The following is a 144,179-nucleotide window of genomic DNA, read 5'->3' on the forward strand; positions in this document are numbered from 1 at the left end:
TATAAATAGGAACCTAGGATTTCATTTTTCATTGCTCATTTCTTTTCTTCTTCTCTCTATACGTTGGTGTTCTAACTAATAATCACCTATGCGATATTCTGTCCGATCGATTCAGGAACCAACTAACGAATACCAAAGTGCTATACTTTGTGAGTTTATTAAACGGATGCCAGAGTGTTGTACTTTGTGAATTTCGGTAAACGGAATCCAAAGTGTTATACTTTGTGAGTTCATTAAATGGATACCAAAGTACTGTCTGAATAAGACTATACTTTGTGAAATTCGTTAAGGTTCGAATCTCGTGATCATCGTTAGGTTTGATATGGTTTTACACAAATACGTATTCCATTCTGTTAAACTATATGTTTAACCATCAGAATACTCCCAACTATATGCTTACAATCAAAATAGATGCTTAATCATCAGAAGATCCAAAATAATAAAGTATATGCTTAATTATCAGAAGGAGTAGAATCAAGAAGTTTGTTAGATCAATACTGCATGCTTATACAGTGAGTCATTCTCTTTTTATCAAACTGTTTTACAATACTCCAAATTATTTTCAGAGTTATAATTACAGTGATTAAGTTTATGTAATCACCAAATTACAGCCGGTATGTGGGGTATTGTGCACAGTACTATAGTTTTTATCACTTTAGGTGGGCGAACCTAATTAGTGATACCCGTCACCATTGGGGCAGCCAATGGGGGATATGACCACAGTCACCGAAGCGAGTCGAGTGACAAATACTGTGGGTAGTTGGTTTGATATCAGAAACATTGTAATCTCTCTTAATACTGTAAATTATAACAAATGCGTCGTTTTAAGTAAAATGAATGATTCACTCAGTATTTCCCGCTGACAAAACCTTTTTAAAACGCGTTTCAGGTAATTACAGTAGAATGGAGTAAGGATTGGATCCGGCACTGAAGGACTTCAAGAAGTGGCTTATTTTACTATTAAATCAAATTAAGAAATATTGTTTTTATTAAAAGCTACCTTTGTAAAATATGAAATTATTCCATCTATTTAATAAATAAAAAAAAATCCGGTGTTTTCTAAACTCTGATATTTTTCCTAACTCACGATCCTGATGAAATTTCCGCTGCAATGTTTTTCAAAATAATCACCGGTACCACGTGGCTGTTCGCGGCTTCCGATTCCGGCCAGGATGGGGTCGGGGGTCGTGACAATTGATTATCGCATAACCAAGCTCAGATTGTGTGCGACAAGAAACAAGTGGTAATCAAGACTCCGTCTGGAGAACCACTTACCATCCAGGGAGATACTCGGCATGGATTGCCTGCGCAAGTGTCTATGCAAAAGGCATCCAAATGTTTAAAGAAGGGATGTGTCATTTATATGGCACAGGTGACCATTGGTGAGGAAAGACCCAAGATTGAGGACATCCCAGTCATCTCTGAATTCCCTGAAGTTTTCCTGGTAGAACTGCCTGGTTTGCCACCAGATAGGCAAGTGGAATTCAGTATCGACATCATTCCAGGAGCAGCGCCTATTGCAAGAGCACCGTATAGATTGGCGCCGACAGAAATGAAAGAATTGAGGACGCAGCTAGATGATCTGCTAGCCAAAGGTTTTGTTAGACCTAGTTCGTCTCCATGGGGAGCACCAATCTTGTTCGTCAAAAAGAAAGATGGTTCGATGCGTCTATGCATCGATTACCGTGAGCTTAATAAGGTTACCATCAAGAATAGGTATCCCTTGCCCAGGATCGACGATCTGTTCGATCAGTTGCAAGGAGCAAGCTACTTTTCCAAGATTGATCTAAGGTCTGGCTACCATCAATTGAAGGTCAAAGACGAAGATGTGCACAAGACTGCATTTAGGACTCGTTATGGTCATTTCGAGTTCCTAGTGATGCCTTTTGGGCTCACAAATGCACCTGCCGCATTCATGGATCTCATGAATCGCGTCTACAAGTCGTATTTGGATAAATTTGTCATTGTCTTCATCGATGACATCCACATATACTCAAAAAGTCAAGCTGACCACGAGAGGCATCTTCAATGTATTCTTAAATTGCTTCATCAAGAAAAGCTTTATGCCAAATTCTCTAAATGTGAATTTTGGCTACGAGAAGTCCAATTCCTTGGACATGTAGTAAGTGAGAGTGGTATCCAAGTGGATCCCGCCAAGGTTGAAGCCGTCGTGAATTGGCAGGAGCCGAAGACGCCTACGGAGATTCGCAGTTTCTTAGGGCTAGCGGGATACTACAGGCGCTTCATCGAAAATTTCTCAAGGATTGCTGCACCCCTAACTTCTTTGACTAGAAAGAATATAAAGTTTAATTGGGGCCCTAAACAGCAAGAAGCTTTTGATATCCTTAAGCAGAAATTAAGCAATGCTCCTGTGTTGACATTGCCGGACAGAATGGAAGAATTTGTAGTGTACTGTGATGCATCACACACCGGGATGGGTTGTGTGCTTATGCAGAAAGGCAAGGTCATTGCCTATGCATCGCATCAATTAAAAGTGCATGAAAAGAATTACACCACCCATGACTTGGAGTTGGGTGCCGTTGTATTTGCACTTAAGCTATGGAGGCACTATTTGTATGGCATTAAATTTGTGATCTATTCTGATCACAAGAGCCTCCAGCACCTGTTCAATCAGAAAGATTTAAATATGAGGCAGCGACGTTGGATGGAAACTCTGAACGATTATGACTGTGAAATAAGATACCATCCATGCAAGGCCAACGTAGTCGCAGATGCCTTGAGCAGAAAAGAAAGAGTGAAACCAATAAGGATCAATGCCAAGAGCATTGAAATCAAGAACAGTCTGAATGAACGATTGTTAGCTGCACAGAAGGAAGCTGTGTCAGAAGCTAACTATCCTAACGAAAAGCTAGGAGTAACTGAAGAACATTTATCCTATGGCAAAGACGGAATTCTGAGATTAAATGGAAGGATATGGATTCCTGTTTATGGAGGTCTTCGGGACGTTATCCTTCAGGAAGCCCACAGTTCCTGATATTCCGTTCATCCTGGAGCGGACAAGATGTACCAGGATTTAAAGGCAAACTTCTGGTGGATAGGCTTGAAGAAGTCTATAGCCACCTATGTGGCAAAGTGTTTGACTTGTGCGCAAGTAAAAGCCGAACATCAAAAGCCATCAGGCCTACTGCAACAGCCTGAACTTCCCGAGTGGAAGTGGGAAATGGTGACGATGGACTTCATCACCAAGTTGCCAAAGACAAGTAAGGGAAACGATACGATATGGGTAATAGTTGATAGACTGACTAAGTCAGCACATTTCCTACCCATTAAGGAGACTCATAGCTCCGATGTGTTAGCCCAGTTGTTCGTAGATAAGATTGTATCCCTTCATGGCGTGCCTGTGTCTATTATCTCTGACAGAGATACCAGATACACGTCACACTTTTGGAAAAGTTTCCAACAATCTTTGGGCACGCGCTTAAACTTCAGTACGGCTTACCACCCTCAGACCGACGGACAGAGTGAACGTACAATCCAAACGTTGGAAGACATGTTTCGTGCATGCGTGATCGATTTAGGTGGTAGTTGGGATAACCACCTACCATTAGTCGAGTTCTCTTACAAAAATAGCTACCATACGAGCATTAAGGCTGCTCCTTTCGAAGCCTTATATCGTAGAAAATGTAGGACGCCCGTTTGTTGGGCAGAAGTTGGAGATGTCCAGATGACAGGACCTGATATAATATTTGAAACAACGGACAAGATTGTCCAGATTCGTGATCGATTGAAAGCTGCCCGAGATAGGCAGAAAAGCTACGCAGAGTTGAAGCGTAAGCCTTTCAATTTCGAAGTAGGCGACAAAGTATTGCTTAAGGTATCGCCCTGGAAGGGGGTGATGCGATTCGGTAAGAAAGGCAAGTTAAGCCCGAGATATATTGGACCCTTCGAGGTAATCGAACGAGTCGGATCGGTTGCCTACAAATTAAACTTACCGGAAGAGCTCAGTGGTATCCACAATGTGTTCCACATCTGTAATCTGAAGAAGTGTTTCGCTGATGAATCACTTGTTATACCGCATACAGATGTACACATCGATGAGAGCTTAAAGTTCGTTGAAAAACCTGTGTCTATCGAGGATCGACAGGTTAAGAAACTTCGCAGGAAGTATATACCGATTGTGAAGGTAAAATGGGATGCCCGTAGAGGTCCCGAGTACACGTGGGAAGTAGAATCCACGATGCAAGAAAAGTACCCTCATTTATTTCAATAAATCTCAAGGTCGAGATTTCTTTTAAGGGGGTGAGGATGTAACACCTCGAAAATTTGTGTCCTATAATGTATTGACACGTGTCATAAGTTTACACGTGATAATAAATGCTAAATGAGGACTAAAGTTGACAAACATAGAAAGTATGTGAATCCGAGGGTTTAAAATGTCAACAAGGGATAAATATACTGTACAGTAACCCTAAATGATGCTCGTACCTTCAAACGAATAAATCATGGATCGTACGGAACGAAATGTGGAAGAAAGTGAGAGATTACAAACTACAGGGGTTAAATGTATCAACATGTTTAAGTTATACCCCTGAGTGACCCTTTAACAAACCCGAGGCTTTGTAATGGTAAATTATGCTCACTAGAATGTACGATATAGATTTTGCAAGGTTCCGTTTTAAAACGAGAAAGTTATGATCAAATTCGTATGCGAGGGGTTAAAAGCGTCAACATTGAAAGTTAGGACTTTTCGGGTAGTAATAAACTAACCAAGGACTTAACGGCGCGGGTAAAAGTCACGAGGCCCTTATACGTAAATAAAAGAGGCCCAAAGTGCAAAGTTACCCCTTTGAAACGCCAAAGGCCAACTGCAATAATGAAAAAGATTTGAAAATCTTGCAAACAGGTCTCAGGCGGGCCGCGTAAAAGTAGCAAGGGGCTTTACGCGGGCCGTGCTGATAGTAAAGATATGGGCTCTGACATTAGGATTCAAGCGGGTCGCGTAAAAGTTGCATGACCATGGACGCGGGCCGTGTCAGCCTCCCAGATGCAGAAAAGTCGGACAGAAGCACTGTTTGCTGTTTTAACCGACTTAGGAGCAATTATGAGCAGCATGGGCGCCCCCTAAACATCCCCTAGCACTCAGGGACACTTGGTGATCATCTAGAAACACTTGTAGGCAATGTTGTAATGATCTTATGCTTCCAAATTGGCTATAAAAGGCCATTGCGTTGAAACATTGTTCTTCACACCTCAAACTGCTTTCTTGATCACTTCTGGAGCTCAAGAATACTCTCTTAGCATCTCTGGTCGTGTACTTAACTTCTGTAAGTGTGCTTAACCTTTTATGGTTTAGTTTTTGCTTAGATATAGCTTAAAAGTCAATCCATCGTAATTAACGATTGACTTAACGGTTAATCACAAATGGTCCAGTGATTAATCGAAACAAAGGTAGTTATATGTTGGTAATCATGTGGGCATTAAACCCTTAAAAGGGCACCCTCTGATTCCCACTCTAACTAGTCCAAATGTCGGGTCAAAGTTGCTTAGAAAAAGTCAACAAAATGCTAACTTGCAATTTTATGCATAATCAGTAATGTAGACGGCGTGTAACCTGTTTTGACACTCATATAACATGATAATAAGTATTATAACTGGTCTAAGCTTGTTTGATCCGACCATTTACTGTTTTGACCCGGTTCGGAACCGAAAGTCCCAAAACTTTGACTTTTGCTTTGACTTCAGTTCTGACCCGATTTGGTATGTTTTAGATATGCCTTAGGACTCTCTTAGGACCAGGTTACATGGTGGTATAACCCTCTGTGGCTGGTTCGTTGTTTGTCCGAGTCATTTACACATTTCCGTTATATGCTTAAAGTTGACCATAACGCCCTTTTGACCTTAAAACGAGAATTTTGGATATGTGAAAGAACAATAACCTTAGTTACTGATTTCTAAACATGTCCCTAAAATTTCATGACAATCCGAGGTCTAGAATAGGAGTTATGCTAAATAGCGCAATTAAGAAAACTATAATGATTAAACGGCGCATTTAGCATAAAGCCTATCTAAACCCCAAATTTTGACACCAAACCTTTTACACCCTGATGTAAAATAATATTTTGGGATTTTTTGTCACACCCCAACCGATGGCGGAAACATCGGGATGAGACGAAGTGTGTATAGATTGCTAGAGACTTCATAACACTATGTGACATTATTTAATTAAATTCAAATTTCATTGCAAGTGCTAAATTGTCATACAATATTCAAAACAAAATACAACATTGTTTCAACAATTACATAACAAACAATAGATAGATAAATCTAGGTGTGTATCTAGTCCACCCTAAACTTGTTTCATCAATCATCCATACTTCAATAATCAACCTGCAACATGTATTAAAATAGAGTTCAATGCAAAAGCAAAGAGCGAGTATACAAGTTTGTTTACATAGCATAATAGAATAAAAGGCTCAAATCCAACATGAACATAATAAAATAGTTTCAGCCATGCTAGTTCACGCAGTCCAAGTGATAGCCCAAGTTTCCAATGCGTTAAAGTGCCTATCCCAAAGTTTCACGGGAGGTTAACATGTCTCATCCTAACAATACCCCTCGACTACAAATGGGGGAGGTGCATTACCCCTATAGCGCTACTATTGTTAAGGCGGAACTATACACAAGGATTAAACGTTCACATAGCACAAAATAGTCTCAAGTATCACATGTTTCATGTTTCATGTTTAAATGGATAGAGCATGTTTCAAATAAGTTTCAAGTGTCACGTGTTTGAATATAGAATACATGTTGCATCCCAAAAGTGTTTAAAACAAAAAGGGATCGAGTATACTCACGGTGGTTGCAAGCTTTCCCACTTGAAATCCCGCGAGCGAGTTTGGTGGACGGATTAAGTTGGAGCACCTAGTCCTTCTACACAAGGAAACGTAGGTGTGTGAGTTTGGCGTACAACGGAAGATTATAAATTTGGAGTTTAACATAACATAAAGTATGATATCAAAATAATCATCTTTAACTTACACTCTTATATGACACTACGTAACCACTAGGGTTATATTGTATTTCATGGGTAGTAAGCCCATTAGAATCATACTTGGAGTGTTAAGTCTTAGATGTCATTCTACTACCTTAACATATAAACACAAGTTTAATATTAAAGGTTCGAATGTGTGTATATATATATTTAAGTTAAGTATTACATATTATTAAGTTCAATAATTCAAGTAAGAGGTAGAAGATTAAGATCTTCATTTAGGCACCTCGAGTTATTCATGAATGTCATGTATGGGGTAGGAAGAACATGCTTCCATTTAGGGACCCCTTGAATGTTCACCACTTCACTTGATGTAAAGACAACCAAGGAGGGTCACGAACTAGGGTTAATACAAGTATGTAAATAATAACTAAAAGAAATCATCAAATTATGTGAGGATTTTATGTTGGAACAACCCAAGTTGTTCCACAATTACTCATTCATCAAAGTCTAAGCTTGACATGACTTGTGGGTTAAATAGCCTAACAAATCAGAAAGTTTGTGAGGTTTAATCCTCTGATTTAAGTGTCTCAACCATGTTTTTAAGCTTAACCAACCATAAAAGGGGTTGTAAGCATTAGGACATTGGTGTGCGATGTGTTAGACACAAGTTGGATGAAGTTTAAACAAGTATGTAACAAAACAGAAAGTTTTTGGTCAATTTCAGAGCAATTCCAGGTCTGATTTCTCCAAGGAGAAGTCAAGGAATCAAACTCCATGATTAACCAAGCAAGTAGGAAGAAGAATCAAGTAATTTCTTTAAGAAATGAGCAAGTTATACCAAGTTTAGTGCAAGAGTGTGAATCTGTCCGAAAATGCATATTCTTGCTGGAACTTGAGAGTGTTTTTGAGAGATTTGAGTGTGTTGAAAGTGTCCAAGTGCTTGGAGGACCTTGGGTACTTATAGGAGAGTGATTAGGGTTGATTTGAGGGGTTAACTAGTGCTAAAACTCGGTTTAAACCAAAGAATCCCGCCCAAAAACGAAGCTGGTCGCGACTGTCCAACTTTCTGCAGACCTGGGGGTCCAGGCGGCCCGCCCGAGGTATCAGGCTAAGTCTACGCGGGCCGCGAGCCCTTTGTGGTTCCGGATAAGTTTCATTTTTTACAATTTGGCCCCTGAAGTTGTGTGTTTGATGCGTTTAAGGTATTTTAAGGGCCATCTTTGCCATAAAGGCATAGTTTAAGATGTGATTAAGTATGAGGAGTATAACCAAGTATAATCAAGTGTATAAGTATCAATTCAAGTGTCGTTCTCGTTCAAAATACGTTCAATTACAAGTTTCGCACATAGTTTCCAAGAATAACGATTAACATCGATTGATTCACGAAGTCGAACATACGAGCATACATAGAATGTGTATAACATAAATGTGACAAAATACAAGCTTCATTAATGATCCAAGTCTCGGTTTGATAATGATTACAAGGAAAGGAACGATTACGAGAATACAAAGTTTCCAAAAATAGAAATACGAACCAAACTTTCTATAAATGGAAATTACAAAAGAGCCGGGCGTTACAGTCTCCCCTCCTTTAGGAAATTTCGTCACGAAATTTAGGAAGACGTAGGCTTGAAAAAGTTTTGGCAATAAGGTGATTATTAAGAAATGAGACTTTGAGAATTTGAAACGTTTTGGAAAGTATGAAGTTTTGGGGAACGACAAGGCCTAGTACTTTGAAAAAAAAATAATGGTCTACTAAGTACGTCTATATAAGAATTAAGGATAGGAAGACGGTTTAACAGACTTGATTGTCAACAAGGTTCGTATAAAAGACAAAAATAATGGAGAATACTAGAAGTATAGAAGCGGACGACTGATTCTTAATAAACGAATGCATGTATATGAATGTTATAAGTAGTAGATAGACGAAAGTAGCGTGTTAAAGATGAAGTCTCGTCATGGGTAATCGGATATAATGCGTTTGTGAGTTGCTTAAAGTTTGTATAAGGTCCAAAAGGTCTTCAAAACACTGAATTTCTCATGGCACGTTTTACGAGAGTTTGGTAACATGGTGAAAACACTTATATATAGGAAGTACCAGCGGCGTCTCCACCATGTTTTGACCATGTGACGTCCGTTTCGTATTCGGTGTCATGTTACGTTCCGTGTCTTACCATACACAATAGTACACTCTATGGTTCTCATACGACTATCACTATAATCTCGTGTGCACCCGCGATTACATTGATCGTCACATGATCTGCATAACTTGTACTAGTTGCGTATGAATTAAGGTATAAATAAATTCTAAAAAATAAGATTGCGTGTTTATAGATATAGCATATAAGCACGCTTGTGTTCCAAATAGTATAACAACGTAAGCGAATCCCTCGGGTTTCGCCCGCGTATAGGTGCGAAAGTATAAATTTTGTGTGAAAAGCATGAGTATAGTATAAGTTTAAATACGAACACGCACGAGAGCATAAACACAAAACGCATGCCAGGAGTATGAGTAAAAGTATAAGCATAGCGTGTATGAAAAATGAGTATATATGTGAGTACAAATTTGAGCATAAACGAATGAGCGTCAGCATAAACGTAAATCGTATAAATGAGAGTATATATATAAGTACGAGTCTAACATAAATTGTATAAATGCGAGTATAACTATGAATTTAAGTATAAACATAATTGTATTGGTATGAGGAAAATATATGGATGTGAATATAAGTTTAAGCATAGTTGTATAGGTACAGGTACAGGTAGAATATATGAGTATAAACACGAATATGAATATTAGCGCAAACGTAATTGTGAGTGTAAGTATAATTGTATTATTATAAATTTGGACATAAGTATGGCGTAAATGTATAATTTGTGAACATGAGTATAATATAAAGTGTATGAATATGTATATGATTATGAAAATAAACATAAATGTGTAAGCGTAAGATGCATAAATGCGAATATGGATATGAGTGTAATAAGTAATAATTTTGTATGTGGTATTAATCGTAATATACGAATTTAGGCATGTAAAAGGCCGAGAAGTTTTGAGTACGAAAACAAAATGAGGGGTATATGCGAATTTGTCGTGAGATATAAGCTAAAACACGTAAGATATTATGCATGTATAGTTGTTTGAGCAAAGCGTGAAGTTTAATTAAAATCAAAATAGATTGAGTTGACATGAAATATAGAATCTAGTTCATAAATGTAAAGAGAGTATAAAATATCTATTGGTTATGTGTGTTATACTTTGTGAAAGAAAGGAAATGCTACTCTTGCTTTAAGAAGGATTTACATTCGTTGAAGATGGTTGGTTCTTATGAAGTTTCCTTGCCCACACATTTTAAATTAAAGTGACGTATTGAATAATGGTTGAAAAGGTTCTAGAAGTAAATAAGTTTGCATCGTTTTAAATGATCTTGCATTAAAGAAGAAATTCGAATTTTAGAGATTTTTGTGATAACGTTGATTCGTAAGAAAAAGGATTTTGGTATACGATCTTAGTGATTGTTGAAAAAGCGTCTTTAATAAAACATTTTACTGATTTTGAAAGAAATTTTAGTAAATGATTGAATAACATTGATAGTATTTTATAGGTGTGCGTGAAAAAGTTGGTTTGATTCCTAATTGAAAATAGAAAATCTCTAGTTTAAGGATATTAGATGAGCCTTTTTTTTCAATAGTTACGTTGAATACAAAATTTCGTGGGCAATGGATTTATTAAACCAACTAGGTTGATAAGTAGCATTTCGTAAATTTTGAAAATCGAGAATAAGCGTTTATGGTAAAGGTTAAGAATTTCGTGTGTGTGAGCTATATAAAAAAATATATATTGTAGGATAAGGAATTCGTTCATATAAACAATGCATGTTGAAATAAATAGAGATTTGGCTAATGATAAACGATTTAGATATAAACGTGATCATGTTTACGTAATATAGTCTATTAAGGAAAATATTGGTAACGATCACCTAAGTAAGGGAATCACCCCTAATTCGTTGGCGAGGTCGTTGTAAGATGGGATAAGAAACGGAGTTAGTCGTCAAGGTAAGGAAATCACTCCCACCTTGATGATATGTCTCCATTTATTGTTACAAGGGGTATAAATAAAATTATGTGAAATCATGTATGTGAATAATGTATAAATGTATGATAAAGTATTTGTACGATATATGTGTAAAAGTGAAATTTCAAAAATAATTCGAATTCAAAAAGAGGGAATAGATGAGACTTGGTCATAATGTTTGTTTAAGAAAAATGAAATTGATCATATAGCATAAAGGGTCACATAGCATAAAGGTTCAATTTGATTCACATAGCATGAAAGGTTAATACGTCTCATATAGCATAATCATGAGTTTCACATAGCATATCATGAATAAATGAAAGTATCGTAAATTTAGTTTGTTCACGAGGGATTATTATTGTTTGTGATTGCGATAACGTGCGAAATGATTAAAACGACATTTGGAAATGAATGAACGTTCAAGTATAAAAATCACATATAAATTTGAGATACATAAAAGAGAGGCTCAGTAAAACATTGGATTGTTTCGGGTAGAGAAACGTCGACTATTCCAAAGTGGGTTGAAAGTTCTTTCGAATTAGAGATATTGTGCTTTGGCCTATAAGTAAGATACTCTCGTCGAGAAGCGATTAACGGTATCTTACCCTTCCGGTTACTACACATCTCTAAATGATTGAAACATTCGGGACTTTGGCGAGAATAAAAATCGAGGAATGGGACTTAGTCGACGAGATGCGGGTTTCACCCCTAACTTGACGATTTCGTACCCTAAATGTGGTTGGTACTCGTCGATCAAAATAAAATCTTGACACTTTAACGAGGGTCCACTAGAGTTGAAATGGAAATTTCCATTAAGTTGTGGATGTCACTCCTAGCTTAATGGTGAAATTTCGTGCAAAAATAGATTAATGGTAGAATGAAAGTCGTTTACCAAATTATGGGTTTCACGCCTATTTTGGTAAATTCTCCTCGTTGGTGTTACAAGAGCATAAAAAAAATAGCATAAGTGTATTCGTGTTAGCCTTAGGAAAGGCACATAAATTTAATCAACAAGAAGTATAGCTAGGAAGCATGCATGGTAGAGTACAAAAGTTTTAAACAACAAATAAGAGGCAAAATTCCTAGAACTATAGATTAGGGCAAAAGCATGGCAATTTTTCCTAATTCCCTATAGTTATGGCTCTGATACCAATCTGTCACACCCCAACCGATGGCGGAAACATCGGGATGAGACGAAGTGTGTATAGATTGCTAGAGACTTCATAACACTATGTGACAATATTTAATTAAATTCAAATTTCATTGCAAGTGCTAAATTGTCATACAATATTCAAAACAAAATACAACATTGTTTCAACAATTACATAACAAACAATAGATAGATAAATCTAGGTGTGTATCTAGTCCACCCTAAACTTGTTTCATCAATCATCCATACTTCAATAATCAACCTGCAACATGTATTAAAATAGAGTTCAATGCAAAAGCAAAGAGCGAGTATACAAGTTTGTTTACATAGCATAATAGAATAAAAGGCTCAAATCCCACATGAACATAATAAAATAGTTTCAGCCATGCTAGTTCACGCAGTCCAAGTGATAGCCCAAGTTTCCAATGCGTTAAAGTGCCTATCCCAAAGTTTCACGGGAGGTTAACATGTCTCATCCTAACAATACCCCTCGACTACAAATGGGGGAGGTGCATTACCCCTATAGTGCTACTATTGTTAAGGCGGAACTATACACAAGGATTAAACGTTCACATAGCACAAAATAGTCTCAAGTATCACAAGTTTCATGTTTCATGTTTAAATGGATAGAGCATGTTTCAAATAAGTTTCAAGTGTCACGTGTTTGAATATAGAATACATGTTGCATCCCAAAAGTGTTTAAAACAAAACGGGATCGAGTATACTCACGGTGGTTGCAAGCTTTCCCACTTGAAATCCCGCGAGCGAGTTTGGTGGATGGATTAAGTTGGAGCACCTAGTCCTTCTACACAAGGAAACGTAGGTGTGTGAGTTTGGCGTACAACGGAAGATTATAAATTTGGAGTTTAACATAACATAAAGTATGATATCAAAATAATCATCTTTAACTTACACTCTTATATGACACTACGTAACCACTAGGGTTATATTGTATTTCATGGGTAGTAAGCCCATTAGAATCATACTTGGAGTGTTAAGTCTTAGATGTCATTCTACTACCTTAACATATAAACACAAGTTTAATATTAAAGGTTCGAATGTGTGTATATATATATTTAAGTTAAGTATTACATATTATTAAGTTCAATAATTCAAGTAAGAGGTAGAAGATTAAGATCTTCGTTTAGGCACCTCGAGTTATTCATGATTGTCATGTATGGGGTAGGAAGAACATGCTTCCATTTAGGGACCCCTTGAATGTTCACCACTTCACTTGATGTAAAGACAACCAAGGAGGGTCACGAACTAGGGTTAATACAAGTATGTAAATAATCTAAACTAAAAGAAATCATCAAATCATGTGAGGATTTTATGTTGGAATAACCCAAGTTGTTCCACAATCACTCATTCATCAAAGTCTAAGCTTGACATGACTTGTGGGTTAAATACCCTAACAAAACAGAAAGTTTTTGAGGTTTAATCCTCTGATTTAAGTGTCTCAGCCATGTTTTTAAGCTTAACCAACCATAAAAGGGGTTGTAAGCATTAGGACATTGGTGTGAGATGTGTTAGACACAAGTTGGATGAAGTTTAAACAAGTATGTAACAAAACAGAAAGTTTTTGGTCAATTTCAGAGCAATTCCAGGTCTGATTTCTCCAAGGAGAAGTCAAGGAATCAAACTCCATGATTAACCAAGCAAGTAGGAAGAAGAATCAAGTAATTTCGTTAAGAAATGAGCAAGTTATACCAAGTTTAGTGCAAGAGTGTGAATCTGTCCGAAAATGCATATTCTTGCTGGAACTTGAGAGTGTTTTTGAGAGATTTGAGTGTGTTGAAAGTGTCCAAGTGCTTGGAGGACCTTGGGTACTTATAGGAGAGTGATTAGGGTTGATTTGAGGGGTTAACTAGTGCTAAAACTCGGTTTAAACCAAAGAATCCCGCCCAAAAACGAAGCTGGTCGCGACTGTCCAACTTTCTGCAGACCTGGGGGTCCAGGCGGCCCGCCTGAGGTATCAGGCTAAGTCTACGCGGGCCGCGAGCCCTTTGTGGTTCCGGATAAGTTTCATTTTTTACAATTTGGCCCCTGAAGTTGTGTGTTTGATGCGTTTAAGGTATTTTAAGGGCCATATTTGCCATAAAGCATAGTTTAAGATGTGATTAAGTATGAGGAGTATAACCAAGTATAATCAAGCGTATAAGTATCAATTCAAGTGTCGTTCTCGTTCAAAATACGTTCAATTACAAGTTTCGCACATAGTTTCCAAGAATAGCGATTAACATCGATTGATTCACGAAGTCGAACATACGAGCATACATAGAATGTGTATAACATAAATGTAACAAAATACAAGCTTCATTAATGATCCAAGTCTCAGTTTGATAATGATTACAAGGAAAGGAACGATTACGAGAATACAAAGTTTCCAAAAATAGAAATACGAACCAAACTTTCTATAAATGGAAATTACAAAAGAGCCGGGCGTTACATTTTTAAAGATTTTTAACCTACGCATAACCTGCGGTTATGGCATTGATTCGGTAAATACCGAATATACCCTTTTCGAACATAAAAAGAGTTCTACATGGTATTTTGACACGAATCCAGTTGCTACTGATTTTAAATAATAAATAAAGTATTTTGAACTTTATAACCTATTCAGAAAACTCAGATTTCCTGTAGAACCCGGAAATCTCTTTTATAATCTTTAAAATGACCAAAATACCCCTACAGGGCGTATATTGGGATTAAACTCGTTATGGGCATAATGGAAGGTATCCTACTGATATCACAACCTCTTTAAAGCATATTAACTTAGGAAACCTGTGTAGGACTCTTACGGTTACCCGTTACGCCATTTACGCGTTCGGTCCGGTTTATGTAACTAGTTTGCATAAATTAGCCGAGACGGGTCCAACCTTGGCGTTTTCACCCCAAAATCCAGAATGTGTTTGGTTTACCCATAATATACAAGTCTCCGAACTTGTTGGGTCCAAACCACATTCCATTCCCGGTTTTCGCCTTTCATGCGATTAAACCGTAATTATCCTTTTGAAACTAACCGGTCTAAGCTTAGGCTAAATTAAAGACCCGTTATGATTCTAATAGGTTATTATAAACCTTCGTTCCAGAATAGGAGACCAGTAAAAGAAACTTGCATTTGCTTATTGTGGTTATTACTTGCTCAGGTAAATACTTTTAACTTATTTCCCCTTATACGGGCTTGGGATATGGTATATAAAATACCACTTGGTCGGGAAATTGACCCTAACTCATTAGTAGTTGGGTATTATCAATGTGACCCGTTTAAAAAATTGGTTTTGTTGGCTTTACGCCTTTGGGAGTTTAATGACCATGTCCCGGATATCCTTGGCAGCATTTTACGAAATGGACACGACCTTGACACGCGGGTGTAGGCGTACACCCGACAATGTGTCTATATTTATAAAGGTATAACCGTTGGTTTTCCCGCCACGGCTTTATGCTATGTGGTGTGTCTATTAACCTTAAACCTGGCACGACCCGGGCGACTAAACGCATAGTGAACATGTAATTCTTTTACAAGATTTAATCGATTAATTATCCCAAGTTATAAAGAGTTTGTGCCTTGTGCATTCAACTAAATTTTATTAAACCTTTTACAAAAGTGTCGGTTGAATGTATTTACCAGTGTAAACTGACGTATTTTCCCCAAAAAGATTAAATGCAGGTTCTACACGAAATAGGCTGGCCACTCCTTAGCATCGTTAGAATCTCGCAAGCTTGGGATGCCACTATCTGTTGAACAATATTTCTGTTTTATTTTGATCCCCTGTGGATTTATTTCGACTACTTGTGGTACTTGGATATTACATTCGATGGTTGAAATATATCTATCTTTATGCTTCCGCTGTGCATTTAAATATTGTGTGGTTTGACTATATTGTTGCCAACTACGTCACGGTAATCCCCCACCGGTGAAACGTGTGGAAATCGGGGTGTGACAAGTTTGCACAGTGGGAGAAAAGACCAGCACCCCTGTCAGTATTGTCCTTTAAATTTGCATAAACATATATTCGTTTCATAACCTCCTATAAATCAACCACAACTCACCCGAGACCGACCTCTGGATAACACATGATAAAAGCACTTCTCTAGATAATCTGGGATTAAGTTCCGTTTTATGACACATGACACATGATACGGCACGCTTACCTTAATCACATCTTCCATGGAGTCACATATTCTTCTCCTTTTTCTAATTCTCGAAGAATCTAATAACGTACTCTCTGTTTCTCTAAATCGTCTGTAAAATTATAAAAAAAACTAGTGGTTTATCACCCTGTGTGAGCATTGGAAGCCTGACAAACAGTCTTGCAATTACATCTTCAATCGAGACCGCATTATTAATTATAATGAAGCAATGAAGATTGAATGTGCAAACCGCAACCATTTTTTACTACGAAAACTGTGGCTATTCGAAATACAAACCAGACACGTCTTCTATGATGATTCGAAACATTCCCGAACCACAATGGACTCAGACTCATACTACTCTAATATGGCACATGATAAAAGCGCTTCTTTAGACAATCTGGGATTATATTCCGTTTTATGACACATGATACGACACACTTACCTTAATCACATCTTCCATGGAGTCACAGATCCGACAATAGGGCCCACGGATCTTATGCCCACCCGAGACCGACCTCTGGATCACACGTGGGAGAAAAGACCAGCACCCTTGACGTTTCGTATTTTCTCCTTTTCTAATTCTCGAAGAATCTCGTAACAATCTCCGTTTCTCTAAAGCGTCTGTAAAATTATAAGAAAAACAAACAAGACATTGTTAAAAGGGAGAATCTATTCGAGGTGGTCAAACCTTTCTAAAAGTAGAAAAAAAATAAAACAGAAGAAAGTGTTCCTCTTTGTTACCAAGCATATCATCTAACAGGACATTGTTAAAAGGGATAATCTATTCGAACACCTAACATTAACAGTTTGTCTTTGTTACCAAGCATGTCATCTAAAACAATTAACAGGACATTGTTAAAGGGGGAATCTATTGGAACACCTGATCAAGAGAAACTTCTTCGAGCTAACTGCCGATATCTCATCCTTCTTATCTTGCTATTAGACGAGGCATAATAGCTAATAAAATATGTCTAACTTTTGAAGGTTCTTTATATGCTTCTTTCCCGATGCATGTCTGTGTCGAACAGTTTCTTAATAGATTCCGTCCGGTTTCAAAGCCGGTTGAGGATTACAAGTGTTCTATACTCGTTCAAGGCATGCTTGTTTGTGTGATTTATAAAAATAAGGATGCATTCCACGTTAAACGATGCAGCTGATGAAACCAAAGCTGTTATTTCTGTTGTTCAGTACTTCCGAGATGATTCAAGTGAGTCCTATGAAGCAAGTGTCTGTCTATTCAATTGAGAGGAATCATTATATGCTTCTTTCCTAATGCATGTCTGTGTCGAAAGTTCCTAATAGATTTCGTCCGGCTTCAAAGCCGGTTGAGGATTACGAGAGTTCTAGAATCGTTCAAGGCATGCTTGTTTGTTCAGTACTTCCGAGACGATTCAAGTGAGTCCTATGAAGCAAGTGTCTGTCTATTCAATTGAGAGGAATCATTGCATTACATCCCCGTTGAAAACAAGTGGTTGTAATGATGGAACCCTTGATTTGAAAAACATTTTTGAGAAATTAATAGTTCAATACGCATCGTATAGGCCTATACGATGCCTATTAATCGATGAATTTACTGAAATACCCCTGTTTTTCTGATAAATTTAGGAGTACTTTTGAGAAAATTGAAAGTTTGATACGCATCGTATAGGCCTATACGATTCGTATTAAGCCGATATACGATACGACATAGGCCTATACGATCGTATATGGCATTATTTCAATTTTAGTTTTATCGTGTTTCCCTCGGTTTGACGCGTATACGTGTCGTTTTTCACCGAACTTTCGCATATTTTGTCGTTTTATGACGTATACCTTTAACATAAGTCGTTTCGGTGTCGTTCGGTTGGTGCGAATATTGTATTCTATGATTACGTACAGTTTTGTTTGAAATCCAATTGTACTCCATAGTGCCGTGTTATATGTATACGTGTGTGGAAATATCGTTAGTCGCGTATTTTGATGTATTTTTGCGTATTTTAACGTATTCTAACATACTGTTGTGTATTTAATAGTATTTTTGACGTATTTGAGCGTACTCTAACATATTTTAGCTTATTTTAACCTATTTTAGGGTATTTTTACGTATTTCGGCGTATTTTAACGTATTTTCATGTATTTTTCGTAATATGACGTATATTAACATATTGTAGCGTATTTTAGCGTGTTTTAGCGTATTTTTGCGTATTTTAGAGTATTTTAGAGTATTTTAGCTTATGTTGAAGGATAACGCAAACAAGTTCTCCACAGTTTGTTATTCAGATCTCTATTCGGTCATCTTTCCAAACTACAACACACGATAAGTTTAAACTTTATTGTGTGTGATTTGACCAGGAAAAGATTGGAGGTGATTTATACTTTTAATAAGTTGTCACAGTTGTCAAATTCGTTGCGTGCATTCATATTGTTTAGACAACAACAGATAATGAACGGATTGTTGGACTTCTTGTTCCAAATGCATGCCTTAATTCATCTTTGTTACTCTTTTCTTCGATTTCAACAAATCTTTTCAATAATCAGTACGCAACAAAGAGACCGCCTTGTTAATTTTAATGAAGCAATGAAGATTGAATCTGCAAACTGAAACATCTTGAACCGATATAATTGCAAGACTATTTGTCGGGCTTCCAACGCTCACACAGGGTGATAAACAACGCTGATACGAACACATACCAACTGATTCAGATTTAAAAAATGCACGCCTAAATTCATCTTTTTTACTCTTTTCTTCGATTTCAACAAATCTTTTCCTTTTCCTTCAATTTCGAGAACATTCTCCGTAACATGAAGACGTGTCGGGTTCTTCTGCTAGTGGTTTCTATAACCAACTGAGAACCTCATATTTGCTTCAAGATTTATGTATTTGAGTCAGGTTCTCAAACAAACACTACTAAAGATGAGTTGGTATTTTAATGAAGTATTGAATATTGAATCTGCAAACCGCAACCGTTTTTTACTACGAAAACGGTGGCTATGCGAAATACAAACCGCAATCGTTTGTGACTATGGGAAACACAAGTTTTCTTTTTGAGCTTGATGGATGTCCGTTATCTCAACGCATCTCCTTACATTACTGATCTAGAATTGGAGAACCGTTGTTAATTTAGTGCTTCTCAATCATATATTATTTAATGAAACATAACTGAAACAGTCGGAAAAAACTGAAACAATCATATATTATCTATCTGTGTGTGTCACATCCATCCTGTTATAGCAATCGATATTGTTTAATTTTACAGATTTGTTTCTTATTGGCCATTATTCGACCAAATTTTTGAAAATCTGATTTAAGAAACCCAGAGGAATCAGTTGTATAGCTGACCAAAGAGAGAGAGAGAGAGAGAGAGAGAGAGAATGTTTGGGTACTGTTGATGCAGATTTTGTGTCCGATGCTTGTCGAATAGATTAGTTATTATTTTACGCTGAATTTGTAATAGTTAGTGAAACGGTCTATCGAACGTGTATAGACCCGCTCGTTTGAAGTGGTCAAACGAGAGGGTTATTCGTTTGACCGTGTGTGTTTGCTAGACAAATTATGGTTGTATAATGTTTGGTGTCGAAGGATAAGGCATCGAAGGATTGTGTATATCCTTCGATGAGCTCGAAAGATATCCATCGAAGGATGAAGATGGACCTCGAAGGATATGTCATCCTTCGAGGTATATGTGTATCTTTCGAAAGCTGAATGATGATCTATCGATCGGTCAGTTTGATCCTTCGACCATACAACCTGTGTTGGGTATAAATACCAACACTTTGTCATTTGCAACACAAGAGAGTTAGAGGAGGTTTGAGACCTCACCGGGAGAAATCACCACTTGATTTCTCCCTGGATGTATACTTCTTTGGTATTAGTTTGGTTATCATGTAATCGGGCCGACTTGTAATGTTTTACTACCGGATTAATACAAAGTTTGTTTGTTTATCATCTCTATCTTCTTCCATCTATGAACATAATCATGAAAATCACGGATTGGATCCCGAAACCCGGACCTACAATTGGTATCAGAGCCATGGTGCCAGATTTAGTAAAACTAACCGTTTACTAAGTCACATGTGCTCTAGATCTGTGATTTTTGTGCGTTTTTGTTCAAGATGCAAAAATGGTGAAAATGAGAAAAATTCAGATCTGGACCCGAATATTCAGATCTGTGCGAAAACGAGTGTTGGGTTTTATGTTTTTCTCCTAAATAATCAAGTAATCATCATCAAATATTCAGATCTGTGTGAACCTAGAATGTCAATACCGGTCCTAACGAGTTCACAAAGTCTTTGGAGGGAATTGGTGAACATTTGAAGATAAATTCTACTCAGTGGAGAGAATTTGTTATGTGAAATTGACGACAGTTTCTTTGAAGTGGAAAGAATCTGTTAAGGTTTAGAGATTTTACCAAAGAAATGGGGGGATAAAAATTTTCATATGTTGAATTTCTTCGGTAAATTTCTAAACGCAATCATAGGTGGTAGAGTTTGTGATTTTCTGGTGATACAAACGGTTCTGCGTGGAATGTTTTGCACAGACACATATTTGAGGATTTTAATTAATTCTCCAGCCAGCGTGAAGGGTTTTGCACGGAAACATACAGGTATCTAAAGTCGACAGTTGTTTCAAAGCGTTGTTTACTGAAGACCTGGGGGAATCTTTATGGAAGTTGATAATTCAAGGCTGAAGACCTGCAGGATTCGGTTTTGGGTTTGATGTTTTCTTGGGATTTTACAGGGATCTGGGGGTAACTCAATTCGTTGAGTTTGCAAACGATGTACTTGGTCAAGCTGACTTCCTGAGTACTGATGCTGAAGATTCGTAGTGCATTACGTGGTCAACTTCACAAAGGCGAGACAATGAGATCTGGATGTAGTGAAACTAAGCGTGCCGTTTGGTTGAACTTGCAAGGGATACACTTGGTCTAGCTGACTTTCCTGAGTGTTGATGCTGAAGATTAAAGTGCATTACTTGGTCGATTCCACAAAGACGGTTTACAGAAGACAGTTCACCAGAAATCTCTATCAATGTAGTATGCTTGAAGATCAAGACTTGATGCAGTTTTTAAAGAATGGAACCCTTATCAAATGCCGGTTGGCGTATTGGAAGATCAGCGGAAGATCGGTCAATTGAGCCTTTTGAGGAAATTGCACAACACCCAACACGGATATGCGTACTTTGAGGGGGAAATATTATACAAGGAGCATCAAGATACTACTTACCTGGATCATCGGTCAAGGGGGAATTTGTTAACACAGAGAAGATGAATACTTGACTGAAGATCGATTGCAGTTGCATCTTCAGCATTCGACAGCAACGGACAAGGGGGAATTTGTTGATCCAGATTTTGTGTCCGATGCTTGTCGAATAGATTAGTTATTATTTTACGCTGAATTTGTAATAGTTAGTGAAACGGTCTATCGAACGTGTATAGACCCGCTCGTTTGAAGTGGTCAAACGAGAGGGTTATTCGTTTGACCGTGTGTGTTTGCTAGACAAATTATGGTTGTATAATGTTTGGTGTCGAAGGATAAGGCATCGAAGGATTGTGTATATCCTTCGATGAGCTCGAAAGATATCCATCGAAGGATGAAGATGGACCTCAAAGGATATGTCATCCTTCGAGGTATATGTGTATCTTTCGAAAGCTGAATGATGATCTATCGATCGGTCAGTTTGATCCTTCGACCATACAACCTGTGTTGGGTATAAATACCAACACTTTGTCATTTGCAACACAAGAGAGTTAGAGGAGGTTTGAGACCTCACCGGGAGAAATCACCACTTGATTTCTCCCTGGATGTATACTTCTTTGGTATTAGTTCGGTTATCATGTAATCGGGCCGACTTGTAATGTTTTACTACCGGATTAATACAAAGTTTGTTTGTTTATAATCTCTATCTTCTTCCATCTATGAACATAATCATGAAAATCACGGATTGGATCCCGAAACCCGGACCTACAGGTACTTCTTCTAATGGTGCCTCATTAGCGCTTTAACTACCAAAAGAATGCATACACAAATAGTTCTAGTGGACGAAGCAAAGAGACCGCCTTGTTAATTTTAATGAAGCAATGAAGATTGAATGTGAAAACCGCAACAGTTTTTGACTATGGGAACGGTGGCTATGGGAAATACAAACCGCAATCGTTTGTGACTATGGGAAACACAAGTTTTCTTTTTGAGCTTGATGGATGTCCTTTATCTCAATGCTTCTCCTTACATTACTGATCTTGAATAGGAGAACCGTTGTGTATTTGCTTGCTGATCTGGAATTGGAGAACCGTTGTGTATCTAAATCAGGTTCTCAAACAAACACTACTAAAGGTGAGTTGGTATTGAACCAAGAATATGAAGATCACAGTGCAGACACGGGGGAAGAAAGTCAGTGGACTGTCGCAGATGAAGTCAAATGTGATCAAACATGGACATCAGACGTAAATCTTGAAGCAAATATGTGGTTCCCAATTTGCGGAACATAATCCCAGATTGTCTAGAGAAGCGCTTTTATCATGTGTCATATGGTAACAAGAATAAGCTGTTCCAAGATCAATTCCAATTGCAGTTTTTTCAACTCTCCTGTTCCAAATGCAGCTGATGAAATCGGAGCTGTTATCTCGGTTGTTCAGTACTTTCGTGATAAATACAATGTTCATCTTCGTTATCCTTTGTTTTCTGCAATTCAAGCAGGAACGGATGCTAAACGTACTGTTATTACATCCGAGACGATTCAAGTGAGTCCTATGAAGCAAGTGTCGGTCTATTTAATTGAGAGGAATCATTGCATTGCATTACATCCCTGTTGAAAAACAGAATCGATAAATTTAGGGAAAATGGGATTGAAAGATGATAACCCAACAGTGGAGGATCTCATTCTACAGCTTTGATAAATTCAGGGGTATTCTCAAATAATGTTTTCTAGATGTTTGAAGACCGACAAATGTCCAAAGTGCTGCTTCTTCGTTCGCGTGACGGAAAGCTACCGCGTGACAGGAAGCTACCTTGCAAAAATTTAAAAATTAAATCGACACCTTCAATACGCATCGTATAGGCCTGTACGATGTGTATTACTTTTTGGTAAGGGGACATTGGTAGCCTTTGGCAGACATAGAAGTTTGAACCCACCTCAATACGCATCGTATAGGCCTATATGATGCGTATTGAGGGTGTCAATTTAATCCCCCAAGGTGTGCCAATAATACGACTAGGGGTGCAAACGAGCCGAGCCGAGCCCGAGCTCGACCAGACTCGAGCTCGAGCTCGTTTAACATATGAAAGCTCGGCTAGAGCTCGGCTCGATTCGAGCTTTATTTCTGAAGCTCGAGCTCGGCTCGAAGGTAATTTTCAAGCTCGAGCTCGGCTCGGGCTCGACTCGTTTAGTATTTTTTTAATTAATTTATATTAATTATAATTATTATTATACATATAATTTAGTTATTTTTTATATTTATATAAATGGTAATTATTATTATATAAATATATGTTTAATATATTAATAAAAATATATAAATAGAAAGCTCGATTAGGCTCGCGAGCCGACTCGAGCTCGATAGCGAAGCTCGGGCTCGGGCTTGTTTACTAAACGAGCTTGTTTTTAGGCTCGGGCTCGAGCTCGAGCTCGTTTAAGCTCGGTTCGTTCGAGCTCTTTTTCGAGCCGAGTTCGAGTAGCTCGGCTCGTTTGCAGCCCTATATACGACCCTTGTATATATGTATTAATTCATAAATGTCGGCACAATAGTTATGTTTCTGTCTTTTCAATTATGCGCCAGTCATCTAAGTTTTGGATTTCACCACTACAGTTTGTTTTCTTTTATTTCCCCTCAACACATGTTTGTTAGAAATATGCTTTCTGATATTATATAATTTACTTAATTTTTGTTGTTTTTTGTTCTTATATTATTTACTTATTTTTTAACTGTCATAATAAACTTTATGATAGAAAAGCAAATATTTTTTAGTTATATGATGTGCTTTAATTTTTCTATATTAACGTATATTAACTTTTAAAAAAAGATGAATACGCAATTGTGGTATCATAATCTATACGAGTGCTGGTATCATACCGATAGCGTAACGAACCGTACTAATTACAACCTAACAACATTGGTACCGATATTAGTATTATGAAGAGGTATCACTATTCATTTTTATAGTTTAAGATTGATGTAAATGACATATTCATATCCTTTTGGGCATATCAACTTTATTTTTTTGGGGTATTCTCTTCCCGTTGCTATAACGAGTGCCGATAACGTAACAATACCGACCAAATTCCCGCACGTAGCGCGGGGTGTTACACTAGTTATCATTATTTGATATATAAACACTTATAAAATCTAAGTCATATTCGGTTTATAAAATATTGACTCAAATTCCTGAAAATAATTAAATAATTATTTGATTAGACTTAATAGTAAAAACAAATAATTCAATTAATTATTTATATTTCAGGAATTTATTCAAAATAAGTAACTAAAATAAATCGAATACGACTTAGTTTTTATAAGTGTTTATATAACACACACACACATATATATATATATAGGAAAGCTTAAATGAGAACGCTAAATATTGTGAGAACCGTGAGAACAAATGAAAAAACCACGAGAACTTGGTCAAAAACAATTCAAATTCAAAAAAAATTTCTACAGTTATCATTATTATTCGAATAAAATGTTAGAAATTTCATTTACACGTTTAAATTTACGTGAATTCATAAATAAAGAAAATTTACACATGTATAAAAATCTAAAAAGAGTGATTTTGAAAGGAGAAATGAATTATTTGATGTTGTAATTTTTTTTTTTTGATGTTGTATCTTAATTACAATGAGGTCTTATTAAAAAATTGGTTTTGATTGGTTTTTTCATTCGTTCTCATGGTTCTCGCAATATTTAGCATTCTCAAGATAACCTTCCCATATATACATATATATATATGGAGAGGATCATGAGAAAACTATATATAAATGAGAAAACTAAAAAACTAACTAAAAAGGCCTAAAAAACATACAAATTTTTTTAACAATTTTTTTTATAAAAAATCGCTATTTTTTATATATAAAACAATTTCAAAAAAAAAAAAAAAAACTTGTACTACACATGTGCATTGTATGTGTACTACACATGTACATTAATGCTTAAAATTAGCTTTTGAGTTTAGTTTAGCTCTTAGGGTTAGGTTTTTTGGAGGTTTAGGATTAAGATTAGGTTTTTGGGTGGGGGGTTTAGGTTTTTTTCAGGTTTATGTTTAGGGTTTAGTTTTAGGTTTTCGAGAAGGAGGTGGGGGGTTTAGGTTTTTAGGGGGTGGGGGTGGGGGGTTTAGGCTTTTGGTGGGAGGGTGAATTTAGATTTTTGGGGGGTGGGGGTGAGGGGGTTTAGGTTTTCGGGGTTGTCGGCGGGGGGTGCGGTAAGTGGTTTAGGCTTTCCGAATTATTGCACAAGTGCAGTACAATTTTTTTTTTGAAATTTTTTTATATAAAAACATGCGAAAATAAATAATAAAATTGTAAAAAAAAAATTGGTATGTTTTTTAAGCTTTTTTAGTTAGTTTTTTGATTTTCTCATTTAAACTAGTTTTCTGATGATCCATCCCCTATATATATATATATATATATATATATATATGGGACCGCTAGAATGAGAACCACCTCGAGTTGTAAGAACCGCGAGAACTACTTGATCCGGGGCGAGGTGGACCAATTTTTTTTAGGGGACCGCTAGAATGAGAACCACCTCGAGTTGTAAGAACCGCGAGAACTACCTGATCCGGGGCGAGGGGGACCAATTTTTTTTCAAAAACGTAGATGCATGTATTATAAACACATTAGTAAAAAAAATTTTAAAAAAATGTCGTGCGTGTAGTTTTTTACACCACAAGTTTGTAAAAAAAAATTTGGTCCACCTCGCCCCGTACGGTGTGGTTCTCGCGGTTCTTACAACTCGAGGTGGTTCTCATTCTAACGGTCCCCTATATATATATATATATATATAGGATCCGGTTCAAGAGAGAACTAAGCCGAGTTGCTAGAACCGTAGAAACCACTCTCCACTTTCTCCGGTGTCCCTATAGCGACGCAGATGGAGGTGGTTGTGGTGTCCGGGTGATGGCTTCAACTCGACGAAAAACGTGACACGGTAGTGAACGTCGATTGTGGGTTTGTGGAAGAAAGTGTGGCGGGAGTTACCAGAGGGGTGGCGGCATATAGTGGTGGCAGGGGCGGACCCAAGCCCACTTCAAGGTGGGCGGGCGCACCCACGGGGAAAAAAAAATTAGTGTTAAATTCCGTCGAAAATCCCGTCCGCACCCCTTGGAATTTTTCGTCCGCACCCCTTGGATTTTTCGACCGCACCCTTGAACGCCACCCTTAGGTAAAAAGTGTTATCTATTTATATTTTAATTTTTTTTGTAAACTCTTATTTAAAAAAAATATACTACCTAAATTATATAACTTTTAATACCTAACTAACTAAACCCAAATACCCATACATTTATCCACTTATAATTCCTAACTAGCTAGCCCACTAAGTCTTAGCCCATTAACCAAACCCAACAATATTTCAAACTATAATAAAATAATTAAAGCCCAAAACCTTTAGAAATTCTCTCCCGCTCTCTCCCTCTCTTGCGTCCCTGCACTGCCAACGAACAATATCACCCAGCGACAACAGTCCAGCAGCCGGCGACCACCGTAATCAGCCACCATACCACCGTCGTTTGACACCAAATCTAACTGGAATCCGAACACGGGCAAGTTTCTTTGTTATTTTGATGATTTTGGTTGATATTATAGGAGAAAAAAAAAAGGTAATAAAGTTGTTAAATAGGTTTGAAATTTTGTGTGTTTTGACGTTGTTTATGGTTTTTTAGATGATTTTTAGGGTGATTATGTTGTTTATATATTTTTAGGGTGATTACAACTAACGTTATGATTTTCTAGGCTTGAATAGTTGAAAATTAAAATTGAAACATTATGTTATGGAGCGATGAACTTATGTTATATAGAGAAAGAATTGTTTAAAAATTTAGTTTTAAATGATGTTTTGGATAGATTTCAAAAAATGAAAACCCGTAGGGCGTCGACGTTTTAATTATGTTTGTAACAAAGTTTACATGTTTTTGATTATTATATAAATTTAGTTTGATGTTCGTTTGTTTTACATGACCCGACCCGACCCGACCCGATACGAACCGATTTTTTTACTCATATACCTAGGGACCTAAAATTTTTAAAAATGTTACGCACCCCCATGAAAAAATTCCTAGATCCGCCACTGAGTGGTGGAGTGGTTCACGGCGGCGACGGTGGCCGCGTTCTGCAGTGGCGGCAGCCGCGCCTTCAATGGTGGCGGGGTGTTAGGGGTCCAATGAGAGCTGGCAATCCACGAAACCTACCTAATCTAGTCCGGTATGTTTTGATATTTCCTTGTTTATCTTCAGATCCAAAGTTTTGACGGGTTCTCTTTTTCAATTGGAGGTGTTTGCGGTTGTGTTAGGCTGGTTATGGTGGCTAGGAGAGTGGCTACCGGAGGTGGGTTTGGGTTTTTTAGCTTGAAGATTTTTTTTGGTGGAATTTGATGAAAGTCTTGTAAACTGAGCTATTTTGGCCTTCTTGTGATGGTAGCAAGTTTCGTGAAGGGTTATTTCCTAAGGACATCGGGAGGCCATTAGTGGGGGTTAAGCTTCTTGGGGGGGCTGTTAGTAGAGACGCAAGCTTTATTAGTGGGTTGGCAAAGAAAAGAGCTGCTAAGGCAGTAGATTTGATGCGTCTTCTACCGAAATTAGGTGACCCGCAGAGTGAACTACTCTTGCTTCGATCCTGTATGGGTATTGCCAAACTTTTCTTTGGCTTGAGGACATGCCAACCTGTACACATGGAAGATGCAGCGTTGTTCTTTGACAAAGGTTTGCGTGAGGCGATTGAGGAATTGGTGGTTTGTGGAGGTCCTTTCTTTGGAGACCTCCAGTGGCGACTTGCTTCTTTACCTATTAGGTTTGGAGGTTTGGGGTTGTATTCGGCTGTAGAGGCTTCATCCTATGCTTTTGTGGCCTCGAGGGCCCAATCGTGGGTGCTACAGGACCACATCTTAAGAGACAGTGGTATATGCGGTATGGATTCTGATTATGTTTGTGCTTTGGCTTGTCTTCGTGATACGATTCCAAGCTTTGACTTCAGCGGTTTCACTAATAAGGACACCGCCCCCCCCTAAAGCCCAACATGCATTGGCGAGTGCTCTTTTTAGTAAAATTGTCCACGAAATCGAAGTGCAGTTTGACTTGACCGTTAGACAAAAAGCCGTTTTTGAGTGTCTCCGAGCACCACATGCACAAGATTTTCTTCTTGCTATACCTATAGATGGGTTAGGCCAGCATATGTCGTCGGTGGAGTACCGTACTATCCTTAAGTATCGCCTCATGATTCCTTTATTCCCAGTTGACGAGGTATGCCCAGTTTGTCATAAGGCGTGTTTGGATTCTTTTGGTGAGCATGCAATTCATTGTAGAGAGCTCCCGGGGTTCAAATACCGACATGATTTGGTTAGGGATGTCCTTTTGACATATTCAGGTGCGCTGGTATTTCTGCTAAGAAAGAGGCACCCGTTAATTTCTTAACAGACCCGTTGGAAGGGAGATCTACCCTTCGACCAGCCGACATTCTTGTCTTTGGATGGGTAGGAGGAAAACACGCCTGTGTGGATCTAACAGGGGTTTCCCCGCTAGTGGGCTTAGGGAGTAGTGCTTTCACAGTGGGTCAGGCTGCTTTAAAAGCTGCTTCGGGTAAAGTGATCAAGCATGAGAAAGCGTGCCTTGACAACCAGCACGTGTTTATCCCATTTGCTTTTGATACTTTTGGTTTTCTGGCACCAGAGGCTGTGGACCTACTTAGTCGAGTTCAAAGGGTCATGCATAGTAATGTTATGACCCCGAGATCTATGGACGTAGTTTTTAAAAGGCTTAGTTTTGCTATTCAAAAAGGGGTAGCGGCGCAGCTTGTTGCCCGTTTACCAACTATCTCGATGTAAATTACCTGTTTATTGAATTTGCATGTGTCGATTTCAATCCGTTAATATTGAAACAGGTAATTGATATGAGTTTATAAAGATACTGGTGAAATTTTTTGAAAATTGACATTTGGGGTCCTGTATTTTTTTTGAAAATTTTTGTGGGTTTGGGTTTTTTAGCTTTAAGATTTGATTTTTAGGGGGGAAATTTGATGAAAAGCTTGTTAATTTAGCTTTCGGAGGTCTGTTTATAGAAAAGTAAAATCTTGAAATTTCCCTGGATTCATGTGGAATCCGTTCTCATGAGTGATGGAAGCAGCTGCTATCATGCCAATTGCACTTGCACGTGGAGGGGTAAATTCTCATTTTACTATCATGTCATTGTTGGTTCCAGGTGATATTATTAGTATCAAGTTAGGATACATTGTTCCTACTGATGCTCGTGTATTAGAAGGCGATCCGTTAAAGATTGATCAGGTATTGTTCTGTTATACAACGGGTCAAAACAGGCCAGTTTGGGTTGACAAACGAATAGTTGATTGTGTTTGTTGAATGTTTATAGTCTGTACTCACTGGAGAATCGCTGCCCATGACGAAGAATCCGGGAGATGGTGTTTACTCGGGTTCGACATGTAAGCAAGGAGAGATCGAGGTCGTTTTGATCGCGACTGGCGTTCATACATTTTTTTGGGAAAGCGGCTCATCTTGTCGAGAACACGACTCATGTTGGGCATTTTCAGAGGGTATGTTTGTCGAACATTGTTTGATTGTTAGGTTTGTGGTTACGATCAGGGGTGTTCATGGTCTGGCTTTGACAGTTTTTAAGGTAAACAGTGAGTCAAACCGTCAGTAACGGAATTTGACTTTAAGTAAATTAAAACCAAATTGTTGAAAATTTAAAAAGAAGTAAACCATTTCGGTTTGGTTTCACGGTTTGGGCTTTATTAACCTCTATAATTAAAAAAAGGTCTACAATACCATAAAAATGAAAAAATTAACGATATTGTTTCAACGGTTAAAACTTAAAAGATGAATGTCATGCATTCTATCTTTTTAGGCAAAACGCAATCATGTGTATAGTCCAACTAAAAATAGTTTAAAAACTCGCGTAAAATATAAAAAGTTACATAGCCCAAAAAGTTCGGGTTTTCCGTTCCATTTTGAGTATAAAGCTTAAAAAAATTTGTTCTTCACGGTTTAAAAAAATTCTAATTCGACTGACAAAAGATTTAAAAACAGATCGCGAAAACAAACCAACAAACCAATAACCGGTTTGGGTGGTTTTATGTCTTAGACCGAACCATGAACAACTAGTAACAACATAGGACATCTTATGATTGTTAAAAAGATTTTACGGTCGGTTTCAAATGTTTTAAATCATAAAAGTCGACGTAAGAGTATTTTACATTCGATATAAAAGATATCTTTTTACATTCGATGTAATTTTTTTTTTTGCAGAAGTCGATGTAAAAAATATTTTATGTTCGATGTAAAAAATATTTTTTACATCGAATGTAAAAAATATTTTGTAAAAATGTTATATTAGAAATACGATGTAAAAACAATATAAAAATACTTTTACACTAGAAAGATGATGTAAAAACGATTGTGTTTTTGTGTTCATGCGGGAAACAACGACATAAATTTTTGTGTAAAGACGGAGGTAAAATACATTTAAATCGTTGCCCTATCTAAGGAATTCTTTTTTATACTTGTGTTTGTAGGTGTTGCAGTGTCTTTGGCGAACGAGGACGATGAAGATCAAGATTAGCTTTGGCTTTATTTTTATTTTTTTTTTTGAAATTCGGGAAGCAATGCAAAAAGGTAAAACATTGACGAGTTATATTTGTGTAAATAAAAGTTTACATCCGAGGTGTAAAAAAAGTTTACAACCGCGGCTTAAAAAAAGTTTACAACCGTGGTGTAAAAAGGTTTAAAATTTTCTAACAAGGGCATAAAATTTTTTTCCAACCGGGGCGTAAAAATAGTTTACAACCGGCGGCGTGAAAAAAGTTTTCAACCGCCGCTAAAAAAAGTTTACAACCACTAGTGTAAAAAAAGTTAAACTTTTTTTAACAGGGGCGTAAAAAAAGTTTTCAACCGCGGCTCAAAAAAAGGTTACAACCGTGGTGTAAAAAAAGTTAAATTTTTTTAACAGGGGCGTAAAAAAAGTTCACAACCGGGGGCGTAAAAAAGTTTTCAACCGCAGCTTAAAAATGTTACAACCGTGGTGTAAAAAAAGTTTTCAACTGTGGCTTAAAACAAGTTCACAACCGGGGGAGTAAAAAAAGTTTTCAATCACAGCTTAAAAAAAGTTTACAACCGTTGTGTAAAAAAAGTTTAAATTTTTTTAACAGGGACGTAAAAAATATTTTGCAACCGGGGCGTAAAAAAAGTTTACAACCGGGGGCGTAAATAAAGTTTTTAACCACCGCTAAAAAAAGTTTACAATCGTGATGTAAAAAAGGTATAAATTTTTTTGACAGGGGCGTAAAAAAGTTTACAACCGGGGCATAAAAAATTTGCAATCGGGGCGTAAAAAAAGTTTACAACCGGGGGCGTAAAAAAAGTTTACAACTGAGGCGTAAAAAAGTTTAAATCATTTTAATAGGGGCGTAAAAAAATTACAACCGAGACGGAAATAAAAATTTACAACCGGGGCGTAAAAATTAATTTACAGCCAGGGCCGGGGTAAAAATAAAAAATTCATGTGTCGGCGGCATAAAAAAACAATTATATAAAATGTTTTATAAATTCACGTTTGTAAATTTGTAGTTTTTACATACATTTGAAAAAATGTTTTTACTTCTTTGCCGAATGTAAAAAAATTTGCGCACGGTGTCGAAAGTAAAAAATGTTTTTGAGTAAACTGCCATTTTGGTCCCTGTGGTTTGGACACTTTTGCCATTTTAGTCCAAATCTCAAACTTTTTACATCTGGGTCCCCGTGGTTTGCATTTTGTTGCCATTTTAGTCCAAAATCCAAAAACCCTATTTTTTGACTGTTGAAAACTGATTATTTTGTCCTTTAGTACAAGGGCATTTTGGTCATTTTTTAAATTTCATTTGTTGTAAATTCATTTAAATGTTTAGTTTTTTTTAGCTCTCTCTCTCTCTCTCTTATTAAAACCCAGATCAAATAATCAGCTCTCTCTCTTTTATTAAAAACCAGATCAAATAATCAGCTCTCTCTCTCTCTTCTCTCTCTCTCTATAGCACCACCACCACCACCACCGCCACCTCCTCCCTCTCTCTCTTCTCTCTCTCTATAGCACCACCACCACCACCACCACCGCCACCTCCTCCCCCTTCTCACCACCGCCACTCCAGCGTCGTCCCATCCAACAGTCACACCCACATGAGGAATCGCTGTTTTCCGGCGACCAACGCCGTTTTCCGGTGACAGCCGTTTTCCGGTGACAACCGACACCCCGATGATGAATCGCTGAAGTTGTCTGTTAGTTCTGATATGTTTATATCAAATCTGAGTTTGAGTTGTATTTGTTGAGACTTGGAAGTTTTAGAGAAGAGGGAGAGAGCTGAAGTCGTCGATGATGAAGATGAACTGCAGACTGTATATGTATGTGTGTATATTAATATATTTATATATATTAATTTTTGAATTAAGAAAATGTTAAATGAAAAGCAAAATGACCAAAATGCCCCTGAACTAAAAAACAAAATAGGAGGTTGCAACAGTCAAAAAAATAGGGTTTTTGGATTTTGGATTAAAATGGCAACAAAATGCAAACCACAGGGACCTAGATGTAAAAAGTTTGAGATTTAGACTAAAATGGCAAAAGTGCCCAAACCACAGGGACCAAAATGGCAGTTTACTCAATGTTTTTTTTACATGCGGTAGAAAAATGTTTTTTTCGCCTCAGAATGCCCGCTCAAGCTCCTCTAAACGTCACTTTTGTTTTGTGGAATGTAAATGCTATATTTTGGAGTAAATGATATTTAATTTGTTGTTGAATGATAATTTGTGATTTTTACAAGTTTTGTGTTGTGTCCGTGCAGAACTTAGACGATGTAGGTGCAAACTATCATTTACAAGAAACGAAAAACGACGACTTCACTTTATTTATTTTAATTTATTTTACATTTTCTGGTGATTTATTGCAATGTAAATATTTACCTCATATTTTTAAATTTTTTTATTAAAGAACAATCTCATTAATTAAAGCACAATCATTAATGAGACCAATCATTAATGGCCATAGTAAAAGACTAAGGGTGTAAGGGGTGCTCACCTCTTAGGTGAGTCCCCCCTCTTACACATAACCAACCATAAAATGCCACGTCAACTCCCCTCTAACACTCCCCTAATACCCCTTTTTGATGGCGGCACTCCCCTCTTAGGTGAATTGGTTTTTTTTTTTTTAAAAAAAAAAAAAGAAGAAAAGCATTGATTGGTCAAGATCTCCCTCTCTCCTCCCTCTCTCCTCCCCTCTCTCGGCAACTCCCCACCTATTTCACCCTCTCTCTCTACTCTCTCTCTAACTCACCTAAGTGTTGGCAATGCTCACCTAATAGGTGAATGGAGTCACCTAAAGGGGTCACCTAAGGTGCCCCGGACACCCTAATTAGTTCTTATCTCACTAAAAACAAAAATCTTATTAATTAAAGCACAATCATTACACCGCTTTATTGTTTTTTAATCTCATCCATCAAAACACATTTGATCAGTGGTTAATATTGATTCCTACAGTTCTCACAACTCAATGTGGTTCTCGTTTACCCAATCCCTATATATATAGTGGGAATGCCTACGCGTTGCAGCGGGTGTCCCGAATGATTTCATATTCAATTTGCTTTTTCAATTACGCTAGTGGGAAACCCGCGCGTTACAGTGGAGTCGGCCATTTACATTGTTGTACTTGTTTTCCGTGATTTTATCAACGTTTCATTTTATGTTATGTTGCATTACATGTTCAAACTATTCATCTACGACACAAGTAATACCCGTATAAAAAATATAGTTTTTGACCCATTATGCAACTAAGTCGTGTCTCATGTCATCACCATGGCTAAGAATCAACAAAATAATACAATACCTTATACCACAAATTTATAACAAATTATACACTACCAATGTAGAACATGATTCCGGGAAAGGGATTACCACTAAGGCAATCCGTGATGAAACTATACAAATGACTACGGATAGTCCTCCACCAAGTTCTTTATCAAGCAAATTCTTATAAAACCATGAATCAAAACAAAAAGAGGGTTAACCTCTTTAAGAACACTGTGGAATGCTTCAATTCTCCATATGGCTTCTGTCTCTCTTTGTTTTTTGCAAACACCTACAACAAATAGCCTATTTTTAATTTGACAGAAATACATATATCTAGTTTTATCTTAATTAGAAACATCATACAGTGACCATATTTAAACATCCATATTTATGCATGTCCAGTCCTAGCCTCTTAAACATAGTAATTAGGTCTACATTTATCATTTTTAAATACTAAAATACAATTTGACCCTTAAGAAACAAAAGATAATCCAAATGACCAATTCACCAGTAAACGGTGGAAACTGCCCCCTCTAATTAGATAGGAAGGGAAAAAAACGAACCTTCGGAAGCAACGTTGGCCTTCATAAGATCTGCTGCTGCAGCTTGTATTCCAGTATGCTTATTGATGTAAACATCTCCTTCAAATTTGCTCTTTGGCAGAACCCTTTCCTGCGAAACCACAAACTCAAATATATCTTTGGAATGATCCTAAAAAATATAGATACATATATATGAAGTACTGAATTATGTCTGAAGAGGTATGGTCCCAATTCCCTGCCTACATGGCAGGGACCACACCACTTTTGTGCACACAAGGCATCCATGTCACCAAGATACTCTAGAAGCTTCCAGAAGACTTCTGGGCGATTCACAGCTGGCATCAAAGATGCTCTATCCGACATAAAGGACAACACGTGTCACCATTAACAGAAGGCCACATAGGCCTGCGACAATCCAGGGAGCAAGGCTGACTTGACCAGTACGAGGTACCCAGCACAGGCGAATGCAAGAAGGCCACGTGTACCACTACACCCGCCGTGACAGAACAGACCAAGAGGATATTCCCCTTGGTCGGACAGCTGGCGCGCACCCACAGCTGGCACAGCTGCTTCCTCCTTCTTCATCCTCCGGCTATAAATAGGACCCTTCATCATTCAGGTTCAGGATCTTTTACTCTCCTTACTCACTCTATACACACACTGTTTATTTCCTCCCAGAACAGTACTTATTCTCACGCCGGAGCCTGGTTAAGAGGGAAAACCCCCTTCCCCCCTCTTAACGAGACTAACGGTGTTTACTGTTTTGCAGATTTCGAGCCATCAATACGAGTAGAAGAAGAGGTTGAACCCATTAGACGAAACAACCCCACTGATTATCCTTGTGATAATCACTGTTTCAACATTGGCGCCATCCGCTTTTTTGCAAAACCACTCTCACCTCTTTTCTTTCCCAAAAAACACTCGTAAAAATGGCAGAACAAAATCACTCACACCCAGTCGACGGAGAAGTTTCTTCCTTTGAACTCGTTTCGGACACGGCACACGTCCAAAGGGGTCAAAGGAACGAGACCATCCAAGAGGGTCAGCTGAACAACGAGTTTCCATCCATCTTTGGAAGTGCATCCAGGGCTGTTAGCCAAACCACAACTGGACCCACTTTCCAAACACCAGCAAGAGTCATCACGCAAACTACTAACGGAGCTGCTTTCCAAACTCCAACGGGGATATTACACCAAACGCCTCCGCCGATGCAGACTCTAAGCCATGGAGCAGGCCCTTCTGCTCCATCGGAACAAGCACAACTCAACTACTCTGCACTTTTAGGGCTACCCGAGGGAAAACTCTGGCTTCCTGGTATGCCGAACAAATGGCGTCCATAAACCTCGTTTATACGCAGCTCAGCGCACAACAAGCCTTGCTCCAAGCACAGGCTAACCAATCAGCATTCGTAACTCCACAACCAAGGTCTCTGAGTACACACACGGCTCAGCAGACAAATGCGTGGAACTTACGTCCAGAAAGAGGACCAGTGCAAAATGTAAGAAGACCTAGCGTACACGACACGCGCGATACTTATGCTGAAACAGAGAGCAACTTCGTACAAAACTCCAATCTACAACGAAGGCCGATCCAAACCCGTTTGGGCGCGCGCAATATGAATACGGAATGGGAAGAGGAGGAAGACGACCCAACTTACAAGGAGGAATCCACAGTGTTTAGAAGACTTCCTCCGGAGCACGAAGCATACAAACCAACCAAGCGCGCGGGGTATAACCCCAAAGCAGAGCACGACTACACTTTGAGCTATCGTCCTGAGGACATGGCAGAAAATTCAAAATTCATCCGAGAAATCGCATGCGCGGCCATCGACAAAACAAAATTACCACACAACGTGGGTAAATACAACGGGTTGACGGACCCAGATGATCACCTCCAGGTGTTTAAAGGCGCAGGGGCAACAGGCGGATGGAACTTACCAACATGGTGCCATCTGTTTGCTCAGACTTTCGTCGGCGCGGCGCGCATTTGGTTCGACAACCTACCGGCAGGCAAAATCAAATCATGGGTCGATTTCAGAGAGAAGTTCCTAGCACACTTCTCTCAGCAGAAAAGACAAGCCAGAGACCCTGGTGACTGTTTAAACATATGGAGAAGAGACTACGAGAGCGTAGAGGATTTCATCACAAGATACAACAAAGAATGCTTAGAGATCGGTGACATACCAGAAAAGATGATGCGCGCACACGTCATGAGAGTGGTCAAGTGCGATGACTTGGTTAAAAGAATCAAAGGGCGAGACGGAGGACCCAAAGACTGGGAAACCTTCGTAGAAGCAGCCAAAACAATTGCGCAGACAGACAGGCAGTTGACTGGTGACGATCACCGACAGCGCGCGCACAACCATAACGATCGACACAACAGAAGGGGCAGAAATCAACCCTGGAAGGCTTCTGGGCACAGAGAAAGAAGCCCCCCACGGGACGATGCACGCCATACGATCAACCAGATAGCCTATCGAAAGGAAGTGAAGCGAGAAAACAGAGAAAAGCAGTGGACTCCATTGACCAAAACACCTTCTGAAGTCCTAGCTACAGAAAATCATCAGTTCAAACCACCCCTACAGATGCGCAACAAGAGGGGTCAGGATCCAAATCTCTTCTGCGAATTCCACAAAGATACGGGCCACTTAACCGACGATTGCTTTAGCTTAAAGCAGGAAATTGAAAGAGCCCTGCGAGATAGAAAGCTCACTCATTTGGTCAAAGGCGGAAAGCGCGACTACCGCCAAATACAAAGAAGAGATGAAGGACCAGATAACAAAAAGCTCAGAAAGCTAGAAACCCACATGGTGCAGGGAGGTCCACGAAGACCAAGGAAAAACTACAACAAGCGCGCGCAAGATGATTCATGGCGCGAAAGGCAAGTTATTTTTCCAGTTGTTAGAGGGGGTCCAAGAGAAAAGCGATCAATAATCATTCCGGGTGTGGTTGGCCACTACCAGACAGATTACATCTTCATTGATCCCGGGAGCACCGCGGATATTATATATGAATAGTGCTTCAATCAATTTGATCAAGAGGACAAGGCGCGCCTAGAGCCAGTCGATTATCCACTAACTGGTTTCTGCAACGAAGCCGTCTTTCCCCTAGGACAAATATCATTCCCGGTGTTGCTTTCAGACGGGAGAAATTCAAGAACTGAAGAAGTTATATTCATGGTATTGCCGGCACACTCAAGACATGACATCCTCCTGGGAAGAGAATCCCAAGGAGATTTCAGTATGATCTGCTCCGCACCACATTCCGCTGTTGGTTTCCCCACCGAAACAGGCATTGCGCTGATATATGCCAGTAAGGAAGTTTTAGCAACAGACGAAATCAGACCAGCCAAAGCAAGCAAGCCAGCACCGCGCATAGAGGCAGAAAAATGGGTATTGAACAGCACGTACCCAGAACAGACAGTCACCCTGGGACCCGCCATGTCTGACTTAACGCGCGCAACGCTTAAGAAATTATTGCATGAAAACATGGACGTGTTCGCCTGGACACCGGCTGATATGGTGGGTGTTCCACGACATATAGCAGAACACCGTCTAAACGTCTCCGAAGATGCAAAACCAGTGGTACATGCCAAACGACACCTTGGCGACATCAAACACGATGCCATGAAAGAACAAGTGTTGGAGTTGCTAAACGCAGGGATCATCAGGGAAGTCCGGTACCAAACATGGGTAGCAAGCCCAGTAATGGTAAAGAAACCGAATGGTAGTTGGAGAATGTGTGTTGACTACAAGGATCTGAACAAAGCATGTCCCCGTGACTGCTACGCTTTACCAGACATAGACGAGAAAATAGATTCTTTGGCAACATTTCAGTGGAAATGTTTTCTGGATTGCTACAAGGGGTACCACCAGGTTCAAATGGTCGTTCAAGACGAGGATAAAACCGCATTCCGCACACCAACGGGGCTGTATTGTTACACCAAAATGTCGTTCGGCTTAAAGAATGCAGGCGCAACATACCAAAGACTGATGAACGAAACATTTAGTGACGCCATTGGTAAGTACATAGAAGTGTACATGGATGATCTGGTAATCATGAGCAAGGAAGAGAGCGCGACGCTGGCAAATATCCAAAAGACCTTCAACACACTGCGCAGCGTAAGTATCAAACTGAACCCAGCAAAGTGCTCGTTCGGAATGGAAGAAGGGAAGTTCTTGGGCTTTATAGTCACAAAAGACGGCTTCAAGGTAAATCCAGAGAAGGTCCAAGCCATAGAAAGAATGCCTTCACCGTCAAACATCAAAGACATGCAGAAGCTAGCAGGACGATTAGCAGCACTCAATCGTTTTCTAGCTAACCATGCTGCAAAATCCTTCCCATTCATCAAGACCTTGCGCAACTGCATGAAGAAAAGCCAGTTCCAATGGACTCCGGAAGCAGAAAGCGCATTCCGCGAGATGAAAGACTGTCTCATCAAGCTACCAACTCTAACCGCACCAAACAAAGGAGAGCCTTTGGTACTTTACCTCTCAGCTTCCGATAGGGCAGTCGGGGCCGTACTGCTCGTTGATCGTCAAGGTGTCCAAACGCCTGTATATTACGTGTCTCGAACCTTGACCGACCCTGAAACCAGATACGCAATCATGGAGAAGCTTGTCCTTGCACTGATCCACGCGTCAAGAAGGCTGCGCAGATATTTCGCTAATCACGTCATCCACGTGCTAACAAACTACAATATCGGAAATATCCTAGCAAGGCCAGAAATATCGGGAAGGTTGGCCAAATGGGCAATAGAGCTAGGGGACACAATGTGGTTTTCAGACCACGTCCATTGATCAAGGGCCAAGTCTTGGCAGATTTTATGACAGAAGTCCCAGACGACAAAGACAGAGAATGTAAGGCGATGGAGAAAGCTGAGAAAAAACAAACAGAAGAGCCATGGCTACTGTACACAGATGGTGCATCTAACGAAGATGGGGCAGGCGCAGGGCTAAGGCTAGTAAGCCCTGACAAACACGAGTTCACATACGCCATACGCCTAGACTTCAAAAGCACAAACAATGAAGCGGAGTACGAAGCCTTTCTGGCCGGCTTGCGTTTGGCAATCAAAATGGGGGTCCGACAAATCGAAGCACATGTGGACTCCATGTTAGTAGCAGGCCAAATCAACGGCCAGTATGAAGCCAAGGGTGACATAATGGCACTCTATCTCAACCAAGCGAAGACCTTGCTACAAACCTTCTATTCCTACAAGGTGCATCACATAAACCGCAGCGAAAACAAGCCGGCAGATGCTTTAAGCAAGCTTGCGTTGACAAGTTTCCAGCACCTAGCAAAGGATGTGCGCATAGAAGTTTTGAGCAACCCATCTGTTCCACTCAGAGAAGTAAGCGTCATCCAAACAGCAACCACGTCCTGGATGACACCCATAATCATGTACTTACAGTCCGGGATACTTCCAGAAAACAAAGCTGAGGCGCGAAAGATCCAATACAAATCAGAACATTATCAGATGGCAGACGGGATACTGTATCGGAAGTCATATCTCGGCCCGCTGCTAAGATGTGTTGACGCCGACGACGCGAATTATCTGATCCGGGAAGTACATCAAGGCATTTGTGGTATCCATGCCGGGCCGCGAATGGTAGTGGCAAAAGTAATGAATGCCGGATACTACTGGCCCGGGATGCATCTTGATGCCGTGAAAGAATTGAGAAAATGCAGTGGCTGCCAGAGGCACGCGCCAAAGACCATGCGCCCCAAGAACGAACTGGTGCCAGTAACGAACGCATGGCCTTTTCAACAATGGGGCATAGACATGGTAGGCCCTTTTCCAGAAGCTCCGGGGGCAGTTAAGTTCATAATAGTCGCGGTCGACTACTTCACCAAGTGGGTAGAAGCAAAGGCACTCGCATCAACCACATCGGCAGTCGTTAAACGATTCATATGGGAACAAATCATATGCCGGTTCGGCCTACCACTCAGAATCATCACCGACAATGGAACAAACTTTGCAGCAGATGATCTCGAACGATGGTTCAAAGAACTAAACATCGAACATACCTTCTCTTCGGTTGCACATCCGCAAGGGAACGGTCAAGTCGAAGCGGTCAACAAGAGCATCGTCGATGGCATAAAGGCAAGGCTCGGTGAAAAACGACGAGGGTGGGTCGATGAACTACCCAGCATACTATGGGCCCATAGAACAATGCCAAAAACAAGCAACGGTGAAACACCCTTCAGCTTGGTCTATAGGTCCGAAGTTGTGATCCCAGCAGAAATCGGGCTACCGTCTCCGAGAATGCTCTCCATGAACTTAATCAACAACGAAGAAGAAAGGAGGATCGACCTGGATCTCTTAGAAGAATGGAGAGAGATGGCAGCAATCAATGAAGCCAAATACAAATCAAAGCTCGAGAAGTATTACAATTCCAGAGTCCGAATCTGCACTTTCAATCCAGGAGATTATGTTCTAAGAGACAACGAAGCATCCAACGCAGAAAAACCAGGGAAACTGGCTCCCAAGTGGGAAGGCCCATACATCGTTGACGAAGTACTCGGCAATAGAGCATACAAACTACGTACCATGAACGACAAAGAGGTTCCACGAACCTGGAACGCCCAACAGTTGCGGATGTGCTACATATAATACAACCATGTAACCGTAAAAGGCTTGTCGCCAACACATTTACTTAATACAAGAAGTGTTTGGCTACCTTTATTTCATGCAAATTTCTTGTCACAACTGCATTTATTACTTTGGGCGTACACGAAAACATCAATGGCTCGACCATAGGAAACGTTGTAGACCTCCAAGGCTCGTCACAACCAAGTGAACAGCCGGGTCAGAAACACAACCAAAGCCTACAAAACGCCAAAACTTAACTTCGTGCCCACAATAAACACGAAAAAATCGATAGAAAGGTGATCAAACATTGTAACGCTCCCAAGGCTGATCACAGCTGAGCTCACACAATAACCTGCAACTCGATCACTTCGTATGTCACACCCAAGCGCACATACTTAAACGACAGAATAAAAACGTTGTACTAACACAACATCACCTGTCAGCGCCATCATTCATTCGTGACACCTGATCAAAGTAATTAAACATGCACATATTGTGACGACAACAAAATCTGCATAACCAGAGAAATAAGCAATAAAATGTTTACAAAAATCCAAAGTACACACACCCACAGGTAAACAAAGTTTAAATTGTCTTAAGGCAACCGTCATTACAAGCCTATTCAAGGCTATACACGGCACACAGGCCGGAATCCGCACAACAGGTCTAACTAGGGCCAGCACCTCCTGATGCATCTCCATCTTCTCCCAAAGCTTTCTTCAATAAGGCTACTCCATCCACTTTGTGAGCCAACTTCCCAGCGGCCCGAACAACAGCAAAATCAAGCATCGAAAATTCTTGGCGCTTAGCAGCATAAGCACCGTCACAATCCTCTTTATATAACTCAAAGTGGTAATCCTTCTCATTGTTGACAGCTGCAAACCTGCCTTCAGCATACCCAAACTTGCGCCCACTATTATACCCTGCCCTACCCAACTCAAACATATAGCGGGCAAGCTCAGAAGAATGCAAGATACGATCAGCAAGCTGCATGAAAAACAAGATCGAATAAGATAGCAGAAACGAATATACAAAGGCAAAAGCAAAAAGAAATAAGATTACAAGGCAAACAAAGACCATTACCAAAGGAACGCCACGGGAAAGCAACCACCTACTATCAGCTGAGGCCTCCTCGGAAAGAAGCTCAGAAGCTTGACATTCAGCCGCCTTCTCAGCAAGTAGGCGCTGAGCAGTCTCACACTCAGCAGCTTTCTCCTGAGCAAGAAGTTCCAGTTTGTCAACTCGAGCAACATACTCCTTCTCCTTTTTCTCAGCAGCAACACGCGCCTGCTGCGCCTCTTCAGCAAGGGCCGTCTTATCACCAGATAACCGCACGATGGCATCACGCTGCGATTGCATCTCCAAATTCGTACGCGCACACGCAGACTCCCAATCTTTCTGTTTTTGCTCATTTAACTGTTTCTGCTCTTCAAGCTTCCGCTCGGCTTCAGCAACCCTCCACTGCAAACCCTTCTTCTTAGCGTTAAACTTTTCCCTCTCTTCAGCAAACGACTTCTTCGCCTCCTCAAACGCAAGAGTCTCTTCCCCCATCGACCGCCACTCGCGAAGAATTTCTTGCGAGGTGGCAAAGAAATGAACCCCAGCACTAACATGATCGTCCATAAGGGCAAAGCGGTTACGATTCTTCTGAAACATCCTCTCCGCAGGCGGAAGCAACAAAGAAAAAAAACTCGTGACAATTCTTAACGTCACCCATCCGGGAGCCCTGAGTAAGGCTCCAGCGGGGGACGTGGGGCAAATCGTCACAAGCGGGGTTACCCCAAGAATCATCAGGATTATGCTCAAAGTGCGGGCTTCGCACGATGCCGGAAGTGGCTCCACCCCCACCAGGAGGACGCTTAGTGTAGATGGTTTGTTGTGGGGTAGTCTCACTAGACTCCACCTGCACTTCAATACCTTTACCCTTATCACCTCCACCATCACCTCCAGCAATATCACCTCCACCGTCACCTCCAGCAGCATCACCTCCTTCAAACATACCTTCAACAAACCCCTCGCCGCCCCCCACGTTCACCTCAACACCATCACGAGGAGGGGTCAGACCAACAGTCCTCGATGGAGGAGAAGTAGATGGAGTAATCCGAGAAATATCCACCGCCCGGGGTTTCTTGCTAGTCTTGAGCACTGCCACAAGACCACAATTATAGAACAATCTAAGGAAAGATACGAAAAACGCACAATGAAAGTAAAATTACCAGGGAGAGGGGCAGACGCAGCAAAAATCTCCTCCAAAAGGTTCCCACGACCCCCACTAAACACACCCAAGTCAATTTCAGATTCCGAAGGTGCTGGGGAGGCCTCCTTTCGAAGTTTAGCCTTCTTGGCCGCAAGGAGAGCAGCAGCTTGCTCATCAAGTTGACGCTTGTGATCATCAAGAGCTTTTTTCTTCATATGCTCAGTCAGAGTGGCCTTATCGTCAGGATCCGACCCTTGACGCACCTCACCAAGCCCTAGGTCAGACAACGTATCAGACACTACCACATAATCTAGATAAGGAAGAGTAGAGGGTCGCTTACGAGAAGAACCAGCAGCTTCGCCCTCAGGTTTCTCCTCTCTCCTTCCAGATCTATCAGTTCGCGCCTTCTTCCTCGTCTCCAACTGGGCAGAGGGGTCAACAGATGCCTCTGCATCATCCTCATCACCAACAACCTCATGCACGGGCTCAGCAACACCACCATGCGCGGTACCTGCACGCGCGCAATGAGAGGTTAGACCTTCAACGTTCTGGTCAAAACTCCCACTAGAAAGCACAATGACTCCCTCTCGACCCGAGTCGACAGAGTCATCCCAAACATCTTCACCTAGGACTTCATTCGCATATCTGCTCAAACTATCATCGGTGGGATGCAAAAAACGACCCCGTATCTGGTCTAACCATGTCGGGTTCCCATCAGCCTGGATAGCTTCAACCATGGCACCCGCTGATTTAGGGTCCAAGACATTCAGCAAACTATAACCAACTGCAAATCGGCAACAAAAATAAGGAAACATAATAAACAATAAAGGAAAATAACCAAGTGGTAAGCTATGAAAGAACCATACATTTGCCCCTATGGCTGTACACAGGTTGACCCAGCGGATGTTTGGGCACCCACAACAAACTCATCCCTGCACCAACTAAGGCCATCTCATCCAGTTGAGAAATAGCAGTCGCCTTCGCGGTTATCTTCCTATACCAGTCTTGAGCAGCAAAGTTTTGAAGAACATCCACCTTAGGAATCCCTTGACTCACATGCCTATATAACATATCTGTTGGAATCACACCACGGCGGATGTAAAAGAACTTCTGTTTCCAATCATGAATGCCCTTTAACAACACAGAGCACACCGGAGCAACTCCCGTCCTCGCTTGAAAAGAGTAAAAACCACCGGTGTATGAAACGCTGTAGAAAACGTTAAACATCTCGAAAGTAGGCTCAACACGGTAAGACCTACAGACGAATTCCAAATGGGTAACACGAGGAAGCCCAATCGCATTCACTTGGGAAATATGGAGCCCGTAACCCCTCAACACGGCGGCAGTAAACTTCGTAATAGGCAACCTAAAACTACCTTCCCGAAAATAAGCAGCATATAACGTGATATAGCCCGGAGGAGCATCCAAAGCAGTAGACCCAGGAGGAGGATACTGAGCCCTCCATTCAGGACGGAAGTTCATCCCCCTCACAAGATTCTGAAATTCCTCCTCCTTCCAGTTAATAACAGCCTGGTCTGGACCAGGAGGAGCTTTACCTCTATGCTTCCTTTTCTTCTGGGTAGGATTCTTCTCAGACATGATAAATATTAAGAAGTAGATGATTCGAACTATGAAGGATGGGAGAATAAGAGAAGATGACAGAGAAAAATCACACTTAGAATTCGAGAATGAAGGAAGGAAGGGATAACCGTCCCCTATTTATACCCATCGCATTTAATGCGATGGGCAGTGGAACGGCAGGCAACAGAAAAAGCACCCGTTAGATGACCGACACGTCAGAAGAGAGAGAAGACGTCGGCTCGTTTTTCGGGAAGCATGGGCGACAAGGCCGGCTGACGTGACAGAAAGTCACTGAAAAAGCAACTGCTCACCTCCGATAAGACAGGGATGTCAGACGGTCACACCAAACACTTCCCCATAACCACCAAACTTCCATCAGAAGGAAACATCAAAGGGCCAAAACCCATGCGGCATGCGTCCATTTGGCTCACTTTTTCAAAGGGCCAAAACCCATGCGGCATGCGTCCATTTGGCTCACCTTTTTCAAAGGGCCAAAACCCATGCAGCATGCGTCCATTTGGCTCACTTTTTTCAAAGGGCCAAAACCCATGCGGCATGCGTCCATTTGGCTCCCTTTTTCAAAGGACCAAAACCCATGCGGCATGCATCCATTTGGCTCACCTTATATGCACCAAATTCTACGCGATACATAGAAATCACAACTCTCATAAGTCCAGAATCCCTCCTAGACGATCAACTCAACTAGAAGGCACACTGGACTAGGGGGACTTGAAGAGGTATGGTCCCAATTCCCTGCCTACATGGCAGGGACCACACCACTTTTGTGCACACAAGGCATCCATGTCACCAAGATACTCTAGAAGCTTCCAGAAGACTTCTGGGCGATTCACAGCTGGCATCAAAGATGCTCTATCCGACATAAAGGACAACACGTGTCACCATTAACAGAAGGCCACATAGGCCTGCGACAATCCAGGGAGCAGGGCTGACGTAACCAGTACGAGGTACCCAGCACAGGCGAATGCAAGAAGGCCACGTGTACCACTACACCCGCCGTGACAGAACAGACCAAGAGGATATTCCCCTTGGTCGGACAGCTGGCGCGCACCCACAGCTGGCACAGCTGCTTCCTCCTTCTTCATCCTCCGGCTATAAATAGGACCCATCATCATTCAGGTTCAGGATCTTTTACTCTCCTTACTCACTCTATACACACACTGTTTATTTCCTCCCAGAACAGTACTTATTCTCACGCCGGAGCCTGGTTAAGAGGGAAAACCCCCTTCCCCCCTCTTAACGAGACTAACGGTGTTTACTGTTTTGCAGATTTCGAGCCATCAATACGAGTAGAAGAAGAGGTTGAACCCATTAGACGAAACAACCCCACTGATTATCCTTGTGATAATCACTGTTTCAACAATGTCGCAGTAAAAGTTGTCTTGCCTTCATTCTGGACTTGAGTTTTTCGTGCATCATTTTACGCAATGTGGGCATTAATTCAGCTTCAGATGGAAGTGGTCGGAGGTGAAAATATTTCGCTATCCGTGCATGTCGATCCCACAGGCTCGACCCCAAAGATTGACCACTTACTCTGTTCCGCTACAATAATATATAATTGATACAATTAGTATATAATTGTTTTGGATTAATACAAACAAATCCAGCAAGTATGGATTAGGCAGCTCACATGAACACGATTGAGCTTAGGTCCCAAAACTGGAACTTTAGGATGATAGAGAGCTTCTATGGTCCTATAGATAGAAAAAAAATGATCATGACTAAATAAATATTAAGTTTTGGAGATGAGCATAAACAAACAAACAAGCAAGAATAAAGACCTGTGGCTCAACTTTTCATCGGTTATCATCAATTATTTTTTCAGTTTTCTACTAACATTAAAATTCATTTAATTCAATTAAAATTCATTTAATTCAATTGAAATTCGCTTATATTCCCTACTAACTTTAATTGAATTAATAATAATTATAGGTTATAAATGTGTCAAAATTACTAGAATACCCCTAAAGTGTCTTAAAACTTTAGAAAATGTGCAACTTTACCCCCTCTAAAATAGCTTGACTCTCTTGTACATGTTGTTTCAAAATGTGTACACAATGTAAAATTACATAAGGGTAGAAAACCCACTTCTCTTAATATAGTATTATAGATGTGTGTGTCCTTAATGTTAACAATTGACTATTACACTTTGTATCCTTATGGTATGTGAAAGGACAATATTGTCCTTGTCTTGATTAAGCTAACTAAGATAATTAACTCAGTTAGGTTAAAAGTACATATAATGTTACATAACATGGTGTTTTTGGACATAATCCGTAATTGTTTTTTTAAAGGTCATATTTCAGAATTTGTGTGATACATAAAAGACACAAATTGTAATTTACTCTAATATAACATGATGAAATATCATATTGCATCTTTCTCATCGGAATACTACTGTAAATATGGGGGCCTTTATGAAATACTATTACATTATAGGGTGCATAAAAAAATTACTCAATAGTTTAGGGAGAGTAAAGCAAACATCATCCATCATTAAATATCATTTTTCCTCTCCTCAATTGTTATCACAAGGTTCCCTCAGTTATCCCCTAAGATGGAAGTCAGTACAGTATGGTGCGGTCTGGGACTACTAGTGATGACACTGGTGTGGTGTGCATTGAGATTTTTGGATTGGGTGTGGTTCAAACCAAAGAGGACGGAGAAGTTCTTAAGAAAGCAAGGCCTCAAGGGAAGCTCATATAAGTTCTTGTTTGGAGACATGAAAGAGCTGGTGAAGATGGTAAAAGAGGCCAAATCGAAACCGATAAGCCTAAACCACGATATAGTTTCCCGAGTCACTCCCTTAGAATACAAATCGGTCACGGCTTATGGTACACGTTCTGGCTCCTTTTTCACTTAGGGGGTGTTTGTCCTAGTTTTTATTTTTTGGCTTATGCTTATATTCTAAAGTAGCTTATAGCTTATTTTCTATCATTTGATAAGCTCTTTTTAATGTGTTTGGATTAGCTTATAGCTTATTTATATCATTTGCCCTTACACAAAGAAGGATTCTTCAAATAAGCTAAAAAACCATCATCAAATAAGCTTATTCAAATTAGCTTATATAAACTAATAAGCATAAGCTTAAAAAGCTAAACCAAACATCAAATTAAGTTTATTTTGTAAAAAAAGCTAAAAAAAGCTATAAGCTTTGTTAAAAAAGCTAGGCCAAACACCCCCTTAATGTTTCCCATTAGTCTTTAGTCCTCACATATATACGTATACTTTTTAATATACGTATAGTCTTATTTAGCTCCTTTATTTTCAGTTTTCTGATGAGGAAAGAAAATCAATAATTGTGTGTGTCTTAGTTTGCACCTCAACAGGGTCGTTGGCCTATTGATAAAGACAAATTTATTAAGAACATCTAGGTTAGGTTCAACTCATATAGACGATAGGATTAAAGGAATTCTCCATTTTAAAAAATTAACACTTAAAGAATATAGAAGAAAATTTAACATATCCTACTGTAAATACATGGAATAAAATCATGACTTAGAAAAATATCACTCCCCATCATAACGAGGCTGACAATGGCTGCAAATAATTGTATCTAGGGCTGTAAACGAACCGAACGTTCAGCGAACAGTTCGTGAACCGTTCGGCGGGAAGTTCGTTTATGTTCGTTCGATAAACTTAACGAACGAACATGAACAAAAAATTCCGTTCGATAAGCTTAACGAACGAACACGGACAAAGGTCTCGTTCGTTCGACTGCGTTTGTGAACGTTCGGTAATATGTTCGTTTATGTTCTGCGTTCGTGAACGTTCGGTAATATGTTCGTTTATGTTCGTTCGTTTATGTCCGTTCGTGTTCGGTTTTTTATGTTTATTTTTCTAAAAGTTTTTAATGTTTTATTAATTTTTTACTTTCCCCCATATGTATTTCCCTCTCTCTGGCCCTCTCCCTCTTTGATATCACGCTCCTTCATTCAGCCTATCTCCAATCGATTGAACCCAATATCATCCATCCCTTTAATCTTTAAATGGTTATATTTAACTACTTTCTTTGTGTACAATGTTTAAGACTAAAGGTGCCTTTTAAATTTTCAAAATTAAAGTTCATTTGTGTTCGTTTGCGTTCATGGTTAGTGTTCACGAACTGTTCGCGAACAACCAAATTTCCTTAACGAACGAACACGAACACAAACTTCTGTTCGTCATATGTTCGCGAACAGTTCACGAACATCCAAATTTCCTTAACGAACGAACACGAACATAGCCTTGTTCGTGTTCGTTTGGTTCGTTTACAGCCCTAATTGTATCTGGTGGTTGTGAGAAGAGATGTGACAATTGAGAGATGGTGAGAGAAAAAGTTGTGGGCTCATCAAAAGAAAAAAGATGTATCTAGTACCTCCCTATGTGTTTTGAGAATTTTCATTCAAACCATCAAAATATGTGAGGGGTAGTTTTTATATTATAAAGGGTATAAAAAATGGTTGTGAGTGGAGGAGAGAGAAAATGTTACTGTTTATCTGTATATTTGGGGGGACACTGTTCACTCAGTATAATTTTTTTAATATATATTGAAAGTGGTTATGAGTGACGTAGAGAGAAAAATGTAATGATAATATTATTTAATTGAAAAGGAGAGAGAAAAAATATTTGTTTTTAGTGAAAATATATTGATATAGGAGTTGTTTTTTAGTGGAATGTATGTATAATTTGATGTATTGGATGAGAATGCTCTTAAGTTAGCGATGGATCGAAAGCGATGGATCGAATTTTAATTATATAGTCCTATTTGTCACATTAGCCATGGATCGAAAGCGATGGATCGAATTTTAATTATATAGCCCTATGTGCCATGTTAGCCATGGATCGAATTTTATTTTGTGAGGTTGGGAATTTTTTAGTGTTGATTGTTAATGGCTAAATAATTGGAAATAAAAAACAATCAGTTTAGATCATATCGGGTAACAAAAAAAAAAAGACACCCAAAAATTTTTGCGAGCCTGTTATCCAACCCACAAGTAATAATAACAATAATTTTAATAACCAATAAAAACATAAATAATCTATAGCTATATCGATATAACAAATGAAAATATTGAAAACAGTGATTGAGGTTGACTAAAAGTTTTTACGGTGGCAAGAAAGTCATAAGACCTAAATTTTTTTTCCTATCCCTATGTTTCGGATTATATACTATTTGATTAGGGTCGGGTCAAACAATAATAACTCGAGATAAATAGTTTTGACCTTCCCCATGATATACCTAACAAAAAACAATCCATAGGAATGGGTTAAACTACAATTTCACCATACTTCTTCGTTAAGTGATCATCTTCCCCAAATCCCCAGTTCCACCATTATAAACCCTAATTTTGGAATTATTGAACAATAATCACAATAGATGCAATGCATAGGTTAATCTCATATTAAATGATACAGTTAAGGTCTAAAACACTAGAAATGCTCAAAATTTCGATTTAATATTAACCCTAGTTCACAACTTACCTTTCAAGAACCAAACAATAGTGTATGAGAAACTAAAATAAATGATTACCTTGTTTAAATTCGTGATTAAACTCCTCTATCCAGCTCGATTTCTTCCTTGTTTCTGTCGAATTTGACAAAGGATAAAGGATTGAAGATTTAAAGGCATCAAGAACCACCAACACAACACTTTTTTTTCCCTTTTGTTAAAGTCGAACAACACAGATAGGGCACTGCTATCCACATGTATTGTTCTTTTTTTATTTAAACATCTTTCAATTAAGACAAAAATGAACCCTCAAATTTCATTTATATATAAACTAGTTTCAAACTTTATTTAAACTCACTTCAAGTTTAAAAACAATTATAAAACTTACTAATAGTCTCGTTTTCAAGTTTTTTGTAACTCAATCAATACGAAAATACGTATAAATTTATTGGACAATAGACATGGTAGGGGCAAGGAATTTTTAATCAAAATAATTGGTGAGAGCAGACCTATATAATTTTAAAATTTTCGAACGAAAAATAAAAAAAAATGACACTAAACATTACCAGGGGCCGATGGCCGATGCACCCCCTTACCTCTTAAAGTTGTAATGAAAATACGTGTCAGTATGTAGTGCATTTAATTTTTTTTTCATGGATGTTCCTCTCTTCTGTTAAGTGCTAATTTTATTTATATTAATATTCAGAGAATATATACGTAGATATTTAACATAGATCTTATTATGATAGTTATTATATGAGGCTATAGGGTCTCTCATGACCATCATGACCCTTCATAAAGGCACCATATCATTTATCTTTAATTCACCATTCAAAACAACTACTCTAAGGGTGTGATCATGATCAAAACCATTATCCCTTTTATTTTTTCAATTTATTTTTGTCTTAAAATTATCAAATGGGAGGGTCGTGGTAATCGTGGTTTAATCCATGGGAACCACCATCAATCAATAAGAGGGATGGTGTATCATTTAATTAATGGTCCTATGTGAAAATAATGTTCCAATCCATGACCCCACACCCCATAACCTCATTAACTAATGAATATGATATAAAATTAATTATGGATGGTTAAAATTTCTAACGATACTTTTCATTTTTAAAAAGTATATTTGTATTATGGATGATTATTATATTATTAGATTGTTTTTACATGTTAACAAATTATGCTATTTTAAACAACTAGATTAGTTAATCGTTTCAGTTGTTATCTACAAAATTTTTAACTCAAAATTTGTTTTTTAATTGATTGTTCAATCATCTACAAAATGAAAACGTTTTTAGAGCTATTTAGAATCCAATTTAAAACAAACCTTTAAAAAAAACTCGCAATCATATATTTAAATATTGAAAGATTTAATATTTTTTATGATTTTTATTCTTATTTCGATTTATATTAAGACTTATTTTAGCGCTTTCTCTCTCTCTCTCTCTCTATATATATATATATATATATATATATATATATATATATATATGTAGGGTGGGGTTCTTGTAAAAAGAATCTTTTTTCGTAAGAAGTGTGAGAAAACGTAGGAAATGACATGTAGGCATCTTATTTTGGACTTATCCATGATGTTTTGGGTTGTTTTGGTAAAAAAAACACCAAACATAACAATTTAAAACACAATGTAATGTATTACATGCATGAAATTTAAAAGACAACTAAAACACACTACTTAACGTTCTTGACACGATGTTTTAAGTTTTAAGTCTAGAATTTATTGCATTGTGTCTTAATATGTTATGTTAGGTGCTTTTCTTACCAAAATTATCAAAAATATATATCATGCCTAAGTCCAAAATATGTGTGTGCATGTTATTTTAAACTACTCTTATTTAACTTTTAACCATCTTATCAGCTAGAGATAACACACGCATGCATGCACGTGCATGTGTGTGATGATTAAGCGTTAAATAAAAGTAGTTTAAAATAAGAAAGCAAATCAGTTGTGTGTGTTGTCTCTAGCTGATAAGATGGTTAAGAGTTAAATAAAAGTAGTTTAAAATAGGGTTATTGGATTATAATAATCCAAAGTTTCACCAGTTGGCTGATAATAATCCCAACTTCAAAATTTCCCTATAACAATCCCAACTTGTAAGGATTTTGGCAACCACCGATCCTTTTCTAAATGGGTTATAACGCAGTTAGTTTTTGCTGACGTGGACACAGACATGGACGCAGATGTGGCACACAACTTTAGTGTTTGCTGATGTGGACAATGATTTAGCACTCTTATCACCACCTCACCTCCACCTCACCACCACCACCACCACCATCCTCAGCCACCACCACGATCATCTCCACCACCCACAACCACTGCCATCCCCACCAACACCGCAGTCATCTCCAGCCACCACCACTGCCATCTCCACCACTACCACCACCACCACCTACCATCGCTATCTCCACCATACCCATGAATCCTTTCCAACACCCCACTAATCTTTTAACCCGCTCAATCAAATTCTCAGCATCCATTAATATATTATGTGATAAAGTTCATGTCTTTTAACTCAATTGTATTGATTCAATAAGAGTGTTTAGATCCATCATTTAAAATTTTGAATGAGTTGCAAGTCAAATTGTCGATCGAATGCACGGTTGCAGGTCAAACATTATCTGAACTGTGCCCGTCGATGCAACACCACATTGATTCGTCATCGAATATGCCCATCGATTGACGAAGATTCATCGGAATGACGAATGGCATTTTCCGACGAATGGAGTTTTCCATGGCTACCTACGAGCATGTCGTGTTTGATAAAATTTGCAGGTTTTGAGGGTGGAAGTTTACGGTTAATATGGTTGAAGGTTGGGGGTTTTAATGGTGGAGGTTTACGGTGGAGACGGAAGTTGTTAGTTGGTGCAACGGTGGTAGGTGGTGGTCGGAGGGACTTGAAAACGGTGGTTGTGCGGTAGGTGGTTGTGGTGGTGGTTATGGTGCTAGTGAGGAGGTGGAGTGGTGGTGGTGAAGATGGTGAGTGTGTATATATGAAAAAAATTCATATCAATATCCACATCATCATCCACATAATCAAGGAGCTCAATTTTTTTTATATATCGGCATCCACATCAGCGTCCACGTCATCAAAAATTAACCCAATTAGAAAAGGATCGATGGGGGCCAAATCTTATAAGTTGGGATTGTTGGAGGGAAATTTTGAAGTTGAGATTATTATCGGCCAACCGATGAAACTTTGGATTATTAAAATCCAATAACCCCTTAAAATAAAAAAGCAAATTGGTTGAACATCACCCTAAATTTAAATGTAATGAAAAATTAAAATATATAGAGAGATTGTTATATTGTAATCCAAATAATATAAATTTTAACTCATATTTACTACTAACCTAGAAAAACAATAACTGTACCTAGAAATCTCACAAATAGCAAAGATACCGGTAGGGTCTAGAGAGGGCGGGACGTAGGCGATTCTTAACTCTAAGTTATACTTGATGGGGTTGGTTCCGGTACACACAATATTTATCCTACAAACCGTAAGAACAGATCCTAGCACTTAAAAAGTTAAATTAGCAAATACCAAAACAATACATATATAAAAGTAGCTCTTTTGAATTATATTAGCACATAAAAATTAATCAAGATAATTGATTTTAGCACATATTTGAATGATATCAGTACATTGAAAACAAAATACATTGAAAACAAAATGAAGATTCAAATAAAGAATTAATTGCTTGTTAGTATATTTATAGGGAATTCAATATAATTGATATTATTTAGGATATTATTTTATTATTTCTCTGTAATTGGTTGGATGCCACATAACACTTTTAAAATGGTTCTTACAATTTGTATGCGAAATATGGTTTGTATTTGATCCCACCCCTATACCTGATAAGCAAGTAACTAGTAGTGCTACGTGTCACAATTATTTGAGCCCAAGATTCCTGTAATCACTTGAAATTTTTTGCGCTTATTTTTCTGTAAGTCCACCTATACTCTAAAATAAGTAAGTAATTGGAACTTCTTTTCGCTTGTTTTGTCAAATATTTATTATTTTCTTTATTAATATTTAGCTAAATATTTCATTTATTTACTATTTCTTTATAAAATATTTTCTTTATTTTTTCCACTTATAGATAACTATTTAACGTTTTATTGTAATACACACATTTCTAACAGAGTAATAATCATATAATAAAATACAGTCAAAGCTAATGGAAAACACAGCCCCTCGTCCCTTCCTTTCAACCAGTGATGCGTACACGTCCCCAATTTCCCTATATTCCCCATTATATGTGGCAACAAATGTATGGAAAATCATGGAACTTTAATCCTCATCCCCTATAGGTACGACTATGTTAAATCTATCCCAACCCTAAAGTGTTCTCGTAGAAACCCTAACCCTGACAAACAAGTCCCTCTCCTCCCTACCATTTGATGTCCTTGATCCTGCTCAAAATTGTGGTTGATACCTTTGACTTGTCTCTCGTTCGATCTCCTTAAGGCTAGTGCCAAGATTTTATTGACGCCAGTGTCAGTGGCGGAGCTAGCCCATTAATTTAGGGGTATCCCTAATTTTTTTTTTACATTGCAATCATACAATAATGAAAAGAAGATAATAAATAAAGTAAAACAAATACCTTATAGATTTGTCATCTTATTTTTTTCATAGATTGAAATCGTTCCATTCATTGTCATCATTTTTACTTTATCAAAAGTTTCTTTTGACCGCGTAAACCATAAAATTGTTCAAATATTGCGGACCTATTCGATTGCGTAGTTCCGTCTTGACAAACTTCAATTTAGAAAAACATCTTTCAATGGTTGCGGTGCAACCGGTAAAACTAAATCTAGCTTCACTACCCGATTAACTAAAGGATAAGAACTATGTGTTCTGATTTCCACCATAAGACGAACAAGATCACTTATTCAATTATAATATGGTTTTGGGTCTTGGGCTAAATTTATCAATTATATTTAGGGCATCCTTTCAATTCTATTATTGTTAATTTGTGCTTATTTTATCATGCATGCTTAATTATTCTATGAGTTTTCGAGTTGTAGAATATTTGGGTTTATAAAAAAAAGGATTTTAGTAATATCAAGTATCCTATTTTTTTGTTAGGGGTATCCTCGTAATTTTTAGGGGTATCATTTGTATAAAACCGAAAAAAAACTACGAATACGGGGTTGAGCCGTAGTCCGTGCTACGGCTCCTAACACTATGGTTCGCCCCTGGTCAGTGTCATAATTTCTTAGGGATCGATTGGAACTACTTAGGTCCGCTAAGGAGCCACGTATACCATAATTTTCCCATAAAATAAAAGTATATTTTGATGGTTAATATAACACTATTTAGATAATGGGGAAGGATCCACTAAAAATTGGGTTTTGCCTAAGTAATCTAAGAATGATTGTGGAGATGACATGTGATACTCCTTATAAATGGGATGAAAGGACAATTTGGTCCAAGACACAAACTTTCACCATTTTATTTTCTAAAAAAAATACAACACATAAAAATCTAGCACAAATAATCTAGTACCAAAAAATATAACACAAAAAATCTAGTAAAAAAATCCAGTATAAAAATCTAGCTCAAAAAATCTAACACAAAAAATGTATTACAAATATTCAACACAAATAATTCAGCACAAAAATGTTATACAAGGTAGAAATACAACACAATGTTTTGTGTTTTTTAGCTGTCATATTTTATATAGCAACAGAGTACTCGAATTAAAGATAAAAGAATACTCGATTTTACGGTGCAATTTAAAAAAAAAAATAAAAAAGTTATGAACGTTTAAAAAATGGAGAGAAATATGCATTAATCTTGTATGTGAAGAGAGAAAGTAAACAAATAGATTATTACAAAATTACCCTTACACCCCTTTTATTTCCTACATTTTCATGTTAGCCATTGACTTAAAAAATAAAGGTTACAATCCATTCTTATCCTACTTATACAAAATTAACTTTTTATTTGATCCTACCTTTTAGATAATAATCGGTTTATAATTCTTTTGAAAATTGTTAAAGAAGCAAAAACTGAAAATGGAAGATGTTAAGGAAAAAAATAATTTTTAAAGACAACTATATGTAAATACTAGTTCATGTGTGTGGTGCTTTAGACGTAGCTCGCCCGCTAAACCTGAAGCTAAAGCATTTAATTCATGCATTTCAACACTCATTACAAATATATCTTGCATCCGAATAAGAAAATAAACTCAAAGTATTTGCTAAAAATCTAATTGAATAATTTTGAAATTTGTTCAAATGACAGATATATATTATTTGCTTAATGTATAGGCAAAACCTGCTTCACTTGGTTGGGACCTAGACCTGTAGTGCATATAACTGAACCGGCTATGATAAAAGAGATCCTGGCAAATAACTATCAGTTTCAAAAGCCAAGAGGAGGAAACCCTTTAATAAAGTTGATAGCAGAAGGTCTAGCAGATGCTGAATGTGATCGATGGAGCAAACACAGAAAGATAATCAATCCTGCTTTTCATGTTGAGAAGCTCAAGGTTTGTTCTTATTGAGTTATTGTCATATATCTTTCAATTACAACAACAAAGTTTAGATTAATCACTAGATAATAATAAGTTTTGTTTATAGCATATGGTGCCTGCATTTTATACGTGTTGCACTGAGATGATTAACAAATGGGAAGATATGTTAAGGAGGGAAAACTCGTGCGAATTTGATATTTGGCCTTACCTTCAAACATTCTCCAGTGATGTAATTTCACGTACTGCATTTGGTAGTAGTTTTGAGGAAGGCAAAAGAATATTTGAATTACAACAAGAACAAGCAGAGTTGGTTACACAGGTTCTGCAATCAGTTTATATTCCTGGATCAATGTGAGTATCATAACATAACTTTGTTACAATATATTTTCACTTCTTAATGATATTACTTTATGTTCTTTTGTTCAAAAGATGATAAATTGTTAATTTGATTTTGTGTTCTTAATATTTTGATATGAGTGTTATTTTGGAATTAAACACAATTTTTCAGATTTTTACCAACAAAAAGAAATAAGAAGATGAAGGAAAATGCCCATGAAGTGAAGGCTTTAATAAGGAGTATCATCGACAAACGAGTCATTGCAATCAAAGAAGGAGAAAGTAATAATGAAGACTTGTTGGGCATCCTACTGGATTCCAATTTTAAGGCAATTAAACTGCATGGGAACAACAATTCAGGATTAAGTATTGACGAAATCATCGAAGAGTGTAAGCTTTTCTACTTTGCAGGACAAGAGACCACCGGAAATTTGCTTGTTTGGACAATGGTGTTGTTGGCTCAAAACACAGATTGGCAAGACAAGGCTAGAGATGAAATTTCACTAGCCTTTGGGGAGAAAAAACCTGATATCGATGGGTTGAATCGTTTAAAAATCGTAAGTCTTATATATTGTGATTCATTGTGTAGCATTAATTACCATCTTAGGATATTTCAATTTTTTTATTAAGAATATTTTACTTGTTATGTTTTACAGGTTAATATGATTTTTAACGAGGTTCTTAGACTTTACCCTCCAGTGGTATCAATACCACGCATGATACATCAAGAAACAAAAGTAGGCGACATAACATTACCTCCTGGATCTATGATACGGTTGCATAATATGCTTGTACACCATGACCGTGATATATGGGGTGACGATGTCAAGGAATTCAAGCCTGAAAGATTTTACGATGGAGTGTCAAAGGTTACCAAGGGTCAAGCATCATACTTTCCTTTTGGTGGTGGTCCTCGTATATGTATTGGACTAAATTTTGCTATGTTGGAATCAAAAATGGCACTCACAATGATTTTGCAGCATTTCCGCTTTGATATCTCACCATCCTATTCACATGCCCCACACAGTGTCGTCACTCTTCAACCTCAGTTTGGGGCTCATTTGATCTTACGTAAACTATAAAAATGATATTTACAAATGCATATATTTGTATTTTGCTTGGTTTATGCTGTTGACTTTACTCGGGTTTGTTCATGGGTTGCGGGCCACACTTCGTTAGTAGTTGGTTTATTTGCATGGAATAAGCTAACCTTCAAGTGTCACATTTATGCATGGCTGGATATTTGAAGACATAGCCATTTATTATTTTAGTTTTTAATAAGTTAGTGTTGGTAAAATGGTTTGACTAAGTGTGAAGAAGTGACCGTTAGGTATTCTCCACATTTAGGTAGAATAAGTAATGGGTTTACAACTCTTTAGGAAAGCATCTTTTATATTTTGTTTTTTATTCGCATCTGGCAGGTCATTGTATGGCTATAAAAGTCAAGTTCTTGTTTAGTGAGAAGTGCAGAGGTTTTGTTCAACTTTATTTACTTTGTGAAACATCACTTTCAATTCCATTGTTCACATACATATATATTTCTTTAGAGTTGCAGCAAGTATACAAATATATATACTTCTGTACGTGAGTGTGAGTATACAGTTTGGGCCTGAACCAAGATATGCTACACTAATAATACAGTAAGTTGTCACCTTATTGAAAACTTTGTTTATATTATAACAAAGATTCTAGGTTTAGCAGTTTTACTTTTTAAATGGTATGCTGTTAATAAATTGTATGTATCAAAAAGAAGTTAAGAACAATGAAGTTAATAAAATAGAACCACGTATGAGATTGCAAGTGTGAAAAACACTGACTTCGTTAGAACCAATTTTGAACTCCTCTTGTCGCCTTAAAACCTATGAAAGTGTCAAATTTGATTGATTTCGGTATCTAAGGATATTACCAAAGCTGGAGCGTGCAGGGTAGATTGTATGGGGTTTGAAGGTGCGCCTGGGGATAATCAACTATTCTCTGTTGCTCGTTTTAGAGCAGAGGTTCGGACCAGATCTCTGTAAATGACGGTTTTAAATGGAATATGTCGGTGCCAAAAAAAGTCCTATATTTTATTTGGAAGTTGTAAATGGGGTGTATTGCTACAAAAAATGCTTTAGTGCACCCTGGGATCTCGGTTTCGGATTTGAGATGCGTGATCTGTATAGGGTTAAAACCTTGGGAGAAAGAAAACTAAGAGATAGAGAGATTTTTTACTCAAATTATGCTTGATTCCATTCCATACGTAACATTCAAATAAATAGATAAGAAACTTACATAAGACACCCCCAAACTAAACCAAAATAACATCCTAATCCCTTGACTTAACAATAGTAATAAAACTAAAATAAATAAGATACGTAACAATACTCTCCCCTTAACCTACTTTTTGCCCTCAAAAAGTAAGCTCTTCAATTCAATCCTTAACCCTTGTCGTCTTGTTCAGTTTCCTCATCGCATTCCACGTTAATCACAAAAAGTTGTTTCTTTTTGCACTTGTGTCCTGGAACGAACTTTTCAGTGCACCAAAAGCATTCTCCTTTTGACTTTTTTAACTCTAGTTCCTCACCTGACAAGCGCTTCGCGTTAATAGTTACTGGTTTATAAGCTGGTGGCCCAGGGACTCCTGTTGGATCTGGAAGCAACAGAAGTTTTGAAGCGTTAACCGAAAGTGTTATTTTGACATCTTCGGGTTGCAGCCCGTCCTCCACATCTTCACCTGAAAACCGAGGAAACTCAACCTTCCCGACCAGCATAGGCCGAGTACCCGTCCGCGATTCATCGCTAAACAGCCCTTTATCAGGGCCGCCTCCGCCGCCGCTGAAGCCGCTCCCGCCGCCGCTAAAACTGCCACCGCTTGAATGCTCGTAAGATCTCTTCTTGTTGTTTCATCAACTGTTCTTGTTGTTTCAACATGGCGGCTAGGGTTTCTTGGAGATTTGAGATTGCCTTGCCATGTTCCTTGAGAGTGCTGTCAATTTCTTGATTGCGAGTGTTAGTCATGGTAATCGAAAGTAATTCCGACCGGAGATCGGAACGGCTCTGATACCCGTGATAGGGTTAAAACCTTGGGAGAAAGAAAACTAAGAGATAGAGAGATTTTTTACTCAAATTATGCTTGATTCCATTCCATACGTAACATCCAAATAAATAGATAAGAAACTTACATAAGACACCCCCAAACTAAACCAAAATAACATCCTAATCCCTTAACTTAACAATAGTAATAAAACTAAAATAAATAAGATACGTAACAATGGAGCGGAGACAAAAGACCATTTGGTGGCTGAATGTGTGTCGGTAAAACCTGTGTGGTGACATCTTTGTGTTTGGACTAAAATTCCAATCATGACTCAGGTCTCATCATTTACGGATCTAGTGGGGCATGTTCAAAAGCAAAAGAGGTCTATAAAATGGAAGAAAGTGTTGGAGACGGTGGTGTATGGTGTGGTGTGGAGAATTTGGAAGGCTCGTAACGATAGCGTCTTTGAAGGCATCCTGTTTTCGGTTCCGCGAGTGGTGGATGCGATAGAAGAGGATACGGATAGCTTAAGAACAGAGCGGCTTTTGGTGACTTAGTTTGGGAGAGATATTGTTATGTAATGTTGTCGTTATCTTTTTTGGAACTCCTAGTTTCATGATCTAATAAAATAGCCGCAGTTAAAAAAATACATGTCTAACTAACTAGGCTAAATAATAGATAATACAACAACCCATACTAGCATGGGAGGCTTAGATGGTGTGCGGGGAAGACTTCGGCACAGGGCCCATGATTTCGCGGGGCATATGTTTTAAAAAAAATCCGATATATATATGTTAATTTTTTTTAAAAAAGTAAACCCATACAATTTCATGGCTCATTTACAAATATTTTTCGTAATTGCATTGTTTATCCTTAAGGCATAAGGGCACATTTTTTGAGCTCGAACAGGGTACATGAATATAAATATTTTTCGTAATTGCATTGTTTATCCTTAAGGCATAAGGGCATATTTTTTGAGCTCGAACAGGGTACATGAATTCTCAGAGACGCCACTGCATACTAGATAAGGGATAAATCAACACGAGGGAAAGAAATTAAAATAATATTCAATAAATTATGTGTCGCCATTTACATGGTTAATATTACCCCGCAAGATGAACGCTCAATTTGTAAGTCCAATCCTGGATATAAGAAGATGAAAACGAGGTCTAAGCAGGGGCGTACCTACCCTATGAGGTGGGTGGCCGTACCCCGTGAAAAAAAAAATTAGTAGTATTTTTCGCGAAAAATCTCGACCGCACCCTTTGGAAATTTTCGTCCGCACCCTTTAGAAAAAAATGTTAGGAATTTATATAAAAAAATCGTGAACACGGATTGAAACCCGACCCAATTATGTAAACAAGTTAGCCCACTAACCCCTTTATAAAACTTGAATTCATTCCATCAAGCCCAAAGTTAATATCAATTCAAGCACAATCCAAAATACAACTTTAATTAAAAAAGTTAGTCCAATTTACAAAAAAAGACCCAATCGACTGCTAGCTCTGTGCGACTCACGCCCTCCCACTGCCTCACCTCACTTCCAGCAACCTGCGACACCCCCACCCCGACGACGACTGCAACATTCCGGCGAATAATAGCTTAATTCCGGCCACAAACAAGTACATGTTTTGTTTTTTTTTATTATTTTAATGTTTATGTGATTTTGTTCAAGACTCATGAGATAATAGGATGGGTTAAAAAATTTAAACTTTTATGTGTTTTTGAGGTAATTTGGGGTTGTTCTAGTCTTTATAGGATGAGTTTGTTGCCTCTTAATCTCTTATTGATTATATGATTCTAGTATAGGGTTTGAACAGTTGAAATTTAAAACTTGAAAATTAAGGAATATTGATGGTTGAACACTGAAAGATTTTAGTTTGATGTTTTTTTTTGTTTTACACGACCCAACCCGAACCGAATTTTATTTATATATCTAGGCGGCCTAGAATTTTTAAAAATATTCCACACCTCCGTAGAAAAATTCCTGGGTCCGCCGCTGGGTTTGAGTAGTGGTTTGGTTAAACCATTTGCAAGTTGACCTTCTCCACTAATATGTGTTACTTGTAGTGACATGTTCTGAACCTTTTGCCGTACAAAGTGAAAATCTAAGGCTAGATGTTCCGTTCTCGAGTAAAACACATGATCTGCGGAGTAATTGATGCAGGTCTAAGTGTAGAAGATTGAGCCATGACATTTCTAGAGGCCCATAAACGAGCTTCTAAGGGTGGTTTACGAAAACGAGCATAACTTTGGCTACGGGTCTCCGTTTTAGGCGTTCGACCAGTCAAATCGAAGCTTGAACGACGAGAACGTCGTGGCAAGGACCCGGATGGGCCTTGTCCAAGTTTCGCCCTAAAAAACGCATTCTAATGGGAGTTATGGACACTTTTATGTTTTTTCGGTGTTTTATGCATTTTGTTTTTGGGCTTGTGTTTGGCCCATGGCCTTTTTATGGCCCATTTGGAATTTATGTCTTTATTTTTCTCATGTAATTCTTTTGGGTAGAAATCAATTTTGATATTAATCACTTTCCACTTTAAATTCTCTGCCCTTTGGGTTGAATTTTGGGGGTTTAAAGAAGATTATCACGGGTATTCATAGATCACGGGTATTCATAAAATCAACGTGATTTATTCTTCATTATCGTATCACACGTTACATTAGTAATGCGTAGCACTTAAGTTATCATGATAAATAGACGGTGTTGTAGTTGAAATTAAGCCAAGTTCAATAATGAAATAAATGAGCTATTGAACCTTAGCGGTAGCTAAAGCCACAACTATAAATTCGGTTTTCGTAAACCTGGCAGGAATGTCGTTTTCAACTCTAAGGAATAGGTTTTTAAATCAAGATAAACAATGTAACAGTTGTCGCCATGTTTCTTTAGCACCAGCCCAATATATGCATTTGTAAATGCATGTAAACAATGTGAGGAAGATCAAGATAATAATAATCATAATGAAGAGTGCCATGAAAATATCTTAGGACATGCTAGAGAGTTATCTAGTGAGTTGTAAAAGGAACATATATGCATCAATGGGGAAAGTTTACTCACTGTGAATGCAATGTCTGGACGGGTAATAGATAAACACTGTAAGGCTCCGCCTACCTAGATTCCGAAGAAGGTGACGAAATAGATGTACCACTAAAAGATGCCAACAGTTTAAAACTGGTAATTGGAATTGATATTGGCTTGCATTCAATCATTTTTGTTCAAGAGAAAATGTCAAGGTTATACTTAGATTGAGATAGTAGTTGTACTTGAGGCAGTGGCGGATTCAGAAATTTTTTCATTGGGGTGCGGAATATTTTCAAAAATTTTAGGCTCCTATATATATAAATAAAAATATCAGTTTGGTTCGGGTCGGTTCGGGTCATGTAAAACAAAAGAAGATCAAACTAAAATTTATATTATCATCAAAAACATGTCAAACGTTATTATAAACATATTTAAAATGTCGCCCTACAGGTTTTCATTTTTTGAAATCTATTCGAAACATTATCTAGAGGTACTTTCTTAAGGAAGTCTTTCTCTATATAACATATACAACTATCACTTAAATTCTCATCGTCAATCCGATTATTCAAGTCGGTCTTCACATTATTCACTGTCGAAAAAATCTTTCAACGGTTGCGGTTGTGACGGATAATACGAGAACAAGCTTCAATAAACGATATACAAATGTAAAATTTACGTGAATATTTGTTGAAACAATTAACCTTACAAGACTTGACAAACCATCCAAGTTGGCAAATCATGTATCTTTTTTTCACAAAACCAATGTACTTAATCTAAGTTTGTAATCACGTTTCTCCTTAGGGGTCCTTTTGTCCCACTGTGTGTACTACTTGCTTTTCGTTAAGTAAATCGGCACACTTTTGGAAACATTTGTCGTGGGCGCTATTAACTAAGCCAACATATTTTGTAAGTACCTCATGTACTTTTTTTCCAATTGTTATACCCGTTCAAAAGAAACGTGTCTCTATGATCACCAAATTCGGACCTAAACAAGTAACAACATAAGCAAAACACACGCTCCGATTTTATACTATACTCTAACCATCCCTTGTATTCCTTTCGGTCATACCATTCTTTCTTGAATTTTCTCAACTCTTTACATTGAAACGTTGATTGTGGGTATTTAATACCCGTTGGTTGACATGGTCCTCTTAGTAGGTACACCCTTATAACATCATCTCGTTGATTCACGTTGTATGATGCAATCGCCTTGCGATCATGAGGATCCGAGGGAAGATTATTCACATCAACAACAAAATCGGAAGATGATTCAATTTCAACCGCTTTCCTCTTGTTAAGAAATCGCGCCATAACTTCCTTACTCATTGTGTCTATCACATACAAAATAAACAATGATCTTTGAGTATTAAACCATCTCCCAATATTCCTTAATTTTCAATTTAAAGTTTTGAATTTCAACTTTTCAAACCCTATACAAGAATCATATGATCAACTACAATCATATAATCAACAAACCCATCCTATAAAGACTAAAACAACCAAAAAATACATCAAAACACATAAAATTTTAAACCTTTTTAACAAAGATATATATCATTATCTCTTGAAAAAACCACATAAACATCAAAATAACTAAAAACAAATCAAGGTACCTCTATTATATTTGCGATTCGGTACAGTTGTGTCCGGAATTTTTGCGATTCTGGCGAGAATTATGGCCATCGAACTTGTCTGCAGGAGTGGGGTGAGGGTTGTTTGTCGACGTTGCTGGCAGCAGAGGGAGGGCGGGAGTTGGAATTGACGATTGGTATTTGGGTTTAGTGGGTTAATGTTTTATTTAATTGAATTAGTTATTTGGGTTGGGCTTTAATATAATTTACATAATTGGGCTTGATGGTTGGTTAGAATAATACAACTTTTATTTAAAAGGATTAGTGGGCTAACTTGTTTACATAATTGGGTCGGGTTTAAATCCGTGTTCACATTTTTTTATATAAATTCCCAACATTTTTTTAGTAATAATCGATTTTAATAATCTCAACTATTGCATGTTGGCCGGCAACGGTCCCAACTTTTAAAATTCACACTTGCGGTCCCATCTTTTCACATATTAGCCTTCAATGGACACTGACTAACAGAACACTAACGCCGTTAGTCTCCGGTCGCCGGAAAAATGTTTTTGGTCGGAAAAGGTTCCTAAAGGTCCGATCTATGGTTACAAACAGAGGACGAATACTTTGAGTTTTCTGGCTAAAAAGTTAGTTTTCCGGCCAAAAACAAGTTTTTCGGCGAAAAATGAGTTTGTACGACAACCTTAATAATTGGGGGTTTTTTACTAGAAAAGGTTCCTAAATGTGCGTAACAAGGTTAAAAAGAGGTTTGGGACGAAAAAGTTGAGTTTTCTGGCCAAAATGGAGTTTTCCGTCCAAAAATGTTTTTCCGGCGACTGGATACTAACGGCGTTAGGGTTCTGTTAGTCAGGGTCCATTGAAAGCCAATATGTGAAAAGATGGGACCGCCAGTGGGAATTTTTGAAGTTGGGACCTTGCCGGCCAACGAGCAATAATTGGGATTATTAAAATCTATTATTCTTTTTTTTTTCTAAGGGGTGCAGATGAAAATTTCTAAGGAGTGCGGTCGGAATTTTCCAAGGGGTGCAGTTGGAATTTTTTTGCGGAAAATAGCACTAATTTTTTTTATTCAAGGGGTGCGGCCGCCCACCCACACCATAAGGTGGGTCCGCCCCTATATCCCACGGGTTTCCAGGGATACCCCTCAACTGGCAAAGTGCAAATGTTTTTTTCTTTCTTATATGTTTTATGTATCGGACACTCTTGATCAAATATTTTGATATCCTGAATTAAGTTTTGTTACGTGAAGTAGATGAAATAACATAAGAAGGAAGGGTAGCTTTGCTGGCAGCCGTGATACGGGAAGTAAAAAAATCAGATACCTCATGATACGAAGTTGAATATGACGGTGTTGTAACTCATAAACAGTTAAATGACCTAATTAATAATTAGTTTGACATGGGCTTTCTTAATACTAACCCCATTGAAAATTCCTAACATTGTATTGACTTAGGCTAGAGGGTATGGTGACATCCCATCCTTGGAGGACCATCCGCCACGTAGGCGCCACGTTATAGTTCTCCAAGGATGCTCCATCACCCAAAACTAGAGGGTATGGGAGGATGGTCCTAGTCATAGTCCTCCCCACCACTTTTATGTTTTTTTATTTTTTTAATCTTCTACTTTTTTTTTAATATTTAACAAATAATGTTTTTTAACATTTATAAAAACATTACATAAACCTAAAAAAAACATATTATATGATGTGATACCAATTATAAAGCACAAGGGAAATCTTGCCAAAATATAAACCATGTGGACATGTTCACACATACCGTAAAGTGTAGGGGAGCCAAGTGTAAAACATCCTTATCCTTATCCTCCCCCTTCACTTTCAAACACAAGAGTATGTGGTGGTAGTTGCATCCAGTTAAACATGGTGCCCAAATTCTACACCCAAACATCATGGAGGCCTGCACTTCATCTTCAACACACCCACAATTTCACCAGGTATGTGCGGTCTTTAATTAAATAACAGCTACTTTAAGACATGGGCCCCACATTTATGCTCCGTCGCAAACGGCCAAAAAGGGACGTGGAGGACGGGACGGAGGGGGACGGAGGGGGGGCGGCGTGGGATGACGGTGGTGACGTGACGGCGCCGGGTGGAGACGGCAACCATACCGAGCAGCCTTATATAATTATTTTTTTCACTTTTATTAAATAGAGAAGATTAGAGTAGACAGCTACTTAACTACACACTGTTAATGCCAATATAATAAAGTATAAAAGACCTAATATCTAGTTTGACATGTGCTTTTTAAATACGAATCCAATTGAAAATTCCTAATATTTTGTTGCCTTATATTGTTATTTTTTCACTTTTATTAATAGAGAAATTTAGAATAAACAAAGCTTGACTACACAATGTTATGCCAATATAATATAATATAGTATGTTTTGTATTATTTATTAGTTTATTACTAAGAACTTAATAGGGAATTTAGTATTTCATTTTATTAATGGTTTTAAATCGTTTTATTGATAATTGCTATAATTTATTTATTATGTTATTTGATTTATAACAAGTACCTCTAATCTGTTTGAGGTGCTTGCCACTTAATATTTTCTTTATCGGTCTCTGTTTGATAACAAAATGCAATTATTTAAATCGATATACATACCTTACTCGTCGTTGAAAAAAATGTACACGCCTTAGTCATGTGTGAGTGATATTTGGTGCAGACCACATGTCGGCTTTGATGGAGTGCAAAGCAATCTTGGATCCTACCAGTCTTCAACTGTTGACACCTAAAGAAGCAGAAAAGCAATTTTTTTTTCCAAGGTACAGATTCAGGGCCGGCTATAGGGAGGTGCAGGATGGGTCTGCAATCATGGCTCAAATCAGTATAGGGCCCGAAAAGTTTTTAATATATATATATATATATATATATATATATATATATAATCTAGATGTTTTTATAAATAATGGTCTGCTTAAAAGTTTTATAAATGGCATGATAAAAAGTTTTATAACCCAATTTTAAAACCCAATTAACAAGCCCAAGTGACTAATAAACAAAATTATAACCCAATTGGCAATTGTGGGAAACAAAACGTCGCACCAGACTTGGGAAGGGAAACATTCACGTTCGTTCATCATCATCTCAATTCTCACATCAGACGACTTGGGGATTCATCAAGACATCAATCATCATCACAGCAGCAGAGGAGATCATCATCGTAGCAGGAGATCATCATCAACATCGCAGCAGGGGATCATCATCATCATCGCAGCAGACCGGCAGACTTGGAAGTATAAAACTGTCAAACTGATTTCATATGTGATTCTGATTTAATATGTCTTAGTGTGTGATTCTGATTGATTTCATATGTTGAGGTATAAATGTGATTCTGATTTCATATACTATAAAACTTTGTTTGATGTTTAAATGTTTAATACTTTAAATGTATTAGTATTAGACTTCGTGTTCCCGTTCCTAAATACAAATATCTATCCGACCATCAAAAACGTAAGAAGAGGAAGCTAGAGGAAGAGAAAAGAAAGGCGGACAAAGTAAAACAAAACCGAACACACAAGTTTTTTTCAAAAGAAACTCAAAATTCTAGTTCTAACTTGGGTGACGATAATGTGGGTGAAGACAATGTGAATGTAGATGAAGAAGCTAATGTGGGCGAAGACAATTGGGGTGGGCTTAGTAATGACATGATTATTGAGTTGGTTACGAAAGGTCCAAAAAAAGATACAGATGTTGTTAAGGGCCCGTGGATAAATTTGGAAGACATTTTTCTAATACCATGTACACTAGAATTCTATCAAATAGGGAGACGTGTGATAGAGATTGACTAGTGTATTCGAAAAAACTTGACAAACTCTATTGTTTTTGTTGTAAATTTTTAGAATGGGGCATTCTAAAGGTGAGTTGGATGATGAAGGTTATAAGCGTTGGAGACATGCTAGTGGTAGACTTAAAGAACATGAAGTTGGTTTAGAACATTTCAAGAATATGAATGAATGGTTTGAACTGCGCCAAAGGTTGAAATGCAAAGAAACAATTGACAAAGTGGCATATGAGCAATTTAAAAAAGAAAAAGATTATTGGAAACAAGTCATTTTACGGATTGTTGCACTTGTGAAATTTCTTGCAAAATATGGCTTAGCGTTTCATGGGTCAAATGAAAAGTTGTAACAGATTTGTGAATTTGTCTATAGCTGGTACAGGTGTTTCGGGTCAACTCCATGGCCGGTCTTAACTTTCTAATTCACACTGGGTGATTTTTCTTTTTCTTTTTTTTTTGTCTGGTAACTGACCACCCATGAGAACCCCACCAATACCTTGCTGATTAAAACTTTATGATCAATCTCTTATACTAAAGCAAAATAATGTTGACCATTTTACCATGATGTGGCAATGGTCTTTTGCCATATAATTGGTTTTTAGGCGCCATTTCTCTGAATTCTTAATGAATTCTCCTTACCGCCTCACAATTCCTTCCTTCTTCTTTGAAACGCTTCTTAGATTATATATGGAAAGTTGAACGATTCATCAATTACCGTAAGATCTGTTGCTAAATTATGGAACCGTTTCCAATTTTAAGGCCTATATACAATTTACTGCTTTTAATCGGAGGATTCAAAGGATCATTCAAGTCGCCTGCTTTGTTTTATCTTCATCATCCTTTGAAAGTGAAGCATCGGTAAGTTGGATTCCATCTCTGTTTGTGATTTTGTAGTTGTTATAAGAAAACCCTAATTTCGTTGTATGATTTTTATGATGGATTTTGTTTTGACAAACACATATTGTTTTAATCGTATAATCTGGTACGTTAGTAGTCTTTTCGATATGTAACCTCAAACTCAATATGGATGTCTATCATGTCTTTTCCTGAATCAATTGATCAGATCACTCCATCACTCACACAGGTATGTTTCATCCGTCCTTCTTGCCCTAATTTTGTCACCGTATTAACCAGATCTAATTCGTCATGTTGCCATTACCGAAGATGTAATGTTCTTTGATGTTTATTCGATTGTTGTTCTTCTATTTATATATGTAATTGATTTGGATCGAATGAGTGTACTGATTCTACTATTTGATGGTCGCAAAGCCTGTCCCGATGGTGTTGCAGTACGAGATTGGAGAGTTAAGATTGCTAATTATATTGTGTTAAACATGTCTATGCCATTTTATTCAAGATTGTTCTTTAATAAATATAATAATAAGTGCCTATAATGTTGTTATCTTCTTAGTGGTGTTTAGAATATTACAAGTTGTAACAATTCTAAACCAACTTCTGCTCATTTCAATCTTTACTTTGGTATTGTATGTTGAAAATCAGATCCTGTTAATTTGATTTTGATATGCGTAACAGAGATGTTGTAAGAAGATGCTAATGGTGGAGAAGTGTCGACTGATGTACCTGCTACACTCAAAGATCAAAGAATTGAATTACTATCAGCCTTGCAGGTTCTAATTATTTTTCGATCTTACATTAAAATGTTTAAATTAAACGAATTCTTACTTAAAATTATTATTATGGGGCTCAACTGAAGTAAATACTAGATTTCTATAATATTTTTGATAAATGCACACCAATTGCTCGATGAAATGCCCGTGTGAAACTTTCCTTTTAGATAGAGACCAATAGTTGTTTTATATGTGTTGGGTTTTAAGTAGACGGTCCAAAGGTATACTTTTGATCTTGAATTTTCATGGAAATTATTATCTGTAGGAGAAACTTGAATGAGTCAGTCACTCAGTTGGTTAGTATTCTTTGTTGCAAGATGTGAACTTTTCTATGCTAATAAATTGCTTGAATGGGTAAGTCACAATTGAAAATATTTACTCGGTTAGTTAAAATTGGTGGAGTAAAATGGTTTCTTTTAAATATTTGGTTTGGTTTTAAACTATTTAGTTACCTTCGGTCCAAAACCGAGGAGTAAGAACTAAATTTGATGTCTAATCAATATAATATTTATATTAGCATTTCAAAGACTAAAATTGTTTTATATTAAAAAGTAGTTTATGGGGCTTATTGAGATTATTTGAAATATTGTGAAGTTAAATTGTCTAATGTTGTTTTATTTTGTTCCAAGTAAATATATGTTATACGAACACTTCCTTGAGTAGAGATACTCAATCATTTGTGCTTTCTCAACCAATCTCCGTAGTTGATACAGTTACCCCTCAAAATAAACCTACAATTTTCCCAACTTTTGGAACAATTAAAGCAAACCAGGTAAATAAGTTAATCGTTGTAAATGAATTTATTTGTTGCTTGAATCTTACACATGTTTTTTTTTTCAGTTGTTATGCAGCTTGATTCAGGATTATCATACCCTACTAACTTGACAACTGCATCAACAAGTGGTGTTTTTTCATTTGGTGGCTCAACAAAAAATATTCAAAACTGATTCGAATAGATCAATATTTGGAAAATGAGTCACATATCTTATAGTTAGCATACTTATCTATTTTTGTAAAAATTTCCTCAGGATGAACAACCATCAAATCACATCCTTAAAGGATCAACCCCTACGAACCAAGAACAAAGGTATCACTTTAAACTATTAATTCTATTTTCGTGTTTTATGAATTTACAGTTTGCTAAAGTTTGGTTGTTTTAGGAGTCTGCAAATACAATACAACCAGCATGCAGTAACACAACTATTGTGGATTCATTAATGAGCTGCAAAAACTGAACCGAGCCCATGTTATGCACATCTACGGTCTAATATTTCATTTTCAAGTCTGACTGGTAAGAGTAGTGGTGGTGAATATCAAGACTGTGGAGCTTCTTCTATGGCTCCGATGGGTGAGTCGCCTTGGTGCAACACGAGTACCACCATCAGAAGTGATGTTGTTCTTCGTTACAAGGAAGAAAAAGAAGATGCAAAAGTGAGCATAACTTCTAAGCTTCATCAATATGGTGTTTTATACATGAATATAATCTTTTTTGAGCTAAGACTTTCTTGTGGATTTGAAAAGCGAGTAAGTATCGTACGCGAAAGGCCAGAGCTGATGTGAATAAACTGGTAAAGGGGCAGTTTATTAAAGCATGTGATGCTTATGACTATGATCCCATGACTAAAACAAGAAGCTTCCGAGAGAATGCAAATATATATGATCTCTCAGGTGTAACTTGTGGATACTCTTTTAACTGATTTTGTATGTAGTTTATTTACAAATTTAGGATTTAAAGATTGCAGATTGTCTAACATTCGAGCCACCACCTTCTTTGAGGGTATTGCTACCATTCTACATAACAATATTAGATTTTTTCTTTGGTTTGTTTTCTTCCCAATTTTATTTTATCTTCTTATATTTTAGTTCTAAATCCTCTTTTGGTTAAATTACAGGGAGGTGACGCATCTGACGTACATGTTTACATACATATTTATTTATAGTATTTTCACATGCAACGAAATGTGTTTTATATTTATAAAAATGGTTTATACCTTAACATTAAAACACACACGACAAAGGACAAGTGTATCCCGTCATATATGCAGTAAAGTATCGGTAGGAGCCAAATATCGATCCATGGAACACGGGTGTTATAATGTATTAAATCTTTGTCATTGTTTTACCCGATATAAGAAAAGGTGAATGGTTGTTTAACTAAGTTATCTAAATTGTATCTAAAACATAAATATACTATTATCTTGTTTCACAAACATCCTATACATGTTATCTATCAGATATGTCACAAAAGCACTTAATCAATTTTCCAATTTCGAGACAGCTAGTTACCGGGTCTGGATTTCTAGCATTATGATTCTTCCGAAAGTTAACGCGATTGTCACGCGTTAACCACCTAAAATCATTCATTAGCGAGCTATTGATATTTCATTCATGCGAACCTTTAAAGATAGGTTATTTACTGGGTGTGGATTCCTAACCTTACTTATCAAAGAAAGCAATACCGATGGTCACAATACAGCCACGAGGATAAGCAATTATGTAGATCATATAACAAACAATTTCACCTTTACATGTCTTAAACACAAATCTATCATGTCAGCAATTTCAGACCAAAACTACTAAAGAAGGATCATAAACCGCATCTAAGAACATGCAATCAACACCATATAATTCATTAGAACCCTTACATGCAAGAAAGTATTCCTAATCAAAATAACATATATCTTGTATAAAACCAATACCCTGGTCTGGTTTCATGGTGTAAACAAAGTCTACAAACAAGTGATTAATCAAGAAATAGTTACCATCCCACTAACCCCAGATTCATTATCCAAGATAATCAAACATAATCAGGAACTCAACATCAATGAAACATTCGTTATATAATCATGAAGATTCAACAAGAAAAAGTACTAAGTTTCATACAAACAAGATTACAACATAAAGATTATTCAAGAAACAAGTTTATAATTACTATTACATAAACTACATTGAACATAAACTAATATCAGCTCAATACTTGTAAAATGATCAGAAATACATGTTCAAGAACAAGGAATCGAACCATAAACAAGCAAGGAATTGATGGGTTGGATTGGTTATGCTTCCATTCGGTTTTGAAGCTTCAAAGTGGTCTGATCAGGAATGCTTCGGAACCCAGAAATCGCCCAGAAACATGGAGAAAAACCCAACACTTGAACTAGTAGCGAATGCTGCTATTTATAGGGGATTTCCAGATTGGCACGGTCGTGCGAGTTTGGCACGGTCGTGCGGCAGGTGTTGTCGGGTGACGTCATTTTCTTCGATCCCGAGTCAGCCTAGTGGACAAGTTGTCTCGGTCATCAGATCGGCACGGTAGTGCCGCTGGTGGCACGGTAGTGCCATTCATCATAAATGTTGGTCAGAAACCCTGGTCTGGCCTTGGCACGGTCATGCCTCGGGTGGCACGGTAGTGCGGCCCGAGAAACAGTTGGCACTCCTGATCGCACTGGCAGTGCTTCCAAGATCGCTCGATCGGCACGGTAGTGCCGCTGGTGGCACGGTCGTGCCATACCTGGCAGTTCATCATATTTTTGCCATTTTTATCAGAAATGCATCAGAATTTGTCCGTTTTCATCAGATTTTTCCTTTATGCTCTGTTTAAGACCTGAAAATATAAAAGTACCGAATTTGGTACCTAAACGTTGTGTTTTCGGTAAAAAAACGCTTAAAACGGAAGTGTTTTGGGGTATAAAAACATGTATAATTTAACGTATATCAAACATCCCCACACTTGAACTTTGCTTGTCCTCAAGCAAACTTAAAATAAAATATGGAAACAAATCTGAATATTTACAAGGTTTACTAATTTGTTTGGTGGTCAACTTAGTTTTCAAAAAGTCATCATCAAAGATTTAAAACAAACAAGCTTTGTTAGATGTTCGAAAGGATAATTATAAAGCAATAATTCAACTTTCGAAATGACTTAGCATGTGAATCCTTATATTTCTCACAATGTTCACACACACTCGGTTAAATTTCTGAATCATACATATAATGTGCATGTTTAAACACTCGATGCCTAGTCAATGAATCATGCAATGTCATAAGCTTGTCAAAAGATCTAACCTCCACCAATTAATATGTGAAAAGCATAAATCAAGAGGTCTTTGATGGGTTGTAATGATAGGCTAAGGTTTTGGGTATGGAATGGATATTTGAAAGTGGCAAGATAGGTTAAAACTTGGCCAAAAACTTAGCGTTTTATTTTCTATTATTCTGAACACGTTGCTAAGCTACTTGTGTAGGTCTTCGGAGTTTACTCTATTTATATATTTACTCTCTATCTTTCTTCTTGATAGTTTTTCCTTAGTTCCTTAGAGAGTTTTTACAAACTTTTTTTTTAAACTTTATATTAATCTAGATAGCTTATCGCCGAATTTTAACAAAAATAAGGGTGAATGAGAAAAGGTTATCTTTGGGTAAGTAGGTTTTAAATTTTGGGTAAAGTTTGAGAAAAATATGGAAAATAGGCTCAACATGGCGAACTAATGGATAGCGTTGGGTGCGGTATATTCACAAAGAAAAAAGGCTAACACAAAAGGGTATCCTAAATACCTCTATCATTTCTATGTAATTTCACATATTCATGGTTTTGAAAAGTATACAAATGACAAGTTCTAAATTACATAAAACATCCGGCTCACTCATTTTTTCACAAAAACAAAGAAGCATTTGACAAGAAAGCTGTAAAGGCTCAAAAATATGCTCACGTAAACGGGAGGAATGGGTATAAATATTGTAGGATCGTTTGCACGACCAAACGAGTCATTCAGAAGAGATCTCGTCTAATACGAGAGGCGGAAACAAACGTATCAGAGTTATTACAACTGATTTGCACTTAGATTCACTTTAAACTGTCTCTGTATTGATATCAGATCGTTTTACAATACTGGAGACACGTCGGCAGAGCTTCGCTACCGGAATCGAATCGTTACAAATGAAATCACCAAGGCACATATTTATATTCCCACCATTTCGTACGAAACAGTCTCACATGAAATGCCCATTTTGTTCGAAATGACAATCACCATTTCGTGCGGATTGACCAAGCACCATTTCGTGCGAAATGGCCCAGTCCATTTCATGCGAAATGGCTCCAACATATATATATATATATATCTCAACTCTCTCGAATATCGTGCCCTGATCTTTCTAATCTAATACAAGACTCGATACAAGACGAAGTTGACAGACATATGCACCAACAGACTCCCCCTTGGATGTTGACGAAGTCTTCAGTGTCGAGTCTTCGGTATGTCAACCCTTCAGTCTTTATCAGTCTTCTTTCTTCTCTCCAAAGTATTCTCCATTGTAAGCATCCTCAATCAATCTATTTCTCATCTTCTCTCTCTCTTCTTCTTGAATCTCAATCTGACTCTATCTTCTCTTGATCAGATCTCTTGATTCCTTAAGTTCATCAGCATCAGCAACTTGCGTGAACAGCAGGATTCAAACCTGGCTCTTTACCATTCAAACTCCTATTTGTTTGTTGAACAAGAATCAGAGGCTGGCTCTTGCATCTTCAGACTCCCTCTTGACTGTCTTCAGACTCCCCCTTTCGATAAACTGGGATCGCAGTCTGGTATTCACAATCTTCAGGCTTTGAATCGGAAACCTGGCTCTTATATCTTTCACTGGATCTAAGATCGTAACCTGGCTCTAACCTGCACAAACTCTACCTCAAAATAAATTCCTCAAATTTAAAATTTGACAAATTTATAATCTCTGCTTACCACTGGTATATAAAACATTCAAATTTGAACCATTTAATCATTTCACAATCTTTTCTTATTTCAAACAAACTCCCCTTCACTTGTTGTTCATCAAGTTTAGCACTTAGAATTTTTGAAAATCAGCTCTCCAACATCAGTTGTCGAAAATAAGACGAAATAAAATCTTTTTGAATTTTTAAAATCTTATGCTAAAACACACTGAAAATCTATTTGGATTTTGTATTTAAAGGAAAGCAGTAAAGAAATATTTACATACAATATTTTTGTGAGTTTGTGTAAGAGGATCATATCAGTTTTTGAGACAAATCACTAACACCGTTAAGCTTTTAATCATTTTAAGTTCTAAACGATTCACTTAGAGTGTCAGTATACTGATCCACTTAATTTTTTACACAAAGTTCAACTGTTTCGAGATACGAGATTAGTGTTTTAATACACTTAACTTATTCGCGTGTCCCACCTCAGAATATACTCCCATATCCAGACTTCTATATTCAGTCTTACAGGTGAATGTACACTAATGATATCTGTAACTGGGTAATGCGAGACCATGAGAGCTCAGGTTAGAACTTCCGTCCAGACAAAGAGATGATGGCTCGTCTTTCGGTGTGTCCCGTTTGGGGATCTTTTCTTCAACAGCACATGATTAGCATTTTTTATGCTGAGGGTGAGCTTTAAGATTAAAGCATTGCAAAGTATTATACGAGGACTAGGCTATTGCTCCCGCAAAATCAGAAGTCCTGGTATAATACCCCAGATATCACCACGTACAAAGGCCTAGTATGTTAGAAAAAGAGAATCTTTCAAACAAGATTTCGGGGGTTACCCATGTATCTGAGAGATGTTCCCCAAGAGATAAGCAAGTTATTCGAATTTAGGTTTATATCTCGAAGACAATCTACTGAATGAGTAAAAACCTACTGACATTTCATCCGTGAGATCGTTTATCACATTTGACTTTCCAATTCTTTAGCGTGCTGTGATATTCCACTGATATACTATCATTTCCTCTTTTTCAAAACAAAACTCGTTTATAAATTTTTAATGTTTTTGGCTTTTTGGATTTTATCATGTTTTTGGATTTTTCAAATTTCTAAAATTTTACTCCCCCTAAAATCAAAATTATGTTTCAAATTTTGATTTTCAAGAAAAAATTTGAAAACAAACTGTACAAATAAAGTGACAACTGTTGTGAATTAGTTCAATTCGCTATTCACTTGGCTTAAACAATCTGAACTCCCCCTGACAACAAACTATTTTCCCATTATGATTTCAAAACACTTAAGTTTGTTTTAATCAAAACGGTTTTTCCGAAAAAAATAGTTTTGTTGAAATTCACCAACCATTTGTAGGTTAGGGGTTTCATCACATTGTTTTTCAATCACTTATATGAAAGTTAAATCAAGTTCAACTTAATGACCTTTATTAACCATTTGTAGGTGAAAACCTCTTTTTCAACCACTTGTATGCTTTTCAAACAAACATATTCAAGAATGATGCCAATTCTTGCTCCACGATTACCAACTTGGGAGCTCCGGCAAGTCCAGAGTTTAATCATGATAGGTTCTATCCCAATTACTAACCTGGGATGACCCATCTTCATCTGGTTTCTTCATTTACTTCTCATAAAATTCCTTTACCCCTTTGACCTTCCCATCAATCATTTTTCCAAAAATTATTTGCACTGTGGGGTTAAAAGCTTTTTCAACATCAAATTCTTTCTTTTCAGAAAAAAATTGATTTGAAATCTCAATTTTGCCAACTTTTTGTTTTAAATTTTCAGCCCGCAATGGTGGAAAATTTGTATCATCCAATGGCGGCACTGAATTTTCACCTTTCACTTCAACTTGTGGCTCCTCTGAATTTGACGAGTCAGATTCATCGCCAGAAAATAGCTCCTCTGATTTTGACGAATCAGAATCATTGCTATAACTATCATCTAATTTCTTAACAACCCACTTTTGGTTGTTAAGTTTCACTTTTCTTTTGTAAAAAACTTTTTGAACATTCACCAACCTCAAACTTTGAATTTTTGAAAACTTTAAATTGTTTGGTTGGTGATTCATTCTTAACCATTTTTTCTTTCAGTTTTTCAGAGACTCCCTGTTTTGTTTGGATTGCCTTTGGACAATTCCTGGCAATATGACCAACTTTGTTGCATTGAAAACAAATTCTTGTCTCTTTCTTCTTCTGAGCAGTTTCATTCTTCATTCCTTCTTGCTTCTTAGCAAGGAATTCTTTGTTTGTCTGCTTTCTGAACAAGTGATCTTTGTCTTCTTCAGATGATATTCCTGAAACAAACACAGTTTTGGTTTATAGGTTTTCTCATTTTTATGATTTTCTGGTGGAATAAAACCCAATCCCTTCTTTTTAAAATTACCGTTATGGTTTGGTTTCTTTGGATAACCTGAACCAGAACTGTAACCCTTTTTCTTGTTTAATCTTTGTTGAACCCTTGAGGTGTAAGGTCTAGGTTTTTCAGCAAGATTTACATCTTTTATTTCAGAAATATTAATTTCTGTTAGTTTGAAAATCTTTTTAATCATTTCAATTTTAACACCCCTTATTGGAAATTCTTCATCAGAATATAATTTGTCAGAATCATTCAAAGTATATGCTACTTTGAATGTTTCTTCATTCAAATTATTTTGCGATAACATGAAATCTTTATTGTAAACCCGTTTGCCCTTATTGTCTTTTAGACTTGAAATGTCGGACTCAGATTTTGACTCCTCCGTTTCATCTTTTTCCAACACTTGATCGACCACTTTCTTAATTAACTCGGACTCCTGATCAGTGTCGGATGATGTGAAAGTGACATCAATGTTGTCTGGCAATTTATCTGAAGGCTCAGATTCCCACTGTAAATTGGTTGCATTTTTTACTCTTTCTGAATTTGGATTTCGTGGAGAATATCCATTTTCAAGCGGGGGTGGACACTTGTTGTAACTGACACTTTGTTTTTTACTAGAGATCTTCACTTCAGTATCCTTCTTCTTTTCAGAATTCTTCTCTTCAGATGGTTCTTCTTCAAACGTCTTCATGCCTTCAACTGTAGGATAAATCCTGTCAATCACATAAGAACAACATGAGTAACTTTTCAACAACTTGTTTACTCTCTCAGTTTCGATTCTCTGAGTTTCCAACTTCTGTTCAAGCTCAGCACATATCCCAATGTAATAATTGACCATTTCTTGCTTTATCATGTACGCTCCATTGAGTGTCTTCATTGATGTTGCTTGTTCACTGCTTGACTCATTGTATTAATTCATTGCTTTGTTTAAGACATCATATGATTCTTTTAATCTGTTCATGTTGTGAATCAACTCATTGTTTTGCTTCTTTATAGTCTCACAGTTTTCACAATTCTCAGACACCTTTTCTGCAACAACTTCTTTTTTAATCTCGAAGGCTGGAATTTCTTTCTGCTTTATCACTCGAACCTCTTCTTCATCATTCTTACCTTTCTTTCTTTCTGCGTCTCTCTCGGCTTGAAATTTTAAAAGCTCTTTCATTCTTTCTGCATCATAATCATCATCACTATCATCTTGTTTTTTAGCTTCCTTTTTCTTTGCCATTCGAGCCTTTTCAGCATCTTTCTCGGCTAGATATTTTAAATGCTCTTTCATACTATTTGCCCAATAATCATTATCATCATCTTCAACAACTTGAGCAACAAAAGCTTTATGATCTGAAGTCTTGTTAGGATCAAAATCATCCCAACTAAAATCTTTTGGAAGCCTTTCATCATCTTGATCTGTCAAACATGCTTTACTCTCAACCAAAATATATTTGTCCCAAGTAAATCCTTTTGACGATCTTCCATCATCTTGATTAACAAGATACGCTTTCTTTGATTCTTCAATCTCCTTCCTTGCATGTGCAGTTTGTGGTTGTTGTTGATACGTCTGTTGAGCAACTTAACTTGATGATAAATCGCTTTCCGATAATAATCATTGTTGTTGAAAGGGTTTTGAGCTCCACTTGCTTCGCGGTTTGTGCACTCTCGCTTGAAATGCCCTTTTTCCCTACAATGAAAACAAGTAACTTTAGATTTATCAAATCCTAAAGTAGAAACATTTGCATCACGAAAATCATCTCTTACCGTAATTTGTTTAAACTTTTCAGCTCTTCTCAACACGCTAGCCAAACACCACTTTATATCCATTAACTCCATCTCCTCAGCATCGATCTGATCGTAATCCTCTTTTGTCAACGATCCTTCCTGCAATCAAACTCCCATAAGACTCTAACACAGTCACCAACAAAGACATATGACTTTTTGCAACTTCTCCCGAGTAATTTTGATCATTCTCAAGATTTTGTGCAATGTTGCATTGTAGAACTTTGCCGCTCTTTGTTGCTGAAAAATTTGGATCGAACGATGGATATGAAGAAAAACCAATTTTGCTACTTGATCCTTGAGATGAGCCTTCAGAAGAACTTTTTGCATTGAAAGCAGTTTCAATCTTTGGAGCAATGTTGGTCCTATCAATAGTACCATCTTTGTAATATAGACCAATGCCTTGTTCACCATCATAGTTCTTCATTCTCGCTATCTTTCGTTGTTCCATCTCTTGAGCTTCAAGTTGTTCAATAAAATCACTCAGTGTTAGATTGTCAAAATCAGGTTTATTTTTCAACATCATAAGATACGTGCCCCAGACATCTTGTGGCAACGCATCGGCCAATTTTTCAATCAATTCTTCTTTATCTTTATTGATGTTCAATCTTTTCATATTCTTCACCAAATTGCAATATCTTTCTATAATTTGCTTGGTGTTTTCAGTTCTTAATCCACGGAATAGATCAAATTCTTTCTTCATAAGCGACGTTTTGTTCTTGATCATCTCTTTACTACCAACAAACTTCGATTTTAGTCCTTTCCATATTGAATGTTCACTTCCGTTGTGTTGTAGTAAAATCAAGATTTCTTCCTTAATAGCTTGCTGCAAGAGACTAACCATCAACTTTTCATTTTTATATTTCTATTTCTCTTCAACACTTAAATCTTTAATATCAACCTTCTTTCCGTCGTCCTTAACTGGTCTAATATATCGAAACTCAGTATAATCCCATGCATCTAGGTAATATGCTTGAACCCAATTTTCAAAATGTTTGGCCCATCCACTATACTCCTCAATACTCATAAGCTTAGGCGGTTTTTGCGTTGTGCCCGTTTCATTTTCTAGCATTGTATTCTGAGTTATAGTGATCGGAGAAGCAAAGGCATTATAGAACTCGTTTTCCATGATTCGATTATCAAAAGGTCACAAACTAAACACTTTCAAACGAAATGAACCTCTTCAAGCGAAATGAACCTTTCAAGCGGAATGATCTTTTCAAGCGAAATGGACTGTTTAAACGGAATGAACCTGTTTCCCACTTCGTGCGAAATGAAATATTGTTTCAAGCGAAATGGCCTTTGGTGCAAAATGAAAGCTTATTTCGTACGAAATGAAGGCAAATTCAAACGAAATGAATCATTGAAGCGAAATGGAAGCTGTCTCGTGCGAAATGAATGCAAAGTCAAACGAAATGGATCCAATTCGTGCGAAATGGATCTGACGTCACACTTTCGGACAGTTTTTCAACAAATTGATCAAGTTTTACTTCGAATTAAGGTCTGATTCTTTCAAGGGTTTTTTAAAATACTGTTTCGCACATTATATGTGAAATTCAAGCCATTTTATCCGTGAAAACTCAGTTAATTTTGAAAAGAAGGTGCAGAAAACAGAATTTTCAGCTGAAATGGTAAGAACTCTTCCTCCTGAGCTCTGATACCACTTGTAGGATTGTTTGCACGACCAAACGAGTCGTTCAGAAGAGATCTCGTCCAATACGAGAGGCGGAAACAAACGTATCGGAGTTATTACAGCTGATTTGGTCTTAGATTCACTTTAAACTGTCTCTGTATTGATATCAGGTCGTTTTACAATGCTGGAGACACTTCGGCAGAGCTTTGCTACCGGAATCAAATCATTACAAATGAAATCTCCAAGGAACATATTTATAGGCCCACCATTTTGTACGAAACAGTCTCACACGAAATGCCCAGTTCATGCGAAATGACAATCACCATTTCGTGCGGATTGACCAAGCACCATTTCGTGCGAAATGGCCCAGTCCATTTCGTGCGAAATGGCTCCAACCTATATATATCTCAACTTTCTCGAATATCATGCCCTGATCTTTCTAATCTAATACAAGACTCGATACATGACAAAGTTGACAGACATATGCACCAACAAATATAAAGATAAACATGCAAGTCTTTCGTTTTGTTTTATCACTACTTTTTAATTATCTTTTTCAAAAATTAATTTGGCTTGTCGATTTTTATCAAATTTGATGTGATGTGTGTAAAATGCAACATATAAATCACATCAATTAAGGCATAAAACTAACCCTTTTTAAGTACTAATGTTGGAAAAAGAGTGTTTTTGTCTTTCTTTTGTATTTTCAGGATGAAATGAGCTCAAATTCACAAAAGAAGCAAAAAGACAACTAATTCTAGCATAAATACAAGAAAAGGAATAAAAGTAGACTGCCCGGACCCTCAACGGCATCCTCCAAGGCAAAGAAGAGAAAACAGAAGACTGAACACGCCCCGTGCCAGCGGACACGGGGCCGTGCCCAAGAAGCAGCAGAAAAGACAAACCTATAGAAGCTTCTATTGCCCATCACGGGGCCGTGTCCAGCGGGCACGGGGGCGTGGTGAAAGTACAGCAGGCGCATTAATTGTAATTGCGAATTACAATTAATGAGGAGAGAGAGTGTCAGACGGGCACGGGGGCGTGTCCAGCGGACACGGGGCCGTTCCCAGCCTTCTGTTCAGCCTATAAATAGGAGTGCTTGGTTTCATTCCAACTCATCCCTTGGCACACCACCTCTCTCACACTTCATCCACCACCCACCACCACCATAATACCATCATCCACCACCATCATCCATTGTCCATCGTAGATTGTGTGAGTCGTCTCGAGATCCAAGATTGATCGTAAGAGTTCTTGACAATCAAGGCCATGTTTGCCTAAGTCTCTTACATCACTTGGTGAAGACAAGTGTTTAGTATAATACTTTTTATTTTTAATCTTTTGCACTTTTTATTTGGTTTTGTATTAACGACTTTAATAACTAGTTACTTATGTTGAAGGTGATCTTTCCTTATCGTTTGTCCGTGGTGTCTTGGCGTTATTTTACTGTCTATATAAAATAAAAGATTTTCACCATTCATATCTCCACGGTCTATATGGAGGTATGTTGGCTACCTGGTCGGGGGTTAAGGGGACGGTTTGGTAAGGGTCTTGCCCTTGTTCAACGTTTAGAGGTCCTGCTTGGGACCTGGGTCAAATTTAGTAGGATCTCCTTCAATGCCCATAGGTATTGGATGGCGGGGATCCAAACTCTTTGACCCCCTCACAAGTTAACTACTATTAATACTATAACCCGGCTATTTAGGACTGTATCCCTGCTGACTCAGACTACTTAGCCGAGGGTAACGTCACCGCCGAAAGCGGGGCCTACCACAATTTGCATTAATAACTTAATTCATTATCTTTCAATAATCCGACCCTTTAGGATTGTATCCTTGCTGACTCAAACTACTGGGTTGAGGGTAACGTCGCCTTCAAAAGAGGGGCCTACTACAATAACTAAGATAATCTCTTAAACAAGTGCAAAAGTGCGAAAATAATCAAAGGTTATACTAATACACGTGTCGGATCCAAGTGATTCATCTTGTCTATCTGTTTTTATTTTATTTTATTTTTCAGTATTTAGTTAGTTTTTATTTTTCTTAGTTTAAAACATTTTTCTCACTTTTTGATTTGATTAGACGTTGAGGATAAACCGGTATTAAAAGCTCTTGTGTCCTTGGACGACCTCGGTATCTTACCAACACTATACTACGTCCACGATGGGTGCACTTGCCCATATGTGTGTTTAGTGTTAGTAAATATCGTGTTTTATAAATTTAAAACTTGGCTAAAAGTGTAAAAAGGGGCTTAATTATACATCTAAAATATAACACACTTCACGCACATCAAGTTTTTTTGGCGCCGTTGCCGGGGAACACAAGGATTTTAAGAAAGTTAGGAATCAACGGCCTAATCATATTTTTATTTTTCTTTTTAATTTTTAGGATTTTTCTTAGTTTTTCAGCTTCTGCAGAGCTCAGCACGGGGCCGTGCCTGCTGAACACGCCCCCGTGCTCAATCATTGGAACTGGCAATCCTGTTTTAAGTCAGACAGTAAGCTGAACACGGGGCTGTGTCCACTCAACACGCCCCCGTGCCCAAGATTCTCTTACTGAAAACAGAACCGTTAGACCCCGGCGGTTGGTAATTTCTGACACAAACATGAGTGATAGTAATTCTTTTTACTTTCGGCACTCTTATGGTATGTGGTGTCGATTATGTGGAGGCGAACATGAGGAATTAAAATGTTATTTTCTCAATTATAGGCCCCACTATATAGACCCACCGATTCCTTGTAACCTTAAGAGGGGCGAAAGTAAAAATAAGCACTATCTCTCCCTCGAATGCGCCCAGCCAGATATTCTAGGGGAAATGCTCCTTGACGAGTTATTTCAGCTAGAAGAACTAATTCTCAATTGATCAAAAGAACTTAGGAAGGATTTTATCAATCCATCCCAAGATGATGACCATGAGGAAATGTTGGAACCGCATTCCGACAACCTCGTTGCTCCCGAAAATACCTTCATACCTAGAAAAGACTTGGACGATAGTCGTCCCTGTGCCGATTGTGCCGTGAAGGACTCCCCATCGACTTCGTTCGATGCATACATAGACCTGAGCGATTCGGCATACACCTTCTTTAACGAGAGCCCGGAAAAGGGTTGGACTTGTCCACCTAGAATGAAAATAGGAATTACCCTCACCGATAACCTCTTGCGTTCTCGCCTTAGTATAGGACAATTAAGGTATCTTAGGCACTTTGGGGTTGTTCCCACAAATCAAGAACCACCCGATATAAATAAGCTCCTTAGGAGCAACAAACTTCATAAAACAGCTTCCCGACACGGGGCCGTGTCCGGCCAACACGCCCCCGTGTTCATCAAAAGATTCCCTTCTGATCAGAACGTCAGAATACGGACAAACTGTGTCAGAATCCCATCTGCACACGGGGTCGTGTCCAGCGAACACGGGGCCGTGTCCAGAAAGCTGTCATTTTCTATAAATGCAGCCAAGAATTCTGCACATTTGGACCAACTTGGGACAGAGATTTGAAGGAATCTTCTCTCAAACAATCCTAGGTAAGTCTAAAAGAAGGTTCCAACAACCCATCTTGTCCTTTCCTCTTCTAGACATTTCCTTCTTCTTTCATCTTTCTTCAAGAACTACCATCAAAAGTTTGAATCCTTCAACCTTTGTGGTAGAAAACAATGGGTTTTGTTCATGGAATCTTGGTAAAAACATGTTGTGTAACATTGTTTAAAGTTATTTATGACCAAAAAGCTTACATAAATTCAGAAAATAACTTAAAAGCCCAAGATTCCTTGCTTCAAAATTCTGCAGAAAGATGAACACGGGGCCGTGCTCAATGAGCACGGGGCCGTGTCCAGAAACTGTTTCATCACATAAACCGTTTTTGGTTTATTTTTCGTAGAATGGCGAGTGAAAACGGCGAAACATCATCCGTTCATTCCTCAAACAGTCGAAGGGGAAGAAGGCCATCCGTTGAAGCTACTCTTGTGCACTATGTAATAGCATTGAGGGAAGCTCTCGACGAAATGACGTCAGTAGAGGAGGTCCTAATTGACCGTATCAACGATCTTACAATGGGACTCGAAAGTAGCTTTCAAGAAATTAACCTTTTGCACCAAAGGTTAAACATTCTTGTAGCCCCTCCAATGGAACCAGTCCTTCCACAACAGGACTGGAACTTGGCACTAGGGGTTAACAACCCTACCGGGTGGGAAGACTTTCCCGCGGAACCTCCCATGGAACACCCACAAGAAATTCCAGCGGAAGTCGAGACTCCTCAAACTAATGCAAATGAGCCCTCTTTTCTCCTTCCAAGGGAGGTGGAGGAGTGGCTCGCCGACATATGAGGAGGACCACGCCCGGAAGAAGGAGTTTCTAAAGGCCTTATCTAACCAAGATCAATAGCTTCTTGGAAATTTTGCTAATTATAATAAAACATAGGGCTAGAACTCCACGACTTAATATTTATGTAATTTTTAGTCTTTATGTAATGTTTCTCTATGTTTGCAATGATATGATGGTTTCTAAGATTGGTGGTTATTAATGAATAAAACACACTCATGGTGGTAATGGATGAAAAAGGGAACGAGAAAAATGGACCCATGCACGAAGAACAGAGCAACCCGACACAAATCTCCATCACAGAAGGCTCAACACGGGCCGTGCCCAACCAACACGGCCCCGTGCTGAGCCACCTGCAGAAAAACACCCAGTTCAGGTAACTGGACACGGGCCGTGTTCAGCGGACACGCCCCCCGTGTCCAGGCTTCTGTCTTAACTCTTTAAATTCTGTTACTGGCACTTGACCACGGGGCCGTGCCCGGTCACCACGGGGCCGTGTCCAGGATGCCAGTAACACAAATCTTTGTTTTTAACCCACTTTTACACATTCTAATCAACCAAAAATATTATTTTTGGGACACATTGAGGACAATGTGTAATTTAAGTGTGGGGGGGATGCTAAAACCTTGAATTTTGCAAATCCTAAATACAAGCCTTACACAAAACTCTATTGGAACCGCTAAACACCCCAATTTTTTTTTTTCAAAAACCTTTCGTTTTTTTTTATTATTTGCTTGTCTTGGTTTAATTTGGGAATAACAAGTTCTAAAAAGGTTATATTTTTACAAATTTACAACCGATAGCGTCGTGATAATAAAGAACCAACATAAGAAAATTACGAAACGGCATAACAAGTCTAGTTAAAAATTCGATTATATATACTTGATCACATTAGAAACCCATTCCCACAAAAGTGAGTTTTGAGCCTTTATTGAGCATACAAATATACATCTTTAGACTAAATGCTCATTTTTCGTTTCTTGTGTGAATAGCCGCTTGGTTCTTACAACTCTAGAACTTGCCACGACGATACATTCCCGGTCCTTACCAACTTAAACCCAAGTAAGTAAATGATGGAGGCATTAGGACTAACCAATTTTTTTCTTTCTACACCATTATTTTTCATTTTTTTTACCACCTACCCAAAATCCCCTTAGTTAGCCCCTTTGAGCCTAAACCTTTCATTTCATTACCCCAAAACCTTTTCACCCACCAAAAACCCTTTTTATTTTTCACCCTTTATTTTAGTAACAAGCTCGGTTTTTCGTAAGCTCGCTATTTTATGTGACTAAAAAAAAATATGAACGATGATGAAGTCAACAACAAACAAAAGCAATATAAAAGCTTGTTTGTAGAAATACTTCAAAATAAAAAGTCACTAAAAACAAGGTGTGTCACGAAAACCGACGCTTTTTACGATTTTCGCCCTTTTACTAACCACTAACCCAACCACCCACCTTTAACCCAAGCCTAACCCTTCACCCAAAAGTCCTCTTGATATTTACAAAGGTAAAAAGTTAAAAAGGAGGAGGATTGATTGCTTGGCAAGCCTATGGAAGGCGTAAGTTCCATGCCGCTCTCGAGTGATTCACTAAAAAATTAACACCTTCGGCCGAGTGTTGAGTGATCTCCCGTGAGGTATGTGAACTTGTATATAAATGGAATTTTAATAAGGCATGCTATGCCCGAATAAGTAATTTATCTTATGAAACGTTCTAAATAAATCATAACGAATAGGATTGTAAATAAATAAAAATAAAACTTACAAAGATCTTGGATTCCCGACACTCTAGGACAAGCCAAAAAACTTTCTCTTCTACCCATTCCATTTGGGAGTGTAAGCCACATTTAAAGAGTTTTGCTTGAGGACAAGCAAAAGTTCAAGTGTGGGGGTATTTGATGTGTGTAAAATGCAACATATAAATCACATCAATTAAGGCATAAAACTAACCCTTTTTAAGTATTAATGTTGGAAAAAGAGTGTTTTTGTCTTTCTTTTGTATTTTCAGGATGAAATGAGCTCAAATTCACAAAAGAAGCAAAAAGACAACTAATTCTAGCATAAATACAAGAAAAGGAATAAAAGTAGACTGCCCGGACCCTCAACGGCATCCTCCAAGGCAAAGAAGAGAAAACAGAAGACTGAACACGCCCCGTGTCCAGCGGACACGGGGCCGTGCCCAAGAAGCAGCAGAAAAGACAAACCTATAGAAGCTTCTATTGCCCACCACGGGGCCGTGTCCAGCGGGCACGGGGGCGTGGTGAAAGTACAGCAGGCGCATTAATTGTAATTGCGAATTACAATTAATGAGGAGAGAGAGTGTCAGACGGGCACGGGGGCGTGTCCAGCGGACACGGGGCCGTGCCCAGCCTTCTGTTCAGCCTATAAATAGGAGTGCTTGGTTTCATTCCAACTCATCCCTTGGCACACCACCTCTCTCACACTTCATCCACCACCCACCACCACCATAATACCATCATCCACCACCATCATCCATTGTCCATCGTAGAGTGTGTGAGTCGTCTCGGGATCCAAGATTGATCGTAAGAGTTCTTGACAATCAAGGCCATGTTTGCCTAAGTCTCTTACATCACTTGGTGAAGACAAGTGTTTAGTATAATACTTTTTATTTTTAATCTTTTGCACTTTTTATTTGGTTTTGTATTAATGACTTTAATAACTAGTTACTTATGTCGAAGGTGATCTTTCCTTATCGTTTGTCCGTGGTGTCTTGGCGTTATTTTACTGTCTATATAAAATAAAAGATTTTCACCATTCATATCTCCACGGTCTATATGGAGGTATGTTGGCTACCTGGTCGGGGGTTAAGGGAACGGTTTGGTAAGGGTCTTGCCCTTGTTCAGCATTTAGAGTTCCTGCTTGGGACCTGGGTCAAATTTAGTAGGATCTCCTTCAATGCCCATAGGTATTGGATGGCGGGGATCCAAACTCTTTGACCCCCTCATAAGTTAACTACTATTAATACTATAACCCGGCTATTTAGGACTGTATCCCTGCTGACTCAGACTACTTAGCCGAGGGTAACGTCACCGCCGAAAGCGGGGCCTACCACAATTTGCATTAATAACTTAATTCATTATCTTTCAATAATCCGACCCTTTAGGATTGTATCTGTAACAACTCTTACTAAAATTAATAATTAGAATAATAATTAGTCAATAAGGAAACCCTAATTGAGACACCCAAGTAATTCCGCACTAACCCTGAAATTTCCGGAATAATCGGAATCAGGATCAGGGCCCCTAAAACTCAGGGAGGTTAAACCCTAATTGATATTTATCTCGAATTATGCGTTGTAAATTATGGAAATTCGAATGTTGTTGATTCAGCAGACCTATACCACTGAGAAGGCTAGTCTACAAGCTAGATCGCACCCTTTACGGACCGTAAGGGTTAGTCCTTACGGACCGTAAGCCAACCGGCTCCCTTACGGACCGCAAAGGTCCAGGCATACGGTCCGTATGCGAGTCGAATTTCGAGCTATAAATAGCCGACCTTGGCAGTCGACTGTTGGTACAAAAGCGACGTTCAATTGTTGTCTATACGTCGATATTAGGCTATTATATCACAATTAAACACACACTGTTCACGAGGTGCTGCCGCAGAACAGGGTAATTACTCGATCGCTATTACGATTTAGTTTCCGGGATCAATATATCCAAAGAATGTCTAAGTGCCGCCCACATTGGGTTATACTTTGTCGTTTGTCGTCAATTCGATAAAAGAGTTGAAGTATTATACTTTGTCGTTTGTCATCAATTCGATAAATGAGTTGAAGTATTGCACTTTGTCATTCCTTGTGAGAATTTGATCTCGTGAGTTATCGTAACTGCTGTATTGATCACTAACCCTGTTTTGTGTGCATTATTGTTGAAATTAGGTTAACAGGGCTAAAATCATATTCTGTCAGTACTAAATCTGCAATGTGAGTTATTCCTCTTTTGTAAATTCTTTTCTCACAGTTTGTGAGTTATTCTTCTTTTATAAACTCTTTTCTCACAGTTTGTGAGTTGTTAACTGCTTTACAATACTCCAAATTATTTTCAGAATTATAACTTACAGTGATTAAGTTTATGTAATCACCAAATTGCAGCCGGTATGTGGGGTATTGTGCACATTACTTGATAATCGTCACCATTGGGGCAGCCATTGGGTGATATGACCATAATCACAGACACCATTGGACAGGTGGGCCAATGGGTCGAGTGGTAAAGTACTGTGGGTAGTTGGTTGATATCAGAAACATTGTAAAAGATCTTACCACTGTGAATTATAACAAATGTGTCAATTTCCAGTAACTAGAATAATTCACTCAGTATTTCCCCGCTGACAAAATCTTTTTCAAACATGTTTCAGGTGATCTGCTGTAATTCAGGAAAAATGCAGGGGAAGCATTTCAAGCTTAAGATAGTGGCTCAATATAAAATAAAGAAATATGTTTGATCAGTAAAATCTTGTTATTGTAAATTATCGGGGTTTTATCCCGAATTGTGAATTAAAATAATCGGGAAAAATTTTAACTTAGCCGATCCTGTAAATAAAATTTCCGCTGCTAAACTCACAATAAATAAAGTACCGCAGGATTTCTGTCCCGTGGCTCCTGAAACGGGTCAAACCGGGTCGGGGGCCGTGACAGAAACAAGGTGGTATCAGAGCCACTAAGTTAAGCTAATTAAGTATTTAAACGATACTTAATTTTTCCTGATTACTATTACGTGATTATGTGTTTATATGCTTTTAACTGATTATTTGTTAGTTACAGTATGGGTAAACAAAAGTTACAAGATATCTATCTTAAATTAGATAGATCAATTTACGAAGAGGGAAGTTCATCCAAAACTAAATTTTCAAAGCTCCCTACAATTCCTGAAGAATGAATATTTGTGCAAAAAGCGAATTATGAATATCCGCTTTCTGCTAGAAAAAGGAATATGATTATTGAGAAAAGTAAGGAACAAATCAGAGAAAAGAAGATTAAAAAGGAAACCCAGGAGTTAATTAAGAAATCACCTTGGGAAAATAAACTCGATGAAAAATGGGCCAATTTGTATATGTTAGCCACTATGGCAGGAAATGCAAATCTCTAGATGCCCTAAATTTAGCAAGCAGCACTTCCCAATAAGTAAATAAATAAAATTTAGTAAAATAAATCTGAGTGTGTTTCCCTGTATTTTGTACAAATAGTGTGCAATAAAACTTCCATGGTTATTTGTTAAACTTTGTTCCAAAGTTTTAACTTGATATTTTGTGCATTTTTGCATATATGCTACACAGCATGAACGAGATATCTGAAGCTTTACAGAACCTCAATCTGTACCCAGTAAATATAGAAGTTTCTCATGAATTTACGGGATATTTTGCTGATGTGGACCAACCTGTAAAATTCCCTACTCCACCATTGACCAAACCAAAAAGAAAGAAAAAGAAAAATTATGTGTGGGGAAGCCGTATACGTAAGAAAAAGCCAGTTACAAAACCGCCTAGAATTAACGACCCTTTAGGAAAAGGAAAGGCAATTATAATCCAGGAAAACTCTAATCAGCAAGAAAAGGAAACTGAAGCCAATAACGAGTCTAGGCAAATGGAGGAACAGTTTGATAAATATTCTCAAGAGATAGAAACAGAAATAGGGCAAGGTTCTAGACCAACTCAGGCAGAAATTGGGGAAAGTTCCAACCAAAACCAAAGGTTAACTTTTCAGGACCAGGTAGATATTCTATTGGCAAACTGTGATACTTTACAGCCTGTCAATACGAATATTTTTACCTATCCTATTGAAAATCCACTTCCTTTGAACTCTGGACCAGCAATCCCAGATCCAATAGTACACTTCCAACCTGTAGAAATGGAAGAATGGTGGACAAATGATTGGCAATTCCAAAATATTGTCAACGACCCTTATTCCTTTCTTCCACAATTCGACCCAGAACCCCTACCTAATCCACCAATGAGCAATGAAAATCTGGCTGAACTTCGCCATTTCGGTGAAGAATTGATGGATGCAGGAAATAGAATTAGGGAGATAGGGGGACATATTGCTTGGAAATATGACGAGAGGGAACTCCGTTTTTAGGATGACAAGTAGGAGGGTGGTAAAGCTATCTTTGTATAATAGTAACAGTAAATAGTGAAACCAGTTGTAACATAACGAATAAAACATTGTAAAATATCGGTGTGTATTGATGCATACTATACTGATATAAAATGGAATCGAGAAATCGATAATTTTGACTTTATGTGTTATAAATTGTTCGATTAATTGTATAAATTGCTAATTGCTAATTACTCATAATAAATTATCATCAGATGGCAAATAATGGTAATGAACCAGTAAATGAAGTTAATCAATCGGAGCAACACCCAGAAGATCAATATATGACCAAACAAGATATTGAAAATATTGTTGCTCAAGGAATAGCCAACGCAGTTCCAATATTCGTTGCTGCTATGAAAAATCCGAACGATCCGCAACATATCGTTCCTAGTAAACATACTATCGAAGATAATTTCAGTAATAGTATAAACGGGGGCAATGATCATGTTAATCATGACAATGAATCTCAGCACACGCCGCGCCCTAAAAAGCGAAAAGCTGCAACACCTGGTTGCACTTTCAAAGAATTCCTTGCTTGTAAACCCGCTGAATTTGCAGGCAACGAAGGAGCAACTACCACACTGCGATGGTTAGAGAAAACCGAAGCAGTAATTGCAATAAGTAAATGTGCTGAAGAAGATCAAGTCATGTATGCCTCAAATCTGTTTAAGGAAGGAGCACTAGAATGGTGGAACACAGTGCTGCAGGCAAAAGGAAGACGGGTGGCTTATGCTATGACTTGGGAAGAATTAAGAATCTTGTTGAAAGAAAATTTTGTCCTGAGTATGAGAAGGAACAAATGGCAAATAAGTTCCTCAATTATCGAATGACAGGGGTAGATTGTCGTGGTTATACTTCGACATTCTTTGAATATGCGAGAGTGGTACCTAACCTGGCTTCGCCAGAACAAGTACTCATTTCTCGATATATTTGGGGATTAATTAGCGAAATTCGCAATATCGTCAAGGCTGCGAGACCTCGTACTATTGACGATGCAGTAGAATTAGCTAACACCCTAACCGACGAACTGATCCGCACAAGAGATGAAGATAGGAAGAAAGAATTGGCTCAGAAAATTACCCAAGGATTCAGGGTGGGTAATAGTAGTAATTTCAAAAAGAAAGGAGCGAGACAATCTTCAATCCCGCCTTTTTGCAGAAATTGCAGAAGGAAGCACTTTGGAAAATGCAATGCAATTTGTAACTTCTGCAAATCTGTAGGCCATAGTGAAGAAAACTGTAAGAAGAAAACTATAACCTGTTTTCACTGTGGGGAAACAGGACATTACAAAACCGAATGTCCTAAACTGAACAAAATCACCGATAACAAAGGCAAACCAGTTGAAGGAACTGTTAAGAAAAATGCCAGAGCTTTTCAGCTAACTACTCAAGAAGCAGAGCTCATTCCGGATGTGATAGCCGGTACGTTTTTAGTTCACAACGTCTATGCAAAAGTATTATTTGACTCTGGTGCAAACGAAAGTTTTATAAATACTTCATTCTGTCAAGCTCTTAAGTTACCATTAACTACCGTTAGGCAGATTTTTACCGTTGAAACTGCAGATGGGAATTCAGTAGAAATTAATCAGGTTTTGCAAAAAGTAGAAATAGAACTCTCAGGTCATAAATTTGTTGCAAACCTATTGCCTATGAAATTAGCTGAGTTTGATGTTGTGTTAGGAATGGATTGGTTAATATCCAACCATGCTCAAATCATTTGTGATCGAAACTTTATAGAAATTCAAGCACCTACGGGAGAAGTAATTAAGATTGCAGGAGATAAACCTCGGAAGCCATTAAAGTTCATATCAGTAATGAAAGTTGCTAATTATGAACGAAAACAGGGAATAGTATATATGATTTCAGTAATCATTTGTACTAAAGGCAAAGAACTCAAGGAAATTCCTGTAGTCTCAGAATACCCAGATGTATTCCCAGAAGATTTACCTGGGTTACCACCAGATAGAGAGGTCGAATTTAGGATTCATCTAATTCCAGGAACTACACCGATAGCCAAGGCACCTTATCGATTAGCTCCTACCGAAATGCTAGAATTAAAGAAGCAATTAGATGAATTACTAAGCAAAGGATTTATACAACCTAGTTCATCCCCCTGGGGTGCACCAGTGTTGTTTGTGAAAAAGAAAGATGGATCAAGGAGAATGTGTATTGATTATAGAGAATTGAATAAGGTTACAATTAAGAATCGATACCCATTACCTAGGATTGATGATCTTTTCGATCAATTACAAGGAGCTAGGTATTTCTCTAAAATAGACTTAAGATCCGGATATCATCAGTTGAAAGTACAAGAGGAGGACATACCTAAAACTGCTTTCAGAACTAGGTATGGTCATTATGAGTTTACAGTCATGCCCTTCGGATTAACCAATGCCCCAGCTGCATTCATGGACATGATGAACAGAATTTGTAAACCATATCTGGATAAATTTGTAATCGTGTTCATTGACGATATACTCATTTATTCCAAAAGTCAAGTCGAGCATTGTCAGCACTTGCATGCACTCTTAACTTTGTTAAGAAAAGAAAAGTTGTACGCTAAATTCTCGAAGTGTGAATTTTGGCTACAAGAAGTACAATTCTTAGGACACATGGTGAATCATGAAGGTATTCACGTAGATCCTGCTAAGATAGAAGCAATTACCAACTGGAAGGTTCCACAAACTGCAATGGAAATTAGAAGTTTTATAGGTTTAGCCGGTTATTATAGACGGTTTATTAAGGATTTTTCCAAGATAGTTGTACCATTAACTAAGCTAACCTGTAAAGCCACTAAGTTTGAATGGGGACCAAAGCAAGAAGAAGCCTTCAGAATCCTAAAACAGAAATTAACCAATGCGCCAATCTTAGCCTTACCAGAAGGAACAGAAGATTTTGAAGTATATTGTGATGCTTCAAAACTAGGATACGGATGTGTGTTAATGCAACGCAAGAAGGTAATTGCGTATGCCTCCAGACAATTGAAAAAGCACGAAGAAAACTATACGACTCATGATTTAGAATTAGGAGCTATAGTTTTTGCCCTTAAGATATGGAGACATTATCTGTATGGAAGTAAGTTTACTGTTTATACAGATCATAAGAATTTAAGATATATATTTGGGCAAAAAGAGTTGAACATGAGGCAAAGAAGATGGATGGAAATTCTGAGTGATTACGACTGTAATATTCAATATCACGAAGGAAAGGCCAACGTAGTAGCAGATGCCTTAAGTCGTAAGTATCATGAAAAGCAAAGGCGAGTCCGTGCTCTTAGAATAAATCTACAAGTAGATTTAAGGGAACAAGTGAAGGAAATCCAGAAAACGGCAATCAAGGATGATGCCGAAAGAATGAAAGGTTACCTAAAAGAATTGGAACAAGGAAATGATGGAATTTGGAAATTCCACAAAAGCAGAATTTGGGTACCTAAACAAGGAAATTTAAGATCGAAAATTTTAGAAGAAGCTCATAAATCTAGGTATACGATACACCCAGGAAACAGTAAGATGTACCAAGATTTAAGAAAGAATTTCTGGTGGATAGGAATGAAAAAGGATATAGCTGAATATGTATCTAAGTGTTTAACCTGTTCACAAGTTAAAGCCGAACACCAGAAACCCTCAGGTTTATTACAACAGTTAGAAATGCCTGTATGAAAATGGGAACTCATAACAATGGACTTTGTTACTAAGTTACCCAAGACCACAAAAGGTAATGATGCAATTTGGGTAATCGTGGACCGATTAACCAAATCAGCTCATTTTCTACCAATAAAAGAAACCTTTAGCATGGAAAGATTAGCCAAGCTGTATGTGGATGAAATAGTATCCTTACATGGAGTCCCGCTCTCCATTGTATCGGATAGAGATAGTCGTTTCACTTCCCGTTTCTGGACAAGTTTCCAAGAATCAATGGGAACCCGACTCAATCTAAGTACTGCATATCATCCACAAACCGATGGACAAAGTGAAAGAACGATCCAAACTCTAGAAGACATGCTCCGAGCATGTGTAATTGACTTTGGAGGTAATTGGGATAACCATTTACCCTTAATTGAATTCTCCTATAACAATAGTTATCACTCAAGTATTGAAGCCGCTCCATTCGAAGCACTGTATGGACGCAAGTGCAGAACCCCCGTATGTTGGGCGGAAATAGGAGAAAGTCAATTATTAGGTCCAGAAATTGTGCAAGAAACCACAGACAAGATAACTCAAATCAAAGAAAGATTGAAAACAGCCAGAGATCGCCAGAAGAGCTATGCAGACAATCGCCGCAAACCAGTTGAATTCCAAGTAGGAGACAAAGTACTACTAAAAGTATCTCCTTGGAAAGGAGTAGTACGATTCGGTAAGAAAGGAAAACTGAGTCCCAGATATGTTGGACCATTTCCAGTGATTCAACGAATCGGACAAGTCGCTTATCGTTTACAACTACCAGAAGAACTAGCTGGAGTACATGATGTATTTCATGTATCCAACCTTAAGAAATGTTTATCAAATGAATCTCTGGTAGTACCTCTTCAAGAAATAGAGGTAAATGAAAAATTGAAATTCATAGAAAAACCTTTACAAATAGAAGACCGGAAAATCAAATTCCTCAAACACAAGCGACTTGTACTGGTGAAAGTCAAATGGAATTCTAAGAGAGGACCGGAATACACTTGGGAACTGGAATCAGAAATGAAGCGCAAGTATCCTCATCTGTTTCAGTGAATCTCGAGGACGACATTTTTTTCCTAAGGTGGGGAGGATGTAACAACTCTTACTAAAATTAATAATTAGAATAATAATTAGTCAATAAGGAAACCCTAATTGAGACACCCAAGTAATTCCGCACTAACCCTGAAATTTCCGGAATAATCGGAATCAGGATCAGGGCCCCTAAAACTCAGGGAGGTTAAACCCTAATTGATATTTATCTCGAATTATGCGTTGTAAATTATGGAAATTCGAATGTTGTTGATTCAGCAGACCTATACCACTGAGAAGGCTAGTCTACAAGCTAGATCGCACCCTTTACGGACCGTAAGGGTTAGTCCTTACGGACCGTAAGCCAACCGGCTCCCTTACGGACCGCAAGGGTCCAGGCATACGGTCCGTATGCGAGTCGAATTTCGAGCTATAAATAGCCGACCTTGGCAGTCGACTGTTGGTACAAAAGCGACGTTCAATTGCTGTCTATACGTCGATATTAGGCTATTATATCACAATTAAACACACACTGTTCACGAGGTGCTGCCGCAGAACAGGGTAATTACTCGATCGCTATTACGATTTAGTTTCCGGGATCAATATATCCAAAGAATGTCTAAGTGCCGCCCACATTGGGTTATACTTTGTCGTTTGTCGTCAATTCGATAAAAGAGTTGAAGTATTATACTTTGTCGTTTGTCGTCAATTCGATAAATGAGTTGAAGTATTGCACTTTGTCATTCCTTGTGAGAATTTGATCTCGTGAGTTATCGTAACTGCTGTATTGATCACTAACCCTGTTTTGTGTGCATTATTGTTGAAATTAGGTTAACAGGGCTAAAATCATATTCTGTCAGTACTAAATCTGCAATGTGAGTTATTCCTCTTTTGTAAATTCTTTTCTCACAGTTTGTGAGTTATTCTTCTTTTATAAACTCTTTTCTTACAGTTTGTGAGTTGTTAACTGCTTTACAATACTCCAAATTATTTTCAGAATTATAACTTACAGTGATTAAGTTTATGTAATCACCAAATTGCAGCCGGTATGTGGGGTATTGTGCACATTACTTGATAATCGTCACCATTGGGGCAGCCATTGGGTGATATGACCATAATCACAGACACCATTGGACAGGTGGGCCAATGGGTCGAGTGGTAAAGTACCGTGGGTAGTTGGTTGATATCAGAAACATTGTAAAAGATCTTACCACTGTGAATTATAACAAATGTGTCAATTTCCAGTAACTAGAATAATTCACTCAGTATTTCCCCGCTGACAAAATCTTTTTCAAACATGTTTCAGGTGATCTGCTGTAATTCAGGAAAAATGCAGGGGAAGCATTTCAAGCTTAAGATAGTGGCTCAATATAAAATAAAGAAATATGTTTGATCAGTAAAATCTTGTTATTGTAAATTATCGGGGTTTTATCTCGAATTGTGAATTAAAATAATCGGGAAAAATTTTAACTTAGCCGATCCTGTAAATAAAATTTCCGCTGCTAAACTCACAATAAATAAAGTACCGCAGGATTTCTGTCCCGTGGCTCCTGAAACGGGTCAAACCGGGTCGGGGTTGTCACAGTATCCTTGCTGACTCAAACTACTGGGTTGAGGGTAACGTCGCCTTCAAAAGAGGGGCCTACTACAATAACTAAGATAATCTCTTAAACAAGTGCAAAAGTGCGAAAATAATCAAAGATTATACTAATACACGTGTCGGATCCAAGTGATTCATCTTGTCTATCTGTTTTTATTTTATTTTATTTTTCAGCATTTAGTTAGTTTTTATTTTTCTTAGTTTAAAACATTTTTCTCACTTTTTGATTTGATTAGACGTTGAGGATAAACCGGTATTAAAAGCTCTTGTGTCCTTGGACGACCTTGGTATCTTACCAACACTATACTACGTCCACGATGGGTGCACTTGCCCATATGTGTGTTTAGTGTTAGTAAATATCGTGTTTTATAAATTTAAAACTTGGCTAAAAGTGTAAAAAGGGGCTTAATTATACATCTAAAATATAACACACTTCACGCACATCATGATGCTTCCTAAAGAACACAAATTGACCATTTTTGTTTTATTTTTCGAAAATATATATAGAAATGAGAACAATTAAGGACAAACAAAGTTTAAAACCTTTTAAATCCTCCCCACACTTGAACTTCACATTGTCCCCAATGTGAAATACATATTAGTTAAGCAATTATGAAGAGCTAAACTAATAATGTGAAAAGGTAAAGAGGTACTCTCTCAGAGTTGGAGTTGACTTGTTTGAGTAGACTTTTGATTTGAAGTCGTCTCAACTCTGTTGTCCATTTCTTTATGAATCTGCCAATTATGTCACTCGCTAAAATAGCCAACATCACCATTGATCAAAATGTTAGATAATTCAACCAGATCCATTATTCAAACAAAGCAAACATACTAAACTACTTAAAACAGACATAAAGTAAAAATATCTCAAACAAAGTACTGAATAGAAATAACATAAACATTAGTTTCTGAACTGTTTTTCCCTACCTCCTCCTACTCCTCATCATCATCACCATCATGGTGGCGTGTTCCAGATGAACCCACCCCATAGGTACCTGTGTCTCCAAATGGAAACTGTGGAGGGTTGCCGAAATGGCTAGGATATACGCTTTGTAGCCCTCCAAAAATGTAGGAAAATCCTGCATACATTTCCTCCCGCATGGTGTGTTGAGATGCCCGCATAGCTAACTGGTCGGCTCTTATAGCGTCTTGAGAAACTTGCATATGCTGGAACTGCTGGTACAACTCAGGGTAGGAAGGTATACCTGGAGGCCAGTTTTGTTGGTGCTGATACTGATGCTGGTGCTCGTGCTCCTCATGTTGTGGCTGATCATGTGGTGGTTGGCCATATGGTGGTGGCTCAAGCTCTTCCATGTTGACGTCTTTATTCTGTGGTGGTAGTGGTAGCGGTAGCGGATCCCATATTTCCCCATTTAGGCCCCTCAGTCGCGGGCCATTATCTGTATCTACTACCAAACCCATCGCTCTCAAAGACCTCATATCCACATCTCCTCCTGCGTGAACCATCGTGTGACCCTTGACTACCTCATCCGTCATAATACCCAAATTATATGCTAACTGAGTCACATATTCCCCGCCATGGATTTCACTGCTTGTAGTCCTCCCTGCGCTGTTTACAAAGAATTCAACCATTCTAGCTGCGAGGTTGACATGCACTCCAGTCACTAGTGAATATAAGAAAAGAAGATCCAGAGTGGGACAGTTCCCTGCACTGTCCATGCGCCCACAGGTGGTGTGACTCATGACCTGATGAATGACCCTTAGAAGTGGATCTCGTAGTCGTGAAGCTTTAGCTTTTCTAGCTTCATAGGGTGGTTCAACTGCTACTTGGGCCCAAAAGTTGGCTCGTTGTTGATCACTATCAAACTTGTAGATATTTGTGAAAAGTTCTGAATTGATGTCTTCAGCTGAGTATATGCCCAATCTTCTTCCAAGTCTAGCAACGGTCCACTTATGCCACTTTTTCCCCAATCTGAACTGTATTGTCTCCCTGTTTTTAAAGTCTGGATTCTCGCTTCTTGGTATTTCATATGTGTATGAAGCGAAGAATTCCAATGTTAGTTCAAGATAAACGGGTCGTGCAATGTTGAACAACCTTGACATCGGATGTGACATCATGTCGGAGAGCCTCTCTTCTTGGTTCAAGGTTGTTAAAGTCTCCTAGTTGAACCTTCTCGGTTCACCGATTTGTCCCCCTCTATTCCATAAAGCTTCTAATCTTGCAATACAGGGTTGTTCTTTTGCTTTGTTCTTGCTGAACTAGAGGAATCTATGATTCATCTGCACACAGGAATACAACAAAATAAGAGCAGAATATAAAAATTTCAATGCTGCCATCGGAACAGGCTGTTTACGAGCTTCTGTTTCTGTTTCAGCAGTCGCACGGTCATGCGCTGGTGGCACTGCCGTGCCACTCCGTGATCGGTAAACAGGTTGTTTTCGGAAACTCGTGTCGCACCACCGTGCCAAATCGGCACTGCCGTGCGAATCGGCATCGCAACTTTAAATCAGCGATCTGAACTTGATTTTTAACCGGCACTGTCATGCCGTTTAAGCGGCGTGACCGTGCCACAGTATATCTCATCAGAAAGTGGTTTAATTCAACGATTTTAACTTGTATCTTTCAAGATTTGACTTGTAATCAGTGAATAAACTATGAATCAAGTACCAGAACTACCGATTTAATATTAACCACTCAAGAACAAGGGTTTATTTGGCTTTTATGAAGAAAACCCCAAAATTTCTTAATTCAAACATCAGATTTTCATCAGAAACTAAGTTTAATGTACAAAACAAGTAGGAAACAGACCTTTGAAGATGATTGAAGCTTAATCTAGGGAAAAATTAGGTGATTTTTGGGTGGAGGCGACCTGGAACTCCCGTGCGGCTGCTAGGGTTTCGTAAAAGTGTTATGTTTTTATTGCAGATTTGTTTAAATACCCCGATTTTTACTGTTCGGTTTTCGAGCCGCACGGTCGTGCGGATTTGGCACGGTCGTGCCAATCCGGATCGCTGTCCTGGTTCGACCTGTGTTATCGGGTTGCATTGGTAGCGCAGCGGTTGCACGGTAGTGCGATCCGATGACTGTCCGATGCACGAGTAAGTGAGCTGTTTTGACTAACGGTTGCGCTACCGTGCCGATTTGGCATGACCGTGCAACACCTGGGTCTTTTTGGGTAACTTTTCACAGTAAGCTCAGAAATCCTAATTTTTACCCTATTTTCCCATTTTTTCACTACTTCATGTATTTTAACAATTTATTATCTTCAAATCTCCAAAAATTATGGATCCAGATCGTATGTTCCTACGTTTAAAACTGAAAAATTAATAAATTACAAAATAAACATTAAAAACTATTATATACAAAATTACCCTTAGCGTGTGAAAACACGCTCGCTAAATTTGTCAGCGAGTCAATAGCTAGAGTCATCCTCCCCACACTTGTTTTAAGTATGCGGGACGTGGAGTTCGAGATTTTCCTCCACCGGGTCAACTGGTCCGTTGATGTAAAGTTTTAAACGATGACCGTTGAATTTGAAACTTCCCCCGCTTGGATCCTCGATAGTCACGGCCCCGTATGGAAATATTTCCTTAACTTTGTATGGACCCACCCATTGGGATTTTAGCTTCCCGGGGAATAAACGTAGTCTTGAGTTATATAACAAGACAAGATCTCCTATACGGAGATCCTTATGGTCTCTCAACCTCTTGTCATGAAATCTCTTGACTCGCTCCTTGTACCTGCTAGAACTCTCGTAGGCATGGCTTCTTACCTCTTCAAGCTCATGGATTTGCAGAAGACGGGTTTCACCTCCGCTTTTAAAATCCATATTTGCCGTTGATGTGTGTAAAATACAACATATAAATTACATCAAATGAGGCATAAAACTAACACTTTTTAAGTACTAATGTTGGAAAAAGTGTGCTTTTGTCTTCCTTTTGTATTTTCAGGGTTAAAAGAGCTTAGATGAACAAAAGAAGCAAAAATGCAGCCAAATCCAACATAAATACGAAGAAAAGGAAGAAACGTGGCATGCCTGACCCCTCGACAGCATCTTCCCAAAGCAAAAACAAGAAGAAAGCTGAGCATGGGGCTGTGCCTAGCTGAGCACGGGGCTGTGCCCAGCTCAACACGGGGCGTGTCCAGCTCAACACGGGGCCGTGCTCAGCGAGCACGGGGCAGTGTCCAGGATGGTCAGCCCTGGCAGAAAAGACAAAGTGATAGAAGCTTCTGTTGCCCACCACGGGGTTGTGCCCAGTGAACACGGGGGCGTGGCGAAAGTACTGCAGGCGCATTAATTGTAATTTCGAATTACAATTAATGAGGAGAGAGATTGTCAGACGGGCACGGGGCCGTGTGCAGCGGACACGGGGCCGTGCCCAGGCTTCTGTTCAGCCTATAAATAGGAGTGCTTGGCTTCATTGCAACTCATCCCTTGGCACACCACCTCTCTTACACTTCATCCACCACTCACCACCATCACAACACCATCATCCACCACCATCATCCATTGTCCATCATAGAGTGTGTGAGTCGTCTCGGGATCCAAGATTGATCATAAGAGTTCTTGACAATCAAGGCCATGTTTGCCTAAGTCTCTTACATCACTTGGTGAAGACAAGTGTTTAGTATAATACTTTTTATTTTTAATCTTTTGCACTTTTTATTTGGTTTTGTATTAATGACTTTAATAACTAGTTGCTTATGTTGAAGGTGATTCTTCCTTATCGTTTGTCCGTGGTGTCTTGGCATTATTTTACTGTCTATATAAAAAAAAAGATTTTCACCATTCATATCTCCACGGTCTATATGGAGGTATGTTGGCTACCTGGTCGGGGGTTAAGGGAACGGTTTGGTAAGGGTCTTGCCCTTGTTCAGCGTTTAGAGGTCCTGCAAGGGACCTGGGTCAAATTTAGTAGGATCTCCTTCAATACCCATATGTATTGGATGGCGGGGATCCAAACTCTTTGACCCCTCATAAGTTAACTACTATTAATACTATAACCCGTCTATTTAGGATTGTATCCCTTCTGACTCAGACTACTTAGTCGAGGGTAACGTCACCTCCAAAAGAGGGGCCTACCATAATTTGCATTAATAACTTAATTCATTATCTTTCAATAATCCGACCCTTTAGGATTGTATCCTTGCTGACTCAAACTACTGGGTTGAGGGTAACGTCGCCTTCAAAAGAGGGGCCTACTACAATAACTAAGATAATCTCTTAAACAAGTGCAAAAGTGCGAAAATAATCAAAGGTTATACTAATACACGAGTCGGATCCAAGTGATTCATCTTGTCTATCTGTTTTTATTTTTATTTTTCAGCATTTAGTTAGTTTTTATTTTCTTAGTTTAAAAATCTTTTCTAACATTTTGATTTGGTTAGACGTTGAGGATAAACCGGTACTAAAAGCTCTTGTGTCCTTGGACGACCTCGGTATCTTACCAACACTATACTACGTCCACGATGGGTGCACTTGCCCATATGTGTGTTTAGTGTTAGTGAATATCGTGTTTTATAAATTTAAAAGTTGGCTAAAAGTGTAAAAAGGGCTTAAAATATACATCTAAAACATATAACACACTTGCACGCATCACCGTCTTTAAGGCCCAAAATGCCTTATGTTCTAGCTCGACATGTAGATGACAAGCTTTTCCATAAACCAACCTAAAGGGTGTGGTTCCAAAAGGTGTTTTGAATGCTATTCTAAAAGCCCACAGAGCGTCATCTAGCTTTCTGACCAATCCTTGCGGTTATTATTAATGGACCGTTCAAGGATTCTTTTCAAACCCCGATTTGTGACCTCAACTTGCCCGCTCGTTTGAGGATGGTATGGCATAGCCGATCTGTGATGAACACCATAACGGGACAAGGCTCGTTCTAACTGCGCATTACAAAAATGCGTTCTCAGTCACTGATTATTGCTTTTGGAGCACCAAATCGGGCAAATAAACTTTTTAAGAACCTCACGACTACCCTAGCATCGTTTGTAGGCAAAGCTTGAGCTTCGGCCCATTTTGAGACATAGTCTACAACAACTAGGATGTATTTGTTACCTCGTGAGGCTGGAAATGGACCCATGAAGTCGATACCCCATATATCAAAGACTTCACACGCTTGCATTGGATGCTGAGGCATTTCATTGCGTGTGGAGATATTCGTTGCCCTCTGGCAAGCATCACACGCTCTAACCCATTCATGCGCATCCCGAAAGATTGTGGGCCAGTAAAACCTAGAGTCTAACACTTTCTTTGCAGTGTAGTTTGCTCCATGATGACCTCCGGTTGGCCCTTCGTGACAGTGGTGCAGAATGCTAGCTGCCTCTTCTCCGAATACACATATTCGGATCACCTGATCGGCTCCGATTCTAAACAAGTAAGGTTCGTCCCAAATGTAATATTTCAAAGCTGCAAAGAACTTCCTCTTTTGCTGATATGACAATCCTTTGATAAGGATTCCACATGCGAGGTAGTTTGCAAAGTCGGCGAACCAAGGTGACTCGTCAATCAACTAGATACTTAAAAGAAATTCGTGGGGGAAATTGTCGTTTATTGGTTCCTCCAGCAAATTTTCAGAACTTCCATGCTCAAGTCTCGAGAGATGGTCGGCTGCAACATTTAAAGCTCCCTTTTTGTCTTGGATCTCAATGTCAAATTCTTGTAGTAACAATATCCATCTAATAAGACGCGGTTTTGCGTCCTGTTTGCTAAAATGGTATTTGATTGCTGCATGATCCGTATACACAATTGTTTTGGACAACACAAGGTACGACATGAATTTGTCAAAAGCATATACTACTGCCAAAAGCTCCTTCTCTGTAGTCGTATAATTTTCCTGAGCATCATGTAGAGTTTTGCTGGCATAGTAAATAGGATGAAAATGCTTCTCCCTTCGCTGTCCTGAGACTTCTCCTATTGCGTAATCACTGGCGTCGCACATTATCTCAAATGGCAATGCTCAATCTGGTGCAACTAAAATAGGGGCTTCGATAATCCTTTGTTTCGGTTGCTTGAAAGCTTTCATGCATTCGTCTGAAAACACAAATGGAGCATCTTTCTCTAATAAACGGGTCATAGGTCTTGTGATTTTTGAAAAGTCTTTTATGAATCCCCTATAGAACCCTGCATGACCCAGGAAACTTCTAATCGCTCTGACCGAGGTTGGGGGAGGAAGTTTAGAAATGATATCCACTTTTGCTGGATCGAATTCCAACCCGGCTTCAGAGATTTTGTGCCCAAGAACTACCCCTTCCTTCACCATGAAGTGGCACTTCTCCCAGTTAAGCACAAGATTAGTTTCCTGAGATCTCATTAACATTCTTTTCAGATTTCCAAGACATTGATCGAAAGAACTCCCGAAAATAGAGAAATCATCCATGAATACTTTCATGGAGTCTTCAATCATGTCATGGAAAATGGCTACCATGCAGCGTTGGAATGTGGCTGGTGCATTACACAGTCCAAAAGGCATACGTCGGTAGGCGAATGTGTCGAGAGGACATGTGAAAGTAGTCTTTTCCTGGTCCTTAGGAGCGATAGGAATTTGAAAATATCCAGAAAACAGAAAAAAGACTTCCCCGATAGACGTTCCAACATCTGGTCGATGAATGGAAGCGGGAAGTGGTCCTTACGGGTGGCATCATTGAGTTTGCGGTAATCGATGCAAACTCGCCATCCGGTGACGGTACGGGTAGGAATAAGTTCATTCTTATCGTTTGGAACTACAGTAATACCACCTTTCATGGGTACTACTTGCACTGGACTTACCCAAACAGAATCAGATATAGGATAAATCAGCCCTGCATCTAACAACTTAATTACTTCTTTCTTCACCATGTCTTGCATATTAGGATTCAATCGCCTTTGATGTTGTGCACTAGGCTTGTAATTATCTTCCATGAGAATCTTATGCGTACAAAAAGAAGGATAATGCCTTTGATATCCATGATTTTCCACGCCATAGCTTTCTTGTGGAGCGTTAGAACTTCGAGAAGTTGTCTCTTTTCTTCTTTTGCTAATGATGCTGAAATGATGACTGGCAAGCGACAATCCTCGTCTAGAAATGCATACTCGAGATGCGGTGGTAGTTCTTTTAACTCTATTGACGGTGGTTCTTCAACCGATGGTTTTGATTTTTCTTCAACTTCACGGTCAATCTCCACAAATTGATCTGGACTTTGAAAACCATCTTCACCAATTTGGGAAATCGGCGGCTCAACTTCGTGGCCTTCCTGCGAATTTTCATTTTGGTTCTCACACAAAAGATGTGTGTCCATATCAATTTCCTCAATCGTGCCTTGGAAATGAGAGCTTACACAAGTATCGACAATGTCGACATAGTAAAGCATGTCATCGTGACTTTGCGGATGTTGCATTGATCTTTTAATATCAAAAGTCACATGCTCGTCATTCACTCGGAGCGTGATTTGGCCAGCTGCCACAACAACGATCGTTCTCGCCGTATTGAGGAACGGGCGTCCGAGTATTAATGGCACTTTTGAATCTTCGTCCATGTCGAGAATAACAAAATCCACGAGAAATACAAATTTATCGATTTTAACAAGCATGTTTTCAATGAATCCACGCGTATATTTGATTGAACGATCTGCGAGTCGAATGCTCATTCTAGTGGGTGAAGGTTCACCCAAGTCTAATTTAGCAAAAACTTTATACGGCATAAGGTTTATGCTAGCTCGTAAATCGGCTAATGCGTGACTAACAGACATGCTGCCAATGAGACAGAGAAGAGTAAAACTGCCCCGATCTCCCATCTTTTCAGGTAGACGATTTTGGAGAAGGGCTGAACAGTTTTCGTTCATCAACATACAAGACAAGCTTTCGAGCTTCTGCTTGTTTGTGCGGATGACTTTTAAGAACCTTGCGTATTTAGGCATTTGAGCCAACGCCTCAACAAATGGTTTGTTTATGTGTAATTGTTTAAACATTTCTAAAAACTTACCATGTTGTTCATCATTCTTTTGCTTCTTCAATCTGTTCGGATATGGAATAGGAGGAATGAAATCTTTAACTGGCCCCTGGAACTGTGTTGTACTTGCTGGGACTCCCCTAGCGTGCACCTCGTCAGAAGCGTCAGTTTGGACCGTCTCAGTGATCGGTGGTGAGTCCGATTTGTCAAGTTCCGTGGTTTTACCACTCCTCGTCATTACTGCATTAACGTGCCCTCTCGGGTTTGGTTCTGTGTTACCTGGAAGACTACCTTGTGGTCTTTCAGACAACATCTTGGCCAATTGGCCGACTTGATTCTCAATGGTTTGTATTGAAGCTTTCTGGCTCTGCATTTCCCCTTCTTGTGCCATGAAACGCTCCTCATGCTGTTTGTATCGCTTTTCAGATATTTGGTTGACATTGTTGGAGTTGTTTAATAGCTGCGCCATCATCTCCTCTAATTTTGCGTTGGTTTGAGAGGTTTGAGGCTGGGGAGTGCTTCCTGAACCTAAATTATTGTAATGTGGCTGAAAGGTTTGCGTTGATGGTTGAAAAGATTATCCCTAGGGCTGAAAAGATTGCCCCTGAGGCTGTTGTGGCGCGGGAGCGCGTTGAGCATACCCGAGTGGGTTTTGGTTACTGGAATTGGCTTTGAATCCGAAGTTTTGGTGATTCCTCCAACCCGGATTGTACGTGTTGCTATAGGGGTTATTCTGGGGCCTAATTTGATTGCCCAAATAGTCCACCTCTTCGTGGCCTGTAAACATAACACCCTGCTCACTTGTACCTGGCTCGTGTGACACTCCACACAGCTTACATGATAATTTGTACCTGCGAAACGTTCTGAGCTTGATCAAATCTTGCTGCCAAAGCTCCAATCTGTGCTGCAAGAGCCGTATATGTATCCATTTGATGAACTCCATGAATAGATGATTCTTTGTTTCGCACTCCACCGTGGCGAGAACTTGACTTCAAGGTAGCTTTCTCTATAATTGCATAGGCTTCATTAGGTGTTTTTGTTCCAAGATCGCCTCCTGCATATACATCTAAACGTTCTTGCGAGTCGTCGTTGAGTCCTTGGTAGAAGTTCAACACAAGTTGTCTTTTGGACAACCCATGATATGGAACATCGATCAGAAGATCTTTGAACCTCTCCCAAGCTGCGTGTAGAGATTCTCCTTCGTCCTGTTTGAATGTCATGATACAATTCTTAAGCTTAGCTATCTTTTTCGGCTGGAAATATTTTTGCATAAAAAGATCAGCCATCTCGTTCCAAGTTGTGATGGAACCTGCTGGAAGTGACAAAAGCCAAGATCGGGCTTTGTCTCGCAAAGAAAATGGAAAGAGTCGCAAACGAATTGCGTCTCCAGAAACATCTCTAATCTTAAATGTCGAGCACACCTCGAGAAATGAAGCGATGTGCCGACCTGGATCTTCGTGATCCTTCCCATCAAACTGCACAGAATTTTGTAACATGTTAATTATACTAGATTTAATTTCAAAACTCGGTGCTGCAATTGTAGGTCGGGCGATGCTCGGTAGCAAGCCCTCTCCTCCTGGATGACCGGTCTCATTTAAAGGCTGGTCGTCCTCTACCATAATGCTTCATGTGTCTTCCTCTGAACTCTCGCTGTCAGAAAGTATCACTGGTTCGTCGATTGCGGCTGCAATCCTTTGTGCTACAACGAGTGATCTTTCGCGAAGCCGCCTACTTCTTCTTAGATTATTTTCTGGTTCGTTGGCTAGCTCAGCGTTAGTGGGTGCAGGGGGCGTAGACATTAGCCTGCATGTAAAAGAATGGCATTATACAGATAAAAGAACAAAAAGTAAAAATACAGGAAATAAGTATAAATAACAGTACTAATACATAATACACACACACACACACACATATATATATATATATATATATATATATATATATATATACAAATTATTAAACAAATCTATTTAAATATCTAGTGGATTATTTACTTATTTACATCCAACAACTGTTTTTGGTTTTCTGATATGATCTGATAAAAATCTGATGAAAGTTTTCGTTCCATCAGAATTTCTGATAAATCCATCAGAATTACCAGAAAAAAATCTGGTAACTTCATCATAAATGAAAATTGTTATTTTTAGAAAGTCTAATGGGTTTATCAGAAGCCATCAGAAAATCGGATAAATTCATTGGAATTCATCAGAAAATTTGATGATTTTATCAGAAAGTGAAGCATCGGTAAGTTGGATTCCATCTCTGTTTGTGATTTTCTAGTTGTTATAAGAAAACCCTAATTTCGTTGTATGATTTTTATGCTGGATTTTGTTTTGACAAACACATATTGTTTTAATCGTGTAATCTGGTACATTAGTAGTCTTTTCGATCTGTAACCTCAAACTCAATATGGATGTCTATCATGTCTTTTCCTGAATCGATTGATCAGATCACTCCATCACTCACATAGGTATGTTTCATCCGTCCTTCTTGCCCTAATTTTGTCACCGTATTAACCAGACCTAATTCGTCATGTTGCCATTACCGAAGATGTAATGTTCTTTGATGTTTATTCGATTGTTGTTCTTCTATTTATATATGTAATTGATTTGGATCGAGTGAGTGTACTGATTCTACTATTTGATGGTCGCAAAGCCTGTCCCGATGGTGTTGTAGTACGAGATTGGATAATTAAGATTGCTAATTATATTGTGTTAAACATGTCTATGCCATTTTATTCAAGATTGGTCTTTAATAAATATAATAATAAGTGCCTATAATGTTGTTATCTTCTTAGTGGTGTTTAGAATATTACAAGTTGTAACAATTCTAAACCAACTTCTGCTCATTTCAATCTTTACTTTGATATTATATGTTGAAAATCAGATCCTGTTAATTTGATTTTGATATGCGTAACAGAGATGTTGAAAGAAGATGCTAATGGTGGAGAAGTGTCGTCTGATGTACCTGCTACACTCAAAGATCAAAGAATTGAATGACTATCAGCCTTGCAGGTTCTAGTTATTTTTCGATTTTACATTAAAATGTTTAAATTAAACCAATTCTTATTTAAACTTATTGTTATGGGGCTCAACTGAATTAAATACTAGATTTCTACAATGTTTTTGATAAATGCACACCAATTGCTCGATGAAATGCCCATGTGAAACTTTCCTTTTAGACAGAGACCAATAGTTGTTTTATATGTGTTGGGTTTTAAGTAGACGGTCCAAAGGTATACTTTTGATCTTGAATTTTCATGGAAATTATTATCTGTAGGAGAAACTTGAATGAGTCAATCACTCAGTTGGTTAGTATTCTTTGTTGCAAGATGTGAACTTTTCTATGCTAATAAATTGCTTGAATGGGTAAGTCACAATTGAAAATATTTCTCGGTTAGTTAAAATTGGTGGAGTAAAATGGTTTCTTTTAAATATTCGGTTTGGTTTTAAACTATTTAGTTACCTTCGGTCCAAAACCGAGGAGTAAGAACTAAATTTGATGTCTAATCAATATAATATTTACATTAGCATTTCAAAGACTAAAATTGTTTTATATTAAAAAGTAGTTTATGGGGCTTATTGAGATTATTTGAAATATTGTGAAGTTAAATTGTCTAATGTTGTTTTATATTGTTCCAAGTAAATATATGTTATACGAACACTTCCTTGAGTAGAGATACTCAATCATTTGTGCTTTCTCAACTAATCTCCGTAGTTGATACAGTTACCCCTCAAAATAAACCTACAATTTTCCCAATTTTGGAACAATTAAAGCAAACGTTAGTGCTTATGCAAAATCAGTTGGCCCAACCAGTTAAATAAGTTAATCGTTGTAAATGAATTTATTTGTTACTTGAATCTTACACATGTTTTTTTTTTCAGTTGTTATGCAGCTTGATTCAGGATTATCATACCCTACTAACTTGACAACTGCATCAACAAGTGGTGTTTTTTCATTTGGTGGCTCAACAAAAAATATTCAAAACTGATTCGAATAGATCAATATTTGGAAAATCAGTCGCATATCTTATAGTTAGCATACTTATCTATTTTTGTAAAAATTTCCTCAGGATGAACAACCATCAAATCACATCCTTAAAGGATCAACCCCTACGAACCAAGAACAAAGGTATCACTTTAAATTGTTAATTCAATTTTCGTGTTTTATGAATTTACAGTTTGCTAAAGTTTGGTTGTTTTAGGAGTCTTCAAATACAATACAACCAGCATGCAGTAATGACGTGATGTCGTGGGTCACGCAAATTTAATCCCCAAACAACTATAGATAGTGGTAAGAGGGTATCGAACTCAGGGAGTATGTGGAAGATGTGTCGATTGTATAGCTTTGTACTTAAACTAATATTAAACTAAATTGCAGAAATTAAATTTCAAGAATTTGGATTGTTGTTTTAGAAAACTAAATTAAAAACTAATTCAAATCAAAGTTGGTTGTAAAACAAATTAGGAGAGAGCAATGATCACCTTAGGTTTCAGTTTCTTTAAACAATTGTGTGTAATTCCAACTAGAAAGAGTTACATAGACATAACTCGTGTATAGATGATTGAAGTGATAAAAGGGGACAAAGTACTCGGATTATATAAACGCGAGGTTGTTTCCCGATGACCAATTAATCAATAACCAACCCTAACCCTTCCCGTGATATCTCGATTGCCAACGGCACCAAGAACGTACGATTAAGACTAGAAATTGCACTATCGATTAACAAACTACAAGCAATCAAACATACACCATGATATTCAAGCAACGCAAGTTATCATTCTAGAATTTCAGAAATTAAACACACAAAAGTTCAAGAAACATTCACCTTAGATGATCACCGAAGAGTTTAGCCGGACATGGCTCGGTGAATCATCATCATAATCAAACCAATGTTCATACGAATCAAAGATACAAACCGGATGATAAGAATTGTTCACAAAGCAAGCAAGTAGCCAAAATTCGCCCCCAAGATGATCCAAAAACGTCCAATGATAAGGAATCATGAAAAGACACCCCAAAACTAACTTAAATGTGGCAGTTTCATATTTTCTCGCAGCCGTCACCGTAATTTACGGCTCCACCGTAAATTACGGTGGACATGATTATTTTACGGTGCAAACAAACTGTGTTACGGTGGAGGAAAAGGCAAAATCCAGGTCCACCGTAAATTACGGTAGGACCGTAATTTACGGTGGTGAGCTGCCTTGATTTCTTTGTTGTGTCTCTTGTTCCACGCTCGACCCGTTCATCACCAAAGCCTCCAAAGCTGCGTTTAATCCGTCTTTTAGCTCCTGAACCGCACCTGAAACATAAGCACCGTAGTTATCTAATTCAAGATAATTACACGATTAAGTGAAAGATTATTTCGTCTTTTAACATACTTAAGGGTTGTCCAAAGGACCACCCGTCAAGTAACACAACTATAGTGGATTCATTAATGAGCTGCAAAAACTGAACCGAGCCCATGTTATGCACATCTACGGTCTAATATTTCATTTTCAAGTCTGACTGGTAAGAGTAGTGGTGGTGAATATCAAGACTGCGGAGCTTCTTCTATGGCTCCGATGGGTAAGTCGCCTTGGTGCAACACGAGCACCACCATCAGAAGTGATGTTGTTCTTCGTTACAAGGAAGAAAAAGAAGATGCAAAAGTGAGCATAACTTCTAAGCTTCATCAATATGTTGTTTTATACATTAATATAATCTTTTTTGAGCTAAGACTTTCTTGTGGATTTGAAAAGCGAGTAAGTATCGTACGCGAAAGGCCAGAGCTGATGTGAGCAAACTGGTAAAGGGGCAGTTTATTAAAGCATGTGATGCTTATGACTATGATCCCATGACTAAAACAAGAAGCTTCCGAGAGAATGCAAATACATATGATCTCTCAAGTGTAACTTGTGGATACTCTTTTAACTAATTTTGTATGTAGTTTATTTACAAATTTAGGATTTAAAGATTGCAGATTGTCTAACATTCGAGCCACCACCTTCTTTGAGGGTATTGCTACCATTCTACATAAAGATATTAGATTTTTTTCTTTGGTTTGTTTTCTTCCCAATTTTATTTTATCTTCTTATATTTTAGTTCTAAATCTTCTTTTGGTTAAATTACAGGGAGGTGACGCGTCTGACGTACATGTTTACATACATATTTATTTATAGTATTTTCACATGCTTACATACATACTTATTTATAGTAGTACTAAATATTATAAATATCTAACATATCATTTCAAATGTTGTTCTTTTTTTATTAATGATATTAGTTCATAATTACAGCATTTATCTGATTGATGAATCCATGCAAAACTAAAAATGGAGATTACTTCTAAGCCCACTAAATTAGATGAGATAGATGGAGCTATGTTAAAACTCGAGATGGAGAGACTATCTTTAAAGAACAACATTGATAAAGCATAAAAGAAAAGGTTGACTAAACTTGAAAGCGATAAAGAAAAAAAAAATAGTTCGCGTCATTATTGATAGTTGGGAACGACACTTCATGTCTTTACAACAAATGGTAAGGAACCCATAATTGCCTTCACAATTCTTCAAAACCAGTTTCGTCATTGGGTATAAAAATTAGGTTCGTTCTTGCAAACTATGGTTTTATTTATGGTAGTTGGTTGTTTGTTTGGGTTCCATCGGATTCATTTGTAAGAAGACGAGCTGATTTATTTAAATGAGAAACGAGATGATGTCAAAACGGGTATTTTTGGTTGGGTGAACTTGAAAAACCTTTTATCCAATTGTTTTTAAAAGATTGTAATTTTAAATATGAATTGAAAAAATTACATTATCACATAAATAATAGATTTTGATAAATAAAACACTTTAGGATGTTATCTGCATTAAGAACACATATTCTGTGACTTTTGGACCATTATTTAAGCGAAGCTTTTTATATGTATATATATATACCCATTTGACATGTGGAAATAATATCAACTCCCATTTGTATGTAAACGGGTCAAACTTTCCACATTTTTGATCAGTCAATAATAACTTGAGGTAATTATTAAGTGTGAGTTTGTGGAAACGATAGTCTATCTGGGGCTTTGCTATATTGTAGTTGAGTTTGTAGAAAACAACAGTTGTTTATTACAAGTTGAATTCGACATCATTCAGTGTAATTTGGTATTGTTTTGGTGTGATACTTTAAAGCCCGACCACTGCCCAGCTACAATAACAAAAGGGAAAAAACAAAAAACCTAATAAAGAAGGTATGTAACGGGAGGGGTCAAGTTCACCTTAAGCACATTTTGTCTATTTGTTGAATAATTAGTGTGTCAAATGTCACCTTTTAAATAATTAGTATGTAGCCGGTCAGGTCAGGTTGACCTGAATCACCGTTGTCCAAGTTAATTAGTGTGCCATATTTGATTGTAAAGGGGTATAACATGTTGGGTCATGTGTCTTTTGCAGACTACACAACCAAACCTCAGGTCACTAACACCGGCACGAAGACCTTCGATGACAATCTCATGGCATTTGCGGATTTTGAGGCTTTTTGTGGTGTTCTTTGAGCTGCGATTCTGGCACTGCAGATTTGAAGTCCAACGGCTCCGATTGAATCTCAAGATGTTTTGGCGTATGACCAGGTTGCCCACGATGTCCCCGGTATATTCTAGCTTTCTATTTATTTATCCATTGGGAATGAAGTTGCTAAGGCTATGTGAGCATATACTTAAGTTGCTTACCATTGAAGTGAGAAGTCTACTTTGAGCTCTTTAAACCAAATGACTTTGAATGTGCTATTTTTTGTTTTATTTTATTACTCTGTTAGTTTTATTTACTATAATATTATTGTCACTTTTTTTGCTCATTGTAAGTGCCATAAAATCTCCCAACTTGTGCTGCTTTTTGTGCTACGATGGAAGTTAGTAGCCTAATTAAGACATCAACGTGAGTGTAAATTCGGAAAAGAACTTCTCCAATCGGCTGTGGAATTACTTTTAATGCATGTTGGTGTGTAACTTAAGGATGTAAACGACATGGCTATCATGATGTGGGCAAAGAGGATGTTGTTATTCTAATGCATGTTGCTGTTATACAATTCTACAAATTGGCAAGAACTTTCTTTGTCTTTTTCTCTTTTCTAAATATGGCCTAATACTAAACTTACCACTTATTAATCAGGTATGTGGTAGTCGATGAAGCTCACAGATATCAGAAAGCATTTGAATGCCATGCGGGTCTTTTTTAAGGAGGCTACGCCGGTCTGGTGCTCTTGCGTGTTTCCATTTTTCCTTTTGTAATGCTAGGTCTAAAACGATGCATCAACAAATCTGTATGAATTCAATATTAATATGTTTATGATATTAATATTTATTTTGTTTGTATTCGTGTATTTCAATTATTTGGTGTACTCTATATCATTTCTGTTAATATTTCAACATATATATAATTAAAATACTTACGTCAACAATGTTAAAGTAGTTATTTTTCTTATTGGCCACCCGTGTAACACACGGGTACTTAGACTAGTATTATTATAAAGCAGCAAAGCAAAAGCACAATTTAGTACATATGATTGCAAGCTCAAGGCTCCCACTTCCCAGCACAAAGTATAACTAAACATCAAAATAATCACAACTCACCAAAATAGCATCATTTTCCTCTTGAGACATTGGTGGGCTTTTGGGTTGAAGATAGGCTTTGCCACCTAGAGTTTTCTCTGATGGAGCGGACCTTGAGAAAAAGGCTGAAGAAACATTACTCACAGCAGGGGTTGCTAACGTCTGAGTTGTAGAACCTAGATGATGGTCATACATTTAGAACAGATTATATAACAAAAATGCATAAATAATCAAAAAATGGGTAACTAAATTTAATCAAAACATGTACCATTAAAACTTGACCTCTTTATATTCACAATCAATGAAAATTTTCAAGCACATTGTATAGTTAAAAAATAATAATTAAATCTAAAGAAATTTTACAAAATGCATATCACTTTTGAAGTAGAAAAAACCATTAAGGCCTCAAAAGTCAATTTTTTTTCGAAATTATATCTGCTTCACTGTGTAATAGATGATGTACCTTAAATCAATAACCAAACTTTTTACATTAATAATTTAAATTAGGGCAAATAATCAATTACATGTAACAAAACTTAGAAATAAATGTAGTGAGGCTTACCACATTGACCTTGTCGACAGTGGTATCCAAGTACCCATCTACCTTTTTACTAAGCCAATCCTCAAGCAAAGCATAAGGTTCACAATCTAAACCCGACTACTATCATCATCCTACATAATAACCATGCCAACAAATGTTTCATAAACAAATGGTGCGCCAGCCTAAACAAAAAATGTTCTTTAAAGAAACATACCATCACCTAATTCCTACTAAGTGGTTACTATCAAAAGAAAATGTACATCACAACCCGATTGTGTAAGCCGAAAGCATAAATCGATCATTGAACATTACACCACTTGGATAAAATTTGCCAGACCAACCTACCAAGCACAACACGAAAATATGTTCACATGATTAAGAGACTTCCCCGCAAAACACACAAAGATCCGCAATGACAAAGAAAAATCCTTTTTAAGCAAAGCGCCTGATGTTGGAAGCCGGTTCTTCTTAGCCCCCCATGCAACAATCGACACCCTTTTAGGGACCCAATTATTCCACTTGAACAAATAATCCAGAGCCATGTATCTAGCCATTTGCAGCCCCTTTTTAAGTTATTAATAGTAAAAACCTTCAAGTCGTCCAAATCCCATGACCAAACATCCATATGAGGAGAACACTCGACTGAAATGAGTAAAGATCCCAGCTGCCATAATTCTTTAAACTCCTCGGGTAGAAGCAAAGCCCTTTTTCCAGGCCCACCCAACTTGCAGACCACTCCCTCCAGCGTTCAGCCTATTCGCTACCGAGCTGGTTTGAAGCCTCTTCAATACAATTCTTCACCAATTTCCCTCCCTCTCTTCAACCAACTTCCAGGCCCACCGAGCTGGTTTGGTTCAGCTAGAATTCTAAACCAAGCTAATTCCACGCAAGTTTCTAGCTATGTAAACAGTAGTGCCCATTTCAGCCTCATAAAAGAAGACAGGAAACAGATTCTCTTATTATCCCATTTAGAAAACACCAATTCAAGAATAAGTTGTACCAAAGGCTTAAGCTTGTGTACTCTTAGCTATGGTACATTCTCCTCGCATCTAAAACTTGCCTATTCTTTTTTAACAAACATATATGATTTACAAGAAAAATATGATGATTATCATCATAAATTACTAAAAAATCAACCCTTGTTTTAAAGGATGATCAAGGAGATAGAAAAGTCCCTGATATACACACAATTCTGACCACCAATGATGCTGCCGGAGCCACCACTGTTGGAGCTGCCGGAGCCACCACTGGTTCAGCTGAGATACACACAATCTTAGCCGAAACTTATTTATTTTCCAACCAACTGTAATTAGAACTGTACCGAAGCTGGTTAAAAACTATTCAGTATTCACTAACATATGACTATGACCCACTTCTCTAGTCGATCATATCTAGTAGAGTTCATCTATGGCTTCACCAAATCTTAAGTTCATAAGTTTTTTTCATCACCACCATCATCACCTCTCGTTTAATATAATGCATTGTTCCTACAACCATGTTGGTGTAGTTTTGTGTCCGATGTTGTTCGAATATATTAGAATTATTTTATGCTGATTATGTAATAGTTAGTGAAACGGTCAAACAAACGTGTGTTGACCCATTCGTTTGAAGTGGTCAAACGAGAGGGTTATGTGTTTGACCGTGTGTGTTTGCAAGACAAGTAGGTGTGGCTATAAATACCAACCCCTTGTTCATTTGCAAAATGAGAGAGAGTGAGAGAGTCAGAGAGTTTGAGATGAAGTTTTAGAGTTTGGGGGAGGGATCACCACTTGGTCTCTCCCCGGATGTATACTCCTTTGGCATTGTTCGGTTATCTTGTAATCGGGCCGCTTCGTAATGTTATACAACCGGATTAATACAAAGAAGTTGTTTGTTTGTCTCTAATCTCTCCCGACTTGAACATAATCACTCACTAATCACGGTTTCGGTCCGAACTCACGAACCTACAATTGGTATCAGAGCCATGGTGCCCGATTTAGTGAATCTAACAGTTTGCTAAGTCACATGTGCTCTAGATCTGTGATTTTTTTGTTTTTTTTTTTTGTTCGAGTTGTAAAAGTGGGTAACATGAAGAAAACCCAGATTTGAACCGAGATATACATATCTGAGATGAATTGGACTATACAAAAGGGTTGGGTTTTCTGTTACCAAGAAAGTCAAGTCTTCATCTTGTTTTGAAGCTTTTTCATCAGATCTGCAAGTAAACAGTTCGTTGTGTTCTTGATGTCTGGTGGCGGCTGTTGAGAGAAGATAGGGTTTCTTCAGATCTGGACCCAAAAGTGACCAGCGAAGAACCCCTCTTGGCGAAGACCCCCCACGAAGACTTCATCGGACGAACACTCAGTACCAACGAAGAATCAATGAGTTGACGAAGACTCCATTGTTCAAGGTATGTATGGACGAAGACTCACCAACGAAGACACGTGACTTAATGTTTGTCGAATCGGACCTTAACAGTCTTCGTCGGACCTTAACAGTTTTCGTGGGACATTAACAGTCTTCGTCGAACCTTAACACTTCGTCGGACCTTAACAGTTTTTGTCGGCCTTTAAATCTTCGTCGGCCCAAGTTTGAGTGTTCGTCAGCCATCTTAAATCTTCGTCGAACCTTGATTGTTCGTAGGATGAATCTTCGTGACACTTAAAGAATCTGGAAACCATCTCTCACGAAGACCCCCTTCACGAAGACTCCATTGTTCGTCCCTACTTTCCAAGAAGAATCATGTGATGAAGACTGCTTGGGACGAAGACTCCATTGTTCGTCCCTACTTTCCAAGAAGAGTCAAAGTTAACAACAGATCGCCGACAACCTGGCATTTGATTCCATTTGTTGTTGTTCTTCGAGGAGAAAGACAAGGATGATAGAAGGTGATGTCTGCTGATCTTGTTGTCGCAGGTAAGGAAGGATGAGAGAATACAAGTTATTGTCGGCTGAAATTCTTGTTGGCAGTTGTAAAGTGAAAAATAGGTTTGGTCACAATTTTGGTCAACAGAATATTTGGATTGGGACAAAGTTGGGTCAATTGCAGTCATGGACTTGGGATTTCTTTATGAGGATTGGGCCTTATAAAAATTGGAAAGTACAAGTACTTGGTGATTTAAGAAAATCGCTGGTTTTGGGCTTACTTTCAATTGATTGGGCTGGTTTTAAATGTTTAAAGTTGGGTCGTTTAAAAGTTGAATTTAAATTCAAAAGTTGATTTAAAATCATGATTTTAAATTCAACTCTATTGATTTGAAGTTAAAAGTTGAATTTAAAATCATGGTTTGGCATTGGGTTTATGGATCAAATTTTTAGATGAGACATGGAGTCGTGGACCCGTCTCTATTCGTGAGTTGCAAAGTGGGGTCGGGTGTTCGCAAAGTTTATCTATTTTTCAATGTCAAAATCGTACAAGTTCGGGAGCACGCGGGATGATGAGGCATGATGAACACTTGAATTTTGTTAAATGTGGGGTAGTCACGGTTACCGGTGCAAATGTCAAAGTTGGTGACGTGACTATTATGGGCCAAAAACGATATATTTTTCTTCTGCATGTGAAAATTTGCTTTGTTATCGGTGTTCGTAAATGTTCGAAAGAATTTTGTTTATTGTCATATTCTCACATTTGGTAACGATTGAAGGAACCTAGAGAGCCAAGACAGGTCCTAACGAGTTCACAACGTCGAAGAGTTATGCCTATGATGGAAGCTTTCGGATTAGGTGTTAGCAGAACTTTGGGGGGATATAAGTCGGATCCTACAGGGCTAGGGGACTTTCATTATCAACTAAAATATGCAAAGAAGAAAGTCTCTTTCGTAATTTTTAGGAAAACCGAGAATGTTTTGAAAGATTCTGCTCAGTGGAGAGAATCTGTTCAGTGTAGTTGAGGACAGTTCTGCTCAAAGGAGGGAATTTGTCAAGGTTTAGACATTTTACCAAATAAATGGGGGGGGGGGGGAATTTTCATATGTTTTGGAATTTCTTCGGTAAATTTCTAAACGCAATCATAGGTGGTGGAGTTTGTGTTTTTCTAGTGATACCAAAGGTTCTGCGTGTAATGTTTTGCACAGACACATATTTGAGGATTTTAATTAATTCTCTAGCCAGCGTGAAGGGTTTTGCACGGAAACATACAAGTATCTAAAGTCTACAGTAGTTTCAAAGCGTTGTTCACTAAAGGCCCGGGAATCTTTATGAGATTTTAGAGCATTCACATCCAATCCACTAAAAATATACATACATTCCACTAAAAAACAACTCCTATATCAATATATTTCCACTAAAAACAAATACTTTTTCTCTCTCATTTTCAATATATATTACATTTTCTCTCTCCTCTACTCACAATCACTTTCAAAATATATTAAAAAATTATACAGGGTGAACAGTGTCCCCCCAAATATACAGATGAACAGTAACATTTTCTCTCTCCTCCACTCACAACCACTTAAACCACTTTTTATAATTTAAAAACCCATCTCTCAAGATTTGGTGGATAGAATGTGAATGCTCTTATAAGGATCTAGTGTAATTCAATTCGTTGAGTTCGCAAACGATGTACTTGGTCAAGCTGACATCCTGAGTACTGATGCTGAAGATCCGTAGTGCATTATGTGGTCAACTTCACAAAGGCGAGACAATGAGATCTGGATGTAGTTCAACTAAGCATGCTGGTTGAGCTTGCAAGTGATATACTCGGTCTAGCTGACTTCCTAAGTGTTGATGCTGATGATCAAAGTGCATTACTTGGTCGATTCCACAAAGATGGTTTACACAAGACAGTTCACCGGAAAACTCTATCAATGTAGTATGCTTGAATGAAATGGAGTTCTTATGACAAGATCAAGACTTGATGCAGTTTTTTAAAGAATGGAACCCTTATCAAATGCCGGTTGGGGTATTGGAAGATCAGCGGAAGATCGGTTAATTTAGCCTTGCGAGGAAATTACACAACACCTAACCGTATACGCGTACTTTGAGGGGGAAATATTATACAAGAAGCTTCAAGGGTTTGGTATGAAGATTCAAGTGAAGATACTACTTAACTGGATCATTGGTCAAGGGGGAATTTGTTAACACAGAGAAGATGACATCAACAAATACTTGACTGAAGATCACCACTTGGTCTCTCTCCAGATGTATACTCCTTTGGTATTGTTCGGTTATCTTGTAATCGGGCCGCTTTGTAATGTTATACAACCAGATTAATACAAAGAAGTTGTTTGTTTGTCTCTAATCTCTCCCGTCTTGAACATAATCACTCACTAATCACGGTTTCGGTCCGAACTCACAAACAGCGGCCCGATTACAAGATAACCGAACAACACCAAAGGAGTATACATCCGGATTAATACAAAGAAGTTGTTTGTTTGTCTCTAATATCTCCTGTCTTGAACATAATCACTCACTAATCGCGGTTTCGGTTTGAACTCACGAACCTACAAACCATCTGCCCCAAAAACGAATTCTGTGTATCTCAAAACAATGAATATCAACCCCACTTTGAAAGCTCAAAAACAGAAATAGAAATTTTGATACCTTCATCAGACATCAAATTGAAGAAACTTGTAGATATCCCCAACCCTGGAGAGATGATTTCACATCAATAACCATCAGATTACGCAGTTTAAAGCATCAATCGAAAACAATAACACAATGGATACAAAAACACTGCATGTCTAAACCTAATTTCCAGTTCAATTTCACAAAAAAGATCCACAAAACACTAAAAAGTTCACCTTAGTGATTGAAGAAGTAAATTGAAAAGGTAATGGTATATGACACTTACGATCTTGATGGCTATGATTTTCCAAACGTATCATCATGCGTCATTGAACACAAAACATCAACTCTATCAAGTTCGATTTCAAATTAACAGCATATTTATAAGCAAAATCAATTAATAAAAGTAAAACCTAGATGATGCAGAGTGCTACACATCCACCACCATTTCTGGAACAATAGCTTCTTTTTCATCCTCACAAAATCACCATCGCCAAAGAAGAAGAATTGAGAGGGTAAGAGTGTTATCTAGACCGCTGGTGATGGACATGTGGGGAGTGTTTAAGAATGTTGTACAATAGTATACTATCACAAAATGTTGAAAACTTATTAAGCATTATGTACAACCTTTATTCCATCTGAATGTTGAAAATTATAGTATATATAAATAAATAAGCACAAAAAACGTATCAAGCATTATGTACAACCTTCATTGCACCAAATGTTGAAAATTATAGTATATATAAATCCGTGGGTATAATTTATTATCATAAAATTTATTGTTTCCTAAAAACATAGTAACGTATATTTTTAAAAACTTTTATACAAACACACTAGGAAAACATATAGTTATCATATAAAGTCATTACTTTATAAAAATACAGTCCTCAATTTAAGAATAAGGCTTATTAATTTCTTAAAAAAAATCTACTATGACCCTCTAATTAAATGTTTCTGGTTCCATCACTGCCCTGATCAAAGGTATCTAGCACAAAAGGGACGAAATTGGATTTTAGTTTAGGGTTTAGTTACTAATTTTAGTTGTTATTGTGTATTTGATTGTATGAATGTACAGTAAAAAAAATGTACGTTAACATTTTTTCGGGATACCCTAAATTTTACGTTCTGGATCTGCCACTGTGTGTATAGGTATTAGTAGAATCTGTTGAATTGATCTATAAACGGTCCTTCAGATATAAAGGAAATAATCATGATAATGGTTATTATAATGATGATCCAAACTAATGGGCACAAGAATAAGCAAGAAATGAGGTTTCCAAGAGGGCATGAAAAGGGGAAATGATTCTTCTTGTCGGATGCAAGAATTTGAGGATCGTGAGCGGGTCGATGGATCCTTACTTGGAATAAAGGATCTCAAGGGACCACATGGGGGAAAATGTTGGGTCATCTTAATTAGTTAGAAATTTTAATTAATGTATTTCTAGTTGGTTAGAGTTACTTAGTTTTAGGAATTATGTTATTATTTCATTAGGTTTTTTTTTTTGAAAATTAAACTTCATTAAGGATACACCTTCGACCCAAACGGGTAAAAGGTCAAACACCAAACAACACACCCGACCCATACGGGCAAAGGACAGACAATTACAACATATATATCGGGTATTTACACCAATCCACCCAACTAATATAATTACAAGAAGATCTATTTCTAACCCACCCGAAACCCCTCAATGTTACCTCCACTAAAATATCTTGCGGGCTTCGTCTAATCTGCTTGAAGACCAATTCATTACACCAACACGAAATAATCACCAAACCTTGTATGATACTCTTTGCTTTCTTACCTAGTTGCGTGAAATTGTGCATCTTCATAATGTCTTTGAAGTCGAAAACAAGCACTAAAAGCCGACCAAACCCTCTCCACCACCAAGCAAGCAGTAAATAGGTGCTCCACCGTTTCCTCAAATTCTTCGCAAAAAGGGCACATAACCAAAGTAATATTCACATTTCTTCTCTTAAGTTAACTATCGTCGCTAATCTATTCAAATTACCTCTCGATGCAGTAAATGGGGTTTATTTGCTTTATAATTGTGGTGTGGTTTATTTTCTAAAAAAAGATTATGATCAGTGTGTTTCTCACAAAAACAAAATCGTTTGTTGTTTTTGGTCCCATTTTTTGAACAAATATCACCACATGAGGAGAGTTCTAAGATGGGAATGGAATTAATCATGAATTATACTACATACATATATGATACATGTATGAATGTTTTGTATCTAGAAAGTTGACGTGCATATAATGCGGGGAGTTAATCACGGAGGAATATGTTATCATTTGATAAAATAAGTTGCAAGTGAAGACAAGGTTGCAAATGGAAAAGTCAAAAGAATGAGTGAGAACGTAGGATGTGTTGGGTGGGTGGGTGACCACTCCCATTGTCTTATCACCCGTATTTTCGTTGATTAGAGTTGACGATAATCTCGTCAATATTCAAACAACCACGTGACAAAGGATACATCAAGGTTATAAGTAGAAAAAACTACAATAAGCAGAGACACATACATCTAATTAACATTAACAATGGCCTCAATCTTGAACAGGGGTGGACTAGCTCTGGCTCTCATTACTCTCATCATTGTCGGCTCGTCTTTTCGAACTATCTCAGTGGCGGATGCGCGAAGGCCATACAACCGCGTTCGCATACTAGGTTTGCTTCTCGTTAAACATCTTACACCTAATAAAAATAATACATTTATATATTTTATAAATGAGGTAACATTTAAGGTATATTAACTTAATGAAAGCTCATGTCACGTTTTCCTTTACAGCTTGGTTTTAGTTTTGGATTTTTTTTTTTTTTTTTGTTAAGTTTTAGTTTTGGATTTTTCTTTTGTTAAGTTTTAGTTATGGTTGTAATTAGATTTAATAGTTAAAAAATGACTTTACAAACATATTAACTATGATTTCTTCAACCATCTATGTTGGACCAAGTATAGTCGAAAAAGTTCAAAAATTCCTATCACGACTCTCACGTAGGCTTATAACTAACCCATCCTTTCACAAGGGTGTGGTGGTTTAACTAAAAATTATATTTCATGATTTTTGGAAGATGGATTCTACAAATTATCAATATATTTTTTTCTTTATTGAAACAAAAGGTTAATTGGATTCGGAAAAGTGCTCAAATTCTTGTTCAATACATTTAATTGTTATTCAGCAGACCGGGTGTAACAAAAGATTCACCAATAAGTAGCTTCTGGATATTTTTTCTAATATAAGGTTTGGTTATGAATTTTATATGTGCAGCTAGCGACTGCAATTCACCAAGACAAGGAGAAGTAGCCAGGTACGATGTGGCGACAGACGTAGAAGTGGTGGATCATCGAGACCCGGAACAACAAGTCATTCATCACCTGTAGGTTCGAGCCATTGTAGCAACGGTTGGTGCAGAACGAACAAATTTGGCAACTGCATATGTTGCTTGTAGCCTAGTAGCATTGGACTCTATGTCGCATTTGTAGCGAATAGTTCAAACATTTTGTGACTCACTAGTTGGTCACTTGGTTTGTTAGCTTTCTTCTAAGTTTTAGGAACTTTTCCCTAGTTAAAGTAGTTCCTAACGCTTTCTTTTTCCATGTTAAGTAGTTAGTGGTACTTTTTCATCTAATGCTTTGTATGTCCCCTCTGTTTGATCATGCAATAACTGTGCTAGTTGGACGATTCTGAGTTAAATGCACTATCGACAGCCATCACTTCGGGTCATGGTTGTTAATGTTCCAAGGACCAAATAACTGGCAGATCATTTAAGTCAAGTCAAGATGGATTTTAAGCATCTTCAAAACACAAAACACAGATACATAAAACCCTTGTAATAGTAACAAAATCGAACTAGTTTTATACCCGTCCCAGCCAGGGTTTTCCAAAATAACAAAATTCAAACTTAACCAAAATGGTCCCCCCTAAAAACTCACGAACTAGGACCGGTTTTATGATATACAAGTACAAGAGATTTATTAGGACCTGTTTTATGATATACAAGTACAAGTAAGAGATCATCTAACGATGAGCAGTTGGTGAATATTATTATAGTATGGAAGAGTATTGAACGCCTCTTCTGTTGACCACAACATTTTTATTTTAAGTAAGTTTCGTTGAAGTCGGACTTGTCTTTGTTCACCTCTAAAATTCATCCACATCCTAATTCATATATGATCAAAGAATGTTTGACTATTGCTTTTGAAATGCATTGTGGCACCTATGTATTCATTCAGTTGGCCTCTGACCCAAGACAGAAATGTCCTCGTATCTTTTTTTTTTTTTTTTTTTTTTTTTTTTTTTTTTTTTTGCATAGAAACAATGATATGTTTGATATAAAACCAGAATTTATACAAAAGATTGTTTGCACCAATATTACATAAAAACAACAATATGTTTGATATATTTTTTCTACCAGGGATGGGAAATGCTGATACCCACTCGCCTGAAAGATTTCTCAGCTTCACAAATCCGGTAAATGCGAATTAGCATTTTTAAGCATAATATTAGGATCAAATCATAAGCCGGACCATCAAATTTGGATTCAGTATGCCTGAATTACAGTTCTAGGGGTCTTCCACAAGGCTAAAGGAACTATAAACTATTAGGTTATAGTTGGGCATATAAAGAAAGTAACCAGGTTTTTGAACCACAAGTTCCATACAAGAGTTTATTATGTTATACCGTAACATTAATATCATTAGTGATGGTTGGCTCACTATATTTTTTTTTTAAATGTAGGACGTATAATCTTTTGGGGACAAAAAAAATAGTCCTTATACAAAAAAAAAAAAAAAGTCAATCACAGTAATAAAGGAAATCTATTACTGTTTTATTCGTTTTCGGTTAAATAATTAAAACTTTCCACCACAATGAAATTTTCGGTGGGCTACACAATAATTGTTTTGTGGGCTGCTTTGTCGCCAAACCCAAGATCCCTTTTTCTTTCTTTGGTTCACGAACAACAAGATCCATCTAGAGATGGGCATAATAACTAGTTCTAAACCCGAACCCGTAGAACCGACCCGTACCGGTTCCAGTTCCAACCCGATGTATGAACGACCCAGGTCCGGGTTCAAAATACCCGACGGTTCTTACCCGGTTCCATATTTCTTGATAATAAACAGGTCGTACCCGGTTCCTAACTCGTACCCGGTTCTTCCAGTACCCGGTCCCACTGTACCCGGTAATAAGTTACCGTTAGAACCGGTTACTAGCCGTTAGGATCGAATCTTAGAGATTGCAAAAAGCCTTAAATGCAAAATGTGACCGTTGGAACCGGTTACTATCCGTTGGACCCGGTTACTAGCCGTTGGAACCGGTTATTATAAATTTTGTTTTCAATTTTCATTTGTTTAACTCACCAATCCTCATCTTCTTCTTGTATATTTTCTTCTACTTCTTGACATACTTTTCTACAATGGCTTAAGAACTCTAAAACCACAAATTCCCCATCCGTTAATAATGTTCCTCAAGCTCAAACCGCTCCATATGTGGTTGGAACATTATCACATAGTCGCAATGTGAAAGTATAGTGCAATTGGGACTTGATCGAAATCAGTGATGGTTCTCAAAAGGCCCAATGCAAACATTGTGGCGCCTTGTTAAGCAAGAACTCTAATTCCACGTTAACGAAGCATGCTAAAAAGTATTGTAAAGCTTTAAAAGATTTGACACCCAGTCAAGTTCAACTCTCAAAAGATGGTACGATATTCCGTTATGAACAAAAGATAGCTCGTGATAGGATGGAGAAGTTGGTGATTCAAAAAGTGTTGTCGTTTGGACTCTTCGACGACCCCGATCTTACTAAGCTTATTAGGGAAACGCTTCAAACTCGCTACAAACATGTGAGTCGTCATACTTTAAAACATCATTGTTTAACTTTATGGGAAAATGCAAGAAAAGATTTAATTGTTTTTTTTTTTTTAAATTTAAAAACTAGTGTAACCTTAACTAATGATGTGTGGTCGGCTCCGCACGGTTTACCGGAATCATACATTTGTGTCACCGCTCATTGGGTTGATCCCGCTACTTGACAAATGATGAAGCGTACGATTGCATTTGACGAGTTTCCTTCTCCTCACACGGGAGAAAATATTTATAAAATTATAAGTGCCACAATAATTAAATATTGTTTAGAGGATAAAATATTTTCAATATCATTTGATAATGCTTCAAACAACTCAAATGCGATCGATAAATTAAAGTTGAAGTACAAACCAATTGTTGATGGTGTTTTTTTTTTTTTCCCACACACAGTGTATTGCACATATTATTAATTTAGTTGTGCAAACCGGTTTAAAAGATAAATTTGTATCGGATTTTATTATAGCTTTTAGAGCTATGCTTCAGGATGTTTTCAAAAGTGGCAAAGAAAGATATCAAGATTATAAAAAACTTTGTAAAGATGTTAACCAAAAAATAATTGGACCTAATTGGGATATACCAACTCGTTGGAATTCAACTTGTCATACGTTTGAAATGGCTTTGAAACAAATGCGCACTTTAAATTCATTTCACACAACTTTAAGTGATGACTACCAAGTCGACCTTTTTCCCGACACGGCTTGGGCTAATATTCAAACACTAAGTAATTTTTTAAAAGTTTTCAAAACCTCAACAACTTTGATATCCGGTGTTTATTATCCTACTAGTTCTAAAGTTCAATCCGAATTGTATTTGATAACAACAAATTTTAAAAAGTTTGAAAATTCAAGTGACATGTTGAGGAATATGATGAAACCAATGATTGAAAATTTTAAAAAATTATTTTTGGATTTACCACCCGTTTTTCTATGTGCCGCCGTTTTAAATCAAATTTTAAACGTACCGGGTGTTGAAGCTTTAATTGAAGAAATTTATTACAAGTTGGATATGCATGATGATGATCCAACATTGAAAGATAAAACAAAAAAATTATTCAACAAGTATTTGTCCAAGCTTTATGATAATTATTTAAAAAAAATATGGGGAAAAACATCATACTAATTTGTTTGAGTCTCGGTCATCGGCATCTAATGATGAAACGATCGGAGACCCGATCATAACCATGTTGAATGTCGTTAGAGACAAAATGGCCAAGCAACAAAGGGGTAACGAACCATCAAGTGAACTCGGTCGATATAAAATAACGAATTATTCGCGTACTATGACCGCTAAGGAATATACCAACTTTGATATTTTGGCATGCACTACGTCAAAAAAGGCTTACCGCCACATAAAAAAAGTGTGACCATACGCCTTTCGCCACAGTTTTTTTTTCCATCTCAAGTGTGGCCAAAGGTCGAGTCATCGTAGGTATCATATGGCCACACTCACTTATGTGTGGCCGTGGCTACTTAAACTGTGGCTAAAAGGTCTTATTGAAAATCAATCATTGTGTCTGATAAGTGTGGCTAAAAAGGTAGCAACAGCCACATGAATTTGGTATTAGTGTGGCCAATTCTATTATATAGTCACTAATAAATTTGTTTTAGCCACATCAATTTTTAAAAAATGTGGCAAAAAGGTTTTGTAATCAAGCAAGTAGTCCATTAAATGTGGCTAAACAATATCAACGGCCACATGAGTTTTGTGTAAATGTGAGCGTTTCTATTATATAGCCACATGATTTTACTATAAGTGTGGCTGTTTTTATTATATAGTCACTAAAAAGATTGATTTGGTCACATCAATTTAAAAAAAATGTGGCAAAATGGTTGTTGTAATCAAGCAAATGGTCCATTAAGTGTGGCTAAATGGTATCATCAGCCACATAATTTACTATCAGTGTGGTCGTTTCTATTATATAGTCACTTGAATTTACTATAAGTGTGTTCGTTTATATGATATAGTCTCTAAAAAGTTTGTTTTAGCCACATTAATTTAAAAGAATTGTGGCGAAAAAGTTGTTGAAGTCAAGTAAATGGTCCATTCCGTGTGGCTAAATAGTATTAACAGCTACAAGAATTCACTGTAAGTATCGCTAAATGGTATCAACGGCTACATAAATTCACTATATGTGTGACCCTAACTATTATATAGTCACAATAATTTATTATAAATGTGGCTAAAAATTATATATAGAGACATAGAAAATTGTAAATTTAAGTGTGACTATTGTCTAACCTTTGGTCACACATATTTGTTATAGTTTTATGTGACCATTTTTGTGTAATTGTCAATTTTATTTTTAAATTTTTGTAAAATTAAAATTGTAGTAAACATGAACCAATCTAAAAACCAAATTATTGATATTAACAATAATAAACCAAAATTCATACATAAGTTTTCAATTTTAATACTAAATACATAAACTACTAATGCAAAGTTATCTACTAAAACTAAATACATAAACTACCAATCAAAAGTTATCTACAAATGATGTAACAACTGCAACATAACCTGCAGCACTTGCAACAAGAACACTTTGGTCTCAGCCTGCATCACTCCTAGCAACACTTGCAACAACATAACCTCCTCTCATTCTCTAAAAGAGTCTCCCCACTTTCATTTCGGCCCTTAGCTGGTCTTTTTTGTCTCAGCTAATCAAAACTCCTTTGCGAAACAACTTCATGTAGTTCATCATGTTTTGTCTGCATAATTAGCCGTTTCTTTCCATCGAAGCTGGAATGGAGGTCCAGAAGATTTACATGTTTAACAGATTCAAACATGAAATGCATTAATTTGGTAATGTTATTGTTTTACCTGATAATTCTGAGGCGGCAAGTCTAACATAAAGATCTTGCCAATTTTGTGGGTACACTCGGACATCAATCAAACCCCCAAACCATAGCAAGCACCCAACTCTACCTGCAGCGATGTTTGGATTTGCATAGGCGGTGCATGAGCAGTTATTCTTGCAAGCTGCCTCACAATCTAGTTTGCCTGATTGCCTCTGCTAAACACATTTGACCCGTACAAGTCGTGTTGATCCATACTCAAAATGACCCGATTCGACCTAAACCCATTTTGATCCATTACCCAACCTGGCCAATCCACCCATCTTGCCACCTCTAAAGTCAAAAAGATGATGAAAATCGACCAATTTCTATATAAATATATCCAAATAACGACCTTTACAAAATCCAAACAAATGCCGCAGCTCTTGTGGTTATTTACAAACCTGAGCTTCTGTGGTGCTAGCACCAGGATGAGGAGTGACAGTGACATTTTCATGATTTACCAACTTGCTATCCTTCAGTGGAGGTTCTACAGTGACTACATCAAGTGCGGCCTGCAAGTACCCCACAGTTTAATTAAAATTATGAAATCTATGAACACAACTTAGGTCTTAGGGATGGCAATTCATGTCGAGTTCAGGTTGGCAGGTTCGTATAACTCAACCAGAACCAGTCCATAACTATTCCTGTCGCAATAGTTGAACACATAAACCCTATCCCAGCGACATGAGCCAGTATGACTAGTGTCATTGATATCCATAACTTAACTACAAAAAGACATTGGAAAGTTGGAAACTAATATATGATCAACATTAACCCTTGTTTTCAATTGGTTATACAAACTATACAGAATCAGAATCGTCAGTTTAACTCAAAGTCAGCCCCTGTTTTCAATTGGTTATACAAACCAATTTAACCTTGTACATAGAGGTGGCTAGATAGGCTGGCCGAGCGGGTTGGTAACAGGTTGAAACATGTGCGGGTTGGAGCAAATCATTTGTTTGGCACAAGGTTAGGTTGGCTTGACCCACAAACAATTTGCGTATATTTATTTTTTTAAACTGGTTAATGTTAATTACGATTACAAAAATGATTTTATTAGTTTTGTAATAATCTAAAGCTTTAAAGAAAAAGGATTTGGGGGTTGTATCCATAAAAATAGACTATGGTTTACTTTCAAGTTGTTTGACCTGTTGGACCCATTTGACCCATTCTTTTTTAGGTTTTTTTATTTTTTTTATTTGACATGTTTCAGGCATTTGGAACAAAACAAAACCGAAATCCACTTTCTCATAAGAAAATGGGTTAAAATTCGATAACCCAGTTTTATAGCAAAGGAAAGTAAGGAAGACATGATACCTTGTATAGGTTCTGTACAAAAAGCTTTTCATCAAAAGACCAGCTGCTTGTGCGTCTAAGTGGAGCTGAGAATGCAGAGTCACAAAATAAAAGAAGCAAAAAATAAAAATAAAATATCATATTTGTAACAATCCTGACATAGAACTCTAACCAGAACAACTTTCAAAACACTATTCTGTTATGATCATAGCATTTGCCAGTTCTAAAGACACCATTTAGTACCAAACCGAATATAGTCAGTCTTATAGGGGTGCAAACGAGCCGAGCCGAGCTCGAGCTCGTGCCCGAACTCGACCAGGCTCGAGGTCGTTTAACATATGAAAGCTCGAGCTCGGCTCGGGCTCGACTCGTTTGGTATTTATTAATTAATTTATATTAATAATAATTATTATTATACATAAAATTAAGTTATTTTTTATATTTATATAAATGGTAAATATTATTATATAAATATATGTTTAATATACTAAAAAAAATATAAACAGAAAGCTCGTTTAGGCTCGCGAGCCAGCTCAAGCTCGATAAGCGAAGGTCGAGCTCGGGCTTGTTTACTAAACGAACTTGTTTTTAAGGCTCGGGCTCGAGCTCGTTTAAGCTCGGCTCGTTCGAGCTTTTTTTTTTGAGCCGAGCTCGAATAGCTCGCGAGTAGCTCGGCTCGTTTGCACCCCTAAATTTAGTAGCCCCAAACCGACTATACCATTTTTCACTCTAAAGATGCCAATTAGTTAGCATCATTGGGCCTTTTTCTGGCTTTTTACCTGGATTTACAGGAGTATAGCTTGAAGCAAGCTCGGTCATATTAGCTGCCGTAGATGCATTTTTCCTCAGGTTTAGGGGATTCTGGATAGCTTCAGGCCCTCTGCAATTTAAAATGACAAAATAGAACACAACCACCAACATTCAGGATGCAAAATATTTCAATCAATAGCTAAGGGTATCATAATTCATACCTTGTTCCAAAACATTCAGAACACTAAACAACTAACCAGCAGGCCCTGATAACAATATAGTTCGGCTTGCAGGATCAAGGTTTCGTGTGTGCTTAGCAAAATCGATATTTCGATAAATAAACAAAAGCAGCACTAGTCAGTAAGGTCCTTGTCTGCTCACTGTTAAAACGGTCAACGAAATGATATGTTAATGACTTAATGAGCCATATAAGGTGATAAATTATTGATTTCAAATGAGTTAAATTGTCCCGCGGTTGTAATATAACTTTATTCCATCCAGATTAATGTGACATTCAAAGTAGCTCATGGTAATTAAACAATATGTTTCATCCTTAATAGTTATAACACAATTTAATTCTCGGAGATCTTGTTAGGCTCATTTGCACATACAATTTTAAGAGCAAACATTGGCATACATATATGAAAAAATTCTTCGATAGACAAAAGATAAGAGACAAATTATATGAAATAACCGTAAATCTTCCTGAAAATACAGATTGCACAAGAATTGTCTTACCTTAGATAATATGGAAATTCATAGAAAGTGACCTTGTTGTCTTTACCATCAATAATCATACTTTTCATTTCATGCTCCATTATCTGTGGCGTGATCTCGTTTGCCAACGAATCACCACAGCTGCTCAACTCCTATTCCTATTCCCACACTCAACGCCAACACAAACGCACTTCTTTGTTCCATCTTTTCTCAATTTCCAATCCTAATCAAATCACTATAATTCATTATACAGATCATAACTGAGATCAATTTAACTAATTAAAGAACTGAAACTGAATTTGTGGTATATAATATTTAATTTTTAAAATTATATGGAACGGGTTGGAAACCGGCGAGTCAGATCAACACAAACACAACAAGTTCAATAAACAGATTAGCGTGTATGTCGACCTGTTTACAACCCTAACACAAATACACAAGTACCTGTGCTACAATGCCAGCATCTAATGATCTAACCAAAGCATCTTCATCTATCACTCCGCCACCAGCAACGTTTACTATTCTAACACCTTTTTTTCATCTTTTCAAAGTTTTCATCATTCAATATCTTTGATGTAGCAGGAGTGAGAGGCATGTGAAGTGTGATGAAATCAACGGTTGCAATAGGTTCATCAAAACTTACTCAAAAGGAGAGTCTGCATCCATCCTGATGGAGGAATGTGAGAAGAAAACAATGTGAAATTGGAAGCTTGGGGTTGGGATTCTCTTGTAACCATCCAATCTCACAAATGAGTCAAATCCGACATGGCCAAACTACACATGAGAGAGAGAGAGAGAGTCAGCCAACTTCACCGGCGGTGGTGGTACATTCGTCTCCGATTAGCCGGCCAAGGTACCCACGATTCATAAACAACATAAAAACCCTAGAAATTGGTTTGGTCAGAAGGGAAGAAAGGGTGTGAGTGAGTTACAGAATTTGTGAATTCTTAGGAAGAGGGAAGATTTGAGAATTTGAGGGTTTAGGAAAAGGGAAGATTGGGCGGGGTGAATTTGATGGGGTTTGAAAATCCAATATTTAGGAGGTAATGTGAAAACTAATACAGTGTTTGGATTCCTTCTAAAGAAAATACTATACTATATAAGTTATAAGTTATAACAAATACTAACTTATCATTTTTAACTTCTCAATACACAAAAACAATTTAAATAAGCTAACCCAAACACTGTAAAAACAACTTATTAACTTTTATAAATCAATAAGTTATAAGTTCTTCCAAAATAAGCTAACCCAAACACCCTCTAAAGGTTTTGAAACCTAACCAAATCTTTTAAAACCTCATAGCCATTGAATAACGGAAACAACTTATTAACCGAAACAGAAAAAACTAAAAAAAATTAAAAACGGTTAATTAACTAAAAAAACTCGGTTATTCATTGAACCGTTTAAAGTGAATAACCGAAGAAAATGGTTATTAACCTAATCGCTTAAAGTAAAAACCGGTTAAAGCAAAAATGAGGAAAAAAAAACAACGGTTCAGATAAACAAACCATTTATGGAAAAAATCATTTTATGCACCTCTACGATATGGTCCATTAAGACATGTATGACCTAATATTCGTTGTCGTGATCCATTAAGGCACAATATGATCCATTAACACATGTATGATCTGCTGTTGGCCATTGTGATCCACAAGGCCCAATATGGTCCATTAAAACATGTATGGTTTATTATAATCCTTTGTGATCCATTAAGAACTATATGATTTACTATTGGTTATGGTGATCCATTAAGGCCCAATATGGTCCATTAATACTTGTATGATCTACTATTAACCATTGTGATCTATTAAGGCTCAATATGGTCCACTAACACTTGTATGATCTACTATTTGTCATTCCATTAAGGTCCAATATGGTCCACTAAGACAAGTATCATCTACTATTATATGTTGTGATCCATTAAGGCCCAATATGGTCTATTAACACATGTGTGATCGATCTACTAGTGTCCACTGTGATCCATTAAGGACAAATATGTCAACGAAGACATGTATGATGTATTGTTGTCAATTATGATAAATTAAGGTCCAATATGATCAACGAAGACATGTATGATCTACTAAGTTTCATTGTGATCCATTAAGGCTCAATGGTGGTCCATTAAGATATATATGTTCTACTATCGCCCGTTGTGAACTGTTAAGGCCGAATTTGGTCCATAAAGACATGTATGGGCTACTATTGTCTGTTGTGATCCATTAAGGCCCAATGTAGCCAATTAAGGCATATATGAGCTACTATTACCTGTTGTGATCTATTAAGGTCTAGTATAATCCTTTAATACATATATGATATACTATTGTGCATTGTGATCCATTAAGACATGTATGATCCACTATCAGATAGGCCCAATATGGTCCATTAAGACATGTGTGATCTACTATTGTCCATTGTGATCCATTAAGTCCCAATATGGTTCATTAACATATCTATTACCAGTATTGGCCATTGTGACCCAGTAAATCCCAATATGGTATGTTAACAAATATATGATTAGGGATGAGTTCGGTACCGGTACTGGTACTGAACATACCGGTACCGAAAATGTTGATACCGGAATTCATCAAATATGGGTACATGTATGGGTACCAAAAATGTTCGTTATGGTACTGTACAGTACTCGTACCACAAGCTATTTGAAAGTAAAACTCGGTACACTATCGGTACCGTATCGAACTGAAAGTACTAATACCCAAACAATTAACTACGAGAATTTCGATACCATTATTAATATGCATACATTAATATATTATTTAGAAGAAAACAAATATGGTTTAAAATATATAATATTTAATGATATTTTGAATTATTAAATATCTATAAAGATTTTTTTTATTTTTTAATGTTAAATAATGTAATTTTTTAAATAAGAATATTATTTGAGGGGAAAGTTTTGAATCAAATATTTTGGGGGGAAATTTAAGTTTTGAATGAAATATTTTAGGGGGAAACTTTAAGTTTTATGATGAAATATTTTGGGGGGAAGTTTAAATTTTAGAATAAAATATTTTGGGGGAAAGTTTTAGGGTGAAATATTTTAGGTGGAAGTTTAAGTTTTGGAACTAAATATATTGTGGGGATTTTACCAAGATGTAGTAACTTTATCATTTGGTCACACATTTTTTAATGACATTTGATAATATTTCGTCACACAAAATAAATAAAATGATGATTGTGTGACGAATGTTAATGTGGTTTTAAGTGTGAATATTGTCTAACATTTGGTTTCATAAAATAATATATGTGGCCATATGTATTAGATTTTAGCCGCATTTATTAAACAAATAATGTGGTCGTAGAACACATTTGGCCACACTTTTCTAAGGTGGTTGTCTTATCTTAACGTATGGCTAAAGGTTTGGAATAGTTTTGTGTTTAGTCACGCTAAACAAATACAGTAACCATAGATCAAATTTAGCCACATTTTTTTAGTGTGACTAATAAATGTCACAATTTTTTCTTAAAGTGTGGCTAAAGGTTTTGAATACCCATGTTATTGGTCACAGGAAAATATATAATGTGACCGTAGATAACATTTAGCCATACTTTGCTAGTGTAGCAAATATATGTCACAACTTTTTTCTTAAAGTGTGGCTAAATGTGTCAAATACATGTTTTTTTGTCACATGAAACAAAAATATGTGGCCATAGATCACATTTGGCCACACATTTCGATTTGTGGCTAATAAATGTCACATTATTTTCTAAAAGTGTGGCTAATGGTTCTGAACTGGTATAAATGGTCACATTAATAATAAAATGTGTGGCTAAAGGTGTTTTAAAATGTTATGAATAACCTTTAGCCACACATTTATACGAATGTGTGGCAGGGCGGTTTTGCCAAAAGTGTGGCCGTAGCCCCTTTTTCACGTAGTGATGGTGGAAATAAAAAAAACGGAATTCCCGATTCTAGCCACCATGGCTCGTGATATACTAACGGTTCAAGCTTCCACGGTAGCTTCGGAAAGTGTCTTTTCTCTTAGTGGTAGGGTATTGTCCATTCGAAGAACAAGACTAACACTGAAATCGCTAGATATGGCAATTTGCCTAAAGGATCATTTGGATGCCGTTGACCGTGTTCAACATAAATCGAGTCTAGAAGACGAAGTAGAGTTAGAGCACAAGATTATTGATGAAGATGAGGAAGACGAAGTAGAGACTAATGATTCCGAAGATGATTGTACCGAAGTTCCCGCACCAAACCGTAACGCATGTGAAAGTGCCGCACCCGACACAAGCAAAAGGCCAAGGAAATAAATCGGTTCATGTAGAACCGATTACTGTTGCAAATTTTGAACCCTTTTTTTTTTTTTTTTAATTCTGGGAACCGGTTACTGTTATATGTTTGTTTAAGTACTTAATGTGACTTATTTTTAGAACCCGTTACTAAAACACACCATATATTTATTTCAAACGGTTACATCATAACTAAACAAACATAACACAACAAACATAACTAAACATAAGACACCTAACATAACTAAACATAACACACCAAACTTAACTAAACATAACACACCAAACTTAACTAAACAAACGGGTTACATCAAACACACTAAACATTTGAAGAACCGGTCCCGGATCCTTCACCCTTTTCATTTTTCGCCTTGGTCACGGGGCAATGGCGGTCGATGTGTTTCTTTAGCGTCGAGTTTACGGCCGCTTTCATGAACTTTCCGTAACCTTTGCACCTAGCCATCTCATGGTTATCGGTCATCAAACACAAATCGAAATGCTTCCAAATTGACGGGTTTCGTTTGGTTTCCAAAACCATAACAACCCATCATTACATGCCATTGTATCTTCGAAAATATAAAATCAAATGTTGAAGTGTTGAATGTTTGTAGTAGTAAGGAAAGGGAATGCAGAAGATAGGGTATTTATACAAAAAAAAAAAACGATTTTTATATTATTTAATCGGTTTCCAACGGTATTATATCCGTTGCAACCGGTTCCAACAGTAAAGTGGCAGCTTTTTGATTTTTGATTTGAAAAACCCGACAAACCCGGTTCCAAACCGGACCCGGTTCTTCAGAGAACCCGGTTCCCCTAAATAGTATCAGTACCCGGGTACGGGTAGTACCCGGGTACGGGTAGTACCCGGGTACGGGTATTAATAATACCCGATTACGCCCATCTCTAGATGCATCCAGTCACCCCAATAAAATAATTATCAGCCCAGAATAATTTTATTATAGCCCGATGTCCAATTCCAATTACCTGTATATTAAATTTCGAATGGAATGAACAGTAATATAACTAACAGATGAACAAATAGTATCGGATACTTGTATCGGTACCAAATTTATCAAAATCGGTGTATTTTCGGTACCGGTTCGGCACCGGTATTCACCGATTTTTACCCTTAGTACCGGTGTCGTACCAATACCAACCGGTACCGAACCGTACCGTACCGGGTATATTCGGTACCGGTACCCACTTTTGGTGATTTCGGTAACGGTATTTTCGGTATCGGTTGGTACCGAGCTCATCAAATCCTGTAGTAACGCAGCAATGCAAGTAATTGCACCGTTTAGATTATTTTTCATACACACAGTAAGTGAACTGTATTTTGTTTAAATGAGGTTTTATATACACAACAACTTATTTTGCTTTGTTTTTTTGTCTTTTTCTGTAATGAATGAATTGTAGCATGCAAAATTAACTTGGATATTTAGAATATTGTTGAGCAAATCGTATCAAATCCTGTAATTAAACCGGTATCGAATCGGTACCAAATTTACTATACCAAATAATTTTCGGTACCAATTTGGTACCCACCTTTTGGCGTTTTCAGAATCGTTACTTTCGGTTCGACACCGGTCCAGCACCATACCTGTATTTATTGATTTTTACCTTCAAATACCATACCGTACTGTACCGAGCATTTCGGTGCCGGTACCTAATTTCGATGATTTTCCGGATCGGTACTTTCGGTGGCATTACCGGTACCGAGCTCATATATATTTTAACGTGTTAGCACCGTAACAACTGAACTGAAAACAACCGAATTTCCAACGTGTGGGTCCTATTATTATATATTAGGTTATTTAATCGTTTTTTTAGGACGGAGTGACTATCCTTACCACGTCATTTTTATTTATGTTTTGATATTTGGTATCTGTTTGCCGTTTTTGACATGCCTTTTGTAGTCATTGGGTCCCCGCTGCAACGCGCGAGTGAAAAATCAACTAGTTAATTTAATTAACTCTCGGTTTTACTATCAGAGGCTCAGAGCATATTGAGCACCTGAGTTTGTTAGTAGTAGTTGAGTTTGTTACATCAGAGTATGAGTTGGTTATTATACTATAATTCGGTATTTCTTGTGTACAGTGGCGCAGCTTAGTTATGTTCCGAGGGGGCGCCCGATTCCCCGAACTTTTCGATGCGTAGTGTTATGAATAGTACTTTCGTACAGAAATTTTTTAGGTATATACGTTTCCGCGCCCCCCCCCCCTCGGGTTTCGGAAAATTTTGTGTGGGGGGGGGGGGCAAGCTTCACCAATGCTTGTGTACTAATTAAGACCTATAATAATAGTTATATAAATGACATCATGTTTCAGTACTGTTAACTATTATCATTTCATTCTTTTTAGCATAAGTGGTGAAATAAGACGGATGATATTTGACCACCACCACATATATAACTATGGATGCAAGTAATCTCAATTCTTTTTTTAATACTAGCGCTGCTCAATCTATTGAGGTTGGTGATGGATCTTGCATGCCGATCACACATGGATAATAACCAGCTACCTCTATCTACTGCCATCTTTACCTTAAAGACGTCCTTTTCAGCCCTACAAATTATTAAAATCTTCACCTTTTGCTTCTGCTATCCTTTATCAAAGTCATTCCATTTGCCATCAACTCTTGAGTCACCCTGATGATGTTGTCCTCAAGTCTTAGTATTTATTGTTCTTATTAGTAGGTGTACTAGCAGAAAATCTTCCACACTTTGCTGTGCATGTCAATTAGGCAAGCATATACAATTTCCTTTTTATCATTCAAATCTGTTGATGAGTTCCGTTTTGATATTATACATTCTGATTTGTGGCCATCTCATCTCCTATGACTAGTATGACTGGTACTATTTTTTTTTTCTTTCTATGATCAATTCTCACAGTTTCATTAAGTGTATCCTTTACACAAAAAAATCTAATGCAAAATCCAAATTTTTGCATTTTCATGCTCAGTTTGAATAGATTGTTTTGGATATAAGAGTGACTAAAAAATGTCTATTATAACCAACTTTTGGAATCAGTGATGGCCAGTCCAGTCCAACTGGTGGAAGGCTAGAAGGGAGTTTCTAGTGCCGAGCTTGCTAGTTGATCTGTTTGTAAAAAAAAAAAAAAAAAAGTTAAATGCAATGCATGATTGATCCCTGTGGTTTGCAAATTCTGCATAGTTGATCCTCAACTTTGAATAAGTACACAGTTGGTTTCATAGTTGTAAAAATGTAACATATGTCGTTTTTAGTAGCCAACGTCATTAAATTTTCAGTTTAATATGTGTGAAACTACGTATTTACCCTTAAGATAAAAACAAAAGAATATAAGAATCATAAATAAAAAAATAATAATAAATCCATGTGGGCCCCATCCTAACCCCCACTTCTTCTTACCCAACTATCAACAACCACCATCATCATCCTCACCCACCCTACCACCACCACCACCTTGACCTTCACAAACCACCACTACTGCCACTTTCACAAACCACTGCCATGACTTTCGCTAAGACTACCAGTAGTGGTTGCCCGAAGGGGCGTTTTTTGTGCTCAATCACGCCCAATCTCGCCCACCTGCCACTACGCATGGGCGTGTTTGGCCTTTTTTTGATTATGGTGTGTTATAAATAACATTGGTGGGGGAATTTCTTGGCCAATCACATTGAGCTTCCATTTTTTGGCCAATAAGATTTTTTAACTGTTTTTTTATTTTATTTTATTACAAACATAATGCCCCATAATCCCCACATCCCCACTACACCTCTTTTGTAAAAACGCCCAATAATGTCCTATTGCTGACTGGGCTGCCAAATGGCGCAAAACGCCCTAGGGTGGGGCATTATTCACCCCAACGACTACGCATGGTCTAACCACAACTGCAACCACCTCCACCATCACCATTTCTGCCATCTCATTACATTCAACGTGTGCACCATCATCACCACCAATTTCACAAACCACCTCCTCCACCTTCAAAACCCACCATTACTGCCACCTACACGAACCATCACCGTATCCTGTTTTCTGTTAGACCAAGCCCCGAACCCAACAAGAACATACCAAACAATCCATTTTTCCCGGTTTGAACCAGATAACACCATCACTGGTTGGATATGTTTTTCCGTCACCACCCATTTTGTGTCTTCCGTATCCCGTTTCTCTGTGGCCACCCGGTTAGAACCAGATAACACTATTGTTCATAAACCATCATCATCTCATGTTTTCCATCTCTATCCATTTCTTGTATTCCGGTGGAATCTGGTGGGGTGGTAGGTGGTTCTTGGATGATGTTGATTGAGTGGGGGTGGGTGAAGGAAGAAGATGAAATTAAGGGTGAGGGTGGGGTGTGATCACCGGAGATGGTAGTGGTGGTGGTTTGTGAGGGTGGATGATGTAGCGCGTGATACGGAAACGAAGATCAAACACGTTGATTCTACGAATACCCGTGTAGTTCTTCCCCAACCCCTAAGATTCCATCCAAAAGGCACGGAATTTGAAGTGAAAAAATCAATTATTTTATAAAACTCAAAAAACTATCCCCCAATACAAATTACATGAGAACTTATATAGAGTTTTTATGATCAACTCAATGGACATAAATTAAAACAAAACTTAATGAACACTAAATGTGGATTTATTTCAGTATATAATTGAGCCAACACTTGATATTCCCGCATCATTCTCCCCACCTTTGGAAAAACTCGACCTCGAGTTTTGTCCCAGGCTAAAGCCACCTGGATCGAAAGGAACATCAATCCGATTCTTTTCGATTATTATCAAGGCCCGCCCAAATAGTTCTACTTCACGGGTTATCTCATTTGACTCTGAACCTGTACCACCTGGGTCGAACGGAGCATAGGACCATTTCTTGTTCACTATTGTCTTGACCCTCTCAATTAATATAGTTCCAACTAAATAACCATATAGTCGTAAACCATGGACCTCATTGTATTCTTTTACAAAATACCCATCAAGTTTAACAACTTTTTCTTCATTTTGATCAATATGAGGGGCATCTTTTGACGACATAGCTTCTCCAACCTCCACAATCTGGCCATCAACCAAATTTTCAAATAGAACCTCGTACCAGATTTTTACAGCATGAGAATTTTGTATACCATGGTTTTCATCATCCAAAATAATTTCCTCAAAACTATTTGTTGGAAAATTACCTTTTAAAATTGTACAAAAGTAAATTTGAGAAGCACCAAAATTGTAGGTCCCTTTTCTCGGAGGATCGAGAACAAACCTAAACCTTGTTATACTAACCCACTAGCGAGTGCGGAATCCAAGCTAGCGGGCAAACCGGAATGATGCAAGAACAAACACAAGAACACACAAAGTTCACCGATTAACACCACTGTATTAATACGTATGAAGGTTTACGGTTACAAGCACAATGTTTACAATCTTGTTTGCAAACTCTCTAAAGTGTGTGTGTGTGTGTTTTCCAGCAGAGTTTCTCTAACTCTCTAAGTGTGCTTCTTTTCACTAACACTAACACACTGCATGGGTATTTATACCCATACATAACAGGTCTGTCCGAAGGATTCGACAGATGGTCCGAAGGATCATCTGTCGATGACAATGTGTCCGAAAGATCAGCATGGACATCGAAGGATCATCCTTCGATGCCTAATGGTCGAACCATGGTCGAACCATATCTTTCGAGCACCTCGAAGGATGATGCGTATCCTTCGAGGCTATCCTTCGATTCAGATAAACATCATGTTGTCCAAGTCAAACTAGGAGGATAGTTAACTTGGTCAACTTACAGACTGATTTAGGACATCGTTTACATACAGACCGAATACAGACAAAGTACAGACACAAGTGCACCAACAAACTCCCCCTTGGCTGTAGCTTTGTCTTTATCTTGTCTTTATCTTCTATAGATGTAGACTTGTCTCGAACTTCGACAGTCTTTGGTCTTCGAGTTTCCAAAACTCTGATGTCCTTTCAAGTCTTCATGGTCGGAGGATCTTCAAAGTCTTCACGTCTTGAAAGCAGAGAGTGTATCAACAAACTACCCGTATCATGTAGGCAGTGTGTTAACAAACTCCCCCTTAACATAAGCTCCCCCTTGAGTTATGCTCGTGAAATACTTTAACTTTATGAAGTGAGATCCTTGTGGTGTTGATGATAGCCAGCGGCAACTCGATCATCTTCATCT

The 144,179-nt window shown here is 37.8% G+C and overlaps 6 protein-coding genes and 3 long non-coding RNA genes across 17 annotated transcripts; 4 read left to right on the top strand and 5 right to left on the bottom strand.

The window, feature by feature from the left end:
• The first annotated feature begins 29,396 nt into the window (after positions 1–29,396).
• LOC110894728 (plasma membrane ATPase 1-like) lies at positions 29,397–31,184 on the top strand. 2 transcript variants are annotated; one of them, XM_022141961.2, is made up of 3 exons: positions 29,397–29,654; positions 29,863–30,043; positions 31,025–31,184. In XM_022141961.2, exons 1-3 carry the CDS (start codon positions 29,610–29,612, stop codon positions 31,069–31,071), a joined length of 273 nt encoding a protein of 90 aa, XP_021997653.1. In that variant the 5' UTR covers positions 29,397–29,609; the 3' UTR covers positions 31,072–31,184. The 2 variants fall into 2 exon arrangements, with proteins under 2 accessions (XP_021997653.1, XP_021997652.2); XM_022141960.2 differs by lacking the exon at positions 29,397–29,654 and adding an exon at positions 29,665–29,777.
• Positions 31,185–34,330: 3,146 nt separating this feature from the next.
• LOC110894731 lies at positions 34,331–50,935 on the bottom strand. 4 transcript variants are annotated; one of them, XR_004874778.1, is made up of 3 exons: positions 50,761–50,935; positions 34,883–34,991; positions 34,331–34,608 (listed from the first exon to the last, which is right to left on the bottom strand). XR_004874778.1 is itself a non-coding variant. In XM_035980917.1 (2 exons), exons 1-2 carry the CDS (start codon positions 43,073–43,075, stop codon positions 42,119–42,121), a joined length of 861 nt encoding a protein of 286 aa, XP_035836810.1. In that variant the 5' UTR covers positions 43,076–43,089; the 3' UTR covers positions 41,647–42,118. The 4 variants fall into 4 exon arrangements, 1 of the variants encoding a protein (XP_035836810.1); XR_002566637.2 differs by lacking the exons at positions 34,331–34,608; positions 34,883–34,991 and adding exons at positions 46,636–46,790; positions 46,879–46,942; XM_035980917.1 differs by lacking the exons at positions 34,331–34,608; positions 34,883–34,991; positions 50,761–50,935 and adding exons at positions 41,647–42,439; positions 42,536–43,089.
• LOC118484865 lies at positions 43,060–44,492 on the bottom strand. The gene is made up of 2 exons (XM_035980916.1): positions 43,669–44,492; positions 43,060–43,597 (listed from the first exon to the last, which is right to left on the bottom strand). The coding sequence occupies exons 1-2, from the start codon at positions 44,462–44,464 to the stop codon at positions 43,089–43,091; spliced, it is 1,305 nt and encodes a 434-aa protein (XP_035836809.1). The 5' UTR covers positions 44,465–44,492; the 3' UTR covers positions 43,060–43,088.
• On the top strand, positions 47,717–59,013 carry LOC110894730 (cytochrome P450 CYP72A219). The gene is made up of 5 exons (XM_022141962.2): positions 47,717–48,082; positions 56,984–57,204; positions 57,296–57,540; positions 57,698–58,082; positions 58,182–59,013. Exons 1-5 carry the CDS (start codon positions 47,806–47,808, stop codon positions 58,605–58,607), a joined length of 1,554 nt encoding a protein of 517 aa, XP_021997654.1. The 5' UTR covers positions 47,717–47,805; the 3' UTR covers positions 58,608–59,013.
• Positions 59,014–64,219: 5,206 nt separating this feature from the next.
• LOC118484866 lies at positions 64,220–67,997 on the bottom strand. 2 transcript variants are annotated; one of them, XR_004874780.1, is made up of 2 exons: positions 67,780–67,997; positions 64,220–64,894 (listed from the first exon to the last, which is right to left on the bottom strand). XR_004874780.1 is itself a non-coding variant. In XM_035980918.1 (2 exons), exons 1-2 carry the CDS (start codon positions 65,244–65,246, stop codon positions 64,479–64,481), a joined length of 486 nt encoding a protein of 161 aa, XP_035836811.1. In that variant the 5' UTR covers positions 65,247–66,122; the 3' UTR covers positions 64,220–64,478. The 2 variants fall into 2 exon arrangements, 1 of the variants encoding a protein (XP_035836811.1); XM_035980918.1 differs by lacking the exon at positions 67,780–67,997 and adding an exon at positions 65,177–66,122.
• On the top strand, positions 66,982–68,588 carry LOC110894732. Its single transcript, XR_002566638.2, has 2 exons — positions 66,982–67,105; positions 67,841–68,588. It is a non-coding gene; the product is annotated as an uncharacterized LOC110894732 (long non-coding RNA).
• A 47,560-nt stretch (positions 68,589–116,148) lies between these two features.
• LOC118484867 lies at positions 116,149–118,416 on the bottom strand. The gene is made up of 3 exons (XR_004874781.1): positions 117,022–118,416; positions 116,829–116,938; positions 116,149–116,442 (listed from the first exon to the last, which is right to left on the bottom strand). It is a non-coding gene; the product is annotated as an uncharacterized LOC118484867 (long non-coding RNA).
• A 6,379-nt stretch (positions 118,417–124,795) lies between these two features.
• Positions 124,796–125,985, top strand: LOC110896628. The gene is made up of 2 exons (XR_002568039.2): positions 124,796–124,960; positions 125,560–125,985. It is a non-coding gene; the product is annotated as an uncharacterized LOC110896628 (long non-coding RNA).
• Positions 125,986–130,503: 4,518 nt separating this feature from the next.
• On the bottom strand, positions 130,504–134,817 carry LOC110894733 (hydroxypyruvate reductase-like). Of its 4 annotated transcripts, none has more exons than XR_002566639.2 (7): positions 134,199–134,817; positions 133,776–133,977; positions 133,259–133,417; positions 133,067–133,167; positions 132,309–132,373; positions 130,975–131,503; positions 130,504–130,893 (listed from the first exon to the last, which is right to left on the bottom strand). XR_002566639.2 is itself a non-coding variant. In XM_035980921.1 (7 exons), the coding sequence occupies exons 4-7, from the start codon at positions 133,104–133,106 to the stop codon at positions 130,852–130,854; spliced, it is 258 nt and encodes an 85-aa protein (XP_035836814.1). In that variant the 5' UTR covers positions 133,107–133,167; positions 133,259–133,417; positions 133,776–133,977; positions 134,199–134,817; the 3' UTR covers positions 130,504–130,851. The 4 variants fall into 4 exon arrangements, 3 of the variants coding, with proteins under 3 accessions (XP_035836814.1, XP_035836812.1, XP_035836813.1); XM_035980921.1 differs by having other exon boundaries at positions 131,393–131,503; XM_035980919.1 differs by having other exon boundaries at positions 131,393–131,503; positions 133,067–133,417.
• Positions 134,818–144,179: the final 9,362 nt, after the last annotated feature.

This window comes from Helianthus annuus, chromosome 12 (genome assembly GCF_002127325.2).
Source record: "Helianthus annuus cultivar XRQ/B chromosome 12, HanXRQr2.0-SUNRISE, whole genome shotgun sequence".
NCBI lineage: Eukaryota > Viridiplantae > Streptophyta > Magnoliopsida > Asterales > Asteraceae > Helianthus > Helianthus annuus.

Coding starts and splice junctions, on each gene's coding strand:
- LOC110894733 (XM_035980919.1), bottom strand. CDS start 133,208: ATGTTGGTGGTTGTGTTCTATTTTGTCATTTTAAATTGCAGAGGGCCT. Junction 131,504..132,308: donor TTGTACAGAACCTATACAAG/GTATCATGTCTT, acceptor GGGTACTTGCAG/GCCGCACTTGATGTAGTCAC. Junction 130,894..131,392: donor CTAGCACCACAGAAGCTCAG/GTTTGTAAATAA, acceptor CCTCCATTCCAG/CTTCGATGGAAAGAAACGGC.
- LOC118484866 (XM_035980918.1), bottom strand. CDS start 65,246: ATGGCCATAATTCTCGCCAGAATCGCAAAAATTCCGGACACAACTGTA. Junction 64,895..65,176: donor GAATCGCAAATATAATAGAG/GTACCTTGATTT, acceptor TGTATGTGATAG/ACACAATGAGTAAGGAAGTT.
- LOC118484865 (XM_035980916.1), bottom strand. CDS start 44,464: ATGTTTCCTTATTTTTGTTGCCGATTTGCAGTTGGTTATAGTTTGCTG. Junction 43,598..43,668: donor TGCGTCTGCCCCTCTCCCTG/GTAATTTTACTT, acceptor GTCTTGTGGCAG/TGCTCAAGACTAGCAAGAAA.
- LOC110894728 (XM_022141960.2), top strand. CDS start 29,676: ATGTCATTGTTGGTTCCAGGTGATATTATTAGTATCAAGTTAGGATAC. Junction 29,778..29,862: donor ATCCGTTAAAGATTGATCAG/GTATTGTTCTGT, acceptor GAATGTTTATAG/TCTGTACTCACTGGAGAATC. Junction 30,044..31,024: donor ATGTTGGGCATTTTCAGAGG/GTATGTTTGTCG, acceptor TTGTGTTTGTAG/GTGTTGCAGTGTCTTTGGCG.
- LOC110894731 (XM_035980917.1), bottom strand. CDS start 43,075: ATGGACGATCATGTTAGTGCTGGGGTTCATTTCTTTGCCACCTCGCAA. Junction 42,440..42,535: donor TTTCCCGTGGCGTTCCTTTG/GTAATGGTCTTT, acceptor TTTTTCATGCAG/CTTGCTGATCGTATCTTGCA.
- LOC110894730 (XM_022141962.2), top strand. CDS start 47,806: ATGGAAGTCAGTACAGTATGGTGCGGTCTGGGACTACTAGTGATGACA. Junction 48,083..56,983: donor CAAATCGGTCACGGCTTATG/GTACACGTTCTG, acceptor CTTAATGTATAG/GCAAAACCTGCTTCACTTGG. Junction 57,541..57,697: donor GTTTATATTCCTGGATCAAT/GTGAGTATCATA, acceptor ACAATTTTTCAG/ATTTTTACCAACAAAAAGAA.